At 42.6% G+C, this 144,179-nt stretch overlaps 1 protein-coding gene and 1 long non-coding RNA gene across 7 annotated transcripts; one reads left to right on the forward strand and one right to left on the reverse strand.

Annotated features, from left to right (window-relative positions):
- Positions 1 to 1,638: 1,638 nt before the first annotated feature.
- Positions 1,639 to 3,883, reverse strand: LOC132671838 (uncharacterized). The gene is made up of 2 exons (XR_013557199.2): positions 3,770 to 3,883; positions 1,639 to 3,615 (listed from the first exon to the last, which is right to left on the reverse strand). It is a non-coding gene; the product is annotated as an uncharacterized LOC132671838 (long non-coding RNA).
- INO80D (INO80 complex subunit D) lies at positions 3,570 to 75,572 on the forward strand. 6 transcript variants are annotated; one of them, XM_060623157.3, is made up of 11 exons: positions 3,570 to 3,672; positions 22,260 to 22,352; positions 22,458 to 22,704; positions 28,627 to 29,378; positions 37,075 to 37,183; positions 48,155 to 48,379; positions 54,077 to 54,186; positions 56,018 to 56,151; positions 61,803 to 62,020; positions 62,710 to 62,867; positions 63,988 to 75,572. In XM_060623157.3, exons 3-11 carry the CDS (start codon positions 22,487 to 22,489, stop codon positions 65,151 to 65,153), a joined length of 3,090 nt encoding a protein of 1,029 aa, XP_060479140.1. In that variant the 5' UTR covers positions 3,570 to 3,672; positions 22,260 to 22,352; positions 22,458 to 22,486; the 3' UTR covers positions 65,154 to 75,572. The 6 variants fall into 6 exon arrangements, with proteins under 6 accessions (XP_060479140.1, XP_060479144.1, XP_060479139.1 ...); XM_060623156.3 differs by having other exon boundaries at positions 3,614 to 3,822; XM_060623164.3 differs by having other exon boundaries at positions 3,614 to 3,822; positions 22,549 to 22,704.
- Positions 75,573 to 144,179: the final 68,607 nt, after the last annotated feature.

Raw genomic sequence — 144,179 nt, forward strand, 5'->3', positions numbered from 1 at the left:
AGGTGGTTAATTTTTACAAAATTATAATCATTAATACCAAAATACAGATCAATTAAAGATTCCAATAGTAAAAATACTAAGGCAAACATTCCCTACTTCACCTACAGGCCAAACTGTGAAATTAAGGCTTCCGAAATTAACAGAATAAATAAAAGACACTATTGCTCCACGTATCACATAAGGTAAACCTGGCATTCATGGATGCACTGTCATCCATTAACTAGATCTTTATGAAATAGCATAACTTGACAACCACAGGTGGCATTTCCAATTATGCTAGTACTTTACAACATATACTGTTAGTTTTCAGGATCAAGAGGAAGTCTCTCAATCACAGTGCTATTTCAATTGGCAACTATATCTTTTTGCGTTCTTTAACACAATGGAGAGACTTAGTTACCAGCTCACGAAGGTGAGCTAGGCCACTTGTCACTGATGAAGAGGGCTCCAACTGCTGGCTACTCAACATTTGGTTTTGGCACAGAGCACATGGCAGGAATTTAGCATTTCCAGATCCAGAACATAGAGCTGTGGCAGGCACCTTGGAAATTCTAGAGGAGAATTTGAAATCTTTTTAGTAAGTTTTAGGGCCAAGAAGTGATCCCAACAGTATTTAAGTAAAGAAAGGAAAAAGAAGAGGAGGAGGAGGAGGAGGAGGAGGAGGAGGAGGAGGAGGAGGAGAAGGAGAAGAGAAAAGAAGGAAAAATAACTCTGTTTGGAGCTCTTGGGTATTAAATGAGAGCACATACATAAAGTGTCCAACAAGGTTACCAAAATGCACTAGGTGCTCAATAATGTTAGACAGATTTGAATATTGGGAATTTTATTGAGCAAAAATAGGGTTATTTAAGATTAATTATGTCAGTAGTTTTGTTAGCACCTTTAGCATCTAGGAACTGGGGAGACATAGCACCTAAAAGGAATTCAATTATCACCTGAAATACTGGCCAATTAAATTCACCAATATTGCAAAATGTAGTGAGATTTCTTTCTTGGTTAAGCTGTAATTCCCCAGGTCTGGGTTATTTAGCTCAGCTGGTGGATAAACATCATGGATTATAGCCATGTACAAGTCAAGCTTTATAAAGAGAAAGACACTGAGATGCTAAGATTATGCACCATATCCCATATCCCTATCACACAAATAAGTTTGGGTGTCACAAGAGGGATTGCATAAAAGGGTGCAGTCAGCTTAAAGCGAACACATCTTAATTTCTTGAAAATGTAAAGCATACCTATAAGGTCACATCATATATAGGAACAAGTTCAAAAACCTGTTTTTTGAGTCCACTAGAGTTCCACATTAAGAGAAGTAATTTCCTTGTTATAACCAATGTGTTTGCTCTCCAAATGTTTTTTAAAAAGTTGTACATAAAAAAAAAAAAAAATTTTTTTAAAAAAAAAGAAGGGGCGCCTGGGTGGCTCAGTCGGTTGAGCGGCTGACTTCGGCTCAGGTCACGATCTCGCGGTCCGTGAGTTCGAGCCCCGCGTCGGGCTCTGGGCTGACCGCTCAGAGCCTGGAGCCTGTTTCAGATTCTGTGTCTCCCTCTCTCTCTGCCCCTCCCCTGTTCATGCTCTGTCTCTCTCTGTCTCAAAAATAAATAAACGTTAAAAAAAAAAAATTAAAAAATAAAAAAATAAAAAGTTGTACATAGAACACAACTTCACAATTGAGGTTTCCAAGATGATAAGAATCTGTTAACTTTACACCTTAATTATTTCAGATTTTTCTACTACAGAGAAAAATAAAAGGCCACAAAAAGAAAACCCAAAGTATTCAGGTACTGTATTCAAATTTAGAGGACAAAGATGGGGTCAACATGAAAATAATAATTATCTGATACATGCATTATCTGAACTCACTTTAACCTTATGGGAATTTCTTCTAAATTTGGCATCTCAAAAAATAAACATTTTTAAGTGGAGTCATCAGTCATTTCTAAATGCTTTGCAATACATTTTAAATGAGAGAAATTAAATATTCTGTTGATTCAAGGCACTAACATCACAAATCCATTCCCACTCGGTTTGCCAACGTATGTCAGAAAAATAACTTTTAGTACAAGATTCAGTTCATCATTCCCTGTAGAACATATAAGAAGTTCCTCTGATAATTTTTCTGGTATTCTTCTCTTTCTTCGCAAAAATAGGAAAATATCTCTGTAACTTATTCTCCTCCAGTAAGAGTCCATGGGAATTGTTGCAAGTGGGAGGTACCCTTCTCGGATCTCGGTGCTACCTCAGCTTTGGGTAACTTTGATCCCATTTATCTACTAAGCTGTGCTCATTTAAAAAAAGTAGGTCTGTGACAACCACTGCAATATATTAAAAGTGATTTATACAGCTGGCAGCACACTGGAAGTTAAGAACTAACAACATATCAACTCTAACAAAAACACACATTTTTCCACTCTGTGACACAGAAAGTGGACAGCAACATGTGCGATGCACCAAAGATCTAACCCCTAAAGAATCTAATTAGAAAATCAAATATCTGGGTAGAATAAGCACATTTCCTCAATAAGCAATTTTAAAGAAAATCTAAAGCTGTCTTTTCAAGTCTATTTCCAGTTTTACAGTAACCTTTCTTCATGGGTAGACCATAACAGAATGAGGATTATTCTCAGAAACGTGCTCAGTTATACTTAAATTGTATTTAACCTCTCAGTGATCTCTGCCTTTATTGGCACTGTGAAAAATAAACAGCTGTATCATGCCTTTCTGGACAGTCAGGTTTTATTTACATAGCTTTGAGACAAGGAGACAAAAGACATCCCTTAACAATTGTCTTTTGGCAATCTCAGTTTTGAGTGGAATATATAGTACAAATTTTTATATAGAAAGCGACTTGCAAATATGCATGTAAAAACATATCCATAGACCAATATAAGATACAGTGGCTATGAAGTCTCTTGAAGTACAAATTTATAAACTGACCACCAGACACAGAACTTGGATCCGCAACGGAGAAGAAGCATTATTAGCCTGAAAAAAAAATTAAAATGCCACTGCCACCAACCTGGAAAAAAATCACATAGGAAACAGAAAACAATAATCACCGGAAAACCTGTGTCTTGTAAAGATTTCTTTCCATCAGAAGATGCAGAAACATTTTCCCCCGAGGTGCGAATGAAAACGTTTCTCAAGCACCCCCAGTTTCTTCCCTGCTTTCTCCCCCAGGCGCCAGTGTAGACGGCCGGTATGGACTTTTTTCCAGAGATGAGAAGTCGAAATTTGCACTTTATCGGGAGCGGGTGCACTTTTCCCCCCGGCCCCCCTTTCCTCTGCCTCCAAGATGGTAGGAAAGTTGTCGTTTCGGAGGGCAGAGGAGCGGCTCTCTGGTGTTATGTCCTCGCAGTGCCTGTAGTGGTGCTGTAGGAGGCTGCTGCCTCTTCTTGTGCAGCCCCGGCAGCCCTGCCTTCTTGGCTGGAGAGTATATTCAGGGATTTCCCCTTAATAATCACCGACCCTGGGAGCACTTTTTAGTTTCCAAAATAAAAATATGATCCTCACCCCTCTTGCTTGACAGGGAAAGGCTCTCGCCGGAGCCCAGGGGGGAGCAGTAGCAGCGGCAGCCGAGCTTCCTAGTCCATTGCCAGCGCCTCTCACTCTGATCTGTCAGCCCGGCCGAGGGAAAAGGGGGGAAGGAGAAAAAAAAAAAGCAGCTGAAAGGTAAGCAGAGGCGGCCCCAGGCCCGGCCCACATCCCCGGGCTCCCGTAGGGCGGCGGGCAGGGCCGCGCAGGCAGGGCGGGCGGCGAGCGCGCTTACGTGAGGCCGGGGATCCGCCGGCCCGCGTCAGGCCCCGGGCAGAGAATGAAAGGGTGAGAGGGGCCGGCGCCGGGGTGGCGGGGGCTGGGGGCCGCAGGGCCTGGGGGCGCCCACGGGCGGCGGCGGCGGCGGCGGCAGGCGGGCGGGGGGTCCAGCCGGGGCCCGAGCCGGCCGAGCGGCGCGGCCTGCGCGGGCCCGGGTGGGGGTGTGGGCCGGGGCGGGGGGTTGGGGGGGAGCCGGCTAGGCCTCGGGCCGGCGGGCCCCGCGGCGGCCGCGCCCTGCCCCGGCACCCCGGGCTTCCGCGCGCCCCTCCGGCTCCCCCGGGGCCTCCGGGCGGGACGGCGGCGCTGCGGGGCCCGATCGTGCGCCGGCCGGGAGGCTCCCCCGCGGGGCGGCAGGCCCGGGTTGCCGGGACAGGGGCGTCAGGGCCTAGGAGTGGGGAATGGGCACCCGCCCGGCCCTTCCCCCTGGTCTCTCGCCGACGCCCCCCCACCCTCGATTCCGGTAATAGTTGAATTTATTTATTCCCCTCTGCGCTCTGGGCGGCCAGGCCGGGGCGGGGCGGGCGGCCTGGCGGGCGTGGGGTGGGGTGGAGGGGCGGCGAGGAGTCAGGTGCAGCCGCGGCCCGGAAAGTTTCCTTTTAGGCCCGAATTGGGGGTTGCCCTCCTTTCGGGGAGCCCTGGTCCTAGCGCCCGCGACCCCCGAGGGCGTGGAGGAGAGCACTCGGCTATTTTGCAACTCTTTGCCAGTTCCTGTCCATTGAAGGTACTCCGCCCCTGCACCCCTCGCCCGCGCCCCACCCCACTCCCCCGCGAGCCCTTCCCGGGCTGCAAACTCCTGCCGGTTCCCCAGGAGCCCCCAGGCTGGGGAGAGGGCCCTCTCTGCCCGTTTGGAAAAGTTTTCCAGGGAATTTTCTCAGCTTATTAGTTAGTGACTGGGCTTTTGGTGTGGGAAAGGAGGAGGTAAATTCAGGTGGGATTTCTCCTGGGCTGGCTCTCCTAATCGCCTTTTTAGCCTTTGCTCCAGAAACCGGGGGTGTTCATTTCAGATTAAGCACGCCCCCTCCTTTCCTCTCGGACTCCTCCGGGTCTCAAGCCCCCCTTTCCTGGACGGTCCCCGCACAGGGAAAGACGAAGGGAGCGGTGAGGAGATTGTCATTAGCGGGGGTTGGATTTCTGGAGCAGCCCCCAGACGTGGGAGTTTCCTGTCCTATTTGGTCAGCGTCTGGTATATCAGACACACGAACGGAACCCGAGGGGGGAGACCCTGGTTGTCAGAACGCTTGGAAGCATTAAAAATTAGGAGGAGGGAGAGGAGGTGGGCAGGGCAGCTTCTGAAACCAGGTCTACAGTTTAAGGATGAGTGGCTTATTTATTGTGACAATAACTACTTGGATTGATGTGATATTATGTCCGACCCTAGACATCGAAAAATGGGGATTTTTAAGGAAACTTGTTATTGCCACAACTCAGAAGGGTCTGTGGAAGAGCCCTCAGGGAACTGAACGTAGCTGACACAGTGTGGTTTTGGTATTTTTTTCCCCCCTATGTTTAAACGGGTTCAATTTTAGTTTTATTTTGGTGCCACGAGCTTTGCAAGTTGCAAAAACAAACAAACAAACAAAAAGTAAAAAACTTAAATTTCCAGATCTCGATTTCCTGGTTTTCAGGGATGGGATGTTTCCTGTGGCTACACTTAACCACCTTCTGGTTGTCGTCTAGTATGGAAGTGGAAATGTTAAATGTTCCCTGCCCCCACTGCCAGCCCCTGGTGTGGGCAAAAGTTTGCAAGTTATTTTTCCTCTTTCGTTTTTTGTTTTTTTTTTTCCCCCTTCTTTTTTTAGCGGATCCAGGCCATTATGTTGTGTGTCTGTGTGTGTGTCCTGCCCGGTATCAGGCTGTCGTTCATGGGCAGAGGTGTTCCACATTCTGACCACACAGACCCCCCCCCCCCCCCCCCAGCACTGTTACCTAGTGAGAAGCTGGCACTTGAGCAGAGCTATGGATCACCCATGACTTGGTCTGACTCCTGTCGGGCGTGGAAGTGAGACTCCTCCTATGATTCTTCTGTGTCTTTCTTTTCCTTTTGTCTGCCTAAAATAAAACTCCTGTTTCTCCACAATGATAGATATCCAGCCATTTAGCATTTTACTTAAGGAAAGCTTGATATTTGAGGCATGGATTTCATACAAAAATGCAAATTACGTTTAATGGTGGTTCAACTTTATCGATTCATTGAAATTGCTTATTGACTTGGACGTTTTCATGTACTTGTGTACTCAGAATTGTTACTTCTATTATAGCTTGCCCTTATTTTTAGAGCATGTTGGATGGAAGAAATCGTTCAGTGAGTCTCTTTTCCTAGAACATTTTAGGATTAAAAAAAAAATCTTTGCCCCATAATTTGCTAGCTTTAAGGTATATTATAGACTTCACTTTCCCAAGCTTTCAAAAACTGTATATACAAATCCCAGAGTTTTCTGCTTTTTCCCACCCTGTCCCAAACCTACAGAAATTTCTTAATCTAATTGTGTCATGGGCTACTTTATTCTTGAAGGAGTGGAAGATTTGACACTTTTAAAAGTTGTATTTTATTTGAAACTAATAAGAGTTTCAGGGCAAATATTGAGTTAATTTTAGATTGCTAAGGTAATTAATATATGTTTCACTATTAAATATTTAGTTTCAAAAGTAGGTGTTTATTGTAACTTGTAAGTGAAATAATCACATCTTATTTCTTCTGAAAGATTATATAAGGAAATTTGTGTAGGCCCCCACCCCAGATATTTTCCTCAGTAAATCATATTACTGCTATTTTAGAGAAATGAGATTGTAGTTTATATGGATTTTAAAATTTCAAAGTCAGAGCATTCAAACATGTCCTGTCAAAAAAAGTGCTGATCCATTCATTCTTACCAGAGATGTTCCCTAAGGGTTAGCCGCTCTCACTGTCCAGGTTTGGAACAGTAGTTCTGGGTAATGAGAGGTCATTTATATCTGAATACAGTTAGCAATAGTCTCAGACTTGTAACACCTCATTTCTCCCCCCACACACCTGGGAACTTGTAAACAATAGATGAATGGGTGAGTCTGGGCTGGAAGCAGCAAATTGTCCCCAAAGCAGATACTCTGCTGCTTTGACAATGGAGTCACATTTAAGTCCATTTAACTTATGCTAATACGACTCTGCTTTGCAAAACAAACAGCAATGGAATCTCCTTCCCACTCCATCAGGTACGGGTCTGTCCCAGAGTCCTCCCTGTGATGGCTAGTTTTAGACAATGCTTCTGGCTCTTTGAGACACTTTCAGAGATAACTAGTGACTAAAGCTTCAAGTTAAAACCTTAGGCCTCTGTTCTTTTTCACCTTGCACTTATTACGCCAGGCTACTTGGTTCTGATTCTTTCCCAGAATGTGATTTGTTTTTGAACAGCTTTTCGGTTAAATTTTAGTTGTAGTGTGGTATCCTGCAGTCAGGCACATTTCGACTGGGCTTTGGGTTCTGATCCCAGCTCTTCCGCTGGGAGCGTTACTTAATGTTTAGTTTCTTTATCTGTAAAACGGAAATAGAACATTTTTTGGCGTAAGGATTAGATGAGATGGCCTATGTGCTTGGCTCTTGGTAGGTGCTCATTAATTATTCTCCTAACCCACCTTAACCTTTTTTTTTTTTTTTATTAAACCATCTAAATACCATTTCTTCTATTTGTTTGCTTTTTTCTGACTACAAGTTATTCTAGCTCATATTCACCCCACTCGGCCCTGTCTATCACACTCAGAGGTATAACCACTGTTAACATTTTTGGTTGTGTTTTCTCTCCTTGTGTGATTGGATGTGCACGCAGCTCAATCTTAGGATCTTGCATTTAAGTGTTGTGTAGTTTCGTGTTGGTTAAGTGTTTGGGTTCTGACCTCAGACCGGCCTGGAGTCTCACGTGACTTGGACCAATTGACTTAATTTCATTAAGTCTCGGTTTCTTCATCTGTGAAAAGGGGTGATAATAATCCCTTTATCATAGGGTTGCCGTGACAGTTAAATGAGGAGTTGCGCATAGTTTTTAAAATGGTGCGTGACTTTTATATAATGTTTTCCTCTAAAGATTCTTCGTATTATGGGTGTGTTTACAATGTCAAGAAGCTCTTGGCTCCGTATGTATTACTAATACTAAGAATTTAATACTGATACTGTATTTGAGTACAGATAGAATATTATAATTGCCTTCATGGGGCAAATACCTTTTTGTGCCACTGAAAAGTTAGCAGGATTTTCATAGAAGTTTCAGCAGCTTGATGGTGGTCTAGCCGTTGGATTCTGTGAGTTGGCAGATGTAAAGGACTGGTAAGTACTCCAGTGGGCATCGAAAGCGGGTTTACTTTACTTCCAGCTGCTCCCTTGAAAGCCTTGTAGTTACCTGCCTGCTTGTGTGTGTGTGTGTGGGCTGCAGAACTTTGAGGAAGCCTGTGACTTTGGTGGGCTCACCTTAGGAGGGTGGGATGTTTACCTGGGGTGATGGTGGAAGTTGCCAGAACCAGTGCTGTTTCATTCATTTACCTAGTTTCCTCTTGGTCACTGTGGCCTTGTAATACTGCGACACATTCTCTGCCCTTGAGGAGTTTTTAGTCTAGGGGTGGGGGGGTGAGGGGAAAGGCTGACATTTACAACATTAAATGATAAGGGATAGATTAGCCTGGAGGAAGAGAACCTATTTATTCTGGCCTAGGGGTAAGCCTCAAAGAAAAGAAGGACTTTCCAGGGTTTCTAGACTTTTAGGGTTTCTGCCCTAAGCGAATGGGAGGAGTTAGAAAGGCATTCGGAGAGGTGGGACCTGCTTGTAGGAATAAATGCCTGAGGACAAAAGAGTATTCTGTGTTGCAAATTGTAGGAGTTGTAGGAATAGGAATAAATAGTGGGAGGGGGAGAGGTCAGCCTGGTCCGGTCCTTGGGAGTTTAAGTGATGGGCTCCAGAGTTTAGATTGCTTTTACATTCGTGAGCAGACCCTGAAGGGCTTTGGCTAAAGAAGTTATTGCGTTTCAGAGGATCTGAGTTGTACAAAGATTGGAGTGAAGGAGAGCAAGACTGGAATAGACCAGAGAGGAAGCTGCTAAGAAGAGATGGAAGGTTTGAACTGAGGCGTTGGGAATGACAGTGGAGATGGAGACAAGTCAGGGGACAGGCTGGTCACAGAGGTAAAGTGGTCTGCATAGGTTGGCCAGATGTCGATTTGGGGATCGTGTCATGGAGATGACAGCTAAAGCTGTAGAAGCAGAAACATTTGGCTTAGTCTGGTTCTGAAGTCTTTTGGGGGGAATCTGATGGACTCTGGATTCTTCTCCAGAAGAATGCATTTAGGTGTTTACGATTCGTACATGTGTTTTGAAACTAAACTTGGGATCATAACCTGTAGTCTTGGGGTAGATGTAGAGTGGAAGATAAAACGAGGGGCTGTAGAAATGTTTTGTTTTATTCACTTTATGTAAAATTTGTGACTTTATCACTGCCATTTCATAGATGAGGAAACCGATTTATAAAGTGACTTGCTTGAGGTCACGCATCTCTATTTTAACAACTTAATGGGAAATCTGGATTCTTGCCTTTTGAAAATGCTAAGATTTAGAAACCTTGGGTCTGCATTTATCTCTTTTCTTCTTCTTTTTTTTAATATCACAACAACTTGCTAGAACTGGTTTGAGTCAGCCACCTTTAGAGGAGCAAAGTCTGTCCCCGTCCCACCCTTGTGGCCCATTTAGGCGTTTCACCTTGCATCCATCCCTACAAAATAAGAATAAGAAAGTCTTGGGGAACATTGACAGTTAAGTGTGGGAGCAAGAGAAAGGAATCCACGGAGCTGCCAGAAAGGAGAGCTTTTCAAGAAAGAGAAAGTGGTCAACAGTGTGAAACACTGCAGAGGTTAAGTAAAATAGGGATGGAAAAGTGTATGTGGAATTTAGCAACAAAGAGGCCATTAGTTTCAGGTTCTTAGAACAAAAGAACTTTGAGGACTATAGCTATAACTTAGTTTTTCTTCTGGTCCTGCAATATAGGGTTTCTGTCACAATGGAGTGTGACCGTGGCTTGCATAGGGACTCAGAAGCCTTTGTTGTAAAGGTTTATTAAGTGGAACTCATCAATGCTGCAGCCAAATCAAGCACTGCTCATTGAGTTGATGTTTCGCGTCACGAGAATATCAGGATATAGTGACTCTATAGAACATAGAAAATATTTTTAACGCTGGATTTTTAATGTAGATTATATGGTTTATTCTTAGTGGATTCTGTTACTCTAGCTCCAAGAAGGTGGGAGGCCCTGACTTAATGGAGAATTACACTGTACCATTCAGAAAACCACTAGCAGCTGGAGAGTGCATTTTAGCCCTGCAGATTCTAGATTAAAATGATAATACCAATAAACTACTTCTTACTGCTTCTAATAGTAGTTAAGATTAAGTGATTACTATGTGCTGGGTACCATGCTAAGTACGGTTCATGAAATACCTAATTTAATTCTCCTGAAGGACTCAGTGAGGTGCATACTATTATAGTCCTCTCTTTTACATAGGAGAAAACTGGAACCTAATAACTTGCCCAAGGTCACACACCTAGTACTTAGCAGAACCAGGTTGGAGCACCATCTCTGACATGCGCTAGAGCCGAGGGTACTGACACCTGCCACAGAACTGTCCTTCCCTTTGTAATAAATCAGCCAAGGAATTCAACTAGCTTAAGGGCCATGTTAATTTAAATTCATAATGCAGACTCATTTGTACAGCAAAGTATTTGGCACATAATAGATGTTCAATAAGCATTTATTTGGTTTATTTTCGAGTATTTTAGTTTGAACTTTATGCTGAATATCGTTTATGTTTTGGGGTGATAGGCAATTTTTCTCACTGATCTTTCTTTTCAGATCACATCAGCGGGGAGATTTTCATTTCCGAGTCTTAATTTTACCGCGTTTCACATTGCTGTGTGCGATGTTAGTTTTTTCTTCTTTTTTTTTTTTTAATCAGTATACTTATCTGTTTAGTATCTCACTACCTTTTTGTGCTCCATGAAGTTGAATGAAAACTTACTTCGGGGGTGCCTGGGTGGCTCAGTCGGTTGGGCGTCCGATCTCATAGCTTGTGAGTTCTCATAGCTTGTGAGTCATGATCTCATAGCTTGTGAGTTCGAGCCCCACTTCAGGCTCTGTGCTGACAGCTCAGAGCCTGGAGCCTGCTTCGGATCCTGTGTTTCCCTCTCTCTCTGCCCCTCCCCCACTCACTCTCTCTCTCAAAAGTGAATAAACATTAAAAGATTAAAAAAAAAAAAACAAACTTCAAAGAAAGCTTAAGGGGCATTTAGGTGACTCGGTTGGTTGAGTGTCTGACTCTTGATTTTGGCCCAGGTCCTGACCCCAGGGTCATGGGATCAGTTCAGGCCCCTCCTCAGGCTCCTTGCTGGGTGTGGAGCCTGCTTAAGATTTTCTCTCTCCCTCTGCCCCTCTCACCCACTCATGCACATGTGCTTGCGCTCTCTCTCTCTCTCTCAAAAAAACCCCATCATAACAAAAATAATTTTAAAAAGCATAGCATGGGGAGAAAAGTTTTTTGAGCCTTGAAAGTATAGGACTCAGGGATAAGTAAATTTTTTTTTTCATTGTATTAAATACGTTAAGAAAGCTAACATTGTGGGAATTAAAGTGCTCGATTTGAAAAAATTGTAAGGTATGTCGTAAGTCTAGGCTCCTAAAAGGGGCTAAACTATACAATTACAGAGAGCAATTAGGGGAATCTGCTGTGGCAGTGAAATGAACATGCTTCTGAAACACGAGACTCAAAAGAACAGTAATGACATGCAGAGTTTCCGCATGGATGTGGTACAGTGGCAGTCCCAAAGAGAATAATGTTCATATTTTGGTCAGATTGGTTTATGTGTTGCTGTGGGAAGACTGAAAGGGCCATAGGTTGCTTTGTTAAAGGCTTGTCTTTTCTCCCTGCTTAATATCTTCTTCCGCTGTATTTGAAAGAAGAAACTATGGAAAGGAAGTGTTTTCTTTTCCAGTTAAACTCAGCATTATAATATAATATCGAGGAAGGTTGTTTGTTTGTTTGTTTGTTTTAAGATTTTATACCTAACCATTATTTCCCACTCTTGAATTCCAGTATGTGGATATGTTTGCTGTTTGCTGTGGAAATACTAATTCTGTGAGACTATTCTCAGTAGTGATTACATTTGCCTTTTAGTAATAAATAACGGCATATATTCTGCTCTCTAGTGTTCAGTTACTTGCATTGTGTTCTTTAAGGGAGCACAGATCCACTTACAGTCCAAACAAGTTATTTTCACAGCAGAAGATAATATCTACTCTCGCTGTCAATAAATTGAGTGTGGTTGGGATTTTTTTATCTTTTTCAAGTGATACTGATCATGTGTTAAAAAATAGAGTTTAGGTATAGTTTTTCTTCTTCATGGATTAGACAGTAATAATTTGGTTAAGACCATGTGGACTTTATACGTTTCCTCTCTTTATGTCTTACAACAAATGTTAAGGAGTGAAGGCTATGTGGACTTCACCTTTGGAGTTAGGGGTAAATAACGTCAGTTGGAGGAGGCTACATGTCAAAAATGAAAAAAAAATAGGTTTCTTTTTTTTCTGAGATCTACTTTAGTGCTTTTGTTATGATTTCTTCTTTAATTAAAAATCCATTAATGTAGAGAAGACCAGATGAAGAGTTGTGTCCAGTTTATAGACAAAGTGATTTTGATATTAAATAGTAATCCATTCAGAAGGAAGCTAGATTTCAAAGCACAGGGCCATTCTCCTCCAACATTCTTTCCTTTTATGGTATATAAAGTGAGTCTGAAGACATTAGGGAATTGGAAATATTAAGTATGAAGATTAAATTGAGCATTTAAAAGAGGGATTTGAAATTGGTGAAGCGTTGATTGTTCAAAACATAGAATGATATAGAGTTGGTTTTTAGTGGAACTTTAAAATATTACAAATCAAAGAAATGGGAAGAGAAATTGATCACAGGTAGATAGAAAAAAATTAAGGTTAAGTAGAAGTTGTTTCTAAGATGTCGAAATTAAACACCTTTCTGTAATGTCTTAGAGGTCCTTGGCAAGAGCTTTGGCACCTTGTGGCAAATACTGAAGAGGGCAGGTGGGTAGACAGTGAATTCTTTGCGTTAGAAAGAATCTGAATATGGGGTGCATGGGTGGCTCCATTGGTTAAGTGTTGGCCTCTTGATTTTGCCTCGAGTTCTCTCCTGGTAGTGAGATGGAGCCTTTGTGGGGCTCTGGGCCTAGTGTGGAGCCTGCTTAGGGTGCTCACCACCATGCTGCCCCTCCCCTGCTCGTGGGCAAGCTCTCTTTCTCTCAAAAAAAAAAAAAAAAGAAAAAAAAAAGGTTGAATTGGCAGAATTGAAGGCATTCTTACTTTTATTATTTTAAAATGTTTTTTGGGTTTTTTTGGTTTTTGTTTCTTTTTATTTTAGAGACAGAGCATGCAAGTGCGTGGGGGAGGGGCAGAAGGAGAGAGAGAATCTCAAGCAGGCCTCACGCTCAGCACAGAGCCCTTTGCAGGGGAGCCAGAAGTGGGGCTGGATCCCATGACCCTGGTATCACGACCTGAGCCTAAATCTAGTGTTGGACGCTCTCAAGTGCCCTACCCTCAACCAACTGAGCCACCCAGGTATCCCAGAATAGTGTTAGACTTACAGAAAAATTACAAGGTCACTTTTTTCTTACTTTATTTATTATTATTATTTTTTAAATGTTTTATCTGTTTTTGAGAGAGAGAGAGAGCGCAAGCAAGGGAAGGGCAGAGAAAGAGGGAGACACAGATTCGGAAGCAGGCTCCAGGCTCTGAGCTGTAGGCACAGACCCCGATGCGGGGCTCAAACCCACGAGCTGTGACATCATGACCTGAGCTGAAGTTGGACACTTAACCGACTGAGCCACCCAGGCGCCCCCTTTCTTACTTATTTTTTAAACATTATTTGCTGAATAGACATTGGGTGCCACTTTATATGATATCTATTTGATGTTACTTCATAAAAACTTTAAAGTTTCTGAATTTTTTTAAGGTTTATTTTTGAGAGACAGAGAGAGAGAGAGAGAGAGAGAGAGACAGCCAGCACGAGTGGGGGAGGGGCAGAGAGAGAGGGAGACAGAATCTGAAGTAGGCTCCAGGCTCTAAGCTGTCAGCACAGAGCCCAACGTGGGGCTCGAACTCATAGACTGTGAGATCATGACCTGAGCAAAAGTTGGACTTTTAACCAACTGAGCCACCCAGGCACCCCTAAAGTTTCTAAATTATACTTTCTCTTGGTATATGACTGTGGCTATTAGAAATTACTGTATAGACTGTCCGAAGTGCCAGTTTAGTGATTTTAAATTATTTAATGATCCCTGGGTGAATTGTAACCTCTGTTTTAGGTAGACCACCTGGAATTAAGAATTACTGTCACAGAAGCTATTTATGTAAGCGGCACCTATTTATTGAGCACCTGTTAACTTCTGGGCACTGTGCCAGGCCCTGGGATATAATGATGAACAGAAAATGGTTTGTCCATCTGGGAACTTATTTTTTAGGAGAGAAGACAGCAGAATAGGCAGTTACAGTGGAATGTGATGATCACTGAAACAGGGAAATGCATGGAATACCTCAGAGGAGCATGTACCTAACCCAGCCTTTGGGAATCTGTAGGTGGCCATGACTAAGCTGGCTTCTGAAGGATTGGACTAGGTCTGGCCCCGGATGGGAGCATGAACAGGGAAGATGTCCACTGCTCTAGACAGAGGGAGCAGCTTCTTAGATTTGATGAGACTAGAGGAGCCTGGGCCGCTCAGCTGTCATGAGGGCCTCCAATTGTACATTTCCTTTTGAATGCATCTTGTCTCATAGGCGATATCATCTAAAGGCAAAAATTATGTCTTTTTTCTAAATTTAGGTTTTTATCTTAATTCCATTTAGTTAACACAGTGTTATATTAGTTAAAAATTGTGTCTTTTACTATTTTCCACAGCTTCTGAGAAAATGATGAACTTTTCACAAGTGATTAGTAAATATTTGCCATTAAAGCTAGAGTCGTGTGGATTTCACATAGTGAAATGAATTGAATCAACTTTATTAACCATTTATTTTTAAATAAATACAGTTTATTTATTTTGAGAGAGAGAGACAGAGAGAGAGAAAGAGAGAGAGAGAAAGAAAATCCCAAGCAGGCTCTGCACTGAGAGTGCAGAACCCAATCAATGCAGGGCTTGAACTCCCAAACCATGAGATCATGACCTGAGCCAAGGTTGGATACTTAACTGACTGAGCCACCCAGGCGCCCCAAGTTTATTAACTTTTTAAATAGCATATTGATTCTTTAAAATAAAGAAATAATTGATTACAGAAGCAATGGATTTCTTACAAAAAATTGGGTAATACATTTGTTTTATGATTTTGGTTTTATTTTGATATATTTTACCATACAGAATTTTAAAATATAAAGAGTACTGACATCTTTGTTCTCTTCAAACCAACTAGAAGTAACAAGGAGCATGAGAAACAAAAGCAACTCATTCTTTGGTAACTAACAAAACCTTATAACCAGAATAAGTGAATGAGTGCTGGTAAGTGCAGTGAAAATTGAGTCAAGGTAAGAGCATGCCGGGAGAGCGTGAACTCAGGGAAAGTGAGGATGCAGGTTTCTCCCAAATAGCTGACACACCTTGGGAGCAAAACCAATAACCTGCATATGTGGAATGGCAGAGTTGGTATGTACATTGGGCTCCCTGAATGGCCAGAGGGAGGGCTGAATTACGGACTGCAGTGATACTGTTTTTGCGAGAAGTTTAGAGTAGAGGAGAAACTCGAAGCACGTATCCTTACAGCTGCTGATCTTGGTCCACTGAAGAGAAATGAAGCCTGCATTATCATCCCCTGAAAATCTATGGCCTTTGGGCCTCTGAGTTGGGGAGACAAGTTCAGCATTGAGTCAAGCTTCAAGGGAAGAGTGTTGGTGATAATCATTTCCAGAAAGAGCCCAGCAAGTGAAAATTAGGAACATAGTTCCCTATGGTGACAGGTGGTGTGTGGAGTTGGGGGTGAGATGGCTTCTCTGAAGCAGGAGTTTAAAGAGGAGACAAAGCTCAAGAAATCAATGATAAGACAACGGGAAGAGGTAAGAGTGAGCTGATAGAACAGGTTACAAAAGAAAAAATATATACGTAGTTATTATAGAAATGAAGGTCACTTTCAAAGCAGCAGATACATTCTTGTTGGGAATAATGGAGGTAAGCTTGAGAGATTTGAGCAATCCAAAATGGAAGAAGTAAAAGGGAGTGATAGATACGGAGCACGGTAAATCTAACATACCAATAATTGATAACCCCTGAAGAATAGAATCATTGAAGCAGAAAGAACTTATCAAGACATTAAGGAAGAGTTTCCCCTAATAAAAGACTTGAAATTCTAGAATGGTTTCTAATCTTTAAATGTAAAGACTTATTATTAAGTCAAAATGGAAAAAAAAAAAATACACAAGGTCACTAGACCAAAAAAATATGACCCAGGAATTTTATGTCCAGGTAAGCTATCGTGTAAGCATAATATCAATTGACACATATTTCCAAACAGAAAAAGCACAGCGTAGTTCTCCTAAGTCAGCCCTGCAGGGTGCAGGGCAAGGCTGGAGAAGGGAGGTGACTGTATTATAAACTACTGAATTAATAGATGAATTGAACACTAAGTTAAAAGGATTAGTGATTACCATTAGATAAATGTAAGTGTAAATATTATAATGTTATAAACTATGGCAGTACAGAAATATAAGGGAAAAATTGGAGATTGGGTAGTTACAAAATGAAAATAGAGAAGACTACGGTATATAATACATATAACATGCAAAATATGTGTTAATCAACTGTTTAATGTTATTAGTAAGACTTCCAGTCAACAGTAGGCTATTAGTAGGTAAGTTTTTGGGAAGTCAAAAGTTATATATAGATTTTTGACTATGTAGGGTGTTGGTGCACCTAACTCTTACATTATTCAGAGGGTCAATCATATACCAATTTCTTTTCTTAGTGTGGAGTGAAGAGATGTTATCTAAAGGACACAGACTATAAATCTTCCAGGAAAACAGACTATATAGTGAAATTTTTAATAAAAAATTAGGGCGCCTCAGTGGCTCAGTCGGTTGAGCGGCCGACTTCGGCTCAGGTCGTGATCTCGCAGTCCGTGAGTTCGAGCCCCACGTCAGGCTCTGTGCTGACAGCTCAGAGCCTGGAGCCTGTTTCAGATTCTGTGTCTCCCTCTCTCTGACCCTCCCCCGTTCATGCTCTGTCTCTCTCTGTCTCAAAAATAAATAAACGTTAAAAAAAATTAAAATTAAAAGCTAAAAGCAATACAAAAAAATAAAATTAGGACAAACTATTTGTCATGTAAATAAATATAAAATTATAAATTAGGTACTCATTTATTAGAAGAAAATGACAGATTGGGACAAAAAAGTTATATCCATTAAGAGATGCATCTGAAAAGGGACCAGCAAGTAATATTTTAGAGATTGATTTAGTGAGTAAGTGTCATGACCATACGATCTCTTTTGTAACTACTCAGCTCTATTACGATGTGAAGGCAGCCATAGACAGCATGTAAAATGAATGATCAGGACAGTGTTCCAGTAAAACTATTTACAAAAACAGGTAGTGGGCCAAATTTGTCCTTTAAGCCAGTTTGCTGACCCATGATCTAAAACTGTGCTTTAGAAAACTTAAAAGTAAAAGGTAATAGCATGATATACGGAATAGCAAACAGCACACCATGGAAACAATGAATACTTTTTCAAGCATACCTATTACAGCCCAGAGAAAATATCAGTCAAATCCAAAAAGCAGAGATATATCCATATTCTCCTTATTCTTCTAGAACTAAAGCAAAGGAAAGCATAAAACTCTGCCAGCTGAGACAATTAAACAACTCTTGAGCTAAAGGAAAAATTGAAAAATCAAATCCGAATCAACTAGTAATACCAATCATCAGAATTCTGTGTGTTCTTACGGAATATGGCTAAAGTCGTACTCAGCGGAAAATTCATAGATATAAGTAAATTACTAAAGAAAAGAATGATAGAGGAGAAGAATTCATCCCAAGAAGTTACAAAATAATAATAATAAAATGGAAAGGAAGCAGAAAGGAGGTATTAGCAAATATAAAAGCAGAAATTGATGGATTTAGAAAACATACTTGGAGGTATTAATAAATCTAAGAGATTTGAACCTTTCTTTTAAGATGTCGGTAACAGTTTTAAACAGATAAACCCCCATTGAGCCTAATCATGAGCAAAGGGAGAAAGCACGAGTCACCTGTGTATGAACAGACGCAGAGTAAGAGAATGCATCACGGATATTTAGGAAATTAAATGTAAGTGGTCCTATTGCTAAATTGCGTGCAGGTAAGTATGAAAACCTGATCTACACAAAAAAGCACGAGGCCCAGGCATCCTTCTAAGAAACATAACTGCAGTGCTTTTTAACTTGTTCTAGTACATAGGAAAAGAGATTTTCTAAGTTATTTTTTGAAATATTATTTTGATACCAAATTCTGAAAAAGCACACAAAAACTAAACACTAGACCAGTCTCAAATTACAAAAATCCTAAAAATTAGCAAGTGTGATTTAGTGACTCATTAAAAGAATAATACATGATGACCAAGTTGCCTTCATCCCAGGATGAAGTATCAGGAAATCAGGAAATACTAAATACATCACTAATGGGAAATACTAAGTGTCGTGTTTTTAAAAGTATAAAAGAGAAAAATGATTTTCTCTTGAGAAGCTGAAAAAGAATTTGGTAAAATTATCTATCAGTTCTGAGTTTATTTTAAAAAAGAAACAACTCTTTATTTGTTTTTTAATGTTTATTTTTGAGAGACAGACAGAGCATGAGCAGGGGAGGGGCAGAGGACGGAGGAGACACAGAATCCGAAGCAGGCTCTAGGCTCTGAGCTGTCAGCACAGAGCCCAACGCAGGGCTCATCATGACCTTAGCACAAGTCGGACACTCAACCGACTGAGCCACCCAGGTGCCCCTAAACAACTCTTAATAGGAATTACTTGATACTTCTTAACATGATAGGAAATATGTCTTATAAAAAGTTTGCATTATTCCTACTGTTGACGGTAAGCAATTCTCATTTAACGGGAGTAACAGTTGTTGCCATTATTATTAGCATCATTCCAGCAGTTCTCGCCAATTCAAATAGAGAAAAAAAGATGTATAAAAATTGGAAAGAAAGGGGAAATCATCAATCTACACAGATGTGATTGTTAACCTAGAATATGTCTTAAAAGTGAAGGTGGTCCATCATATCCCTCCATCCCTGCCCTCAGTCTTGTTCTATTATTTATTAAATTTTTTTAAATGTTTATTTATTTTTGAGAGAGACAGAGACAGAATGCGAGTGGGTTAGGGGCAGAGAGAGGGAGACACAGAATCCGAAGCAGGCTCCAGGCTCTGAGCTGTCAGCACAGAGCCCAACACGGGGCTCGAACTCACAAGCTGTGAGATCATGACCTGAGCTGAAGTTGGCCGCTCAACCGACTGAGCCACCCAGGTGTCCTTTCTTTCTATTATTTATAAAATATTCTCATGCAGCTAGATACATTGGCTGCTTTTTCACAATGACAATCAAATTAGTTCTATAAATTACTTTTTTCACTTATATCCAGTGTATTTTCCCCCTGAAGTTCACAGAGGTTTACTTGAACTAATTTATGAAATATTTATGTTGACCAGGTGGATGAGCAAGCCAAAGAGAGAGTATAAAAATGAAACAGCATGAGTTTGCTTTGAAATATTTCCTGCCCTGAACATCTAGACCTTTAGGACAGTTAAATTAAATTTTTTAATACAACTTTTCCTTGTATCCTAATAAAGTGAAAAGGGAAAGTTCTTATTTAAAAAAATTTTTTTTAAAGTTTTTATTTTATTTATTTTTGAGAGAGAGCAGGGGAAGGACAGTGAATTTCAAGCAGGCTCTGCACTGTCAGTGTAGTGCTTCACGTGGGGCTCGAACTCCCGAAGAGTGAGATCAGGACTTGAACCGAAACCAAGAGCCAGACATTTAACTGATTGAGCCACCCAGGAACCTCTTGACATTTTTTTAAGGTTTATTTATTTATTTTGAGAGAGAGCCAGCATGAGTGGGGGAGGGGTAGAGAGAGGGGATGAGAGAGAATCCTAAGCAGGCTCCCCACTGTTGGTGCAGAGGCCTTCGTGGGGGCTCCAGCAAACAATCCAGGAGACACATGACCTGAGCTGAAAGCAAGGGTTGGTCCCTCAACTGACTGAGCCACCCAGGCTCCCCAAATTTTATTTTATTTTTTATTTTTAAAATTTACATCCAGATTAGCATATAGTGCAACAATGATTTCAGGAGTAGATTCCTTAGTGCCCCTTCCCCATTTAGCCCATCCCCCTCCCATGACCCCTCCAGTAACCCTCAGTTTGTTCTCCGTATTTATGAGTCTCTTCTGTTTTGTCCCCCTCCGTTTTTATTTTTGTTTCCCTTCCCTTAGGTTCATCTGTTTTGTCTCTTAAAGTCCTCATATGAGTGAAGTCATATTTGTCTTTGACTAATTTCACTTAGCATAATACCCTCCAGTTCCATCCATGTAGTTGCAAATGGCAAGATTTCATTCTTTTTGATTGCCGAGTAATACTCCATTGTATATATATACCACATCTTCTTTATTCATTTATCCATCGTTGGCCATTTGGGCTCTTTCCATACTTTGGCTATTGTTGATAGTGCTGTTATAAACATGGGGGTGCATGTGTCCCTTCGAAACAGCACACCTGTATCCCTTGGATAAATGCCTAGTAGTGCAACTGCTGGGTCATAGGTAGTTCTATTTTTAGTTTTTTGAGGAACCCCCATCCTGTTTTCCAGAGTGGCTGCACCAGCTGGCATTCCCACCAACAATGCAAAAGATCTTTCTCCGCATCCTTGCCAACATCTGTTGTTGCCTGAGTTGTTAATGTTGCCATTTTGACAGGTGTTAGGTAATATCTCATTGTGGGTTTGATTTGTAGTTCCCTGATGATGAGTGATGCTGAGCATTTTTTTCATGTGTCAGTTGGCCATCTGGATGTCTTCTTGGGAGAGCATTGACATTTTTTTTTTGTTTTAAGTTTGTTTATTTTGAGAGAAAGAGCCAGTGGGGGAGGGGCAGGGAGAGAGGGAGAGAATTCCAAGCAGGCTTGAACTCACAACCTATGAGATCATGACCTGAGCCGGAGCTGGAAGCTTAACCAACTGAGCCACACAGGCGCCCCAGCATTGACATTTTTTAATAACTCCTATTTGTTCAGTGCTTGAGACTTAGTGGGTTGTGTGCTCTGTTATCTACTTGATCCTTAGAACAACGTGATGGTAACATAGCTACTACTATTAACCCCTATTTTGCATATGAGAAAACTGAGCTTTTATTATTTGTTCAAGGTAACACCGAAAGTAGCAGATTTTGGCAAACCTGTCTTCTGAGTCCTTTAACTATTTATGTATCTTGTCATTTATTGGTGTAAGGAATTTCCTATTCAGTTTTGTAAAGAAGAGAGTATTTCTTGAGTTTTTCTGTAGCTAGGATCCAAGCTATTTCATCAGCCATCTGGGTGACTTTTGGATTCTGGAGAAAGTGTTAGACCACATCAGCCCACATACAGTCCTGACTTGACAAATCAGTTGATTCAGTTTCATTGTAGACTATATGGAGTTACAATATGTAAATGTTCCTGTTGGACATTTTGTGTGTAGAGAGGTAGTGGGCATTATGTGATTTCTAACTTGCATTTTGTTACTAAAACTCCAGAATCTTAGAAGTCATGATTCTTAGACTATTTAGTGTAGTTGGGAGCAGCATTTATGGATAGCAGTGCACTGAATGGTAGCAGTGTATTGGGTGAAGAGCCTTTGGGCTCAAGAAGTTTATAGTTTGGATGGGATAAATGTGGGAAATATTACAGGGTAATTGACTTTTAAAATAGGAATTACCTCCTTTTTTTTGTATTTCATAGGAACATTTGTTGCAAATTGCCAAATATTTTGCCAACATATCAAAAAATGTTGAATTTCTGAGGGAAGTTTTAGGTCTGTAGGTTCATTCTTACTGGTATTGTGAAAAGATCTGGGCTCTGAAGACAGATGTAGCAATCAGCCACCAGTAATGAAATAAAAAAGACCTGCCACTTTATGACATCTGTTTATGACATTTGTAACTTTGAGGTACTTACAACACTTAACCAGAGTAAAAGTTATTTAGTTCAATTTGGAGGGATAAGGTAACTTGATATTTTATCATGTCTCTTATTATTTGAATTTAATGTCGGGATGATGGATTACAATGAAGAATCCATCCCATTAGGAAGGGTGATATCCTAGAATTGCACTTCCCAGGTGAGCAAGCTTTTCATGTTCCTATTTGTTAACTAGGCCTTTTGATATTTTTGTAGACAATCTGCTTCATCTTGATTCTGCAGCATTCCAAACTGTGGTATCCTTGGGGTTCTCTTAACATTGCTATGGTGCAGAAGATTTAAAATCAGGTATGGCTGTGGGGCCAGAAGTCCCTCAGTGAAATTCTCAACTTAAATCTGCCTTATACTCTCTGATTTATCATTTGGGTTTCTTTTTTTGTGGTGGTCTTTTAGCTGATGTTCACAAGGAATAGAGTCACGTGATGTATGAAGGGAAACATATACACTTCTCTGAGGTTGACAATAAGCCCTTGTGCTCATATAGCCCCAAACTGTGCAAGCAGCGGCGACTCAACGGCTACGCTTTCTGTATCAGACACGTTCTGGAGGACAAGACTGCCCCCTTCAAGCAATGTGAATATGTGGCCAAATATAACAGCCAACGCTGCACCAACCCAATCCCCAAATCAGAGGATCGTAGGTAAGAGCTAATAGTGGGAATCCATCTTTGATTTAATTCGTAGGCTTGGAATTTTTCTTGTCTGTTTTTTTCTTAATGTGGTGAATTTAAACATTGAGTTCCAGGGGTAATCTAAGTAAACCTTGGAATGCTTCTAAAGATGAGAGATGGCAGTTTTTAAAAAATGGGGTAGTAAACTTGGGGAATTATTTGAAAAGTATGTTTGAGTGTTTTTATTGATGCAATAGACTTTAAAAGAATTTTTCCCTCAGTTGTAGCTTGTGTTTGGTTTGCAGTCCTACAAAGTAAGTCCTGATTTTGATAGAAATCTGCTTAAACAACAGAAATTATAGGAACTACTTAGGTGTTGTAATTAACAATAATAATTTTGGAATTTTAAAATCTGTGCTTGAAAGGTAGCAAAGGGTATGTACTTCTTGAAAATTATTGAAAAGAATGATTACTTGAATTAGATTTATTTTCTATCAGACTTCTAAGCAGTGTTTGGCATTGTTTTATAATGTTGCCTCTTTTGGTTAAAAGAGTTCCATATAAAGTATGTTTACTATAATTGAGAAATGATATTTTCATTAGTATGAGTAGGCTGTATCACTAGGATTGTGAATTTTTACCTGGCTGAATTAAACATGGAGGTGTTTTTAGAGGAGTCTTATGATGGTTATTCATCATTCATATTCTTAGGAAAATGCACACTATTTCCCATATAATCTCTTTTTTTTCCTCTTATAGCCTCTTTTTCATGTTTCTTTTTCTTCACTTCTCCAGAAACCATGTGGATCATTGCAGGATGTCACAGGGAGATAACACGATTATTTTCCCAAAAGTTTCAAATACTTGTTATCTTTAGGTAGAAAATGTGAACTTTTTACTTCTATCTTTAAAATATGTATGTATGTGTGTGTGTGTGTGTATATATATATATATATATATATATATACACACACACACGTATATATATACACGTACATATATATATACACACATGTATATACATATATATACACACACACACACATATATATATATATATACACATTTATATATATATATATCCTTGTTCCTATACATAAGCAATTGTCACCTGCATACATTGGTTGAAAAGAAACCATGTATTTTATATGTCATGGTGAACAATTTTTACACTTTCAGGATGAAATAGATAATTTGTGTTGATAGAGCCCTCACCAGAATGAGTATAGCACCATGTGGTGATTTGGGAATACTCTCTGAGAATTTCTAATGAGCACTTAAAGCTTCACATTACAATACCTGAAAATTTGAAGCAGCTGCTCAGGGAGACAAGGAATAAAAATTTTTTTTTTTTTAAATTTTTTTAACGTTTATTTATTTTTGAGACAGAGAGAGACAGAGCATGAACGGGGGAGGGTCAGAGAGGGAGGGAGACACAGAATCTGAAACAGGCTCCAGGCTCTGAGCCGTCAGCACAGAGCCCGACGCGGGGCTCAAACTCATGGACCGTGAGATCATGACCTGAGCTGAAGTCAGACGCTTAACCGACCAAGCCACCCAGGCACCCCAAGGAATAAAATTTTAATCTCAGATGAGAAAGGGACCACTGTTCCTGGCTAACCATATGGGTCCAGTTGGTTTTAGCAGACTTAACATGCCCATTTCTTCTTACCCCTGCCCTTTTTTAACTTGAAGAATTGATGAACTTGGATTAATTTACTTCAAGCTCCACTATAAACACATCTATAATTTTTGTCTTTTTTTTTTTTTAGTTTATTTATTTATTTAAGTAATCTCCATATCTAATGTGGGGCTTGAACTCACAACCCCGAGATCAAGAGTCACATGCTCTTCTGACTGAGCCAGATAGGCACCCCTGTAATTTTGTCAGCTTATCACAGTTGCAGTTGTCCACTGTGGCTTTTTTCCTCCCCTTCATTTCAGCAGAAGCAAGTAGGTAAAGAAATTTCTACTAGCTAGCAGTAAGAAGTAAAGCAAGAGTAGCTCTGAATTTCTCCAAGATATTAATTCTCTCAATCCTAGGTCTTCACCTTGATATTTGAAGTAATTTCCTCTTTTTAGAACAAGAAGGGGAAGGACTCTGTGTGTTGCTATGTCAAAAGAAGCAAAACTTAAGTACTTACTAAACTGCATATATTTTTTCAAAATTGGTTCAAACCAATGCAAATGGGATCAATATTTTTATTATTTGTAGCATTTGGAATAGATTAAGGTAGACATTAGCTAGCAGGAGGTAATATTTTTCTTATTACCTCAAATCCAGGTTGAGGGGCGCCTGGGTGGCTCAGTCGGTTAAGTGTCAGACTTTGGCTGAGGTCATGATCTCATTCAGGAGTTTGAGCCCCGCCTTGGGCTCTCTCCTGTCAGCCCAGAGCCCACTTCTGATCCTCTGTCTCCCTCTCTGCCTCTCTCCAGCTCATGCACACTCACTCACTCTTTCAAAATAAATAAATAAACTTAAAAAAAAAAAAATCCAGGTTGAATTCATATAAGGTCTAAACATGTATATAAATATTGATAGTTACAACTACACTCTATGATATTAGTGTAGAAAAGATTGAGATTCTTTTGAAAATAAGCTTTCATTAGTTTTTTATTTTTTTAAATTCAAGTTAGTTAACATACAGTGTGGTATTGGTTTCTGGAGTAGAACCCAGTGATTCATCACTTCCATAGGACACCCAGTGCTCACCCCAGCAAAGCTTTCATTATTGTTAATGCAGTTTTTCTTTGGACACTTAGGAATTTGAGGTGGTTTAATGTATTATTTTAGAAAACAAATTCCTGAGGCCTTCCCCCCCCCCCCCCCCCCCCCCCCCCGCCAAGGACTCTTGGTTGATAAAATTATCTGACTGGTAGTCAGCTAAAGGAGGGTTTTCAATATCTGGTGTCTAACTTATCTGGTATGTATTATAAATGCTAACTTATGGGATTCTACCTTTTTGAAGTAGAATAATGTTATGTTCAGTAGAAGTACTGGTATAATTAAAAAGTAAAGTTAATTTCCTAATATACTTAAAGTTGGGAAGCTAAGGCTTATCACTGTTACCTTGGTGTCTCAGAGGTAAGTGGTTATATTAAGTTGGTTATTTTATATAATATTTTAAATTTGTTTGCTATAATTTTATACATATTAGTAGTGTATATTTGCCAAGAAATTTTTTTGTTTCTTGTATGTTTACTCTTTTCTTTCTTTTTTTTTAAAATTTTTTTTAACGTTTATTCATTTTTTGAGAGAGCATAAGCAGGGGAGGGGCCGAGAGAGGGGGAGACATAGAATCTGAAGCAGGCTCCAGGCTCTGCGCTGTCAGCACAGAGCCCGATGCGGGGCTTGAACTCATGAAACGCGAGATCATGACCTGAGCCGAAGTCGGACGCTTAACTGACTTGAGCCACCCAGGCGCCCTGATGTTTACTCTTTTCTAAAACAGCTTAGTTAAGATATAATTCACATCCCATACAATTCATGCACTTGAAGTATTCAATTCAGTATTTTTTAGGATATTTACAGGGTTGTACCACTATCATCATAGTCCAATTTTACATTTTCCTCCCGTCAAAAGAACCCCTTAGCAGTGTCTTCCCTGTTCATATTTGTACACTTTTAAGCACCGATCATAACTAAGGAAGCTGTTGTAATTCTAGCTATGAAAATTTTTCCCTTTTAGAAGAGGAACTATTTTTACAAATTCAGACTCTGTTGTGGTGATGCTGACAGAGTGGCTGGAGCAGGAGTTGAGGGTGAGGTCGAGGAAGGACTGTACAGGCAGATCAGCCTCTGCCATGTTACGTGAGGTGGCGCATAGCGGGCTCAGTTACCAGTTCAGGCTGCCTGTGTGTAATGAGCAGAAAAATTAGATTTCCAAATTAAAAAAATATTATTCTCCTCACTAACCCTTTTGTTAATTTGAAAATGACTTGACAACGACAACAGAAATCATTTATTCTTTATTGGGAAGCTTGGTTAATGCGGTTATCCTTGAAACTTTTTTCCTTGTTGGCCACAGCTTTATGAATCTATTCTGGTTAAGGTATATGTGAGACCTAGCCCAAACTTGTTAGGTGTGTAGATTCTCTTTACTGTCCAGAAAGCTTTCTTTTTTTTTTAAATTTTCTTTTCACGTTTATTTATTTTTGAGACAGAGAGAGACAGAGCATGAACGGGGGAGGGTCAGAGAGAGGGAGACACAGAATCTGAAACAGGCTTCAGGCTCTGAGCTGTCAGCACAGAGCCCGACGCGGGGCTCGAACTCATGGACCGCGAGATCATGACCTGAGCCGAAGTCAGCCGCTTAACTGACTGAGCCACCCAGGCGCCCCCCCAGAAAGCTTTCTTAATAGTCCTATTAAAATTGAGAAGTGCCTCTGATAGATTTATGTATAAAGCCAACGAAACCATGTCTCCTGATTATTTGGTGAATCTGTATTTTTAATAACTACTTAAAAATTTGTTTCATGGGCACCTGGGTGGCTCAGTCAGTTAAGCATCTGACTTCGGCTCAGGTCATGATCTCACCGTTCGTGGGTTCGAGCCCCAAATCACACCCTGCACTATAGCGTATCCTGCTTCGGATCCTGTCTACCTCTCTCTCTGCCCCTCCTTCGCTCGTGCACTCTTTCTCTCAAAAATAAATAAACGTTAAAAACAATTAAAATTTGTTCGATGCAGCCCAATGAGTTTGAGGACTGACGTTAATTATTTCCTTTAGTGCCTTTTCCCCCAAAACTGTGTCCGATGGAGATAACACAGGTGGGCTACAGTCAAAACAGATGCCATTTTCGAATAAGTTAGGGAAACACTGTCAGATGGGTACATCTCCACCTCGAAGCATAATGCACATTATCATACAAAATGCTGTGAGAAGTTGTTCATCAGAAACAAACAACAAAATCGTTGTCTAATTCTGTTTAAGCCAGTATTTTCCAAATTTATTTAAGCATGGAATACTCTTTAAAGCATACTTGTTAACCTACTCTGAATTGCTTAAGCAATACCAGTTTGGAAAACACTGCTTTTCTAGTGGCGAAAAGCCTCCATAGGTTTTCAGTGTGGTTTATTGGAGCAACATGCATTCTACTTTCTTATCACGTAGAAGGATTCTGTCCTTTTTTAGTATTTTTAAAATACCATTTACATTACAAAAGTAGCTCGTGTTGAAGACCTACTAAGAGTCTTTCTGAGCTTTGATAATCTGTTCAGGTCTCCACTCTGACACTTTCCAGATGTGGGGTTTGGGGCAAGTTATTTGATTTCCATCAGGTTTAGCTTCCTCATCTGTATACAGGGCATTATTTTAGTATTTACTGCAGGTAGAAACATGTACTCCTCTCTCTCGCTGTTGAGGAACTCCTTTCATCTGTAGTCCCACTAATTAGTTTTAAAATACTTTTTCCTTCTCTTTTGTATTCTCTTCTTTCTCTCTTTGTGTGTGTGTGTGTGTGTGTGTATGTGTGTATGTAGAATACACTGTAGACACTCCATTATTAGGGGCTATGTCATAAGATCTTTGTGACTACAAATATTTGAAAATATACATACATACATATTTCTGCATAGGAGAGTTTTAAGTGATCCTTTAGACTCGTTACTTTGTATGCTATGAATACAAAATAAAATAACAAAGCAGAGCCAGAAGCAATAGCCAGATGGTTATCCGGGGCCACTCACTATTTGAATGACTTGCTTCTGTCCTGCAGCCGCTGCACATACACCGTTCACATATTTGCTTCAGGAAAATGGCAGACTTGGAGGATTGCTTGAGAGTAGCGGCAGTTGTTTACATTAAATCCACCAATGCCAAGAGTTAAGACAGTCATGAATTTATAACATATTAGGCAGGAGTCACAATTTATACCATGTCGTTCTATATTCTCCTTTTCTTACTCTGTATATCATAAACCTTTCCCCCTTCTGTGTGTGTGTTTTTAAAGGTACTGCAACAGCCACTTGCAGGTACTTGGCTTTATCCCGAAAAAAGAGAGGAAGAAAAAGAATGATCCTATAGATGAGGTAAAGGTCAGGCACCAGATGGATACCATGGCTTTCAGCCTGACGGTGCCCACGCTGGCCTTGAAGATGCCCAATGGACTGGATGGAATGTCCCTCTCTCCGCCCGGGGCTAGGGTCCCTCTCCACTACCTGGAAACCGAGTTGGAAGACCCGTTTGCTTTCAACGAGGAAGATGATGACCTAAAGAAAGGGGCAACTGTGAGAAAGAAGTTGCAGAGCAAGTTGGCCCAGAATCGGCAGCGCCAGAGAGAGACCGAGATTTTAAAAGTTCGACAAGAGCACTTTAGTCCCCCTCCTGCACCTTCACAGCAGCAGCCCCCGCAGCAGCACCCCCACCCGTCACCCTCCCCCACTTCTTTAAAACCTCCGGCGCCGCCGCCACCGCAGGGTTTCGTCTGCAAGTCCCCTCCACCTCCGAACACCAGCCTACCACTGCAGGGAGTGGCCCCCACCACACACACTATAGCACAAGCAAGGCAGTCGTCTCACAAGAGGCCGCTGCCGCTCCTGCCCTCCGGCAGGGCGCCCGCCGCGGACCCGCCCAGCACTGATCGGGTCCTTATGAAAGCCACAGCCTTCTCTCCACACTTCTCCTGCATCAGCCGACTGCAGAGACTGGTGAGACTGTGCACCCAGAAACATCAGCTGGACACCGATCTGTTCCCCCATCTAGGTGAGTTCTCTCTTGTGCCAGATCGTGCCCGCGTGACGGGAACAAAATGTGCCCTTTCCCGCGAGGCCACGTGCCCACGGCCGCCCCGCGTGCGATGGGGGTGGAGGGCACCGGCGCGGGGGTCCGCTGCGGGGCGCCGTGTTTAGGCAGGCCTTGGTAAAGGAAACCTCCTTGGTGCACAGGATGCGGAAGCTGCAGTTGGGAAGTGTAGAATCCCATCACAGCTTCTGGTTAGTGGTCGTAGCAGCGGTATTAAAAGGCGGTTGGTTGTGTTTGGCAGTTCTGTGCCTCTGCCAGCTCAGCACCTGTGTCTGATGAGGTTTTCGACATGTCTTATCATAGGACTTTGGAATAACGATAGCGTTGTTAATATCTGCCGACAGTTAAAAAAAAGAAAAACTTGTTAAAAAAAATTCCCAAAGCAATATCTGTTGATAATTTAAAAGTGGAAAAAAAAATACAGCTAAAACTTTAATGTAGTCAAATGTCTGTCTTTATTGCTTCTGAATTTTCTTGCTCAAGAAAATCTCTCTGATCCCAAGTTTATACAGATACTTTATATTTTGTTATTGATAGCTTGTTTTTGATTATTTAAACTTTTTTTTAAGTTTATTTATTTACTTTTGAGAGAGAAAGCCCATGTGCACGAGCAGGGGAGGGTTAGAGAGAGGGAGAGAGAGAATCCTAAACAGGTGAACCTCGATCGTGACCTGAGCTGAAATCAAGATTCCAAAGCTTAACTGAGCCACCCAGGCACCCCTGATTATTTAAACTTTTAATTCATTTGGAATTTATTCTTAAATATGGTGTTAGCTGTGATCCTAACTTTAGGAAAAATTATTTGCATGGCATATGATAGCAATAGAATAGAAAAATAGGAAAAGGATGGGAATAGAGGAAGAAGAAAGGTAAATTAAATGGTCAGTAAACCAGTGAAAACCCCAATCCCCATAACAGGTGAGGAAATGCAAATTAAAGTTAACAGTAAGTTACTATCAGATTGGCAAAAACTATATCCAGTGTTGTTGATGAGGCTTATACATTGCTGATAAGTAATGTGGTAGTATTTACTAATTAAGAGTGTGTATATATAGCCAGCAAACTCACTTTTGGGACTCTATCTTTGGATTAAAAAATACATATATCAAAATGTAAGGATATGTGTTCAAGGATGTTTATTGCAACGTTGCTTGCAGTATTAAAAATCCAGAAACAACCTTTATAACCAATAGTAGGCCTTGAGTAATTATGGTATATATATGCTTTATGAAGTATTATATAGCTATTAAAAAGAATGAAGTCTGTATGTTTTAACTTGATGTGCCTGTGTTATATTAAGTAGAAAAGAACCAAGAAGTATGGGTATTATCCCATTAAAAAAAAATCAACAGGGGGCACCAGTGTATCTATTGATCAAGCATATGTATAGATAGATGTTTGCCTCTTAGGTGTGATTATAGGCAAAGTGTAACTGAATATACACTACCAGGCTGCTGACACTGGCTCTCAAGGGGGGATAAAACTGGTCAGGATGTGTTTTTACAGAGACGGGAAAGGTAACTCTTCTTACAGTATAGTTTTATATTGTTTCACCTGTTAGTAAACCATGTATGACTTTTGGTAATTAAAGCAACTAATAAAACTTAAAGAAAAGGTGTAGATAAAAATAATAAATTAGAACACCCAAACTTTAATACTGATTTGTTAATGCCTTGGTATAGTTAAGTTATGTAAAATTGGGTTCCTGCTCTACATACAGTTTTGTAAACTGTTTTAAAATTTTTTCATATTGGACTACCAAGGGAGTAATTTTTCATATAAAACGTCATTTGTCACAGCTGAATCCTTTTTCTAATTTAGGTTGTTTGCAGTTTGTATCATTATAAAGTGTTGTAGCTGTATAGTTTCACAGTAAAATTATTACTGTCACATCTTTAATTTTTCCTTCAAATAGATTCCTAGAAGCAGAATTGGGGATTCTAAGCTTTTGCAGTTTTTAAAAAGTTTTGTGAGGGGCACCTGGTAGCTCAGTCAGTTAAGCATCTGACTCTTGATTTCAGCTCAGGTCACGATCTCATGGTCGTGAGGTCAAGCCCTGCATCACCCTCTGCACTGACCCCACAGAGCCTGCTTGGGATTCTTTCTCTCCTTCTGTCTCTGTCCCTCCCCTGTTCATGTTGTTTTCTCTCTCAAAGTAAATAAATAAAACTTAAAATAGAAAGCTTTTTGATACATGTTGTCAAATATTTTCTTCAGAATTATTTTGTCACATTACCTCTTTCAGCAGTATATGACAATGATAGTTTTTCTACATCTTTATAGTATGAGGTATTAGTTGTTATTTTGCCTTTCCAAATTTGATACAAATTGATTTTTTTACTAAATTTTTTTAAATATTTATTTTTGAGAGACAGAGCACAAGCAGGGGAGGGGCAGAGAGTGAGAGACACAGAATCCAAAGCAGGCTTCAGGCTCTGAGCTCTCAATTCAGAGCCCAATGCGGGGCTCAAACTCAGGAACAGCGAGATCATGGCCTGAGCCGAAGTTGGACACTTAACCGACTGAGCCACCCAGGCGCCCCCAAAATTTGCTTTAATTTGTGTACTTTAGATCAGTGTTTCTCAAGCTTTTTGGCTTTAGAATCAATCCCTTTTCACTCTTAAAAATTATTGAGGACACTCTAAAGCCTTTGTGTATATGAGTTAAATTTATTGATATTTACTGAATTAGAAATTAAAACTCAGAAATTTAAAAAATCCTAATGCATTTAAAGATGACAGCAAAGTCACTACATGTTAACATGTTCTTTTTGTGAAAAATAGCTATATGTTTTCCCAAGAACAGAAATATAATAAGAGCAGCATTATTTTACATTGTTGGGCAAATCTTAATGTGTGGTTTGCTGGGAGACAGCTAGATTCTCCCGTCCACTTCTGCGTTCACTCTGTCGTAATACGTGGTTTTGATTAGTAGATAAAAATATGGCCTTACACATTCGTAGCTGGAAAAGGGAGGAATATTTTACTGGTTTTTAAAAAATAATTATGGATATTCTTGATTCTACACCAAAATTTCACAAGTGGTAGTTTCTTTTCTTCTTCTTTTTCTTTTTTCTGTTGGTTTTTAAGTTTTGCAGTTTTTTTTCTTTTAATGTTTATTTTTGAGAGAGAGTGTGAGAAGAGGGGGATGGCGGATCTGAAGTGGGCTTTGCACTGACGACAGTGAACCTAATGTGGGGCTCAAACTCACAGTCTGTGAGATCTTGACCTGAGCTGAAGTTGGACGCTCAACCAACTGAGCCACTGAGAAGAGGCGTCCTCTTTTTTTTTTTTTTTTTTTTAATGTCTGTTTATTTTGAGTGAGAGAGCAAGTGGAGGGGAGGGGCAGAGAGGGAGAGGGAATCCCAAACAGGCTCCATGCTATCAACTCAGAGCCCGACTCAGGGCTCTCATGACCTGAGTCAAAGTCAAGGGTTAGATGCTTAACCCACTGAGCCACCCAGGCGCCCCCAACAAGTGGTGGGTTTTTATTATTATTTTTTATTATTATTATTTTTAAAAATTTTTAAACGTTTATTTATTTTTGAGACAGAGAGAGACAGAGCATGAACGGGGGAGGGTCAGAGAGAGAGGGAGACACAGAATCTGAAACAGGCTCCAGGCTCTGAGCAGTCAGCACAGAGCCCTATGTGGGGCTCGAACTCACGGACCGCGAGATCATGACCTGAGCCGAAGTCGGACGCTCAACCAACTGAACCACCCAGGCGCCCCAGGTGGTGGGTTTTTAAAGATTAGTTGCAATGTGGAATCTGAAGCCATTATCAAGGAATTTTTGCAAACTGTTACATTAAAATCCATTGATCTACTTTGTACTTTGCATGGATCTTTTTACTCATGCATGATTTTGTAACGTCATGTGTTGGTCATTTGGAAATTAGCGGTTTACCAAGTTAAACATATGTTCCAAATGTTGATGTATTTCGTTACGCAAGATTTAAAAATCACATTCATTGATACTCTCACCAACCTCATCAGAAAAATCTTTTAGAAAGTTGTCATAGACTTAGTGAAGACTTCAGGTTTTCCAAAAAAAAAAAAAAAAAAAAAACCACAAAACCAAAAACAACAACAACAACAAAACAACAACAAGCTTTCAAGTGAAAATGTGAATTTCATAGTTGGGAGCAAATACTGTTCATTGCTTTCTTTGAAGTGACAGTTTCACTGCATTCATTTTAGAAAAAAATGACTGCCAGATACCCAAGTCTTAATAACTGTAGTTTGTCAGTCACTCTTTCGAATAAAAATGGTGTTGGATGACAAAAAAGCAGCTAGTTGAGGTCACAGCTAAAACAGTGGAGCAAGTGTTTTCCTCAAGGCAACCACCATACTTTCTTGGGAGGTATGCAGAGGCGCTTGATGACTTGCCATTGAGTCACAAAGATGTTGGAAAGACGTGTGGTCAAGAATTGAGATTTAGGGGCGCCTAAGTGGCTCAGTTGGTTGAGCATCCGACTTTGGCTTGGGTCATGATCTCGCGGTCTGTGAGTTCAAGCCCTGCGTTGGGCTCTGTGCTGACAGCTTGCTCAGAGCCTGGAGCCTGTTCCAGATTGTCTCCCTTTCTCTCTGTCCCTCCCCCGCTCACACTCTGTCTCTGTCTCTCTCAAAAATAAATAAACATTAAAAAAAAAAAAGAACTGAGATTTAATAAAATCAATAATCTTTAATATACAATTGCTTTGTCAAAGATACTCTTAAAACTTGTTTTTGGCTTTTATTTCACTGCAATTCATGGTGTGAAACCTATAATGACTTCTAGTACAGTTTGGTGCCATTGTTCTGATTCCTGCTGAGGTGCCAGCAGGTTTGCTCACCATGGTTCCCTCCTCCCCCCGCCCCAATCAGTGCAAATGTCAACATGGTGAAATGAGCAAATAATGTCTTAGTATTATTTTGAAGGTAGTGTTGACCTAAGGAACTCTCTAAGAGGGTCTCAGGGACCCCTGGGGATCTATGGACCATACTTGGAGTGAGAACTGCTATTTTGAATTAATAATGTAGCTTTGAGTATTTGTTCGTATGCTTTTTGAACATTTATATGTCTTGTTCTTTTTTCACCTTTTCAGGTTTTTTTCACTCATTTTTATGGAAGTGTTTCTCTTTTTTTATTGATTAGGTAACAGCTTTTTATACATCATATTTGTTGCAAAAACCTCTCCTGCCCATTTGTTATTTGCTTTTAAATATCTATGATAATGATTTTGGAATTTAGGAGTTGAAATCGTTTGTATGTTCTATTTTTTTAGAATTTCTTCCTTTTGAATCAGGTTTATTGTTTTGTTTTGCTTTATTTTGTTTTTTACTTGCTTGGGTTCTCTTCATTCCAAGACTGTGTAATATGTTCACCTATATTTTCTTTTAGTCCTTTTCTTGTCTTATTATTTACATTGCAGTCCTCTATTTGGAATTCATTAGGTATGAGTTTTGAGGCAAAGATCTAACTTTATTTTTTCCCAGATGTTTGCCTCTTATTCCACAATTTACCTACGTCCTCTTCTAAATATTTATACTTTGGATTATCTGTGGGTGCTGATTTTTTTCTTTTAGCTTTTGAAACAAACTATGTTGTGTTGAGGGCAGGTTTTCTATCATTTTGAATTAAAAATTTTTTTTAAGGTTTATTTATTTTTGAGAGAGAGACAGGGTGTGAGCAGGGGAGGGGCAGAGAGGGAGGGGAAGACACAGAATGTGAAGCAGGCTCCCAGCTCTAAGCTGTCAGCACAGAGCCCCACGTGGGGGTCGAACCCACGAACCCTGAGATCATGACCTGAACCAAAGTCAGACGCTTAAGCTTAACTGACTGAGCCACCCAGGCTCTATCATTTTGAACAGAATGAAAACTTATAGAAAATGTATTGTCTTTTTTATTCAAGCATATTACAGGCCTAGGTTTTCAAAACAAAGGTTACTTTGGAGAAGAGAACTTGTAATGCACTGTTGTGACCAAGTGCAGTCTGCATTCATGTCAGCAAAGAATACTTAAAGAAAAATACAGTTTTGTAATCAGCTTTTACAGTTTTGCCTGGGCTGGTTATCTCAGTTAGTTACATTAAAACTAGTGATAATGAAGCCAAGATCAAAGGTTTGCTTTATTGGACAGTTAATTTCACAAGAGAAACACTTCCATCTTAGTACTTATGACTGAGATCTTGACTTTTTCAGAGAAGGTACAGGTGACTTAGTAGAAATTGCTGTTAATTATATAAAAACAGTAAAAGATAATTCATGTCCTAATTTTTGAAAGTGCTTAAATGTAACTTTGTGTTTGAAAGGCCTTGCCTTTTAATATTCTGTCCTGAAGCTAATTCTATTGTGATTACTTGTTTCTGACTTGTTTTTTGTAATTACTATTTTAGTAGAGAGACAGTAATTTACTTTTTAAGGTGACTCGACAGTTTGGATGGTCATCTTGGAACTAGATTTGAGGTTTCTTTATGCCAGTGGCAGTGTGTTATTTAATTTTAAGCATTTATCGTTTGCATTTTGATTAGCCTTTTCTTAATTTCCCTATTTAGCACATATAAACTCATTTAAATTATAGAAGCAACTTGTGAGGTCCTTTTTAACATAAGTGTCTAATGAAGATGGTCTTTTGATTTTAGGAGGTTTAAGAGGGAAGACCATACTAGTTATGAAGGTATCTAAAGTCTCATAGAAGTATGAGTATATTAAAGTTATGTGTGTTAGGCTGTACAACATCAGTATTTATCAAGGTATCTAATTAAAGTCTCATTGCGTTATCAGTATATTGAAGTTATGGATGTTAGGCTGTGTAACATCAGTATTAAGACCTTTTCAAGATACAAAACTTCTATAAAGGTAAAACATCTATGTTGGAAGCTAGTAATTATCCAATCATTAAAAACAGTAGCATTTAATAAAATAAGTGATTGTTCATACCATATTTCTCTATTTTTCCCCTTTAAACTTGTTTTTCAAAATGTCACAAAATGTGCCAGCTCTTGTGTAAAAGAACTAAAAGGAACTCCAAGCCACATCAGGTTATTGCCATCTTACCCTTCCCTCTTCCTGCAGAGGGCACGAGCCAGTCAATGGCCCTGCTTGGGGGGAGTGGAGTCCTTTTTTTGGAGGTGTTGGGAAAGGGGATGAAGTGTCTGCCTTTGACAGTTTATTCTAAGGCCCTTCTTTGTTGAAGTATAGAGTGCTTTCACCAGTACCTTTTGATTTCTTTCTTACCTGAACATACATTAGCCTTCCTTACCTACCATTGTCAAGATGTTTTGGGTTTCCCTGACATTATATATGTCAGAATGTATGATGTTTAACGTATAACGTTTTGATACTTCAGAAATTCTACCTTTTTGGCAGGGGGGTACTTTAATCCCTGCTTATGTTGTGTGTAGTCTGTAAAATGTCTGACAGAAGAATTTCATCTTCGGAATATAGCTTTTTGTTATAACGTCATTATTTTAACCTGAGTGTATGTCATGTATTCATTATTTATTTTTGCCAGAACAGGGATGAAACTCATCAGGAGGCATTTTATGTACACTGTGATAGCAGGTGCTGTAGGTTTTTGTGTTATGCATTTTGGGTAGCTTTTTTTTTTTTTTTTTCCTAAATTTTAAGTAAGAATACATTTATTCTCACCTGCCATATCCTCTCCTCTGTCCCAGGGTTGGACTGGTCGGAAGAGAGTGGAGAGGAACCGGAGGACTCTGAGCAGGCCTCGCCATACCAGGTGGCATGGTCCATCCGAGAAACCCTCAGATATGAAAGACACACGTAAGTCTTCCTTTTGTTTTCATTCTTTAATTACCCCTGCTGTGGCCCGATTTTTCATTCTATATGCTAATGTTTGTTTATTTCGTTGGATCTAGTTTTGTTGTAATGGAGGTGAAATAGATTCTACTTGGGAAGAAACGTACTATATTGTTGGAGGAGAGCTACGCTTCAGTTGAATTGGGAAATTCGTTTCTGTACCTTTCCCATTTATCACTGAAGGAACCAATTATAATAGAATTTAGAGTGGAAAAGGGACTTTAGAGATTACCTAGTCTCATTTCCTCATTTTACAGAAGAGGAAACCAAGGCCCAGACAGGTTGAGGAACTTGGCTGTGGTCCCAGGGCTACTTGGAGTCCCACTTTCTGACGTATCTGGATCTTCTTTGGCTGTGCTCTTATAGTTAGCTGGAAAATCAGTGGTTTTTACTTAATCTGTCTTCCACAAGATTGATCCATTCTTTGATATTTCTTAAGTGCTGAATATTTTTTTTTTTTTTAATTTTTTAACGTTTATTTATTTTTGAGACAGAGACAGAGCATGAACAGGGAAGGGGCAGAGAGAGAGGGAGACACAGAATCTGAAACAGGCTCCAGGCTCTGAGCTGTCAGCATAGAGCCCGACGCGGGGCTCGAACTCACGGACCATGAGATCATGACCTGAGCCGAAGTTGGATGCTTAACCGACCGAGCCACCCAGGCGCCCCGAGTGCTGAATATTTTTAAACTTTTTTTTGTTTTATTTTTGAGAGAGAGAGAGAGAGAGCGTGAGCACGCAAGTGGGGGGGCGGGGCAGAGAGAGAGGGAGACAGAGAATCCAAAGCAGGCTCTAGGCTCCAAGCTGTCTACTTAGAGCTGATGTGGGGCTCGAACCCATGAACCGTGAGATCATGACCTGAGCCGAAGTCAGACGCTTAACCGACTGAGCCACCCAGGCACCCCAAGCGCTGAGTATTTCTAATTTGCTAAAATGTTTTTCAAGATAATCTCTTTGAAGGTTCTTGGTATCTGCCTTATGAGAAAGCTGTAGGTTGATTAACACACAGCCCCTTCCTTGATAGTGAGAAAGCTCGTTCTGTTTCAGGGGACTGCCTTAGGGATTCACTTGGTACAGTTAACCATACTGAAATAGATCCCTGTCTGTGGAGCCAAAGATGACTCTCAGACTCAGCTAATTGTTATTATTTTTTAAGTATTGTGGTTTGAATAGATGTTTGGCAAGATAGAGGGGAGGCCAGCTATCTGCCCGCGGCTGACTCCTAGAATTCCACAGTGTTGTTGTACGGACATATATTCTCTAGGGTCTGGTTTTTTTTAGTTTATAGGCTTAATATGTGATCTGTTAGTACAGCCAGAAATAATTAGGCTTAGGGAACTGATTCGTTAGAGACTAATGTACAAACCAAAATGCCAGTTCAAATTGAGAAATAATCATAAAGTAGTACAAATGTTGACGAAGCCAGCCTACATGGGGAGCTTATTTGGGCCTGGAACTAACTAGAGCAAGGGGAACTAGTTGGATTTCTTGACGGCCAGTCATCCTCGCCTCCACAACTCCCAGACAGTATCAGAGAATGCTGTACTTTTTTTTCTGTCTCAAAGGTCCCATTTTATGTGTCATTCAAGACTGCTTGCTTACCATTAGTGAATTCTTTTTTTTTTTCAGAGAGAGTACAGTTGAACTCACACCTTTGTAATTACAGCTCCGATCCGTCATGCTTCCTAAGGTTGATGTTCCTATGAGCTTAACTTGATTTGGGATATTTTGAATTAATTTTCCAAATTGCTGTAAATGAGGGAACATAAGTCAGTGCTTAGCACAATGCCCTATACATGGGAAATGATTGATTAATGGTAGTTAAGATTCCTGTTGGAATTCTCAGGATGACCTGAACATCAATATTAGGCACATTTGCTCTTGATTAGGAGCAATGTATATTGTTGCTGCCTTCTATTCTTTCTTTCTTTCTTTCTTTTTTTTTTTTTTTTTTTTTTGAGAGACTGAGAGCATGTGCGAACAGGGCAGGGGCAAAGAGAGAGGGAGAGAGAGAATCCCAAGCAGGCTCTCACTGTCAGTGTGGAGCCTGATGCAGGGCTGGAACTCAAACCGTGAGATCGTAACCTGAGCTGAAACCAAGAGTCAGTCGCTTAACCAACTGAACCACCCAGGTGCCCCTGTTTCTGCCCTCAATTTCTTACAGAGTTTTTGGAATATTTCTGTTGTTTTAGACTTGAGACCATCAAGTTTTTCTTCATCTCTGTAGCATTTTACTCTCTTGGTCACTTTTGCTAGCTGGCTTGCTCTCTGATTTACCACAATACTCTTTTCCTGGTTCTCCTTTTCCTTCAGGATATTTGCCTTCTTTTTATAAGTACCCATCCTCACTTCTTGTCCAGCAGGCACTTTAATCTTTTCCCTTCATTCATCCATCCATCCATTCATTCATTCACTCACTCAGCATATTCTCGTCAAAGTCTTGTGATCTGGGAATGGACACACCATATGGTCTCCCTTGGGTGAAACTTGGATTGGCCTGGTTTGGCATGCTTTCGTTGTCTGCATCTCCACCGTCTGTATCTGCCACTGTGCCCTCTCGTGGGGACCTTTGTCCTGTATTTAAACTACCCAGGGAACAACTTTATTTCAGTTTCGTCTTGCAGCTACTTGTCATTTATTGTACCTTGTGGTTAAGTGTAGTAGAAAATGGACAGCTGTAGAAAATTGGCCCTACCTAGCCTGTGCATTGTATCTTCAAGAAGTTTTGCCATTTAAAATTACTCAAAAGTTTTTACCTCTTAAGATTGTTCAGTGAGTTCATTGAGTTTTTGGAATTTTGGAAGAAAAACCGATAGTGTTCTGATCACCGTTCTCCACAAACCCCTCCCCTCCCCAGAACTTTTTCATGAGTTTTCTTGCTAAACTAGGATTATACTTGAAGAAATTTTAGGGAAAAGTTTGGCCTTGTTTTGTTTTGTTCTTTTTAAAGACTTTATTTTTGAAGTTTTATTTATTTTGAGAGAGAGAGAGAACAGAATCAGGGAGGAACAGAGACAGAGGGAGAAGGAGAGAATCTCAAACAGGCTCCACACTGTTCAGTGCAGAGCCTGATGCGAAGTTTGACCCCACGAACCATGAGATCATGACCTGAGCGGAAATCAAGAGTTGGACACTTAACTGACTGAGCCACCCAGGAGCCCCTGTTTCATTTTCTTAAGTAAGCTCTACGCCCAATGTGGGCCTTGAATTCACAACCGGAGATCAAGAGTCACATGCTGTACCCGCTGTGTTGGTCAAGGTGCCCTGGTTTTGTTTTGTAAAAGATTTCTTGGTTACTTAGTCTGACTGTAGACACATGTGCTAAAAGAGTTCTCTCAGGCTCTTCCTGAGGTCTCAGTAGCAGAAATAAGTCGGTATGTTAAATATATTTTTAAGGAACAGTAATTACCTAGTAACTGCTTACCTTTTCATATTTCTAATGGTATGTTTGATAGAAAACCGTTCTTAATTTTAATGAGGACAAGTTATTAGTCTTTTCTTTATGGTTAGTGTATTTGTGACTCTTTTAAACAATCATTGCTTACCCCCCTGTCATAAAGCTACATATCTTCTGGAAGCTTTATTATTTTACTGGCAATCAATCTTTGTGAAATTTTTTTTTGTATGTTTTGTACATGATGTGAGGTAGTAATAAGGACCGTTTTTTTTTCCATGTGGATTTTCTATTTAATCAACACTATATTGAAAACACTGTAATTGGGTTGGAGCCCTTGACATGTATATGTATGTCTATTTGTGTATTTTATTTCATTTTTTATTTATTTAATTTTATTTAACTTTATTTAAAAAAATTTTTTTTAATGTTTATTTTTGAGAGAGTGAGAGAGAGACAGAGCACGAATGGGGGAGGGGCAGAGAGAGAGGGAGACACAGAATCCGAAGCAGGCTCCAGGCTCCGAGCTTCCAGCACAGAGCCTGACGTAGGGCTTGAACCCACAGACCACGAGATCATGACCTGAGCCGAAGTCAGACACTTTACCCGATGACTGAGCCACCCAGGCGCCCCTGCATTTTCTTTTATTTTTAATGTTTATTTTGAGAGAGAGAGGGAGAGGGAGAGACAGAACCCCAAGTAGTCTCCACCCTGTCACCGCAGAGCCCGATGCGAGGCTCAAACTCATGAACCATGAGATCGTGACCTGAGCCGGAATCAAGAGTTGGACACTTAACTGACTGTGCCACCCTGGCACCCCTATGTGTGCATTTTCTATTCTTTTTCATTTATCTGCTTAAAGAACCAGTTTTGGGTTTCATTGATTCTCTGTTAGCTTTATGTCATTGCTTTCTGTTCTTTACTTTTTCCTTCTCTTCTATTCTTTTACTCCTTCCTTCTTTGTTTTAGTTTGTCTTTTTCAAGTTTTTTAATGCTTATCTATTTTGAGAGAGAGAGCATGCGTGTGCGTGCACAAGTGAAGGAGGGGCAGATCTTTTTCAAGTTTTTAAGGTGATAAATTAGTTAAATCTGAGATCTTCCTTGTTTTCTTTTCCTTTTTTTTTCTTTTAAGTTTATTTATTTATTTTGAGAGAGAGAGGGAGAGCGGAGAGGGTGCGCACACACAAGTAGGGGAGGAACAGAGAAAGAGGAAGAGAGAAGGAATCCCAAGTAGGCTCTGGAGTCTTCTGTGCAGAGCCCGATGCGGGGCTTGAACTCATGAAACGTGAGATCATGACCTGAGCCGAAATCAAGAGTCTGCCACTTAACTGACTGAGTCACCCAGGCACCCCAATCTTCCTTGCATCTAACATAGACGCTTGTTGCTATATGTTTCCCTCTACATATGTTATAACCCCCATAATACATTGCTGTTGTCTTAAGCAGTTAGTTCTCTTTTAAGGAGATTTCAAAGAAAAATAACTCTTTTGTGTTTATCCACATATTTATAATTTCTAGGGCTCTTTATTTTTTGAATAGTTCCATATTTCCATCTGATGTCATTTTCTTTCTGTATGAATGGTTTACTTCCCCTCTGGCAACCACTAGTTGGTCATATTTATGGGTTCATTTCTGCTTTGTTTTGTTTTTTAGATTCCACATATAAGTGAAATGATACGGTATTTGTCTTTCTCTGACTTACTTCACTTAGCATAATACCCTGTAGGTCCACCATGGTTTTGCAAATGTGTGCCTTCATTTTTGAAAGATATTAATCCTAAGTTAACCATTTTTCTTTCAGTACTTAAGGGTGTTGCTCACGTGGATTGCATTATTTCTGATTAAGAAGTCAGCTGTCATTCACATCTTGGGTCCAAGGAGCATTATGTATCTTTTTTTCTCTGAGTTTTGACGTTTTTTTCTTTATCAGTAGTTTTTTTAAAAAAATTTTTTAATGTTTATTTTTGAGAGAGAGAGAGAGAGAGGCAGAGAGAAAGGGAGACACAATCTGAAGCAGGCGCTAGGCTCTGCACTGTCAGCACAGAGCCCAACACGGGGCTCGAACTCACTGACAGCAAGATCATGACCTGAGCCAACATTGGACACTTAACCGACTGAGCCACCCAGGCGCCCCTCTTTATCAGTAGTTTTAAACCGTTTGTGTAGTTAATTTTTTTTCTGTTTCTAGTGTTTGGGGTTCATTGACCTTTTGGATCTGTATGTTTATAATTATGAAATTTAGAAAAATTTTGGCCAAGATTTCTTCAATTATTTTTCTTCCCCCTTCTATGTAAGAGACTTGATACACATATTTTAGACTGCTTGAAATTATCCCACAGCTTATTGATGTTCTGTTCACTTGTTTTTTTCCTCTCTCTGTTCCATTTTGGAAAGTTTCCATTGCAATCTTCAGGTTTGTTAATCTTTTCTCTGTGGCACCTCATCAACCATCAATCCCATTCAGTGTAGTTTTCATATTAGATACTGTATTTTTCATCTCTAGAAGTTTGTTTTGGGTCTTCTTTATATTGTCCATGTCTCTCCTTGACACGGTCATGATGACTCTACCTTCTCAAACATGTGAAATATAGTTATAATTGTCCGTTGATTCCTGATTTACTAAAAGTTTTATTTATTTATTTTGAGAGAGAGAGAGAGAGAGAGAGAGTGGGAGGAACGGAGGGAGAGAGAATCTCAAGCAGGCTCCGCACTGTCAGTACAGAGCCCCACGCGGAGCTTGAACTCAAAAACTGTGATACCACGACCTGAGCCAAAACCAAGAGTCGAATGCCCAATCCACTGAGCCATTTAGGCGCCCCCTGGTAGTTTTTAATTAGATGTCAGACATTGTTAATTTTACTTATTTGATTCTGGTATTTTGTCATCTTTAAAGAGCTTTGTTTTGGGAGATGGTTGTTTCTTAGAAGCAGCTTTTGAGCCTTGCTTTTTAAACTTTGTGAAATGGGACCACAACAGCCTTTAGTTTAGGGCTGATTTCACCCCACTAACTGAGGCATACGCTCCTGAGTAGTCTACCCCGTGCCCTGCATATTGCGGGTTTTTCCGCTTGGGATAGTGGGAACACAAACTAACCCTGGCCCTGCGTGTGCTGCTGGGATTTGTTGGGCCTCCTCTTTTCAGGTGGTTCTTTCCTGGCCTCCAGTATTTCCCACACTCCTGTACTGATCGCAGGACTCAAGTGAGGAACTGAGGGGAATCCTCTGTAGATCTGCAGAGTGCTTCTCTCTGTGCACCGGTCTCCTCCCAGTACTCTGTCCTGCTAATTCTCGCATTTCTTGGGTAGTAGATGTGGGTGAGCACACCAAGTAGTATCCTGTGTCTGAAATATCATTGTGAGGTACGGGCTAGAGAACAAATTCATGCCCGCAGCATATAAGTTGATGTTGAAGTTATAAAAACAAATGAGAATTTCTAAAAATGGAGTGATGACTGGAAAGAGAATAGAAGAAAATGGGGAAAATAACAGGAGGAAGCAAGGAAGTAGGAACTTTTAACATGAAAAGAAAAGAGGAATAAATTGTGTTGTTTTGCAGAAGAGATGTATAGTAAGGTAGGATTGAGAAATAATTAAATAATTAACCCAGATTGGATATGTCCTTTATTATATACTGCTAGAGTCAATTTGCTAATATTTTTTGCCTCTGGGATCATTAATAAGCTTTTCCTATAATTTTCCTTTTGTCATATTTCCCCTTATTTTTGGTATCAAGCTTAGGGTACTTGTATTAAAGGAGACTATTCCCCTCTTTTCTGACATCTGGAGTATTTTGTGTGTAATTAGAATTAGTTTTTCTTTGGGTATTGATAGAACTCATGGTAAAACTGTTTAGGCTAGTTAATGGATATAGGTGTATCTCATATGCGTGTGTGTGTGTGTGTGTGTGTATGTTTACTACTTATTTTTAGTAAGAGAGAGTGCATGTGTGCAGGGGAGGGGCAGAGAGAGAGGGAAACAGAGAAGCTCAAGGAGGCTCCACACTGTCAGCAGAGCCGGACATAGGTCTTGAATTTATAAACCATGAGTTCATGACCTGAGCCGAAATCAAGAGTCAGATGCTTAACTGACTGAGCCACCCAGTATTCCTAGGTTTCTATATTTAATAATAGTAGCTATAGTTGTATTCTAATTTCAGATAAGTCTTTTCTTTTCATTCTCCTAACAACCTTGGGAGCTAGACATCCCAGCTCTCTCTCTTTTTTAAATGTTTATTTATTTATTTTTGAGACAACACAAGCAGGGATGGGGCAGAGAGAGAGGGGGAGACAGAGAATCCAAAGCAAGCTCTAGAGCCTGACGCAGGGCTCGAACTCCTGAACCGTGAGATCGTGACCTGAGCCGAAGTCGGACGCTTAACCGACTGAGCCACCCAGGCGCCCCAAGCCCCAGGTCTCTTTTATTTCACAGATAAGGAAGGAAGGTAACATACCAAGAATGCAGTAGGTGCCAGGCCTTGTCACTGCTGGTCAATGACGGACACTGGCCTTTCTCTGCCCAGTTTGCTACTCTTTCTCCGCAACCAGGTGTGAAATACTAATGTCACAACATCTTAGAATTGGGAGGCATGTTGGGAGATTTTCTGGTTAAGGACCATGCCAGGGGTGGTCTGTGGACCTGTGCAGGTCTGCAAACTGCTGCTTCCTGGTCCGCAACAAGATAAGCCTGGAAATTCCGTATAAGCTTTCAATACTTTTGTGATGCTGGAACCCGCCTCAACATCCAGGTGCTTCTCTCCATTCACTGTACACTTGAGAACTGCTGGGCTAGTCTCTCCTCCCTGCTATAATATAATGGAGTCTTTTCAAATAACAGCTTTGGCAAATGATTATCTACCTGAGCTTTACTTTCCCTTTAAGACTTGTTGTTTCTCCTCTCTTTTTTCTATTAATAGCCCTTCCATTCTCCTAGTTATGCAAGTTCAAAGTCATTGAGTCATTATTGGTTTTCTTATCCTTTATATCCAGTCACCAAATTGAGTTAATTCTTTTACGATAATGGCCCTTATATGCCTTGTTCTTTCTATTATCTCTGTGCCCTTTTACTTACAGTCACTCCCTTGTCCTTCAGTTGCTGGTTTTGGGCTATGAAATCTGTACTCCTTCCCTAACTGTGTTCCTGTTGATCATGTCCAATGGTTTTCCCACTGCTGCCTTTGATACCTCATCTGTACTTTAAATTCTTTACGTCTGAAATGGAATTTATGTCCTGCCCTGGATCTGCTCTTGTTCCTGTGCCCTGGTCTTCGGTGATGGAAACTGCCATGGGATTCTCGTCCCTTCCATCTACCTGTCCCAGTTGACAAGGTCTGCCTTATATATATGCGGGTTACCTCTCCTCTTCTGCATTCCTGCTGTGTCACCCCGGCGTGGGTTCTTGTTACCTGTTACCTGGAGTTTCAGAAACATTTGCTCCCTGCCCTTTTCCCCAGTCTCTTCCTCATTTCCGTCTGCCGATGGTGTCATCTTTCTCGCACCCAGCTGTTACTGTTACCGATTTTCTTCAAACTCTATGAGGGTCTTCACTGCCTATAGAATAAAAGTGAAAGTCTTTCATCTGGTGTTTAGTTTAGGTTCAGAAAGTTTACCGTTCCCGCCATCACTCCCCTATGTACCCCACACCTTAGCAAAAGCTAGCTAGTTAGTACTTACTGTTCCCCATCCTGTCCATCTTCAAAGCCTGGCCTGTATTCCTTTATCTTTGTGAGGTGCCCTTTTTCTTCTCTTTAAATTCTGCCCTTTCTTTATGGTTCAGCTCTGTTGTCATCTCCTCTACGAAGCCTCTTATCCAGGGGTGCTTGGGTGGCTCAGTTAGTCAAGCGTCTGACTCTTGATTTTGGCTCAGGTCATGATCTCAGGGTTCTTGAGATCGAGCCCCCACATTGGGCTCCTTGCTGACAGCACAGAGTCTGCTTGGGATTCTCGCTGTCTCCCCACCTCTCTCAAAATACATAAATAAATAAATAAACATTTATAAACAAAAAAACGAAGCCTCTCATCCAGCATACTTGCTAGTGAACTTCAGTGGCACTTGAGCCATATCTGTAACTCTCTCTGTCACTTATTGTTCTCTGCCTCGTGTTAAGGATATTAATAGCACCTACTGGCTCAACTACAGCTCCCGCATGAAATCCTGCTGTGGGACTTTGGGGGAACAATTCAGAATAAAGATTCCTAGGCCCCATTCCATGGAAATTCTGGTTCAGTAGATCTAGTGTAGGTCTTGGGATCTCAAATTGTGAGAAGCTCCTAGATTTTTCTAACTTAAGGTCAGATATTTGAATCATTAGTCAGCCTGCCCCACTGTTCTAGTTACTGCTTCGATCGTCTTTTGAATTGTTTAACTTTGGGTATGTGCTCATCCTATCTAAACCGCATTGATAATTGCTTACATTTTTTTTTCTCCTCTATGGTACTCAACATAATAGACACACAGCAAAGTTGAGTGTTGAATAAATGAAAAGATTGAATAAGATCCTTCAATTGGTATATTTGTAGTAGAGACTATACCGAAGAGAACTTGTTTCTCAGGACTTACTTCTTAGACTGGAAATTTGCAAAGTAGCCACCTATAGACTATTTTGAAACGAAAGGGAATGATATCACTTAGGAAGTTAAGAGAAGCCAAGCAATGATTTACAGAAGATCAGTAAAATAATAAATAGTCTGTAGTATCACATACGTGCTGTTTGAAGAAGGTAAAGTAACCTGGGTCAGTTTTCGAGTCTGGTGTGCATTATTCCTCAGAGTAAAAGGTGAGATTACATTTGTTCCATAGAAAAGTGACCTTTTTAACCTCACCAGGGTAGACACTACCCGCCTACCACAGCACTCTTGTTGAGTCTCGATGTGGCCTCAGCATCCTTTTCAAGGTAGCAGGCTAGCGGGGGTCCACTGGCCGCTCGAAATTACCATCATGACAGAAAAACCTCTGTGTAATCCATGACACGTGAAATGTTGTTTAGGATATCTTCTGTGGTTAAAAAGGTAAAATGAAAAATACTGTGGAATGGTTGTGATCCCTGCAATCAAAATTCTTTAAGTGCTTAGCGAGAAAAGAGTAGTTAAAACCAGCACACATAAAAGGGCAGCTCTTTGAGAAGGTGCTGCAGGAATTCACTGCTCTATTTCTGGTATGACCTATCTTTTATGAAATTTGCTGAGTGTTTCCTCATAACTGCTGTGTCATTTACTCAGACTTTTAGTAAGCAAGGTAACATGATTTTCTTCCCAAGAATCCCAAGAACCCCAAGTCACCTGAAATTTAGAAGACACTGATGCATGAAGTGTCTAACGAGGAGATGCTAAGAAGGTTCTGAAAGCGTTGGGTTGTCTCTGCTGCCTTACTTGTTGTCGAAATACGGTACTTTCCAGCTCTCCTGGAATTCTCATCCTCTAATTTTGTTAAGCATATGCTCACCTGCCACGGATTTTACCCCATGTCGGCCAGCGTCTTGACCTGCTTTTCCCCTCTCCAATGAGCCTCACACTTAATCAGGTTTTCACTTCTCTCCCTGCGCTTTCCAGGTCAGATGACGATGATACGGAGAGTAGGAGCTCCAGGGTGACCCAACTTTGCACTTACTTTCAGCAGAAATATAAGCACCTCTGCCGCCTGGAGCGGGCAGAATCTCGTCAAAAGAAATGCCGGCACACGTTTAGGAAAGCCTTGCTGCAGGCGGCCAGCAGAGAACCCGAGTGTACCGGTCAGTTAATCCAGGAACTGCAGAGAGCTGCGTGCAGCCGAACCAGGTTAGAGCCCTAGGCAGCCACCTGTTTGTAAGGAACTCGTCTCTGTCTGGCTTCTGTGTTTTGTTGAGTGGATAGCGGAGACACAGTGGGCAGTGGGCATTTAAACCTGAAATGTCGAAGCATTGCACCTTGGTTTTGTTGCTCAGAGGGTTGTACAGGTGGCAAAATAACAGCACCACGAGCTGCCAGTAGAAGCATTGCTGTGGCTCCGCCAGATGAATTTATTTAGTGAAGTATTGGAGAGTGCCACCTGTCTTTACAAAAATAACGATGCTTTCAAATTTCATGTATTATTTAGAAGTAGTGTTTATGGGGTTTTTTTTTAACCACGAAAGTAGCATTTTACATATTTTACTTCTTATTTAAAAATTTTCTTTCTCACATATTATGTCTTCAAAATACTTTATTCCATTGCATTTCTTTTAGGGAAAATCTCTTTTCTGTTTCTAGTCCAGGTAATTGCTTTGTAAATTTGAAAAATGTAGAAAAAAGAAGGGGAACTTTTCCATAATATCACCATGCAGAAAACAAAGAATGAGCACTGTAAATATTTTGGTTGTTTCCTTCTAGTCTTTTCTTCTGTTTGTGTGTACACACGTGTGTGTTTGCGTGTGTATGAAGTCTCCAGGGAGCCATGCATTTGTATTAAAAAGGAAAAATGAGATCATGCTATATGCATATTTTGTTTCCTGCTTTTTTCCCCACTTAACATTGAGTTATTGCCATTTTCTCCTGATGTTCTTTAAAACACGATTTTTAATGACTTCATAATTAGTCTTTGGACTCCTTAAATTTTAAGTATGTATTTAAGCAAAATTGGATCCATACTGTTTAAGAGTTATGTGTCCAGTTTTTTCCCTTAAGAATATATCCTAGCCATTCCCTTGTGTTCTTAAAAATTATTTTGAAAACATGATTTATAATGTGTGATACTATTTTTAAATGAAAATCCATATATTGGAAATGTAGAGCTATCTGATATTTCAGTGAAGAAATTGTAGTATTATTACCATTTTGGAAATTAGTTTAGGTGGTGAAAACTTAATTGTAATTACTTATTTAGGTTATGTACCTTTTGAAACTACTAGCTTAGTTGAATTAAAAGTTTCCAAAATATCTTCATATTTAATTAAGGAAATAATTTTCAAATTTAGAAGGCACGGTTCTTGATTGAGTTTATTATTTCACACTTTTTACTTATTTTTTTCAGATAACAACCTTGAGACACACACACACACACACACACACACACACTTTTAGGAGTTTTATGCCAAAATATTAGCAGTGGCTATCTCAGAGGGTAGGATTATTGATAAAGTTTGAAAAAATTTATAGTCTATATATTCCAATTTTTCTCTAGTGCTCATAAGTCACTGAGGAAATAGGGGTTTAAAACAGACAAAACTAAGAAAAATAACCTTTGATTTTCAGATACTGATCATATTTCTTACATATCTATTTTTTAGTTTTGTGTATTTTGGTTTTCATTATATTTGCTATTAAAAAAAAACTACTTTTTAATGGCATCTATCCAAAAGATAACTATACCCTTCAGAGTTTTCTGCTTCTTGGCATATTTAGAGTTGTTTGAAAGCTTGTATGTCTAGTTAATAAACCTACATAATGATTGCTGCCTCTAGTATTCTCCCTCACTCACAGTTCCTGCTCCTCTGTAGGGGCGGGGGTAGGTAGTGTCCGTTCTGTAACATTCGTCAGGTCCTCACTTACTGACTTAGCCTTCTCGGAGAGAAATTCCCATGTTCCACTGACTGTGTTTGGTCCCCCTGTTACATGTGCTTATTGAGCTCTGCTTCATTGTAGAATCGTATACTAATATTTCTGTCAGACAGTAATTTTTGTGAGGGCAGGAACAATGTACGTTTTGTTCTTAAATCTCTAGTGTTGAACAGATGAATAGAATTAAACATGCCTGTTCTCTATTTGTTGAAAGAATTCACTTGGTTTGACATAGGTTTAAAATAACGCTATCTAACATTTACATAATGCTTGGCAAGCGTATCATTTCAGTAGAAACTTTAGTTTTGTCCAGCATGAAGCAGTTTGTATGTAGAGCACTGTATACTTTGAATCTAGTATGTTATTATGACCTTGTCAAAGATGTAAGGGACTGTACTCGGAGTTTGGGACAATTTAGTATTTGTGTAGAAAACTATTTATCTATGATTTTTAGCTGGTAGAATCAAGGTCCCCCTGACTGCTTTTTTTCAGAAAAGTTCCCAAACCACTGTTAGTGATGTTTTAAAAACGTCATGATAACTAAATATTACTAACCAAATACCAAGACGCCTTTTGGTTATGTCACTAAAGATTAGTAAAAAGTCTGTTGCCCAGTGCATCACTGGTACTCATTTAGCAATGAGCCATAATCATTTGTTGGTGATTGGTAACTTGTTAGTTTACATTATATTTTAGGTTCACAAAAATCAGTGTCAGGTGGATAATGCCCTCTATTTGATATTTTTGCTTTCAAAGACCGGTTCCACAAAAGAGATTTAAAAAGCTGCTTTTAAAATATTTTAGAAATTAAAACTTTAGTGGCTGCCTTTTAATAGGTAGCCTTTTAAAATATAGCTTGGATATAAGCTGAATAACATTATTCTTTAAAAAAACATTTTTTTTAAATGTTTATTTTTGAGAGAGAGAGAGGGAGGGAGGGAGGGAACATGAGTGAGGGTGAGGGCAGAAAGTGGGAGACATAGAAACTGAAGCAGGCTCCCGGCTCTGCGCTGTCAGCACAGAACCCGACGTGGGGCTTGAACTCATGAGCCATGAGATCATGACCTGAGCTGAAGTCAGCCGCCCAACCAACCAAGCCACCCAGGTGCCCCTGAATAACATTATTCTTTCTCATCTAATAACTTTGTCATATATGTTGGTGAATATGTGGAATAAGCCACTGAAATAGCTTTTAAAGTATGTAAACTCTAATTGAACTACCTCGTAGCCACAATAGAGAGACTAGTGCTGTTTGTGTAGAAACTATTGTTAAAGGGACATCTAATCACACAAAAGAGAAGCTTGTAGTGAGTGTTTTCATATTAAAAACATCAATGGGAATGCAAGCTGGTGCAACCACTCTGGAAAACAGTATGGGGGTTCCTCAAAAAACTAAAAATGGAACTACCCTATGACCCAGCAGTTGCACTACTAAGGCATTTATTTATTCACGGATACAGATGTGCTGTTTCGAAGGGACACATGCACCTCCATGTTTATAGCAGCATTATCAACAATAGCCAAAGTATGGAAAGAGCCCAAATGTCCATCGATGGATGAATGGATAAAGAAGATGTGGGATATATATATACAATGGAGTATTACTCGGCAATCAAAAAGAATGAAATCTTGCCATTTGCAGCTACGTGGATGGAACTGGAGGGTATTATGCTAAGTGAAATTAGTCAGAGAAAGGCAAAAATCATATGACTTCACTCATATGAGGACTTTAAGAGACAAAACAGATGAACGTAAGGGAAGGGAAACAAAAATAATATAAAAACAGGCAGTAGGGGCGCTTGGGTGGCTCAGTCAGTTGGGCATCCAACTTCAGCTCAGGTCATGATCTCACAGTCCGTGAGTTTGAGCCCCACGTCGGGCTCTGCGCTGACAGCTCAGAGCCTGGAGCCTGCTTTGGATTCTGTGTCTTCCTCTCTCTGTGCTCCTCCCTTGCTCATGCTCTCTCTCTCTGTCTCAACAATAAATAAAAACATTTAAAAAGATAAAAAAAAACAACAGGGAGGGGGACACAACAGAAGAGACTCATAAATATGGAGAACAAACTGAGGGTTACTGGAGGGGTTGTTGGGGGGAGGATGGGCTAAATGGGTAAGGGGCACTAATCCTGAAATCATTGTTGCACTGTATGCTAACTAACGTGGATATAAATTTTAAAAAATAAAAAGTAAAATAAAAAATAAATAAAAACATCAAAATGTTTTGGTAATTCTCCCTTTGTTTTGTTGGGATTATCTGGATAATAAAATAGATCTAATGTCAGGCATTTTTACCTTAATTATCCAGGGGCATATTGAAATTCTGACTTTGAGTTTATTTATACTGACTTTATTTTGCTGTTTAAGACATAGATCAGCAATTTTAAAAAATGAAACCCGGTGGTTCCTTTTGAAGTGTAGGATAAAGAAAACGAGGGAATGTGCTCTACCCTAGGTTTGGTAGATGGCTGAGTGAATTATTAAAAAGTGTTCTACAAAAATTATCCATTCAGCATAGAGAACTACCTGCTATTTAAATCTAGACCAAGAGAATTTGGGCTAAGCTGCCAAAATAGTAAAGCTTCCTTTATTTGAAATTGTGTATCCTTTTTACAGAGCTGAAGTTAATGGCCCACTTCCCCACTCTTGTGATTCTGACAAATCTTACAGAACTCTCAATTAAAGCAACTTCTCTGGCAGCCCACGGTTATCTGTTTGCAGTTACTATTTATATGAAAGTTATAATAGAAATGTTGTTTAGATTTGCTATAAATTCATATGTAATTTTGGTTCTGTATGACCTTCTAATTAGCGTAAGCCATTCCATCAAAATCCTTAGATAATAGAAACAAACAATTCAAAAGATATTTTGTTTTTGACGCCTGACTTGTGATTCAGTGTATTACGTAGATTGTTTTTCTACGCTCAGACGTGCGTAAAAGCCTACTAGTTTGTGATGCTTTATAGAATCAAACAGGGTTGTTTTGTACTTCTGAGAATTTGGATATTTTTATTTTTTCTATGTTTGTGTAAAACTATGGAAAGATCCAGAAACTAATAAAATGAATACTAACTATAGAGGGAGTAGGAACTTGCAAATTGGGACAAGGGGAGAAAGGAGACTCTCCACTGCTTGGTTTTTATTCTTTGGTTTTTCTGGAACCATGTGAACACATTGCCTATTCGTAAATTTAAAAACAAGATTTAAACATTGAAACATTGAATGTGCCAAGCGGAGATAACATTTAATGAAAGATGGAGTTGCACATACTATAAAAAGTTAAAAGAATATATCCAAAGTGAGTTCATTTTGGAAGATGAGGGCAAATCAATCATTTCTGCATATCATTAACCCTTTCCTCACATCATAGATCAAGTTTTTTGCACATTTACTGTTCAGCAGCTTGACATGACCCAAATCTGATGATGATAATAATACCAGCAACTAACAGCCATGGACTGTTTACTAGGTATCCTACCATCTGCTACTTATGATAAGTATTTTGGATGTGTTGTATCTTGGTGCTTACCTGTCCACTAAAGAAAGGTACTCTGTCTCCACTTTATAGGTGAGGAAGTTGAGACTTAAGCGAGGCTAAGTAACTTGCCCAAGGTCACACAGCTAGTGAGAGTTAGGGCTGAGATTCAGAATTAGACCCGATTAATCTAGTCTCATGTTCTTGATCACTTTTGTCTACTTGTTGCCTCTTTGTGAAGTAAAAGGAACCAAAATGTCACTTAAGAAAGAAAAAAACCCAGACATAGTGGAAATCATTTATAATTATTTCTTTTGTCGGTAAATTAGGGAAATATTGGAACTGGTCATTGCAACTCATATTTACCTTTCATTTAATGAATGTGGAAAAGTAAAATGTTGGTGTTACACTCTGCTAACATAGTGTTGAAAAGTTGCCCTGGATTCCTAACGCATTTTTTAAAAATTAATGTGTTTTTCCTTCCTTAGCATAAGCCGGACCAAGTTGAGGGAGGTGGAACCAGCAGCATGCAGTGGAACCGTGAAGGGTGAACAGTGCCCTAACAAAGCCCTTCCATTCACCAGACATTGTTTCCAACGTATCCTCTTAATTGAGTGGGCATTGAAAAGTATTAACTCATTCAGGTTCATATTTCATTCTTAAGCCACGTGAATGACTTTTGAAATCATAACTATTTGATGTTCAAAATAATTTTTATATAACTTCTAATTTTCATGATGTCTTCTGGATACTTTTTTTCTGCTTACATCATTGTGATTCTTTTTCAAGAATTACATCAAAATTGGCAAAATTGATGGCAAGTAACAGATTCTTCCAGTGACTGGCACTTGATTAAATTTTGTTAACAGAATTCTGGTTCTTGTGGTGCCTCTTAAGTAGCTTGTAAGAAGCAACTATATATAACACTCAATTGATGGAAAAATCAAATCATATTATTCAAAAACTGTTTTTAATCTTCCAAGAAAGTTATACAGTTTTACAGTGTGCCTTTTGCTCTGGGAATAGTTTGCTTTTTGTGTTGGGTACAGTGCTGATTTGAAATGAAGGAAGGATGAACTTCACTGACTGGGAAAAAAGATACATTAAGACAGAATATACTAGAAGGAAACCTGTGGTAAAAGGGTTTCATTCAGGCTGGTTATGAAGTCTTACTATTTTCAGTTTTATTAAACATCTAAAATTGAGTAGCATTTAAAAAATTATACAGTAGCAGTTACTTGTTCTTTATTGTCTTTGACTTTTTGCCTTCCTTTCTGTTCTTGGGATTAAATTTTCACGTTTTCAGCATCACTTTCTATGTAGTTTTATAAATCGCCTTAACTATAAAAGCAAAAAGGAAAAACAGAAGGGTACTTTCTTGATAGGTATAAAATAAGTCTTAGAATATGTAGCCAGGGGCTAAAAGTTTGGATGCTTAAAAATGTTTATGATATAAAACTGATGTTCTGGGGCACCTGGGTGGCTCAGTCAGTTAAGCATCCAACTTCAGCTCATGTCATGATCCCACCATTCCCGAATTCAAGCCCCACGTCGGGCTCTGTGCTGACAGCTCAGAGCCTGGAGCCTGTTTTGGATTCTGTGTCTCCCTCTCTCTCTGCCTCTCCCCAATTCACGCTGTCTCTCTCCAGAATAAAAGTAAAAGCATTATTAAAAAAATAAATAAATAAAACTGATGTTCCAATTTTAATGGTATGGTTTTGATCTAAAAGTAAGTTTTCATAAGTTGTAAGTTTGAGTTTTGTGTTGGAAATGCTAAATGAAAAATCCAAATTTGGATCGATGAGTTTTTTAGAATTAAAATATAATTAAAATTTTTATTCTTTTTAAAGAATATTTGTATTTGAGAGAGAGAGAGAGAGACAGAGGGTGAGCGGGGGAGGGGCAGTGGTAGACTGAGACAGAATCTGAAGCACGTTCCACACTCTGAGCTGTCAACACAGAGCCGGCCGCAGGGCTGGAACTCATGAACCAGGAAATCATGACCTGAGCTGAAGTTGGGACACTTAACCGACTGAGTTACCCAGGTGCCCCATTCTTACTGAGGATTGTATACAAAAAGTTTTCCTTAAAGTTTTTTTTTGTTTGTTTTTGTTTTTTTTACCATTATAGTGCAACTTTTAATAGTGTGTGAAGACTTAAACGACCCTCCTTTTTCCAAATAACAAAAATCAGAAAGGCTATTAAAGAGACACCTATTAGGAGCCCTTTAGCAAAACAGACTCTTTTATCTTCTGATAGATTCAACAATTACCATTTTCCCACATCAGTAGTTGGGTTCCTTCTTTAGCTTTTATAGATAAGAAAATGTATTACTTGCTAAACATAAGGGAAGAAGCAGATTTTATATACAAATTTTAAAAAGTAATTTGAGTTTCAGTGTATTACATTCTTAACTTTGAAAAACACAGATATCCTCTTGAACCGCTCTCAGCAGCTTTTCTCAAGTTGCACGGCCAAGTTTGCAGACGGACAGCAGTGCTCTGTGCCCGTGTTTGACATTACACACCAGACCCCTCTGTGTGAAGAACATGCCAAAAAAATGGTGAGTTCAGATTTTATTTTCGGCAGCAGAGACTTTCAAACTTTGGATAGCAGTCCACAGTAGAAAATATTTTGTGACTTGGTACAAACTGTATGTAAATATATAAAATATCATATATCATATCATATCATATAATGTAATGTAATATAATGTAATATATAATATGTAAACATACTTGTCATGACCCATTGAGTAAATTTCATAGCTTCATTTTTAAATTTTTATTACTGTTTTTAAAGAGTGGGTGTTTTTTTTTTTTTTTTTTTAATAATGCTTATTTATTTATTTTGAGAGAGAGAGAAAATGAGCTTCAGCAGGGGAGGGGCAGAAAGACAATCTGAAGCAGGCTCCCTGTTGTCAGCACAGAGTCCACTGTGGGACTTAATCTCATGAACTGTGAGATCATGAGCCAAAATCAAAAGTTGGATCCTTAACTGACGGAGCCACCCAGGTGTCCCTTCATAGCCTCATTAAAAAAAAAAATTTAAAAAAACCTGTCCTAGGGGTGCCTGGGTGGGCCAGTCACATGCACCCAGTCTCTCTCTCAAAAAATAAATTAAAAATAAGTTAAAAAAAAAAAACTATTCTAGAAGGTATTTAGTAGTTACTAACATATAGTTATTTTGTTTATTATCTATCCTTATTCTATACCTCTCTTTGCCTTAAGGTACATTTTCTTACACTTAACATTTTTCAAGCTTTCTTCGCCCCATTTCTTTAGATTTTTGCTTTTTTATATTCAATTCTGTGAATGTCTTGGATATTTGATAAGATTTCAGCCAAAAGCCAACCCTTTCTATAATTCTGTGGAACTTAACTATTGCTTCTGTTAATGCTAGTATCATAAGCCCTAATTAATTCAGAGTAATTTGGAAGGAGAGGTAAGTCTGAATTAGTGGACTATCTGAATTACATCATTATTTTTAAAAAGTGCATTTTTATTATTTTTACCTAGATACTTGCTGAGTTCTGCTATTTGCAAGGTAGTATGCAAGGTATATGTGTGAAAAAGCTGAGTAAGACAATTCTTTCCCTCTGCAAGCATTTTACAGTTTCAGGGGAGCAGCAGGGTGACTGAATGGCCATTGGACCAGGACCTCATAGTCTAAGGCTATGATCCTGGTGTTGCCACCAGCTAAATGTGTCACAAGGACTGTTGTAAGTTAAAGATTACGTCTGAGTATAGCAGCGTTTGTACCCCATCAGTCCCCCAGCGAGAGACTTAATACTGGGTGATAAAACCTATGCAGATCTCTTGGCTCTGCTTTCAAACTGTCTTGAATCCAGACACGTTTTGCCAACTCCACTGCTACCATTCTGCTCTCGAATTGGTCTGGATTATTGTAATAGTCTCCTAATTGGTCTCCTTCTTATTGCCCCCTTCTTATCTGCACCCAGATGTCCTGTTCACACAGCAGTCCGAGTAGGCTGTGTGTGTCCCACTTCCTTTGAGTTTATGTGCAGTAAAATCCACTCTTTGGTGCACAATGCTGTGAGATTGACAGTGCATCCATCCGGTTATAGAACCGCCACCATAATCAAGATCTGCTGTCAATCCCCCCAAATTCTCTTGTGCTACCCCTCTGTAGTCTACCCCTAAGTATCTCCACTGATGTTTTCCTGTCCCTGTAAATTCACATTTTCCAGGATGTCTTATAAAAGCCTTTTATTATTTAAAAAAAAATTTTTTTTTATTTTTTGCATTTATTTATTTTTGAGAGACAGAGCACAAGCAGGGGAAGGGCAGAGAGAGAATGAGACATAGAATCCGAAGCAGGCTCACGACTCCGAGCTGTCAGCGCAGAGCCCGACACGGGGTTCGAACTCAAGAGCCATGAGATCATGACCTGAGCCAGAGTCACTTAACTGACCCATTGAGCCACCCAGACGCCCCTAGAGACCTTTTAGAGAATGCACTTGTGAACACTTTAGTTCCCTGGTCAAAACCTTCCAATGGCTTTCCAGCACATCCACAATCAAATCTAACATTTTTTTTTTTTTTTTTTTTCCCAAATCTAACATTCTTATCACGGCCTGTGAGACTTCCTGATCTGGCCCTTGTAATTTTTCCAGCTTCATCTTGTACCCTCTCCTTACTTCCAGAGTTTCAGCAACATTGGCCTTCTTGCTGTTTCTTCAACCCTTGAAGTATGCTCTCACCTCGTGGGCCTTGCACTTGTTTTTTTTCTCTTTTCCTAGGATGTTCTTTTCCTTGGTTTCTACATGCCTCTCTCCTTCATTTCATTCGGGTTTCTGATCAAATGTCACGTCATCAAAGAAGCCTTTCACTTCCTCTCTGCCCAGTCACTTTTTATCCTCAGACTCTACCTTATTTTTCTTCCTAACATTTATGTCTGTCTCATTGTATTACTTACTATTTTATTTATTGTCAGTATCCTTTTACTAGAACATAACATTTACAAAGGCAGGAACATTTTTTGTCCATTGCCGTATCCCCAGTGCTTAGAACAAAGGTGCTCAATAAGTGATTGTTGGATAGTTAGACGCATGGCCGGGAGAGGTTGAGATTCAGAATTAGACTCAAGCGCTGGACAGGACAGTCATTGGTAGGAGCTGAAGCTACAGGACATCCAGGCTGTCACACAGAACATGTAATTCAATGGCTATGAGACCAGACAACAGATGGTAAGTTAGTAAATGCAGCATCCTGGCATGGAAGTAGAATGAGGCAGTGAGAAAGTTGAGAGTGAAGAGTGTTTGCAAATAGTGGAGGCAGTGAACAGTTGGCATTAGGAAAGCCGCTAAGGCATAGGGGCGCCACCTCTGTGGGGGAGCTTCGTGGGGGACTACCAAGAGCATGGCAGGGCCTCATTCTGGAGCAGTTCTGTGGGGACTGCCTGGCACATTACCAAGAATATTGCCGGGCTGCACAAGCTTAGGAGAATAAGACACACACCTAGAACTAGAACCAGGTGGTACTGGAGTGTCTTATGAGTAGGACTAGTGTATCTTGAGCTGGACAGACTCTCCTGCTTAACGTCTCTGCTGGTCCTAGAGGGAAAGCCTGGATGGATGCCTAGCATCCTGGTGGGTACTGGTGGTTGCTTAGTTACTATTGAATTAAATGATGGATACGATAAAAGTAGAACTAAAGTATTGAGCTAAAAAGGACTATTAGAGGATAGGAAACAGCCTTTCTTTGTTTTTTTGTTTGTTTTATAAATTTGTACATTTGTGACTTTAGTCTGTAATTGTTTTTAAAGATTTTTTTAAAATGTTTATTTTTGAGAGAGAGAGAGGCAGAGAAAAGAGGGAGACACAGAATCTGAAGCAGGCTTCAGGCTCTGAGCTGTCGGCACAGAGCCAGACACGGGGCTTAAACTCATGAACCGTGAGATCATGACCTGAGCTGAAGTTGGATGCTTAACCGACTGAGCCACCCAGGAACCCCTGTAATTGTGTTTAGATTTAAGTATGTGGCTAGTTTTAAACTTCTTTTAGATTTCCTGGATTTATACTTTCAGTTGTAAAAATCACCATTTTGTATACCACCAAGAAATTTAAAAATGCTGCACAGTGCACTTCTTACCACTTAAAATTTTTGTTTTTTTTTTTGTTTTTAAGTTTATTTATTTATTTTAGAGAGAGAGAGAGAGAGAGAGTGAGAGAGTACGTGAGCAGAGGAGGGATGGAGGGAGAATTCCAAGCAGACTGCATGCTCAGCACAGAGTCCGATGTGGGGCTTGATCTCATGACTGAGATTGTCACCTGAGCGGAAATCAAGAGTTGGATGCTTAACTGACTGAGCCACAGGCGCCCCTTTTACAATTTTTGTTTTATATGTATCAAAATAGCTTCTTTAGACTTAGTTAGACATAGATTTTTATTTTCTCTAATACTCCTGATTTCAACTGAATTACTTGAGATAGAAAAGGAGGTAGTTTCTACATCATCATCTTTGATACAGCTTTGTCTACCTTGTGGTTATTTTCCTTTCTCATTTGGTTGTTGCTTTGCAAAAAAAAAAAAAAAAGGAATTGCGGTCAGCTCTTCAATGAGTATCTGCTTCACTAATGACAGTTTTATGCCCTCAGCTACTCTTCGTGCTTTTGTACACACAACAGTTTTCCCTCTTCATGTGAAACCAACAATGCACATGCCTTGGGTCAAACAGTGACGGTACAAAGAACTGTTGTCACCCCCGCACGTACATAGACCATGCCAACTATAATGACCATCACCGGGCCAACAGCAGTTGCAGCCCAGTTGCAGAAATACTAAAATGTACCTTGGAACTGATGAAATGCAGTATTCAGATTGAAGGGTGGCCGATGAAGAAAGCTGGTTATATTGTTAATCTCTTGTTCCTCCTTGCTGGTTCTTACCTTGTTCACTCAAGTGAGTAGCAGCAGTTATATAAAGCTGCGGTCCCTTTGTCTTCTCTCTTTACCTTGTCTCCCTGGTCCATGTAAATTACTTGAAGGGCTTTTACGGTGTCATGATTTCTGAAGCTACATCTCCATCCCTTTCTTTATCCCTCATACCATTTCCTCCTCTATCTCCTGGGACATCTTCGTACCTCAAATTATATGGGAGCCAAGCTGAATTCCTTAACTTCTCTTCTGAGTCCATATTCTGCTGTGTGCTCTGTTCCAACTAATGGTATCATCTAACAGTCTCCCAACCTAGAAACCCTAGAGAGACGTGTTAGAGTGTTCTTCCCTTCATCCAAGGAGCTGTCACATCTTGAGAATTCTGTCCCTACAGAACCTTGCTTTTCCATTCCCACTCACATTGCCCGTAGCCATTTATCTTGTATTGACTGTTGAAATGGCCCTCTGATTGGAAATAATGCCTCCATTCTCTTGCCTTGTCTGTTTCATTGCTGCCAGCGTAGTGAATCCCTTTAAAGCATTTGTCAAGTTATGTTACTCCTTTCATCAAAAATCATTTCCCATTGCCTATAAAATGAAGCTGAAAATCCTGAACATGGTAATCAAAGTCGTACGTGATCTGGTCCTCACCTTCTTTACAGCTTACTTTTTATATTCCATCCTCCATTACACCATACCCCAAGCACCAGTCATACCCAATTATTTGCTGTTCTTTTTGTCTTGTGAGTGTCATTACTATAGAATGATCTTCCCCTTACCCCAGTGACTTAAAATCCTACTTATCTTTTAATCCCACAAAACTAAAAGTAATTGATTTTCCTTTTGTACATGCATGGAAGGTATTTATGCCATTATTGCCCTATTTTCTCTGTACTGTATTTATGTATACTTATATTCTTGTTCTTTCCATGAAATAGTAAGTTCTTTTGAGAATGCAATTACATTGCATTCATTCTGGTTTTTTTTTTTTTTTTTTTAAACACTACAACACCTATCACAGTGTCTTTTTTTTTTCCCCCTATTCCTTCTACCCACCCACACCTCCCTCTCAGCCTGCCAAAATCTCACAGTGTCCTTAAATGTGGGGTGAACTGTATGTATTGATTTGGATTAATTTGAATTAAGTTAAAAAAATGAATTCTTTACTCATTTACTTATGGTTATATTTGCTGTAGGTATACAGTATGTTTTAGGCATTCTATAGAATGTTAAGAGATGGGAGTAATTTTTTCAGATAGCTCTCAGGCTTTTCCCAAACATTCTCAGTTTAAAACTACCCATTTGTTCATTTCAAAGGATAATTTCTTGAGAGGAGATAGCTCCCGTAAAGTTCAGCACCAGCAGCAGAGGAAACCCAGGAAAAAAACCAAGCCTCCTGCACTTACCAAAAAACACAAGAAGAAGAGACGGCGTGGACCTCGTCGACCCCAAAAACCCATTCCCCCTGCAGTCCCCCAAGGGAACCTCAGCATGCCCACCAGCGTCTCACTGCCAGTGGAGACCGCTCAGATCCGGTCAGTGATGGTTCTCACAACACCTAGCATCATCTCTGTAGCGTTGCAGCTCGGCCCCCGAAGCCATTCGATAGACGAGCCTAGACCTTGTAGTCTTCAATGTAATTTACCAAATACCTGACTGGGTGAGATCTGAAATAAAGTTTTTGACTGTAACACAGAAAGCAGATGCTGAAATTGAGAATTTAATTGTCTGCCCTCAGATTTTTCTGCTTTAGCAGAAATTCCATATATGTTTCGACAGAAATGTTCCGTCAGAAATCTGATACCTTACTGATTTTGGCAGGAGTTAAGCATTTTGACCAGTCGAATGAGGCTTCTGTTTCAGCTAGACATTTCAGTTTTATTTGTCCATTTCACTTTTTAAAAATTACTATTTGACTAGACTTGAAATTCTAAAAAGTATGAAGACACACTCAATGCACAAAATTGTGATTTGTTCTACTAATGTGAGGTAAAGCTATCTCGAAATGGTTGCCTTCTCTTCCTACATGGGTGAAGGTTTTGGGGGCTATGTGACTGAGTATGGTCAGGTCTTCCTTTTGCTTGTAAATTTCCTTTTCTGGAAGTAGGAAAAGGAGACATTTTAAGCTAGGATTTCCCATTTTCACATTTGACGAACGTGTCTTGGGGACACTGGTGTGAAGGGATAAGGGGCGTGATGGGGCCAACTGTGTCCTCTTCCCCAGGAGCCCATCCACGCCGGAGCTGAGTGCTGATGAGTTGCCGGACGACATTGCCAATGAGATCACTGACATTCCACATGACTTGGAATTGAACCAGGAGGACTTTTCAGACGTCCTGCCACGGCTGCCTGATGACTTACAAGATTTTGATTTTTTTGAAGGTATGGCTCAATTTTTTGATTCAAGAAGGCTGAATGAGTTTTTAAAAAGGGAAATAGTGTTTGTGAAGTATTCCTCCTCACACATAGTGTCTTCCACCGTAATTAGAAAATGCAACCCTGCTAAACCGATTTTACCCTGCTTTCAGAAGGTGAGGAGTGCGGTTTGTCCAACTAGCCAAATTAATAGGCTTAGTAGGTTGATCATTCAACTGTTAGGTTGTTAACTTTGTCCCTTTCAAATGAGTCATTTTACTCTATTTTTCAACAAAAACATCTTAAACTTGAGTTTACTGAAGCCTTTTAGAACTCGTCCTATTCCAGTACCCCACCCTGTACTTGAGTTGAAGTGCACTTTTCTAAAACGAAGTTTGCTTTAATCCCACCAGTTCTGTGGTGCTTTCAGGGAAAACCTTTTATGCCCTTAGAAAGTTTCTTTCACCATTAAAAACTGGATATTTTTCTGGTGACTAGTCAAGTTCCTAACTCTAGAGATGTTTAATGTTGGAGACGAAGTCAGTGGCAGCCCCCAGGCTTTCGTCTCGAAAACTGGCATGAGGGGAGCAGGACTAGCGGGAAACACACAGAAGCGTTTTGGAGAGGACTGAGTGCGAGTGAGTGCTCAGCTCCCGGTTGCGCCGCCTCTCTCTTTTCCCGTCTTCTACGGCCGCCCTCCTGCTGGAGGAGAGAGTTCAGGAGCAGAAGCACCGAGGGGACTCTTGCATGGCTTTTTGTCTCCAGTCCGAACCAATATGATATATTTTCTGTTGTAATGATTTTGACATAACTTCAGGTAAAAACATGTGTAATCAGACGGCCACCATGCATTTTAAGTCGGTAATGCTTAGAAGAATCCTTACGAATTTAACGCTTTGGCCAGCTGGGCTTAGACACTGCTGTAAGTAAACTGAAGATACAGGCTGCAGGACAGCTTGACCTCTCAGGCCTGCCCTGCAGATTACTCTTTCACTCTTTCTTTCCAGTCTAGTCCCTGGAAGCTTCCCTTTTCCGTGGGGCCTCTCTTTAATAGAATACTGTTACAGATAATTCCAATGGAGGATTTTTGTGGTGTGGCATACGTAACGACTCTGCTGATTCTCTTGACGGCTTTTGTTTTGCTCAGGAAAGAACGGAGACCTTCTTCCAACTACCGAAGAGGCCGAGGAACTTGAGCGGGCCTTGCAGGCTGTCACTTCTCTTGAGTGCCTGAGTACCATTGGGGTACTTACCCAGTCAGATGGTGTGCCAGTCCAGGAGCTGTCAGAGAGAGGAATAGGGGTGTTCTCCACAGGTACTGGAGCTTCAGGAATTCAGTCCTTGAGCCGAGAAGTAAACACAGACCTAGGGGAGCTACTGAATGGGCGCATAGTACATGATAATTTTTCTAGTCTAGAGCTGGATGAGAACCTGCTCCGTTCTGCTACCTTGTCTAACCCACCTACACCCCTGGCAGGGCAGATCCAAGGGCAGTTCTCTGCCCCAGCCAACGTCGGCCTTACTTCTGCCACTCTGATCAGCCAGAGTGCACTTGGGGAGAGAGCCTTCCCAGGACAGTTTCATGGACTACATGATGGCAGCCATGCCTCCCAGAGGCCACATCCTGCCCAGCTGCTGAGCAAGGCAGATGACCTAATCACCTCACGACAGCAATACAGCAGTGATCATTCACACTCCTCGCCCCATGGAAGCCATTATGATAGTGAGCACGTGCCGTCTCCCTACAGTGACCATATCACCTCTCCCCACACAACATCTTACTCTGGTGATAATATGGCAGCTACCTTTTCAGCAGAGATGCCCATCATGGCGCAGCACTTGCTCCCAACCCAACTCGAGGTGCCACTTGGAGGAGTCGTGAACCCCAGAACTCACTGGGGCAATCTCCCTGTCAACCTTGGAGATCCCTCTCCATTTAGCAACCTTCTTGGCGCAGATGGACATCTTCTTTCCACTTCCCTATCCACGCCACCCACCACTTCGAACTCAGAGACCACACAGCCTGCCTTCGCCACCGTGACCCCCAGCAGCTCCAGCGTGCTTCCGGGGTTACCGCAGACCAGCTTCAGTGGCATGGGGCCTTCTGCTGAACTCATGGCCTCCACCTCTCCCAAGCAGCAACTCCCTCAGTTCAGCGCAGCCTTCGGCCACCAGCTGAGTTCTCACAGTGGCATTCCTAAGGACCTGCAGCCCAGCCACAGCTCTATAGCCCCTCCTACAGGCTTCACGGTAACAGGTGCCACAGCTACAAGTACCAATAATGCATCTTCTCCCTTTACCTCCCCTAACTGAGCGTGTCTGTGTGTTTGCAGGCAGGTGGGGAACCTGGTGTTTTCTATCTTTGTTTCCTGTTGATCATCCCTTTCCCCTTTTCCTAAAGAAGATTTTAAAAATAACAGATGGGGACTAGAGGGGAACTCCTTTTTCCAGTTAAACAAGTAACCCTGCAGTGGACCTCGCTTCAGTGTTCACATGTGCTCCTTTGCACTGGTGCTCATTCCCTCCCGGCGGGTTCACTCTTACCCCAGTGGTTTCCTTAGTGGCTCAGCACAGTGACTGGATAGAATTGATTTTTAGCAGCAAGTCCTAGAAGTGGAAGATACCTCAGATTACCAGTGCCCTTTACTATTTCCTAGTATTCAGATCAATGCTTTCCATTCTATTACCAGGTCTTTACAGAGGTGGTTCTAGATAGAATGGTCCTGTTCATCGAGTTCCTGTGTAAGAGACAGCAAATGGTGTGTAGGGACAGATCAAGGCTCTGACTTAGCACCAACTGCTAAACACCGCACGAGGCCAGGATTCCATTCCTAATTGTGATCATGTTCAGTTAAAAAGAAAAACGTTATTAGTCTTTTGACCGCCTGTGTGTGTGTGTGTATGTGCGCCCATGTGTGTGTTTTTGTGCAGGGCAGGAAGCAGCTGTCCCATTGTTGTTCTTTTTCTTTCTTTCTTTCTGTTTTTTTTTTTTTCTTTCCTAACAAGTAGAATAAGGCTCTTACTTCTCCTTTCCCACGTCTCACAACCCTAATAAGGTTGGTCATCCTTTCCCACCAAATTAACGAAGTTTCCCAAATAGAGAGGGTGGTGGTCTGGTGATGTGAATTGTACAACCCTCTTCCGCTAAGTTATCCAAGAACACGAGAAGCTGAATTCATGTCAGGGCCGTGGGGATGTCACAAAAAGCATGGAGTGACTGCAGGGTTGCTGAGATTCTGAGGTCTGGTGGTTATTTTGCCTTTTTAGACAGGTGTTTGTTTCTCCATCCTCTCTCATGGAATACATTCACGAGATGTAATTAAAGACCATATTTTGATGTGAAAAGCAGGCTAGGTCAGATACGTTTGGAAAGATGGAGTCTCCGAACTCCTTGGTCCATCTTTTACTTTTGAATTTTTCATGTTTACAGTAGTGATTCTTTGGTAAGAGTTGTAAAATGTTGAAGACACTTGTAGAATCAATGTACCAGTTGTGAAGTGACGTGTAAAATCTGAAGGATACACATTTTAAAGTTTCTTTCAAAGCAGAATATGGAAATTAGACCTAAATTTTACCTACCCTGTTGGTACTTTTAAAACAATTTAAGTACATAGATTTAAGTTGCAGAAATTGTTTTCAAGTACCGAGATTTTTGGGTTGAAAATTATATTGGGTAGTTTAGTAAGTTGGTGACTATGGAAATGAATAAGTGAGGTTTCTTTTTACCTGCCTTCTCCCCTGCCCCCTTCCCAAGGGTAGAACTAGATTTTAAAGTCATCTGTACTCTTCTGCTTTTGCTGAGAAGTTTCACCATCCCCTGAGATACCATTGGCTATTTATACCTGAGTCTAGTCTAATTTACATATATATATTTTAAAAGATGAGTAGAGAGAACATATCTATTAATGATGTGATATAATAATTCATTGGTCAGGGAATATTTGATCTGAATTCCTTTTCAATAGGTAAAGATTTGGATGTATTTTCCTACTTCCTATATGCATTCTCTTTATGCCATGCTAATTCTAACCAGTTCCCTTCTTTTGAAAGCTTTTCTTTCTCTGCTTTTTAAAGGAATGATGGTGATCAGCAGGCATTATGCAGATGCCATGCGCCTGAGGTTATGGAGGGGAAATGTCCCATGACTGTATGAAATCATTATACGCCCTATTTTGTATTTATTGAAGTTTCTTTTTGTGGGCCAAAAATATGTTTGTAATATATTTAGTTTTTTTTTAATCATGATAATTGGAAGATTTATTTTTTAATAGCTTTGCCTTTTTTGCAGATTGAGAAATTTCTAAATTATAAATTATGTCACAAAGCAAAATTATATTTGGTATCACCATAAATTTCTATTCTGAACGGTGAGAGCAGATAATTTGAATATTTCTCACCTGTGAACCTATGTTAGTAAGCTTTTTTATTTTAATGTACTGTAATGAAATGATGATGAGTAGTTACCTCTGCTCAGAAGTGTCATTTAGTTTGCTCCAGTCGTTTCGCCTCCCATTCTAATCCTCGCCGGATAACTGTCCATTCCCAGCAATTTGGTCTAGTCTCCATCGTGTACTAATCCAAGGTTGTACCAGAGCAGGACACTATCTTATCGGCCCCCTTCTTTGACAGCAAAGGGAAAGTCATGGGGAGTCGGTTTGAACTTTTCTGGCTATTTGTCCCTCGTGGTAGCTGCTTAAAATTCTTCAGTTATCAAAACTGAGTTTGCAGTAAGTTGCACATTTTATTGTTCGCAATTTTCTGTTTTGTGTGCATTTAAAAGCCCTTTCCTGCTTTCTAATAAGGAGGCACGAAATGATCAGGAATGTTGCCAGTTACAGCTTCACACCAAAAACTTTTGAGTAAATTCATTTTTGTTTAGACGCCCACAGTGATAGCTGAAGAAAGGGCACCCGTAGAAAGTATCAGTGTAGGTTTGAGGAATTAGCAAAAAACAAATTTGTCCTCTCATTTCATCTACTGCAAAACAAATATCCAAGCTTGCAATTTGCTTTGCCCTTGCGGTTTCTTGCGAGTCCCTTTTTGGAAGACAGAAGAACATCTGTGAACCCAGAGACACCTGTTATGTTTTTCTTTTAGCTGATACAGAGCAATTCTCGTCTATCAGTAGTAGGTTTGCTGTTGATGTGTAGAGGAAGGAATGAATTGTCTTTTCCTCCAGAAACAGGAAAATTAGTGTCTTTTAAATAGCACTTACACTATACTATAATAAGGCAATACTGGAATCAAAAACAGATTGTATGTAAGGTCCTAATTAGGTGGAAGCTAGCTTTTTATTCTAGGGTGAAACTCATCAGAAATAGTGGCAGAGAAGGGTCACTCTATTTCTGCAGTTCTTTGGGACCATTTATAAAGGCCAGTTAGATTGTTAATGTGATTTAATTTACAGAGTTGCTGCAGTTAATGGATACATGCTGTGCTCTGAGAATCTGAAGTCCATTCTAACGAATGATACTCACTGGCTGTGATCTATAGCATCCGAAGAAAAGATGTGTTTTCTCTCCTTTACTCTCTCTACATAATTGTTAATATTATTTTAATTAAAGTACTTAAGACATTGTTTTTTTCTCTGTAAAAATGGCTTAGTAATTTGCACATCTGCGTAGGTTATGTAGCTAGTAACAATTCACAATAGTAAATAGCAATTACACTTAACCCACCAAATGACAGACTATGCAATGGAAAAATTTTGTAATTATCGTCACAAAGCTTATATGGTGAAGGATTTTTTTTTCCCCCCCTCTAGTAACCTACCACGTGAGATAGAACTGCTTTATAAGTGACTTCCTGAGCAATTTCATGCTGGCAGACGGTGCGGTGTGTCTAGTGTCCCTCCATGAAAAGATTATAATTTCATAAGAAGCAAATAGTAGGTATGGAGATAAAGTTGGAAGATGTGTTTCTTTGTTTCTTTTCCTTAAGATTGTAGTTACTGTCTTGAGTGGTGTCAGGCTAAAGAAAGCTAATACTTTATCTTTGCCAAATAATTATTTATAAGATTTATTTCTTCAATAAGCCCATTTATTTCTTCGATAAGCCCAATGTCTCAACTGCGAGCTAAGCCTCCTCACTTTCTGTGACTAACACTAAAAGCTATTCCTTATCAGAGCTCGTTCTCAGGCCACCATCGCAACCCAGAGGCAAAGACAGTGCTTTGATTTGGAAGGAAATGGTGTCTGTGACACGTGCCCGATCTGTAAGCTTTCTTCTTAGGTGAAAGAATTTCTGTTTCTATTGACCAATATACCATTCAGTTTTTTGTGTTTTAAGTAGGCTCCACACCCAACATGGGGCGTGAACTCACAACCCTGAGAACACAAGTCGCATATTCTACCGACTGAGCCAACCAAGCACACCCCCTTCCAATCAGTTCGTTGTAACTTGCGCCCTTAGGTTTGTCGTCCTTCCTGCCCCCTTGCGAGGGGTTCTCGGGCTGGATCAGCAGTGTTTGTATGAGGCGGTCGCCCTTTCTCCGAGTTAGTTCAGTAGGTTGTTGTGGACTGGTATTGCAAAAAGATGAAGATATTGATAACACTAATTATATAATCAGTTTTGACTGCATTTGAAAAATTTTTTTTAGGTAGCTAGTTTTCAGGTTCTTCAACCTCTTTCTTTTTAGCCTTTTAACATTCTACTAAGTTGTGTTTTTAATCTGTTTTATGTGGAGTAATCTGATCCAGTGGTCTTCTAAATGGTCAACAGAACTCGGCAGTTGAATGAGGCAGTTTAAAGGATTCCTTAAAAGAAAATGTAGTCATACTGAACAGTCTTCATCTGTATCTTTTAAACCATCACTAACACCTACATCACTCCAAGGATTTTTTTTCCCAATGAGAAATACATTTCTTGGGGGTGAAGTATACATGTGATAGAACATAGATTTTTTTTTTCCCCCCTCTCGCAAAACATTGAAAATATGGAATCTTCACTGGCATTCTATAGAAAGGTAAAACAGTTTAATGGCTTCTTAATATCTTGAGCCTTATAAGCGTTCCAATATCATACTCTGGAGGGAACAAGAATCCATGTTTAGTAGATTAAAGTGACATTTTAAATGCTATCTTTCAAAAAATTTGACATAAAATACCAGTGAAGAACATATTTGGGTATCTGTTAAGCATTTCCCCCTGACTAGTGAGTTAGGAAAGAAAACCTAAAACACAAGTGCATAATTCTGTCTCCTAGTCGCCAGTGTCATTAATGCAAAAATTGCGGGGCCGACTTAGCCTCATTTCTCAATAGCAAAAATTCTCGTTCCTTTCACCTCTGATTTCTGTCAGCTTTCCCCTCCCTGCACTGTGATCAACAGAGCCAATAAAGGACACGTGGCATTTCGGAGAGAGAGCAAATTTGGTGTGACTTTCTTGACCATAAACTAGGTTCCCAAGTCTTGGGAATGTCTGACTACTTTGAGTGGCGGAGTTTTTTGGTGATCTAAAGTTGAGTCTGAAAAAGAATGTTGCAAGAGAAAAGCTTTCTAACTCTTGGTAAGCTCTGTAGGGCAGCCCAGCTTTCCTCCCCTCTTCCCTCCTGCCTGCCTGCCTCCGCCTGCCCCCAGTTCTCAAGTATGCACACGTACGGCCTGATCTGTCCTGATCGTGGCCTGAGAGAACTAGAAGCCGCCTCTTGCACTTGTTCGTTTGTTCTTACTTGTGTGTTTAAGCTGGGGACCACTGAACTAAGCTCTAGATGCACCCAAAGTTCCCCTTGGAAAAAATGTCAGGATGCAGTGCGGAAGGTTCCAGTGCAGCTAAACGCCACACCATTGCTTTTGCTCGGGGACTAGACTGATTTGCCCTGAAAGGACTCCACCCTGCCTGGTTCGGGCCCAGGGGGCTCCAGCAGATTAGCCTGCAAGTGACAGGAAATCTGGTGCTTGGAACATTGTCTTCATCTGCTCAGAAGGGTTGGAATCAGTTCCTCGGCACAGTGATCGTTCTTTTCGCTGTACAGTGTTGAGTATGTCTCAGGGATTCCTTGTGGAAATTAGGGCAGTTTTTAAAATAAGAAAATAGTTTTAAAAGAAACTAAAGGTGACTCACCATTGAAGAGAGCGCAAGAAAGAGAAAACATTTGGTTTCATAGCCCGCCGTGTCTTGCGTAGGACTCTTCCTTTTCTCCTTCAGGCTCTCCTCCGCTTCAGCAAACAGTCCTTTCCCACCACGCACAGCTTTAAAAGTTTTATTTAAAAAGTTTCCTTCCCCGATGAGCTTTCAGAATACTTATTGTAGATTTTAAGAGAAAAGGTATATTAATTTATACTATTAACATCACCTCATAAATTATAAGTTTTATACTAAAGCTGTATTGAGTGTAATGAATTATGTTGCCTATGTGTTTTAATAGCTTAAAAAATTATATATGAGCTTTTTTTTTTTTTTTTTTTTTTTTTTTGACAAAACAAACTAGTGAAGCACCTTTTTACACTGGATCTCTGCCGTGTCAAGGTGTATAGCTATCCTTTGCTACCTTGCAGATATATAAAATAAAAGGATATCCTGGGGCCTCAAAACGTAGAACACCTTTAGACCATTTATTACTGCTCATAGAACTGTTGGGCGTCGTGTTTCTTTAGTAACTGATCTGTGGTTTACACTTCAGATGGCTAGAAGCTTAGTTACAGGGTAAATAGAAATACATAGATCAAGCAAAGCTCCCAACTACTGTAGCTGGAATTTGTAAACTGAAGTTTTTAAGACCTCCTTTATTTCCTATGGATTTATTCTTTAATTTACAGTTTATTCTGTAAGTTGGGAAGTAAAATAGAGAAAATAATAAATCTAGATGTTCTCAGTGTCTTATTCAGGAACTTTTTATCCCTCCTCACTAAGGAATTCCCACTGTGACTTAAAAATAGAATTAAATTACTCGTGTGCATGTCTCTGTCTGTGTTTTTACACACATGCAAAAATATACATTGGGGGGGGCACGTGTGTGGGAGAGGTGAATGTGTGCTTAGGTGAAAATAGAGGAAGGTAACAGAATGTATTGTAGAAATATGACTATTTAGAGGGGGCTATCAGAGTTATTTTCTCATTGTCTCTGTAGTATAAATACACCAAATTCTTCATTATGCTATCTTACGTTAAAAGGCTATCTCTGATATCATGTGCATTTTCTTTTAACTTTTGATTAACTTATATATTACGCTATGTTTTTAAAATGACGTGAGAAACAGCAGGTTCTAAGACCAGCCTCTCACCTTTGAGCATAAAAATTAGAGAGAGAGAGAGAGAGAGAGAGAGAGAGAGAGAGATGCAAACCCAGACGTGAGCTGTGTTTATCTACTGGGGTGATGGGACCAGATCCGTTGAACCTTTTTTTATGTTAATAATAGATCTCTTCATATTCTGAGTTAGAAAATCTTGAACATCTTTTCTTGGTAAAGTTAAGGAAAGTATAGGCTCTTTTTAAAGAATGCCATTTTTTGAAGGGACTGCTTTGTTGAAAGAGTTGGTGGGATCATTTCACCATGCATATTTCAAAGCTGGGATGATTTTAGTTATCTCCAAAAATCAAATTTTTTTTTTTTTTTTTTTTTACTCATTTGTGCTCTTATGAAGTGAGTGTGCCCCCGGCCCCCGTATTTTGGTTACAGGAAAAATTATGCTACCCTTGACTTTTACCTGATTCATAGGGAACTTAAAAAAGATACATTCCTATAGTTTGAGTTTTGTCATTTTGCTATACATTAATTACTGGAGTATCTGATGGTCTCAGATAGCCCAAACTAGAGTTGTTATTAAGTGCTCCAATCACATTTATATTTAATATTAAAAAAAAATCATGTACTTTGAAATATGTCAAAACAACCCCTGATACTACACCTGAATTTGTAGTTCTCTTTGAAGCCTCATTCATCTTAGGTGTAGTCAAGGCCTAGGAGAGCTTTACATGTCGTTCCTTTTATAGTTGTATTTCTGCATCTCCCAGTTTCATTCACTCTTGCTTTATGGATTTAAAAAAAAAAAAATCTGCATATTTCTTGTACATATGCATGCAAATGAAAGAAGGGGGTTGGTTTCGGTGCCACTCCTCCCTTCAGTTACTGGTTAATGGGATTTGCTAGAATAAATTCCCCCTGATTGAAGGGTGAAAATAGACCCTTTTGTGTATATCTGTACAGAGATGTGTATATGGGATGTGGTGGCACTTTGCTGAATGTGAACTTGCCTTGTTAATGGAAAGATTGAAAAGTATTATGTTTATTTATACATTTGTATAAATCTATATATACACGTATGTATATGTGTGTGTATAGATAAAGCTATATACATATATTTCCCTAAATGTGTGTGTGTAATAGATAAACAGCCTTTGTGAAGCAAGATTATCCGTCCCTGGAAAACTCTGGGTTATTCTGTAAGCAAGAGGAGGTGACAGTCTAGAGTACATTATCAGTGCATCCTAAGACGAAAGTCCTTTGGATGATAGTCTTGTTCATGGTTATTATAAGTGAATTCCTGCTAGAACTATTCTTACTTTCCAGTTCCACTATTCTTCACCTTCATGCCTTCTCCTATCCAAGTACTAACCAGGCCCGACCCTGCTTAGCTTCCGAGATCAGACGAGATCGGGCGCATTCAGGGTGGTATGGCCGTAGACTTTCACTGCCTTCTAAATCAGTCTCTCATCACACTTCATTCGGTACTTCCCCCCCCTCCCCCCCGCCCCCTTTATTATGGCCTTTCTAGCCAGAAGCATTTGGCTTAAGCATATTTCATTAACTCCTCAGTTGTTTCTTTTAAAAATCTTAAGCTCTTAAATTTTCCAGAAGATGTAAGTTTTGGTAATAGTTTCTAGAGTAGTTTTGAGGATTGGGCATTCGTCTTTGTCTCAAAAACGAGCAAACCAACAGTCAAACAAAACGCATTTGAAAGTTTTACCTAGATAATTTTGGGACATTTTACTCACATTGGCAAAGAACATAATTATGATTTTATTAATTGATAACAGTGTTAGGTTTATTTTCTCATTTACCGTCATCAATTTGTCACTTAAAAATTTGGTTTACTTTGTGTTTTAGCCACAAATTTGCCATTTTCATTTTTCATGGAAAGCGTACAAAGTCACGCATATGCCTCTTGAATTCTCTAACTCCTTTTACTCATGACGAAACTGCTTTAATGAATTCTTACGTAATGAGTTTTGCTGTATTTCCTCTTGACTTTTTTTCACGTTGGTGACATTCTGTTTTAACTTTGCTGCAGCTCTCTACAACACTTGCATCCCTATATATTGTGCCTTTAAAGCTCTTATGCACACACAGACAAAAGTGTATATATACATGTTGGAGCATGTGTACATATACTTTCGTATATACTCACACAGTATGTCTCATATATTGTGGGAGTGGATATATAGATATTCAAAGGCAATGAAATGTTGCTTTCCAGATATATATGTATATAAATAGTGTTGATATACTGTATATACACATGTATATGTATGAGTTTTAAATGGCAATCTTTTACATTTAGCAAAATGCTGCCCCTACTGGAATATTGTCACTGCAGTGGCAGTTGTATGTAATGATTTAAAATACATTATCGAAAATTATTTAAAAGAACATTTAAAAGTCTCATCTAAAGACATCCACACATTATTTATTTATCTTCCTTTTCCTTTTTATTGTTACTTTTTTTTTTTTTTTTTAACTGAAAGGGAGACTGTCGTTTTTTAAAATGCCATCTGTCCCATAGGAGAAAGAGAGAGAGCGCTGGAGATTCACTTGAGGAACCTTGTGCATTTTTCCTCTCTCTGAAATGGAGATGTACCACAAACCAGCCTGTTTATTTCAGTTATAAAGCAATCCTAACATTTCCATTAGTGTATGTCATCCACCATCTTCTGGACCAACTTAATTCACCAGTCTGCCTCTTCCTTTCATTAATAAGTAATGATCACTGAGATCATTTTGCCTGGGGGGGAAGTTAACTAACTCTCTAGCTGCAGGGAATATCACCTAATTGTTATTCTGCCTTGTTCAAAATTCAACTTCGAGGGAAGGCAGCGCTCCTGAAGCTGTCTTGAGCATGTTTTGCATTTATTTACTTAAAAGGTCTTCCCAGACATTTTTTTCTTTTTAAAAGAGCTCCAAGTCTGCATGCACTTGCCATAGATTTCTTATTCCCCACAACTTCAGGTGTTTTCATTAGTATATCAATTTGACACGCCGAATGACAGACTATTAAGGAAAAAAACGTTGAATATTTTATTTTGTGATGAGTTGGCAGCAGATTACATTTCAAGACCTCACAGAGAGAGGAACATAAACATAGATGGACAATCCTCCATTGTAAGACGTTACAAAAAACGCAAAAACAAAAAACAGTGGATTGAGAGTTCCCCTGAACACTAAAACAGAGAGGTTGGGGTTTGAGGGATTTCATGGAATAGTTTAGCTGGAACTTGATATCAGAAGCAGCCTTTAACAGAAAGCCTCTTGGCAATTGTAGGGTACTAACTGGAGTCCTGAGGTGTGAATTGAAACCAAGTTGCAGTGGGAAATCAGAGGTGAGGTGGTAACATCTTTGAATCCAGTAAGTGACAGGTTGCACAGTTGTAAAATCTCTTCTTACCAAGTAACTGCACGGTAGCAAGGACTAGCGGTTCTCAAAGCCCTTCTTTTTCAGTGTTCTCATTCACCTTGGCACACAAGTATGTTTAACAGGCCATACATTAAAACTATTTACAAAAAAAAAAAAAAAAAAAGCTGCTTAAAGGGAACTTACAAACTGAGAATCTTCTCTCTATTTGCATGAATAGTGGCTAGAAGCTTAGTTATATGCACAAAAGCTAAGGGGCCACTCGTTTCTGCACAGACTATAGGAGCAAGATGAGGAGGTTGGCAGGTTTGGGTAAGAGCCCCACCCCCCCACCCCCATCCCCCTGCTGCCCAGTTCTAACGGAAAAGCGTATCTATGGCATTGAGTATGGTATTGCTGGGGGGGGTGGGGTGGGAACCACATTTTGGGAGGCGATGGGCTTTTGGTTTGTAATTTCCCTTTAAACATGAAGAGATGGCTCACATTTTCCATATATATCTCAATGAATGTACTGTATTACTGTTTTAAAAATTTGATGAAATAATAATGGATTGGTCTCCTTTTGTTATCTGGTCCTTGTTTAATTTGTTTAAGGGTTTTTGTATACAAAAGTTTACATTTTTATGTATATTTTTCTTGTGTAAAAACTGATGTAATATGTGTATAAAACACTGTATGTATTATCTGTATATAGTGTGACAAAATGATTTTTCTTTCTTTCTTTTGGATGTATTAATAAATCTTGCTGTGAAGTAGCCTTGTTTTGGGTATAATTTCCTTTGCCTGGATATACATAGAAGCTGCAAATCCAGGGCACACGTATTCCCCCCATTGTTATTTAAGTAGAGTAATTATTTTAATGTATTTTATCAAGAACTCCAGGGAGATGTACTCATGGTTCTTTATGGTTAGACCAACAACGATTAATATTTGTAGTAGCTATAGATCCGTTAAAGCCTAAGTGAGTTTAACGTGGTATCTGACCTTGAAATGCAACCAGAAGTTGCATTTCTATTTCATTTAATCAGAAGCCCCTTCTCTCTTCATTTTCATAGCTTCACAAGTATAAGAAGAACTTCATGCTGTATAACCAAAAGTTTAAAAAAAAAAAAAAAAACTTGAAGAAACATTCTTTTATTTTTTTTAATATGCGGATTGGAACTTTTCATTTCCTGTGCTGTCTTGTTGCCAAAGGATTTTGTGGTACACATAGAGGCTAGGATAAAAATCATAAAGAGAAATTAGGAAACGAATCACATATTCCTTTTCTTAGAGATTTACGATTTTTCACTTCTGTGGGACATTTAGACTGGTTTTCCTTCTTCCTTAACCCAGGCATGCTTAAGATACATCTAAAATTGTACTTTGCTTCTCCTAAAGAAGGTGACATTTTGAGACCAGAAGTGCAGATGCCCACAGTACGAGTAAATTGGCCCGCGGTAACAACGTCATCCATCCCGGGCTCCACTTTTGAAATTGACAAGGTATGAAGAATAATGCTTGAAATTGATCTGTCCATTTCTTCTGTTATATGATAGTTGATTTTAAACTCTTGTTCATGGGGCGCCTGGGTGGTTCAGTCAGTTAAGCGTCCGACTCTTGATTTCGGCCCAGGTCATGATCTCCTGGTTTGTGGTTTGACCCCCTTCATCAGCTCTGCGCTGACAGAGTGGAGCCTGCTCAGGATTCTCTCTCCCTCTCTCTCTCTGCCCCTCTCCCGCTTATGCTTACTCTCTCTCTCTCAAAATAAATGTGTAAAGCAATTATTAAATTCTTTTGTTTATTTCTATTAAGGATGCTCCTTTTCGGAATATCTGCACAAATCACAAGCTTTTGAGATTGTCCTGGCTCAGTTCTTGATTTGATTTTTAAAAACTAGCTGCCTTAAGGAGACAAGATTATTAGTGAAATGTTTTCAGATGAGGCCACATCTTTAAAAGCGTGATGCTAGGAGCCTGTGGATCACCAAGTAAAAGCAAGAATTAAAGTTTAGAAGAGAATCTATTTTTTTTAACTCTTCATTGACGTATCTTCACTTCCTTGCTCTTTCCTCTGTTCTATTAATAATATTTTTTTTAAGCGCCACACCCAACGTGGGAGTTGAACTTATGACCCCGAGATCAAGAGTTGCATGCTCTACTGACTGAGCCAACCAGGTGCCTCATTAACAATAATTTTTTTTAATGTTTATTTATTTATTTATTTTGAGAGAGAGGGAAGGAGAGAGAGCATGGGGGGAGGGTAGACAGAGGGGGAGAGAGAGAGAATCTCAAGCAGGCCCCATGCTGCCAGCTCGGGGCTCGATGTGGGGCTCAATCTCATGAACTATGAGATCATGACCTGAGCCTAAATCAAGAGTCAGAGGCTTAACCATGTGAGCCATCCAAGCACCCCTCCCCACTTTTTTAAATGTTTGTTTATTTATTTTTGAGAGAGAGAGGGGGAGGGAGAGTGCAAGCAGGGGAGGGGCAGAGAGATGGAGACAGTGAATCCCAAGCAGGCTCCAAGCTGTCAGCTCAGGGCCTGACCGGGAGGGGAGGGGAGGGGAGGGGCGGGGGGAGCTCCAACTCAGGGACCATGAGATCCAGACCTGAGTGAACATTGAGAGTCGGACGCTTAGCTCATTGAGCCACCCAGGTGCCCCACCAATAATTCTTGGAGGAAAAAAAAGCCTATATTATTTAAAAGCCTGCTTACTTGCATTTGTTTGTACCTTTCTACAGTGTGTGGATCTGAACGTTAAGGTGGTATAATTTTGTTCCTTTCACATAACTGGCTTTCTGGAAAACTGTTTAAGTGACATGTGACTATAGTGCATTATTTTTCCTACTTGAAGTCCCTGTGATGGAGGGATGTCTGCTGCTTAGTGTTCAGCTTTCCGTCAAGCCCGTGGTGGTATGTTATTGCCGTTTCTTTTCCCTCATCTTTCCAATCTTCTTTCAGGCCTTCCACTCATTTTCTTAGTCACCGATTTATATTTTTGAGCACTTTGTGTTAGAGACAGTTGCGACACTTACAAAATGAACCGCGCCTGGATTCTACACCCAAAGACTGTGCCACGTGGTGGAGGAGAGATGCGTAAGAACTACACAAGCAAGGTAGAGATTGCCAAGTGCTGAGAAGAGCAGTAAAGCTCTTTGTAAGTTCATGTCAGAAAGATATGGTTTCCAACCAAAGGAGAGAAAAGTTGGTAGAGGACCGTGCGTGTGAACTGGCGGTGGGCAGTATTTGGACATTGAGAAATAGAGAAAGTGTCCCAGATGGAGGGAGCAGCATAAGCAGTTGAACTTGACAGGTGTGGAAGGCAGAAAGGAGAGGGGTGAGGAATAGAGTGGAGAAGCCAACGGTGATTGCATAGTGAGCATGGAAGGTGGAACAGGCAGGGGCACAGGAGGGGCGGTCAGATGTGATTCGGGAAGTCTCCTGGCAGAGAGGAGAGTGAAGCAGAGGCTCTGCGATGGTTAGGCTACTTAATGAAGTAGAAACCGGTCGTGGCAGTAAAAATGTAAAGGAGGGAGGAGTTCAAAGACTTGACGCCTGACTGATTAGATGGTGGGGCAAGGGAGGAGGTGGAATCAAAAGAGGCTCCACCCGGGCTTCTGGAAGAGTGCCGGTGCCAGTGGCAGAAGTGGATGGCACTACTCAGGACCAAGGGTTTGGAGAGAGCCAACGAGTTTTAGATTTATGAAGTTAGAGTTGGAAGCAGGGACATCTGGTGGGCATGGCCCACCAGGAGTGTAGTTAGGCCTCCGAAGAGAGGCTCAAGCTGGAGATAGAGATACACAAGTCTTGGGCATGGAGTTCATTGTTGAAGCCAGCTGTAAATGATCAAGGAAGAAAGCCAAGGACAGATTCTGGAGAGCAGCTGTATGCAATCTACTACTATAGTTTATTTACGGGCCCAGGAAGAGCTCACTTTCCCAAGAGTCTCCCCGCTAGGGAACCCGGAGCTGGTATTCAAAGGCTAGGGGGCTGACTTGCCTCCTTCACATTCCACTAGGAGTGATGGTAATTTTTTGAAATGTTTATTTATTTATTTTTGAGACAGAACAGGGGGGAGGGGGAGAGAACCCCAAGCAGGCTCTGGCTGTCAACACAGAGCCCCATGCAGGGCTCAAACTCATGAACCATGAAGTCATGCCCTGAGCTGAAATCAACCCACTTAGCCACTCAGGTGCCCCTTGGAGTGACGGTATTGAGGAATGTCAGCTCTCCCCCCCGACTCTAGCCTTCTCACTCCCACACTCCACCTGAACGACTGACTTCTTGTTTGCCTCCCCTTCCGGACAGGAATCTCCAGCGTCTGCATTGTTAGCTGCTGAAACTCTGGCCCTGAGCACAGGGTGCCTACCTACAATCTCCCTACAATACGTATTACTGAATGAAGTTAGTAACCTCAATGTGTTTGTGGACAGAAGGAATGCAGATTTCAGGAAACTTAGAGCATCTGGTGAGAGGCAGCGCAGCGCTTGGTTAAGGCTGTGGACTCCGGAAAAGACTTCCTTAGTTCTAATATAGACTCCACTATTTAAGAACTATGTGATCTCAGGTAAGTCACTTAACCTCTCCCTGCTTCACTTGCCTTGTCCGTAAAATGCATTGCAAAGATTGCAGGACACCACCCATGGAAAGCACTTGGATTAGCCTGTGGCACTTTTCAAGCACTTTGTAAATTTTAGTTACGCTCATTTTGTAACTTGAGGAAACGGTTGAAGATACAAACAACATAGGCTAATTCCTAAAATAAGTGTCTAGGGGAAAATGAACAAATAAAGATTAGGTGTGGAGAAGGAAGATGGGGATGGACAGGAGTTGAGGAAAGAAGTTTCTGATAAGGGAGTACCGATTTTGATAATACAAGAGGACATAAATAACCCACAGATAGGGTTACTTTTACCCAGTCACATTCCCAAATATTCTAGGATGTAATCGGAAATCCAGTTAACTGAGTATACCTTTGCCTTTTGTTTTGAAACTTTAAAAAATTCTTCGATGTTTCATCTTGCATAGTAACGCATTTAATGGAACGAAATGTGTCATTGTATCCTGATTTAGAGAATAGGTGTTGGGTTAAAAAGTGTCTAAGAAAATAAAGTAGAAGTATAAAGAATAGAGTAGAAGGTCCTTTATAAAAACACTGTGCATGTTACCTGCTAAACTAAAAGAGTCGAAAGCAAATTTTAAGAGCTAGAGCGGATATCACCTTCACATTCTTAGAGCCCAAATAGGGTGCCCACAGTAGTTACCCTCTTAACCATGGATATTTCTTTAAGACTAAAATCTTCCCTCTACTTTCTTTTCCTTTCAACTGCTGTCATTTCTTTTTACTGCTAAACATTATACTTTCTCTTTCCACGATGACTCCTTGACCCACTGCAGTTCAGCTCTCCCCTTGTCATTTTCCTGGAGCCATTCTTTCCAAGGCCACCAGCGACCTTTGCTGTCAGTCTCTTTAGCTTCTCTGAACCAGTCAGCACTGATGACATTCCACTGTCCTGTTTCTCCATTCAATTCTCACATGCCTTTTCTGGGTTCTTTGTTCGTCCCAACTCCCTTCTCCTTCAGTGTGAACACGTCTCAGACTCATTCTTCAGCCTTCCCTGTTGTTCTTCCTCCGCACACGAAATCCCACTGCAGGATCCTTCTGCTCTCATGGCTTAAACGTTGACCTCCCTGGAGATTAGCGTCAAACCTGTGTCTTAGCTCTGACGGCTCTCAGACTTCAGCCTCACATCTGCTTCCTGAGGACTTCCACCTCCATATTGGGCCGCCGCTACGAATTTGGTTTATCTAAATCCCAACTTCTTTCCCTTTTTTTTTTTTTACAGAAGTTTTAATTTAAATTCCAGTTAGTTAACATACAGTATTTGTTTCAGATGTACAATATAGCGATTCAGTACTCCCATACAATGCCTAGTGCTCATCACAAGTGCACTCTTTAATCTCGGTCACCTATTTCACCCATCCCCCACCACCTTCCCTCTGGTAACCATCTGTTAGTTCTGTACAGTTACGAGTCTGTTTCTTAAGAGTCTGTTTCTTGGTTTGGTCTGTCTCTCTTTTTCCCCGATGCTCATTTGTTTTGTTTCTTAAATTCCACATATGCGTGAAATCATATGGTATTTGTCTTTGACTGACTTATTTTGCTTCGCAAAACATTCTCTAGCTCTACCCGTGTCATTGCAAATGGCAAGATTTCGTTCTATTTTATGGCTGAGTAATATTCCATTGTATATATATATATATACCACATCTTTTTTTTTGTTTATGTTTATTTACTTTTTGAGAGAGAGAGAGAGAGAACATCAACGCAAGCAGGGGAGGGGCAGAGAGAGAGGGAGATAGAGAATCTGAAGCAGGTTCCATGCTGTCAGTGCAAAGCCTGACGTGGGGCCTGAACCCACAAACCATGAGATCATGACCTGAGCTGAAGTCAGACACTCAACTGCCTGAGCCACCCGGGTGCCCCTATACAACATCTTCTTTATCTGTTCATCAGTTGAGGGAGATTGAGCTGTTTCTATAATTTGGCTATTGTAGATAATGCTGCTATACATATCAGGGTGCATGTAACCCTTTGAGTTAGTATTTTTGTATTCTCTCGGTAAATACCTAGTAGTGAGATTGCTGGATCATAGGATAGTTCTATTTTTAACCTTTTGAGGAATTTCCATGCTGTTTTCCAGAGTGGCTCATCTTCCCATTTTAAGCCAGTTCTCACCTGAGTCTTTGCCCTTATTCATTTGTCCACTCATTCATTCAGCAAACATAGAGACTCCAGGTCACCCACACTAGAATCTCCAGTCATCTTGATTTCTCCCAGTTTCTTCCAGCTTTTCATCCCTTGGTGACTAACCTAGCACGGCAGTTTCCTAACTGGTATCCTTGCTTCCAAACTCTCCTCCCTCAGATCAGCCTTTACATACACTCCTACCCGACTAATCTTCCCAGGTCACTCCAAAATTGGCCAAGAGTAATTTATGATTTCAGATCTGAATGTCCTTCATTCAATCTCCTTCCATCCCCCATTGGAGGGTCCCAACATAGATTGATTTTTCAAGGCGCCTTTATAACCTGTTTGAGCCAAATTTCATTGTGTGATCATCTACAGCAAATGTTCTTCCTTTCGAGCCCCTCTTCCAGCCAAACTTCTCTGCACACACGTCTGTGCACACCCACCACCCAGTGTAGACCTGCGATGATGCATTCTATTAAGACCCTCCCTTTGCTTTTTTAAGAACTACCTACTTTAGAGCCTACTTGCAAGGCATTCCACCCTCAAGAAGATTCCCTCTCCAGAGGAATCTTCAGTCACTTTTCCTTGGTAGCACTCATCGCCTATAGCACTAATTTGCTGCAGAACATGCTTCTCTGACTTACATTTATCTTTCTGTGTCCTGTGCCTCCTTAAGCAGACCAAGCCACGTTCAGATAAGAGTTTCTCTTGTTAAAATCTTTATTGCTTCGGATGGGGTCCAATGCATACATAGTAGAACCTCAATAAATTGCTGCTCATGATGAGGCCAGGAGAAGCTAAATCATACATCTACCTTCTTGGGTATATCTTGATATTTAAGTAAATGTTCATATTTAAGATTGGTGATCATGACAGGCACCTGGGTGGCTCAGTCGGTTAAGCATCCGACTTCGGCTCAGGTCATGATCTCACAGTTCATGGGGTTGAGCCCTGCATTGGGCTCTGTGCTGACAGCTCAGAACCTGGAGCCTGCTTCAGATTCCATGTCTCCTTCTCCCTCTGCCCCTCCCCACCCCCCTCAAAAATAAATAAATGTTAAAAAAAAAATTGGTGATCTTGGGGTACCTGGATGACTCAGGCTGCTAAGCCTCCGACTCTTGATCTTGGCTCAGGCCATGATCTCACAGTTGTGGGACTGAGCCCCATGTCGGGCTCTGCTTAAGATTTTCTCTTTCCCTCTCTCTCCGCACCCTAGTGCCCCCGCCAAATAAATAAATAAACCTAAAAAAAAATAAATAAAATTGGTGATCTTGTCTGTAACCATCATTTGTCACAGTATATGCTAGATTATCAGCATTTCGTTTACCCATGTCCTATCTCCCTCAAAAGATGTGCAGAATATTAATCATTAAAGAAGCATATCATGTCCTTTTTGTTTGGTTTTTATATACTGATGGACTAGCAGTGCCAAAACTGTATCTGGATTTTGATATTTAAACTATAACATCTTTGGGGACCCTGGCTGGCTCAGTCAGTGGAGCATGAAACTCTTGATCTTGGGGTTGTGAGTTTGAGCCCCACGTTGGGTGTGGAGCCTACTTAGAAAAAATAAATAAAGTATAACATCTTTTTCTGTTCATGGCTATTACCTACAACATTTCTCTCTGAAAATAGTAAGAAACTTGGGGCTGTAGTTTATTTCTATTATTATCATTTGTTTCTCTTATCATACTTCTGTTTAATTAATAGGCTACTTGACAGAATAAATTTATTCCTAAAAAGTTGGCAGTAAATCTGATCTGTTTTAATTAATCATATTTTCTTGTTGACATAAATTACCAAATTGGAGATGCTCTCCTTTGGGAAGTGTTTTAGGTCTAAGACTAAATAAAAACCTTATTAGAAAATGCAGTGAAACATTAAAATCACATACAGGCATACCTTGGAGATATTACAGGTTTGGTTCCAGACCACTGCAATAAAGTGAATATTGCGGTAAAATGAGTCAAATGTATTTTTTGGTTTCCCAGTAAATATAAAAGTTATGTTTATACTGTAGTGTAACCTATTAAATATACGATAGCATTATGCCTAAAAACACAATGTACATAGCTTAATTAAAATATACTTTATTGCTAAAAAATGCTAATTGTCTTCTGAGCTTTCAGTGAGTCTTAATCTTTTTGTTAGTGGAGGGTGTTGCTCAATGTTGCTGGCTGCTGACTGCTCAGGGTGGTGGTTGCTGGGATGGCTGTGGCAATTTCTTAAAATAAGGCAACAGTGAAGTTTGCCACATCGATTGACTCTTCCTTTCACAAACGATTTCTCTGTAACCTGTGATGCTGTTTGATAGCATTTTACCCACAGCAGAACTTCCTTGAAAATTGAAGTCAGACCTCTCAAACCCTGCTGCTGCTTAATGAACTAAGTTTCTATAATTTTCAAAATCCTGGGGCGTCTGGGTGGCTCAGTCGGTTAAGCGTCCGACTTCAGCTCAGGTCATGATCTCACAGTTTGTGGGTTCGAGCCCTGAGTCCGGCTCTGTGCTGACAGCTCAGAGCCTGGAGCCTGCTTCCGATTCTGGGTCTCCCTCTCTCTCTCTGCCCCTCCCCTCCTTGCACTCTCTCTCTCTCAAAAATGAATAAATATTTTTTAAAAAATTTTAAAAATATTCTAAATCCTTTGTTGTCATTTCAACAATCTTCACAGCATCTTCACCAGGAGTAGATTCCATCTCAAGAAACCACTTTCTTTGCTCATCAGACAACAACACTGTACTGTGAGAAAGTGCTCAGGAGTCCAAGCTGCCTCTCTAAACTAGAAGTTTAAGGGGCACCTGGGTGGCTCAGTCAGTTAAGCATCCTACTCTTGGTTTCAGCACAGGTGGTGATCTCAAGGTCATGATCTCGAGGTCATGAGAGTGAGCCCCACATCCTCTCTGTGCTGGGGGTGGAGCCTGCTTGAGATTTTTCTTTCTCCTTCTGCCCCTCCTCCCACCTCTCCAAAAATGAAATAAAATAAACTAGACAGTTAACCTTAGGAAATTAAACTCACCCTCCAGGATATTAGTTTTCCCATCCATAAACAGGGAATTAGGCTAGATTTGTGATTTCTAAACTTTGCTCTGTGAAGGCCTCAGGGTCCCTCAGAGTGATGGGTGGGACTAGAAAATGGAGTGGGGTGAACAGTCAGGCTCTGTGATTCCCCCCCCCCACCCTTTTTCATGGGCTTTTCTTTGAACAGTGAGTTCTGGAACTAGAAATTTTAAATGTTTGACAATCTTTGGAGTATACAATTTCCAAGATTCCTTCCAAATCTGAAATTCTAACTTTTATTTTTTGTTTTGAAAATAATGTCTTCACTATGAAGTATAGCTCTGCTAAGCTGTTTTGGATTCTTTTTTTAAAGTCATATTTTCCCCTCCTTATGCCACCAGAGATTCTAGCTTTGTAGGGCCTTGAAGACTGGGAAGATCTAAACTCTAACAAAGTCTGTTGAGTACAGTATTTAGGGAACATCATGCCATCACAGAAACTCTTCAGATATTCATGTAATGTAACATACTAGTATTCTCAAGGTATTTTGTTATTTTGTCTGTTAGCCTTTAAAAATTCCAGCAACACCCTTCTGCTGTTGGTTTTGTTGATCTAACGTAGTGTTTCCGGGTCCCTGGGCTGGGGATGCTCCAAACTCTCCTGTTATGGTGCGTCCAATGGGCTTTTCCTTAGTTCCTGGGCCCTGGTAGATCCTACCACAGTGAACCATTATGGCTGTTGTGAACTCTTTCCCTTGCTGAGTGATCAGTGCCTCATCTTCCTCATCAGATCCCTTTGGGCTATTTATTAAAATTTATTTTAAAAATATTTTATTTAGAGATTTTTGAGAGACAGAGAGAGTGCGTGCACACGTGCTAGCAGAGAGGAGGGGCAGAGGGAGAGAGAGAATCCCAAGCAGGCCCCACGCTCAGCTTAGGGTCCAATGTGATGCTGGGCTCAATCCCATGACCATGGGATCATAACCTGAGCCAAAATCAAAAGTTGGACACTCAACTGACTGAGCCACCCAGGTGTTCCACCTTTTGGCTATTTTTACAGACTTTTGCATCCCTTTCATTCATAATCTTTCTCAAGAGACTCTTTAAATCCACCCAGGTGCAGGGGATTGGCTCCACCTGATACCCCAGTGATCTGTGCATGCTTCCACATAGGCCCCACGATTGCCCACATGAGAGCCGAGTGCGGAGATGCTCTAGGGTCATTTCCACTTGCCTCCCTGTCTCCCCAGGAAGTCGTCATGTGAGCTTCTCGTTGCTTCCTGGCTTCTGATGAAGTGTGAGACCTTGTCCCCACCTTTTGACCTACAGGCTGTGGCACTGGCCCCTCAGCAACAGAACATCCTGCATCCACCTTGTAGGTTACCTGGCCCCTTTTGTTTTAGTATTGCCCTGTGGGACGCAGGACATGACGTGCTGGCACCTTTGCCCATTTTTCTTGTGCTGTCCGCCTAAAGTAACAAACTGTCTGAATCTAACAAGGCTGCTTGTTTCCCTACTGGCCGAATCCGTCAGCCTTGCTTGACACATGGCAGCCATCTGTGGACGTTATCCCTGTCCTTGCTTATTCGCTCAGTTCTGTCCCAAATCTGCTGTAGAAAAATTTTAAATGTGCAAACATGCTACAGCACCAACTAGATTGGAGAAAGCTTTTCCAGATTGAATTTTAAAAAAATTTTTTAAATGTTTTTTTTTTTTATTTTTATTTTCTTAACGTTTATTTATTTTTGAGACAGAGAGAGACAGAGTATGAACAGGGGAGGGTCACAGAGAGAGGGAGACACAGAATCTGAAACAGGCTCCAGGCTCTGAGCTGTCAGCACAGAGCCCAACGCGGGGCTCGAACTCACGGACCGTGAGATCATGACCTGAGCCGAAGTCGGACGCTTAACTGACCAAGCCACCCAGGCGCCCCTAAATGTTTATTTTTGAGAGAGAGAGAGAGAGGGAGAGGGAGAGAGGGGGCAAGCGGGGGGAGGGGCAGAGAGAGATGGAGGCAGAATCCCAAACAGGATCCAGGCTCCAAGCTGTCAGCACAGAGCCCGACGCGGGGCTCGAACTCACGGACTGTGAGATCATGACCTGAGCCGAAGTCGGACGCTTAACTGACCAAGCCACCCAGGCGCCCCTAAATGTTTATTTTTGAGAGAGAGAGAGAGGGAGAGGGAGAGAGGGGGCAAGCGGGGGGAGGGGCAGAGAGAGATGGAGGCAGAATCCCAAACAGGATCCAGGCTCCAAGCTGTCAGCACAGAGCCCGACGCGGGGCTCGAACTCACGGACTGTGAGATCATGACCTGAGCCGAAGCCGGCCACTCAACCGACTGAGCCACCCAGGCGCCCCTAAATTTTTATTTTCTTAATGTTTATTTATTTTTGAGACAGAGAGAGACAGAGTATGAACAGGGGAGGGTCAGAGAGAGAGGGAGACACAGAATCTGAAACAGGCTCCAGGCTCTGAGCTGTCAGCACAGAGCCCAACGCGGGGCTCGAACTCACGGACCGTGAGATCATGACCTGAGCCGAAGTCGGACGCTTAACTGACCAAGCCACCCAGGCGCCCCTAAATGTTTATTTTTGAGAGAGAGAGAGAGAGAGAGAGGGAGAGGGAGAGAGGGGGCAAGCGGGGGGAGGGGCAGAGAGAGATGGAGACAGAATCCCAAGCAGGATCCAGGCTCCAAGCTGTCAGCGCAGAGCCCGAACCGGGCCTCGAACCCACCTGCCGTGACATCATGACCTGAGCTGACGTTGGACCCTCAACTGACTGAGCCACCCAGGTGCCCCTTCCAGATTGTATTTTAAAGGCACCTTCTCTGCTGCAGCAATTGCTACTTGTTGGAATAGCAATTTCTTCATCATTTCTAAACTGTGTTTCCTTTGGAGCAAACTCGTAATCCATTCGCTGGTTGGCACTGGGAAAATGTTTGGATTAGTTTTAATGCCATTAAGAATGTTTGTCGGAGTAATAGCCTTAAAGCCTAAGTTCATCAATTATTCAAGGACTAATTATCTGTTCTGTTTATTATCCAAGCTCCTGAGGTCTCCCTACTCTTCCTCTGACTACTTGTTTTATGGACATTTCGTGCTGTCTAAGCACATGGGCCACAGTGCGGGAAGGGGAAGTTGGGTGCTTCAGTTAGTTCTCATATTTCAGGAGTTATAATTGCAGAATTTAGGGGAGGAGGTTTGTTTGTTTTTTAATGTTTATTTATTTTTGAGAGAGAGAGCACTCAAGCAGGGGAGGGGTAAAGGGGGGCAGAGGATCCGAAGCGGGCTCTGCGCTGAGAATAGAAAGCCCAGTGTGGGGCCTGAACTCATGAAGTGTGCGATTCTGAGCTGGGCCGAAGTTGGCTGCTTCACCGACTGAGCCACCCAGGTGCCCCTTGGGGAGGAGGCTTTTCTAAGTGGGCAGTGGGCCCTACTTCTTCCGGTAAGCCTAACGCTGCTCCTGGTATTCTTTTTTTTCAAGGCCCATGCACAATATTCTTCAACATTCCATTTGAAGTGTAGAATATCAGAAGTGGAAGGCTAATCTAGCCTCACTTCGTAAGGTAAGAACCATCCTTCACTACACTCACAAGATGTCTCCTACCTTCACTCCCTCTCAGGTAAGTCATCCTATTATTGTGTGCCTCTAGTGAGACCATTCCATACGTTACTGAAATCTATACATTCCAGCCATTGGTGCGTATTCTGCTCTTGGGGCGCACGCCTAGCAAGTGTTCATTCTCTCCCCCACAGTAAAGATCTGGGTTCTGCCACTAATTTGTTTAGGGACCTAGTTTAGCAAACGTCCTAACTTCCTTGGTCTTCTATTTGCTTCTCTATGAAAGAAAGAAGTCAAATGAGAGTATTTAAAGTAACTTTCAATTCGGAAAGTCTAGGGTACTGTGATTTTAGTAGTGAAGTCAGTATTTCCATTTATTGATGCCTAGTTATTTATAAAAATGGAATTACGAATAGTAGGTCTCAAACATGATTTATGGTCACTAAGTTCAAGTGTACCCGTAATGCTGCCTAGCAAACAAATGGTCCCTTTACTCTTCTCTTTCCTAGGGGGCAAGTTCATACTTTCTCCTCTTTCCTTGAATCTCACCTCATACCTCAGCCTCAGTTTGAGCAGATATCCTTGCTTCCTGTTTCACTAAGAAAAGTGAGGCAACTAAAGACAAGTCCTACATGCTCCTATGACACTCATACTCACTGGTAGATGTATCTGTTCTCATTTACCGCCCCCCCCCCCGCCCCCTTCTTTCTTGGTACGATAGGTGAAGTATCCATGCCCCCAGCAAGGGCTTCCCCTTCCACTTGGGCTTGGATCCTATTCCCTTTCATTTACCCAAAGACACTACTCCAGTAACTTTCCCTTCTCTTCCCTACTGTTTCCTTATCTTCTGGATCCTTTCCACCTGTATACAGACATGCTGTATGTTTCACATCTTAAAAGGGAAAAACCAAAAGAGACTCTCTTGCTTCCTCATCTCTAGTTATTATTCCATTTTTCTTCTATCCCTTAGAGCAAATCTTGAAAGAGTCGTGTGTACCGGCAGTCTCCAGTTTCTCTCCTTCCATTCTCTCTCAAACCTACTTCGATGAGACTTTCACCACTGCTTCCTGCCCCTGTGGTCCACAGAACTGCCCTTTCAAGGTCATGTGCACCTCTGAGTTGCTAACTCAGCCCTTGTTCCTTCATTCACTTAGCCTAGAAATAGCACTAGACACAGCTGACCACTCCCTCCATCTTAAAACTCTTTTGGGGCACCTGGGTGGCTCAGTCGGTGAAGCGTCCGACTTCGGCTCAGGTCACGATCTCGCGGTCCGTGAGTTCGAGCCCTGCGTTGGGCTCTGGGCTGATGGCTCAGAGCCTGGAGCCTGCTTCCGATTCTGTGTCTCCCTCTCTCTCTGCCCCTCCCCCGTTCATGCTTTGTCTCTCTCTGTCTCAAAAATAAATAAACATTAAAAAAAAATTAAAAAAAAAAAACAACTCTTTTTACATTTATCTTTATTAACATTTAGGACAGTAGATTCTCTTGGCCGTTTTTCCTTCTCACTTGGTGCTTCCCAGTCTCTCTCTGGATCGTCTTCTTCTCGCTGCTCCTGTAATTCTGGGTGCCCCAACGCTCGGACCCTGCAACTCTTCTCCCCACACTGACAATCTGGCAACCTCCTCCAATCTCTTGGTGTTAATTTCCATCCATTTGATAGCTCCTGATTTATATCTGGTAAAACCACAACAACAACAACAACAACAGGCCCTAAATGGAGTCACTTATGCCAAGGCTGTATTGCCAGTGAGATTTAACTCAATTACAGTTTTGGTTCTCCCAGAAATGGGATCTTAAGCCAGTTAGGAGTTGCCTGATCAGCACTAGTTAAATCATCTGCCTGCTAGGTCCCTTCCATCTCTCATAAGGAAAGTAACCTTCCAATAACCAATCCGCTCTTCTGCCTAGTATAATTTCCTTGTTCCTGCCTCCCTCTACCTATAAAAGTTTTTCATTTTGTATAGCTCCTTAGAGCTCCTTTCTACCTGCCTGATTGGATGCTGCCCAATTCATGAATCATTGAATAAAGCCAGTATGATCTTTAAGATTTACTCAGTTGGGTTTTGTGTTTTAACATCTCAATCCAGTATCTTTCTTCTTATCTCCAGACATGTGTATCTGTGTTTTTGACATCTCTATTTGATTGTCCAAGAGGTTTTCAAGTTCAGTGTTCAAAACTTAGTTCCTCATGTCTACTCCATTGGACCCTTTCACCTTCTTCCTCATCGTCCAATTGCTTCCTCCTAAAATCTTGGTGTCATCCTTACTCCTCTCTCTCTCTTACACCCTACATCTAGTTCACCGGCAAATCCTGAGGGCTCTGTTCTCACAATATACTCTGGCTACTAACAACGGTTCATCTGATTAGCCACCTCCACTGGTTACCACACTGGTCCAAGCTGCTGTCTTCTCTTGCTTGGATTATTTCAGTGACCGCCTGGTCACCCTGCTTTTGTCCTTGTCCCACTTCAGTCTAGTCTCAACATGGAAGCCGGAATGACTCTGTTCAAACATAACGGGATCACTGAGTCCTCTGCTCAGAAACCTCCATGGCTGCCTGTCTTAGGCTGATGCAAGGCCCTACTGGTCTGGCTAATACCTTGATCTTGTCCCCCCAACCCCCTCCACCCCAGCTCTGCTGGGTTCTTTGGTCCTTCTTGAATGTAGGGCATGCTTCTACTTTAGGGTCTTTGTAATTAATTTCTCTGGACTTGGAATGCTTTTTCCACAGACACACAGATAGAGCTTGTCTGTGTACCTACTTCAGGTCTTTACTCAAAACAGTACATTTTTGTGAGGCTTTCCCTGGCAATCTTATCTAAAATTTCGATCTCCCCAACGCTGACTACTTTTTCCCTGCTTAATTTTTTTCTCTCCTTACCACTTGTCACTAATATACTATGTATTTTACTAATTTATATTTTAATGTCTGTCTCCTTCGTTGGAATATAAGTTCCAGAGAGCAGGGATTTTTGTCTGTATTGTTCACTACTGTACCTACAACTGCACCTCGAACAGTTGGCATGTAGTAAATATTCATTCATTGGATGAATGCATGGATGATTTGTCGTTGTTCCTTATCTGCTATGAAGAATCGTTATGATTTATATTTATTTATATAAAACATTCTTTAACAGTATTATACAAGTACCACATGTTCTTACAGAAGAATTAGAAAATGTGGTTAAGCAGAAAGACAAAAATATCTGTAATGCCTTCATTCATAAATAACCTTTGTGACAAATTAATGTGTCCTCTAGACTTTTCTCTCTGTAACAATATACTTACATATTAAAAGAAATAGGATTCTACTATACATGTGGTTTTCTAGCCTGCCTTTTAATTATTTAACATATGGTGAAGGTCTTCCACTATCAATAAATCTGCATCTCCATTATCATTTTTAAATGGCCGCATAACAATTCACTGTGTGGCTGAACCACAATTTATTTAACTAATTCTCTTTCTGGACAATTATACTATACATATTGGTCTCACATTGATATAAAGGTGTTGGCAGATTTGAACAGCAAGAGACCGAGGGCAAGCATCCCAGAACAGCTGTCTCCAATTATTTCAAGAATAAGGATGGCGAGTATCTTGTGTAGTTCCGGAAACAGGACTTGGATTAGTGGGTGAACGTTAAATAAATCGATAGGAATGACTTTGTAATACTCCTTACATAGGGAAAAGGATGTCTTCTTGACATAAACCCTTTGTGGAAGTTTTCAAGGAAAGGCTGGCTGTCCTTATTTCTGAAATAATTCCTGCCTTGAAGAGGGGTTTGAAGTCAACGGTCCTACAGTTAGTTCTGTGACTTCCATAAGCAAATTCTGTAGAAGACTTGAGAGCGATCCTCTCGTGTGGGTGTTATGTGGCCAAAACGCTGTGGCTTCAGGCCTCCTCCTGCCTCTAGTCAAGGCAGGAAAACCAAGTTTCCAAAATGTATCTTCGTCTGTGTAGCCTGGGAACTAAGAGTGAGAAAGCAAATAGGGGTTAAGTGTTTAGAAGAGTTTTTCTTCTTCTGGAAATTCCTTTATCTCCTGCTTACCTCACCTTCCATTTTTATCTTTACTTTATCCTTTAAACATTTTTTTTTTCTTTCCCTCTTTGACTTCATTTTTGATACTAAATGGAAGCTCCAGGGTTGGTGAGTTCGGCTGTGGCCGAAGGGTGTGGGGCATGACCCGAGCAGCTCGAGGTCAGGGATGGAGGGTGAGGGGTCAGGGCTGAGCAAGCAGCTGAGGAACCTTGGGGCCTCCCCCTTGCCCTGTGTCTCACCCACCCAAACTGGCCATTTCCAACTTCCCATTGTGTGCTTGCTACTTTCCCTGTTAGAAGGCTCCCCTTTTGCAAATGCCCTCCTTCCCCTCTTGCAATCATGCCTCTCCCTGTTTTTGATAAGTAGACCTCAAAAGACTCAACATTCCTTGTCTTCGTTTCTGAGTCTGCAAGACTTCTTCGCAGACCTCTCGCTAGCAAAGAAGAGAGTAGAATAAGAATAGTTCCCCTTAGCGTTGGCTGCTGGTTGCTTGCCGATTAAGGAGGGCCCCAGAGCTGTGTCACCTGCATAACAGCCACTGGTCACCCAGGGCTACTCAGCCCTTGAAACATGGCTAGTGGGAACTGAGATGGGTTGTACGTATAAAATACATACCAGATTTCGAATGCTTAGTATGAACAAAAGAATGTAGAATGCCTCATAAAGAAATTCTTGTATGGGGCAACTGGGTGGTTCAGTTGGTTAAGCGTCCGACTTCAGCTCAGGTCATGATCTCTCGGCGCGTGGGTTCGAGACTGGCATCAGGCTCTGTGCTGGGAGCCTGGAGTCTGGAGCCTGGAGCCTGCTTTGGATTCTGTGTCTCCTTCTCTCTCTGCCCTTCCCCCGCTCATGCTCTGTCTCTGTCTCTCTCAAAAATAAATAAACATTAAAAAAAATTAAAAAAAAAGAAATTCTTGTATTAGTTCCATATTGAAATGATATTTTGAGTTACTGGGTTAAATACAAATGTATTATTAAGATTAATTATATCCATTTCTTTTTCCTTAAAAAAATTTTTTTTTAATGTTTATTTATTTTTGAGAGAGTATGAGTGGGGGAGGGGCAGAGAGAGAAGGAGACAGAATCTGAAGCAGGCTCTAGGCTCTGAGTTAGCAGCAAAGATCCTGATGAGGGGCTTGAACTCACAAACCGGTGAGATCATGACCCGAGCCGAAGTCAGTCACTTAACCCACTGAGCCACCCAGGCGCCCCTCTTTCTCCTTTTTTAATGTGGGTACCAGAAAATTTAAATTTATGTATGTGTTTCTCCTGTCTTTTTGCATCAGCCTGCGTTTCTGTGGAGCAGAGGTGCTCTCGAACTTTGCTGCTTGAAATGCAGTCCCTATAGCAGCATCAGCATATCCCAAGAGTTTGTCCCAGATGCAGAGTCTCGGGGGTGTCTGGCTGCCTCAGTTGGTTGAGCAGTTGAGTGTCTGATTCTTTCAGCTCAGGTCATGATCCCAGGGTCGTGGGATTGAGCCCCACATCAGGCTCTGCACTGAGTGTGGAGTCTGCTTAAGACTTTCTCTCTCCCCCTCTGTCCCTCCCTGACTCGTGCTCTCTAAAAGAAAAAAGAGAAATGCAGAGTCTCAGAGCTCACTCCGGATCTAAAGCAGAAGACTTTGCCTTTTCATCAGATCCAGGGGCGGTTCGGGTGTGCATTCAAGTTTGAGGCAGTCCTCTTCCAGGGCCTCCTGGAAGTTTAGTGCCTCTCTTTGCTCCCAGGAGCGCGTTCGAGCAGGCCACCGCGGCTGCTAACCAACACGTAAAGAGGCTTTCTGAATGTTGCTACCCAAACCTTTTTTTCTTTTTCTTTCTTTCATTTTGTTTTCAGTCCCCCAGCGTGGACTGGGAGGCTGTCCTCTGCTAACACCACGAGGTGCCGGCTGAGAGCTGGGCTGGGGAGAAGCAGGTGTGTCAGAGTGAGGGAGCCATCAGCGAGCCTCGTTTGGCCTCAAGGTAATGGTTAACTTCCCAGGGAGAAGGAAGCAATTGAGACCGTGGACTTTAGTTTCTGGTTCTTTTTCTACAAACTTCCGTGGCCTTGGTTTAATTATCCTCCCATGTTGGAGTACTGCAAACACTGGAAATAGGCTGGGTCCTTTTATATCCAAGTCTCATGAATGAGGGGGTGGAGCCACGAAGAGCAAGGTCTGTGCTTTTCATCGTGGCCTGGGTTTCTCCCCACCTCTGGATGAGTCAGACAAGCTGTTTAGCTTCGTAGAACCTCAGTGAGCTCTCCCACTGATAAATTATAGATTAGGGTTTTGAAAATAGTAACGAATGAATGACTCCAGTAGATTTTTTTAAACAGCTTCATTGAATGTCTCCGTTGGTTTGGGCTTCTCTCACAAAGTGCCACAGATTGGGTGGCTCATAATACAACAGAATTAATTTATTGGGGACCGGAAACCTGAGACCAGGGTGCTAGCTCGGTCAGAGTCCTGGCGAAGGCTCTCTTGCGGACGCCCACCTTCTTGAACCCTCCTCTGGCCAAGAGCAGAGGGGAGCAAGTTCTCTCCTTAGGGCACTCGTCCCGTTCGAGAGCACGCTGCCCCCATGGCCTCATCTAACCCTGATTACCACCCAAAGCCCACAGTGAGGGGTAGGGTTTCAACGTGTGAATTTTGGGTGAACACAAACATTCAGTCCATAGCACGGAGACATAATTTACATGCCGTAAAATTCACCCATTGTAAGTGCACAATCCGAGTAGAGTTTTTATTGTAACTACGAAGAAAAGTAATGACCCTTTCCTGAGTCCTCCTCCTTTAGATTCGATCACACAAAATTGTGGATGTTTAACTGTTTTTGACCTACAACGTGATTCAGCCTTACCTCTGAAATGCTGTTTGTCAAAATTCTTTCAGAATAAGAGAATATTTTGCCAGAGAAATTTTCAGTTAGGGTGATGTTATGCCATATTTTAAATCTCTCTTTACAGTAAATTGCAGTAGAAGCTATTTCACGCAAATCTAGATTTGATATTTCTATTTTTTTTTTTTTACAAGTAACTCTTTTCATACTATAATTCATTCTGCACTTGGAAAATGGATTTTTTCGTCCAATAAACAGATCTAATCAACTTTTTCTGATAAAAGATTTTTTTTTTAATATTCAGAAAAAAGAATTAAGAGACCTGAGGGAGAAGTAAAATGGATATTTTGCTGTATGTAGGAATTATGATTTTCATAAAGAAAATAAATATACATGCAATAAAAAGAGACGTAATGGAGAAATGACTAACCAGCACAAAGTAAGTAGCAGACCCAGGCTGGCTTACGCCCAATGAACTCCTCAGGCTGAAAATGAAATGTGAATATTAACACTCTATTTTATCTTCTACCCTCACTTTCTTCATAACATAATTGAGAAATACATGTTTGAGGGATACAAATACCCATTTCATTAATATAAACCTGTGTATATTCTTTTCTTGGTTAGAAAAAAAAGCCTTATCCTAGCCTTCAGGGTTTGGTTTTTTTTCTCTTTTTATTTCTTAAAGCTACTTTTATTTATTTATTTAGGTGTTTTTTGTTTTTGTTTGGCTTTTGGTTTTTTATTTTGAGAGAGAGAGTGAGTGAGTGAGCAGGGGGTGGGGCAGAGAGAGAGTGGGGAGAGAGAGAATCCCAAGCACCCTCTGTGCCCTGTGTGGAGCCTGATGTGGGGCTCAATCCCACAACTGTGAGATCATGACCTGAGCTGAAATTGACTCAGATGCTTAATTGACTAAGCCACCCAGACGCTCCTATTTTCTGAAGTATTTTAATCTTTTAGAATAATTTTTACCTTTTAAACAAAATTATAAATAGACATGGTTTAAAAATTTCAGGTATTTCAAGAAGGCTTGTTACGAAAAATAGCAGAACTCACTGCCTCCCTATTTTCTCTTTCTAGACACAAACTTTATTAGGTAGTCCCATTGTATAGGTGAGAAAACAGGCTTGGAGAGGTTCATTAACTCATCCAAGTTCATGTGGGTAGGAAGTGATGTAACTATGGCGAGAACTCAAATTTGAGCCCGGAGCTTGAGCTCTGAGCTATATTGCTTCTCGGTTACAAAATGTATGGGACTCCATTGTTTCTTAACAGGGCTTTTCATGAGATATCTCTCTCTCTCTGTCACACACACACAAGCCATCAGGCAGAAAGGAAAGAAAAATACAAGGTTAGTGAGACCGAGCCTCCTATGACACTAGGTGGATCAAGTCTGTTGATTCCAGAAGTGCTGGGAGGAACCAGGTCCCTGGCTGTGGATGTTCCCGTCCCTCTCTGTTGGGGAGTCTGTTCTTTGCCCCCCTTTGCCCCATCCAACACTCACTCCTTTCTTACTCCTTAGTGTTGCAAAGTTTGGGCAGGTTCTCAGCTGGCACCCAGTGCCAGTGGCAGCCACTCAAACAGATACACCACGAAGGTATTTTGCAAGTTGCCTGAATGAAGTGGTTTTCTTAAGTTTATTTATTTATGTTGAGAGAGAGAGAGAGAAGGAGAGAGAGAAAGCGGGGGAGGGGCAGAGAGAGAGAGAGAGAGGGAGAGAGAGAATCCCAAGCAGGCTCCGTGCTGCCAGCACACAGCCTGACGTGGGGCTTGAACTCACGAACGGCGACATCATGACCTGAGCCGAAATCCAGAGTTGGTCGCTTAAACCAACTGAGCCACCCAGACGCCCCAAGTTGGCTGAATGAACTGTTTGGTCAGAGCAGGGAATGTGTAGCGGGTAAAGAGAGAAGCTTTAAAAATAGGTGTCTAGTAGAAAAAAAATCTTCAGGGAAATGGGAGGAAGGAGCGCCCCCGCCCCCCTTGAAACCACAGGGGACAGTTTGACACCATGTGCCCGGCCTCAGGGAGGAAGCTCAGGCACACTGAGCCGCCACCGTCCTTGCTTTTGTCACCTGGGTCAGAGGCTTCGTTCCTTCCACCCCTCTGACCTCTTCCTTCCAGAGCTGCTCCGAAGGGAGGGTCACTTTCCTGCTTCATACAGCCCAGCCTTTGGGGCAGGATCGCTTGTAAAAGAGGAAGAAACCTGTAGAGGGAAATTTGACTGCTGCCTGTGGAGACTGTAGATTTTTTTCACAAATATCAAAGATGAATTTATTTGCCCTTTTATTTCCCATGAATCAAGCCCCTTGCTACCCGATGTTGACCGGTGTGAGTCCGAGAGATTTGCTTTGTGGCTGTTGTCAGTCTTCCCCAAGAACCCCTCCAAGCTTCATTTCCACTGAAGTCACTAAGGGTGTGTGTCGTTACAGTAAAGGCTTGACAGGAACAAAGCTCTCCTTGGCACGCTCATACCCAATAAGGTATGTCCTGCTGTGCCATCAGCCTTAATGGCTTTACCATGCATCTAAGTAGGTGGTTTCCCTGATTTTTTAAAAGAATACGCGTTTTCCATCAAAAAATTCTCTTAAGGTGTAACCCAGGAAGAGTTGTGACACTGTGGCTGGATGGGAATGGCCTCAGCAAGAAGAGTAAGTGCAATATTGCATTTAGGTCTAAATATCTCTCCATCTTCCTTTTTCTCAACGTTTTTGTTTCTCTCCTCCTCACCTTCCCCCACCATCGTTTCGCTGCTGGCATTACAAACCCAGCAGATCCCAGACAGCTGTGTGCACCTATGTAACATGCGCGTACGCGGTGGAAACGTGCACTTGTTTGCCGTCTTCCCTTCTGCCGAAATTCTGCCAGACTTGCAGGGCTCTGGGGTTCTCCCAGGAGAGCAGGGATGGCTAGTAGAAGTGAGCTTTACTCTGACACATGCAAATGTTCACCTGTGGCGCCTGGCAGGGCAGAGCTCAATGCTAGGTTCTTTAATATCCCTGGAGAATACTGGTCTGGTCTTGGCCTTCTCTTCCCTCCCCTCCCCTCCCCTCCCCTCCCCTCCCCTCCCCTCCCCTCCCCTTCCCTTCTCTCCCCTCCCTCTTTCTTTCTCCTTCCTTCCTTCCTTCCTTCCTTTTTTCTTTTCTCTTCTTTTTAATTTTAATTTTTATTTATCTTTTATTTTATTTTTTATTTTTTAAAGTTTACATCCAAATTAGTTAGTAAACAGTGCAACAATGATTTTACCCCCTTACCCATTTAGCCCATCCCCCCTCCCACGACCCCTCCAGCAACCCTCAGTGTGTTCTCCATATTTCTGAGTCTCTTCTGTTTTGTCCCCCTCCCTGTTTTGATATTATTTTTGTTTCCCTTCCCTTATGTTCATCTGTTTTGTCTCTTAAAGTCCTCATAGGAGTGAAGCCATACGATTTTTGTCTTTCTCTGACCGCTGCAACGCCTTGTCCCCAGGTTACCAGCTCTTTTTCTCCTTTGTGCCCTCATGGCTTCCATCCTCTCTGTCCACCACTTCCAGCGCTATCACTGGGTGATTTCCCCTTGCCAGCCCTGTCCTTTCACAAGCCCTGTGTTGGGCTCCAATAGCCCGGGATTTGAACCCCTGCCTCTGCATCTACCACGTGGCCTCATGCGGGCCATTGTCTTGGAACTTCGGTGTCCTTTCCACTTGTAGCGATGTGGCCTGTGGGTCTGAATTTGGCCCACAGCTACTGATGCCCTTTATTTGTCCTGCACAACCTATTAAGGATATTTCAAATTAGGGGCGCCTGGGTGGCTCAGTCGGTTGAGCGTCCGACTTCGGCTCAGGTCATGATCTCACGATCTGTGAGTTCAAGCCCCGCGTCGGGCTCTGTGCTGACGGCTCAGAGCCTGGAGCCTGCTTCACATTCTGTGTCTCCCTCTCTCTATGCCCCTCCCCTGTTCATACTCTGTCTCTCTCTGTCTCAAAAATAAATAAACGTTAAAAAAAATTAAAAAAAAAAAAGGATATTTCAAATTAAAAAAAATATTTTAAAAATATAGAGATATATGGGGCACCTGGGTGGCTCAGTCGGTTGGGTGTCTGACTTCGGCTCAGATCATGATCTCCTGTTTCGTGGGTTCGAGCCCCGCGTCGTGCTCTGTGCTGACAGCTCAGAGCCTGGAGCCTGCTTCGGATTCTGTGTCTGCCTCTCTCTCTGCCCCTCCCCAGCTCACACTCTGTGTCTCTCTCTCTCTCTCTCAAAAATAAACATTAAAACAATTAAAAATATAGAAATAAATAAAATGTATGTATGTGGATATGTGTATATATACATGTACCTACTTGTGAAAGTATATATACATACACTCTGTCTATGTTTTGCTAGCTTCTCTGAAGAATCCCCGAATTGGGCTGCTCTAATCATATAGCATGCCAAGCTGAGCAGTGGCTCTCCCCTTTAGATGACGTGCTTTGTCACCACCTCTGCCCCATGCCAATTTTGTAATCTGCGATAATTGACTCCCCTGAATTGCTCTGATGGCTCTTGGAGCCCAGCTGTTTCCTGACCCCCTTCTGCACTGCATATTTGGGTCCCTAGTACAGGATGAAAGGGCTGGAGACAGGAGCCACATTATTGAGGGGGACTACATTTGCTACATGCCTTTACTGTCAGTGTGGTATTTTCCTGCCCAGGACCTTTGCTCGCACTCTACATTGAACCTGGACTGTCCTTCATCAGTTCTTAACCAAAGAAAGCATTTCTTTCTTCAGGGCCCAGCGTATAGGGTGCACCTCGCATCCTTAAGCCTTTTCCTGCTCTCAGCACTCGGAATAAGCCCCTTCTTTGCTTGTGCTCATGCCTCTGTTGAGCACCGATCTCGGTTATTGACGTGTCTGCCTTCCCCACCCTGCTTCTGCATCTCTAAGGCAGGGGCCCCATGCAACTCACTGTCGATCCCATCCCCCTGCCTTGCTCTCTAGCCTTCTAGCTTTGAATGCACTGTCTAGACCCAAGCTAAGGGCCAGTGGATGTTTGTTGAACTGAAGTCCTCAGGCAAATTCAATTTTCTATTTTTATATTACTTGAAACTTACACACGAAGACAAGTATTTGTTCAAGGCTGCAGAGCTCTATGAAAGAAGTTTCTGGTTAAATCTGACTTTCTCCCTCATTGCTTTCACAATGCCTGACACATCACAGGAGTCCAATAAACAGCAACTAAAGGAAAGAATGAGAGGTCTTTGTAGCAAAGACTGGAACCCAAGTCTCTTTATCTTCCCAGTGTAATATACATTAAACCAAATTGAATTCTGCATTGGACGTCAGTTGGCATTCTCAAGGAGGTCCGTGTTGTTCTCCCTCCACTTAATTAGGGCGCTGCCTAAGAAAAAGAAGAAATACCCAGAAAAAGGTTGTTCTCATCCCTCACCATAGGAACTTCTTGTAGGATTCGGATACTGTGGGTTTCTACATTTGGCCCATCCCACGCTGAGTGGGGTAAGCATGTGGGAAATCTCTAAGAATGAAAGAGAGAGATAATTATGTCTTTCCCAGGTAGTTTGATACATAACACCAGCTCTCCTTGCTTTTCTTCTTAGACCTGTGTTCAGAGAAATCTTCACATCCATCTTCTCTAATTCAACCTTGCTCTCCAAAAATGAGCACAGCTTTTATTCAAATGCTATTCAAAGAGGAGAGGTTCACACACTGGTTAGTGGCAGGTACCAAAAGACCATCTTGCCCTGACTCGCTGCATTTCTACCTTATAATTGGATGGTACGTACATCTGGAGGAGTAACATTAAAGTTGAAGTCAAGTGTTAGGGAAAAAAGAGAATTTTCATTGTAAAAATTCCCTTAACATACTCCTCCTTTTTCCGAGTTGATTCTACATCGTAGGTGATGGCTTCTCAAGTCCTGGAAGAACGTGGAACTTTTTATTTAGTGTGTACAGTGTGGCAAGGTGGCCCCGTCCGGGGAAGAATTTTTGATATCGTTAGGATGTAGGCATTTGGAGTTAGTGCCAAGAAGGTGTTTGCTTCCTGTTATGAGTTGAATTATACCGCCCACCCCTACCCCTGCAATTCATATAGCGATGTCCTGGTCCCCTTTACCTCAGAACATGACCTTATTTGGAATTAGGGTCATTGCAGATGTAATTACTTAAGATGAGGTCATGTTGGAACAAGATAGGCCTCCAATCCAGTAGGATCTGATCGTGTCCTTATAAAAAAGGGGAAGTTTGGAGAGACACACGCACACAGCGAGAACACCATGTAAACACGAAGAACACCGAATATGGCAGGCAAACCTCCCGAAGCTAGGCCAGAGACGTGGGACAGATTCTCCCTCACAGCAACAGAAGGAATGAACCCTGCTGACACCTTGACCTTGGACCTCCAGCCTCCAGGGCTGTGAGACGCTATGTTTCTGTTATTTAAACCACCCGGTGCGTGGTGCTTTGCTTTGGCAGCCCGGGCAAACTCACACTTCCCTTTTCACTTCGCTTGCAAAAAGAGCGGCTTGCAAAGTTGAGGTGCTTACCTGAAGGTCTGGTGGGAGGATTCTGAGGGAAAGAAAGTTCTAGCTTCTCTGTTTCTGGTGTCGGTTCTACTTCCTTTCCCAGCAGCAGGGCACAGTGGTTAAGGGTGAGGGCACTTGAGCTGGACTTGATTCTGGGACTTGAATCTAATACTTAACCTTCCTTGTGCTTTGATTTCCTGATATGGATAAATAGACGACAGGAATACACCACCTCTGTGGGGGTGTTGTGTGGTTTAAATGAGATCAGTTACAAATCTTATAGGGTGTACTCTTTAATGTTCATTTTGGGAGAGCGCGAATGGGGGAGGGGCACAGAGAGAGGGAGAGAGAGAATTCCAAGCAGGCTCCGTGCTGTCTGAGCAGAGCCTGACGCGAGGCTCAAGCTCATGAACCGTGATTTCATGACCTGAGCTGAACTCAAAAGCCAGACACTTAACCGACTGAGCCAGCCAGGCGCCCCTACTTGTGTCTTTTCGATGGAATCTCTCCTCGTGTTTCTCTCCAGCCAGACTGTTTGATGCTGGGCCCTTCCTTTTAGCCCTGTTTGTGTATCTTCACATGACCCATCTGAGCGGGTGACCTGGGAAAACGGGTGAGACAGTTTATCTAGGCAGTACCTGCATCAGTATGGCTGAGGACTGATTAGAAATGCAGATGCTTAGGCTCCACCCCAGACTTACCAAAGGGGAAACGTTAGGGGCGGGACCCAGGAATCTGTTCTAGGTGATTCTGATACGTTTGAGCTTCAGAGCCCCTGATGTAGGATGACTTTCCTGTTGTCCCCACAGAAGCCCCTCGAGATGTGCCTTCCTTCTCCCCCTCATGCATGCCCTTTCCCCAGGCCATGGTAACACCTGCTCATAAAATAGGAAGTGGTGACACTATGCCCCTAGCCTTGACCTCTTCTCTGAGTGAATGCTCTCCCCCTGAGTCTAAAAGGAGAATGGCTTTCTCTGGCAAGGACCATGGGAGGAGCTTTCTTTTTGACTCTGGATGTGACTCTGTCCCCACTGCATTCAGGGGCCATGTCTCAGTCTGTCCACGTGCTCACTGTCTGCTATAGGTCCCGTGCCAGGCAGACCTTCAGTAATGTTTACCACGGGAGGAGGGAGTGGCAAAATGCACGGGTTACTGACAGATTTCTTAGTGCAGCTCCTTCTATTGAGGGGAGCGAGGGCTGGCGTGACACATCATTTGTGTCCAGTTCGTGTGGAACCAAACCACACTGGGCAGCCTGAGGCAGGAGGAGACTCGGGCTTACCGGGCTGGCCCTGCCACTGTGGCTCATGGACTGTCCCTGGTCCTCAGCGACCTCCCCGTCCTGGTGTGAGGCCACCTGGGCTTTACCATGGCACCTTGGCTTGTGACACTGTGCCTCCTGATTTCTGTCACATCCTTCCCTGGTCTGTTGTTAACCTACTCGAGGTCTTTTCCCCTGTCTGTACCCTAGTTCCGTCCTGACGTGGATGGCCACACTGTCACCTCAGGGAGTGCTGTGTGGTGGAGGGAGGCTTGGGACCACAGTGTGGGGTGTGTAGGCTCGTCTCTGCCGTGGTCTGCCTTCACCTCCTACGGTTCCCTGAAAAGCAAGCCATTCCCATACTCCATGTCCTCCTTCCTCTGTCCCATATCCATCCCTCACCTGCTCCCCTCTCCCTTCAATCTCTCCGGAGTCAGACTCACACCCCTGTCACAACCCCTCCCCTTGCCCCCACGACTGAGGGCTCCGCTGAGTCTCACCACGTTTGCAATACCTGCACTGATGCATTTGCATGCAGGTGGCCTGCAGCTTCTCCTACAAGATTGCCCTCCCTCCTCCAGAGACACCGCTGCTCTGACTCTCCTGGGAGGATTTGCATGTTAATAGGAGGCTCTCAATTACCAAAAGCCGTCTCATGTCAAAGTAATAAATAGTTTAGGGTAGAATACAATTCACTAGGCCAGCCAGTGGGCATGGTAGTTTGGGGGCAGGCCTACCAAAGCTACCTGCCTACCCGAGGCCCCTCCTCTGGGAGGACCGCCAGCCCTGAGCCCTGCCTTCCTGCCTGCTCACTCTCAATTCATCACTCTGTGTCTCAGGCGGAGCCTAGCACAGCCTGTTGATTTTTCAACATTTTTTTGGTAACAGCTCTTCCGCCATCTTGGAACCTGTGGAGACCTGCTGCGAACAGGTCTCCTGAAACGACAAATATGTCTGGAAGGCTGTGGTCCAAAGCCATTTTTGCTGGCTATAAGCGGGGTCTCTGGAACCAGAGGGAGCACACAGCTCTTCTTAAATTGAAGGTGTTTATGCTTGAGATGAAACTGAATTCTATCTAGGCAAGAGATATGCTTATGTGTACAAAGCAAAGAACAACACAGTGACTCCTGGTGGCAAACCGAATAAAATTGGGGGAGATCTGGGGAAAAGTAACTCGTGCTCATGGAAACAGTGGCATGGTTCGTGCCAAATTCCGAAGCAACCTTCCTGCTAAAGCCATTGGCCACAGAATCCGTTTGATGCTGTACCCTTTAAGGATTTAAGCTAACTGCAAATTAAGTAAATAAAGGTGTAGATTTGTTTTCTTGTGAAAAAAATAAAAAATAAATATATAAAATAAAATTATTTTTTTTTCAATCAGCTTTATTGAGACATAATTCGTAAACCACAAAATGTACTCTTTTTTTTTTTTTTTTAAGGTTATTTCTTTTGTTTTAGCAAATCTCTGCAGCCAATGTGGGGCTTGAGTGCACCACCCGTAGATTAAGAATCGCACGCTTTTCCAACTGAGGCAGCCAGGTCAGCCCAAAGTTTACTGTTTTACAATGTACAGTTCAATGTAGGTTTTTTTTTTTTTTTTTTTGGTATGTTCATAGATTGATACGACCATTACTACTACTTCCTGATTTTAGAACATTTTCATCACCTCCCCCAAAAACTTTACTCCCATTAGGAATCGCTCCCCGTTCCCCCTTGCCCTGGGCTCCTGGCAACACCAATCTACTTTCTGTCTCTACAGATTTGTCTACTCAGGACATTTCATAGAAATGGCATCATATGGTATGTGACTTTTTTTTTTTAATTTTTTTTTCAATGTTTATTTATGTTTGAGGGACAGAGTGCGAGTGGAGGAGGGGCAGAGAGAGAGAGGGAGACACAGAATCTGAAGTAGGCTCCAGGCTCCGAGCTGTCAGCGCAGAGCCTGACATGGGGCTCGAATGCACGAACCATGAGATCATGACCAGACCCGAAGTCAGACGCTCAACTGACTGAGCCGCCCAGATGCCCTTGGTATATGACCTTTTTTATCTGGCTTCTTCCATGTAGTATGATGGTTTCAGGGTTCATCCATGGTGTAACATGTACCGGTACTCCATTCCTTTTTATTGAAAAATAATATTCCATTGTATGGATGAACCACATTTTATTTATTCAGTCATCAGTTGATGCGTATTTGTGTGTATGTTTGGTTTTGTTCACTCATTAGATGACTCAGCCATTTGAGTGAAGCCCAATCTGTGGAGGGGAAAACCCCACTCTGTCAGGCACCGTTCACGTTTCTTGGGTGTATATCTCCTTTTCGTGGACCCGTGCACACTCAGCAAGAATAAGTTTACTATGTTGCATAGTTTTTCATTCAGGCGTTCCTTTCGTGTATTAATCATGTCTTTTATTTTCTGTATTCTGATGCTTTGTTATTTGGAGCTTTGGAGACCCTGGAGGGACTGCCCCTTCCAGGGTTAGCCAATTTCTAGAAATAATAAAGAGTTTGGCCTCTAGGGTGCTTTGCAAACACACCCTTATCACTCTAGAGCCCATGACCACAATCACCTCCTTTATCGGGTTCTCAGGCTCTGGGCCCTTATCCACCTACTGTAATCACTCTGGGGCCGGGGACCAGACAACCAGGGACAGACCCTATGCCCAGAGCCTGCTGAAATGACCCAAACTAGCCAATCCTAAACCTGTTTAGATGAGCCTGCCCACTCTGTTTCACCCAGTCTTCCCCATGGAAGCCACAATAAAGACTCTTGCTCATACTCTCCCTTCTGCCCTCTACCTGCTTCTAGTGATTCCCCATATGGCTGTGTGTGGCATGGCATGTACCTCCTCTGGAGAACTATAAGTAATAAACAACCTTAAAACATTTTTTTTAATGTTTATTTTTGAGAGAGAGAGAGAGAGAGACGGAGTGTGAGTGGGGGAGAGGTAGAGAGGGAGACCCGGAATCCAAAGTAGGCTCCAGGCTCTGAGCTGTCAGCACAGAGCCTGATGCCAGGTTCGAACTCACAGACCGTGAGATCATGACCTGAGTCGACCGTTGGACACCACCCAGGTGCCCCAACAATCTTCTTAATGATAGTTATCTTCTGATCTGTTAGCCTTATTATATCTGTATCTAATGAAACACCTTACTCTAGCGTATTGACCGATCTTTTATTTCTGGGGTGATGTCACGATTATATCTAACATCCATCCATTCCAACATACGTCATGCTGGTGTCTTGAACTTGCCTCACGGCATCTGCCATTCTCCTCAACACTAGGAAACTAACACCTTTTACTTTATTTTTAGCATTGGACATCGCTTGTCAAATTGTTTTTCTCACTAGTTTTGTACACAGATTTTATTTTTTACCATCTCCAGCTTCCACTGGGAAGTAAGACTTAAAAAAAAAAAAGCAGCATACCATGGAAAGTTATCTTTTATGAGATTATGTCTGTGCCTGCTAAGGAGAGGCGGTAACAGTGTGTGTCTTGATCTTATTTGGGAAGGATCGACTGGTGGGCTTGCACCTGTCGATAAATGATCCCAACTTCTGCACTTGGCCTGGAACACATTCTATCAAGCGGAGTATTTATAGATAATAGAGGCAAAAGAAGAAAACAGCTAATGTTTTTAGTTCATTTGAATAATTCTATCACAGTTTCTAGCACATGGCTCGTCAGTCTGGGCACTATTAACGTTTTGGGCCGGATGATGCTTTACAGGAGCTGGTGGGCAGAGCTGTCCTGTGTGTCGTAGGCTGTTTAGCCACGTTCCTGGCTTCTATCTACTAGATGCCAGGGGCATCCCACTGCCAGTGCCCAGCTGTAGCAAAGAAAAATGTCTCTAAATGTTGTTAAATGTCTCATGGGGGGAGGTGGGTGGGCAAAATTGCGTTAGGCAACCCCCCGCGCTAGGGTTCTGAGGGGCTTTGAAATCCAGCCTCCTGGCCGTGGGAAGCCTGTGGTGTCATCCCCTGGGGGTGGGGGGCGACCGATGCTTGACCCCTTCCAGTGGAGCTGGGACTCCCACCGTCTGAGGGGAGTTGCTTCACTGTGTTAACTCTTCTTCAGTTGAATTTACTAGCTGTTACTGCTCTCAACCAAATCGTACTTTCCAGGAAAATTCCAAGTGTCTCTGTTGTGACTGTGGTCACACAGTGGCCCCAGATGTTGTGGAGCGAGCAACTGCTGGCACTGAAACTGAGAGCTACAGGGACTGGGTGGGGGAGCACCCTTTGCAGAGTGGGGTCCCGAACCGGTGGTTCCCGCATCTCCTGGGCACCTCTCCTGGGGAGTGCGCCGCAAATGCCCATCTCTGCTCCCAGCCTGCACCTGCTGGGGGCGCTAGCAACTCAGAGGCGTGTGCAGAAACACACGCGGGCACATGACAGAATGGTTCAACCTGGAGAGACACTAAGCTTCCTGTCCATTGTAGGTGCTTCACGCATTGTGTAATTTAGGAAATTAAAGCAAAATGTTCTGGTCTGGAGCACTGTGGCACTTCTGGCATATTTAGGGTATCTGTGAAAGTCCAGACTCGCAGGGGGTGAGGCCTGGGCTTCTACATTTTAAGGAATTTCTGCGCGTATCATGATTTGGGGAGTATCACTTTGGCATAAATATTTGCAGTATGTTCTTTACAATGTTCATTGGAACGTTTCCATTGCAAACATATTACACTCTCATTATTGAAAATCTGGAAAATGCGAACAAGAAGAAGGAAGACAAAACAATGCCCAGGAGCTTGCCATCCAGGACTGCCAGAAACCCTCCTCAGGCCTTTTCTATATTCGAGTCGATTTCCTTGTCTTTTATATTTGTGTGTGTGTGTGTGTGTGTGTGTGTACATATATCAAAGACACACAGGCACATAGCTGAAAAACCAGTGAGTATCAAAGAGCTTATAAAGAAAAATATTAATTTCCTGCTCATCTGTCTGTACTCGCCATAGGTCCCCACTTAGGACTCTATGGTTCTTCTCCTGTATTTACTGCATACACCTAAATACTATGCTTATCTTAAGATATATTAGTTATGCATTTTGGACATGATCTCCTGGCTTCTGGTGGTGGAGGACTTAGCTCACTTACACGTCTCCTCCTTCAGTGCCTTTCCCTCCCCCATCCCCCCAACATGCTGACCTCACAATTGAGGGTTAGAGTAATAATCTTGTCTTTTTAGTGCTAGGTTAAATTGTATAATGTTTTGCTTTTCCTGGAGTTAATAATCACCTTAAGTTTTTAGTTTTGGAGTTTGCTATGGCTCTGTCACCACACACACACACACACACACACACACAGTTTGGTTTTTTTTTTCTCAATACTTAACAGAACTTTCCAACAAAATACTTTATAATGGCTTCTCCAAATGCTCAGACAAATCACACAATCCATCAGTCCTGCGTTTCCCTTGGGCTCCCCCCGCCCTCTGTGGTCTGCTCCGCTTGGTGGGGTATTCTCTGGCTTGGTGCACGCACAGCTTCCTGTGAGTTCCCTGTACTACTCAGCTATGTTCCATTTTCTCTGCTCCTATTTTCTGGATTTTATATTAGATGTGAGCCCTCCTCGATTGATCCCCTAATTTTCTCTCCCTCCCCCTCATTTTCTTTTGATTCAGCTTTCTGAAAGATTTAGTCAGCTTTATCTAATAAGCCTTCTATTGAATTTTTTATTTCAGCGACTCCATTTTTACTTTGTATAAGCTCTTCCTTATTCTGTTTATTCTTCTTTGCCCTGCTACCCTGACAGCTTCCAATTCTTGTTATGTGGATGCTATACATCTCTCCGAGGATATTAATTAATACCTGTTGAAGTTTCATTCTATTCTTTGCATGGATTGCATTTTCCTGTGTTTTTTTTTTTCTGATTGTTTTATTCATTTACTTACTCATCAAATATTTATTGAGTGCCTTTTATGTACTCCGTGTTGGGGATATAGTGGTTAATAGGATAAAGTCCCCTGACGTTATGAAGATTATATTCTAGCAAGGGAGAATAATAAACAAATGAATTACATTAAGGCTGTGAATAAAAGTAAAGCAGATAGAGTAGCCCGGGAAAGCTTTTCTGTCTGGGGCTTCTTTACTCTCCTGTCTGCCACTTGGGTTGGGATGTCTCAAAACCTCGGCTCAGCTGGGCTTGTGGACCAGGGTGCCTACTTGGTGTTACTTAACGTGGCTTGGGCTTCCTTACAGCATGGCTACTGGGGTCCAAGAGGGAATGTTTTCAGAGAAAGCTTTCCTGGAGACAAGGCAGAGAGGCAAGACTTCTGTTGGTTACAAGAAAGTCATTAAGGCAAGCCCAGATTCAAGAGTGAGGGAAATTAGACTATCCCTCTTGATGGGTGAGTGGCAAGGTCACACCGGAGAGCACATGAGATAGGAAGTATGGCCATCTTTGGAAACACAATCTGCTGCGTGTTATGACTTGAGCTAGTTACTATTTTTCACCTAGCGTTTTTTGAAATCGTGTACCTTTGGTTCTTCCCTCTCCTGTTCTTTTCCCCTTATAATTTCTTCTTTATTATTCCTTCACAGCCTAGTTGGATATGGGGAGAGGAAGGGAGCAAGTGTGTGTTGTCAGTTGGCTATTTCACAGACGAAAGGCTTCAGATAATCCACAGTGTGGATTGTTGAGAGTTGATTGCAGATGGGGAAACAATGGTAGAACTTAGAGATGGCTGAGGTAAAAGGTTTTCTTTTCCTTCTCTGCTCTTGGTTTCCATCTGAAGAAAATAAGGCACATGGAGGTTAGGGGACTTTCCAAAACGTTGCTCAGCTAACAGCAGAGCTGAGACTACATTTAGATCTGAGTTTCTCAAATTCTCTGGCTCATATTAAAGACAACAACAATTTTTAAAAAGGATCTGAAAACAAAGATCTAACTAAAAAAACAAATAACAGGGGCACCTGCGTGGCTCAGTTGATTGAGTGTCAGACTCTTGATTTTGGCTCAGGTCATGATCTGGCAGTTCATAGGATCAAGCCCCACATCAGGTTCTGTGCTGACAGTGTAGAGCCTGCTTGGGATTCTCTCTCTCCCTCTCTCTCTCTCTCTCTCTGCCCCTCCCCCACACTCTTTCTTTTTCTCTCTTTCAAAATAAATAAACATAAAAAAACCTCATGGATAAAATTGCTTTAAAAAAAAAACCCAAGTAGGGGCACCTGGGTGGCTCAGTCGGTTAAGCATCTGACCTCAGCTCAGGTCATGATCTCGTGGCTTGTGGGTTCCAGCCCCACATCAGGCTCTGTGCTAACAGCACAGATCCTGGAGCCTGCTTCGAGTTCTATGTCTCCCTCTCTGCCCCTCCCCTGCTCACACTCTGTCTCTCTCTCGAAAATAAAAAACATGAAAAGAAAACCCCAAAGAACAACAAATAAAACATATTTAGAGGTCCAAGAAATTTAAGCGAGTCTGAGTTAAACAAGTAAAACAACTTTCCTGTCAGACTTCTCTGAGGGATTCATATTTTAAAGTATATTAGGAATCACCAAGGAGGGAGAAATGACAGATGTGCTGGAGAAAGGGAGCAAGGGGGCCGATTTTCCAAATTTCTGTGACCAGTTTTGTTAAGTTGTCTCTGGGACTGGTGTATCATAGACTAGCTCATGCAGACCATACTTATTTAAATACATTCACAGGTGGCTCTCAGAACGTCCCAGATCTCCTTTCCCATCTTGTAACTGCATTACCCAAATGAGCTACGTGTTTTTCCATTTAACCATCACCAGAGATGTGCACGGCACAGATAGATGGTCAGCGTATACCTATGATCGAAGGGGTTTGCAGACTTAATAATCGCTGCTTTTCTGTACCTGTGCTGGGTAACGAGACAGGCTCAGCCAATCAAGCAGTTTAAGAGCGTTTCATGCATAGCTGTGACGCTTCAGGGAGATTCTTCCACATCTAGTTTGTTTTTGTGTTTTGTTTTTTCAGGATCCCAGCTTTCGCTGCTCATTGGTAGTGGGCTTCAGAAAACCACGGTGTTAATGATTGCTGTGGTTTGTGCGATTCAGCTGTTCTTTTGACTGAAAGTTCAGGGTCATTTCACTTATGGCCACCAGATGGCAGAGCACTGTCGTGCTATGATGCTTGGACTTTTCTCTGCCGAAGGTCTGTGCAGAGTAGTTGTGGAGGTGTGCCTTTGAGGAACAGTTGTATTTTGGGAACACTTTGGACATTAAGTTCTAGCTTGTTTTTTTTTTTTTTTTAATGTTTTTGTTTTTATTTATTTATTTTTCTTTTTTTTGTTTGTTTGTTTTTGTTTTTATTTATTTTTTTAAAAAGTTTCTTCATTCTTTATTTATTTTTAAGAGACAGCGTGACAGAGTTCCAGCGGGAAGGAACAGAGAGAGAGAGAGGGAGACACAGAATCCAAAGCGGGTTCCAGGCTCTGAGTTGTCAGCACAGAGCCCGATGCGGGGCTTGAACTCACGACCCACAAGATCATGACCTGAGCTGAAGCTGGAAGCTTAACCAACTGAGCCACCCAGGCGCCCCATTTTATGTTTTTATTTATTTATTTATTTATTTATTTATTTATTTAATTTTGAGAGAAATAGAAAGACAGAGTGTGAATGGGGGAGGGGCAGAGAGAGAGGGAGACACAGAATCTGAAACAGGCTCCGAGCTGTCGGCTCAGAGCCCAATGTGGGGCTCGAACTCACAAACCGTGAGATCGCGACCTGAGCCAAAGTCGGATGCCTAACCGACGACTGAGCCACCCAGGCTCCCCAAGTTCTATCTTGTTTTAATCATGCCTGGATCTATTCCTGCCTAAGCCAGTACTTAAAGCAGAAAAATTGAGCCATAAACAGGACTTTTATAAAAAGTACTTCATTATTTCTTAGTGACTGTTCAGCTCCCACTATTTACTTGTGGGTATTTGTTGTTTCAAGGCCAGTTTTCAGAAGGCTACAACAAGTGCATTTTTTAAATTGGAAAAGTAAATTAATAAATTTGTCACATTTTAAAACTCCTCCAGTTCAGAGTTTGGACATGATAAAGAAGGCGAGAAGGATATGGAATCACCTCCTACTTTTTGTATTTGGCTTTCAAGAACAAAGATATTATTATAGATTTTTATGGGCGCAGGATAGTTCCTGCTTTTCTAGTCAAAGACAAGATTAACTTTTTCAAAGGAGATGAGGATTAAGATTCGCATAAGATTCAGGAGAGATAGGGCCCTCGAGGGAAGGGAGAGATGCCCACACAGAAAACCCTGAGCCGCTTGGCTGGAATGCTTATGATTATGGGGATGATGAAGAGGGAGGGAGTTCTAAGGAGGCCTTGAACTTCATGAAATGAGGAAAATTAACTATCACTGTATTGACAAGCAATTTGCCAGATGTTCACCTTAGACTGGTCCTTGTGCGCATGGCCCTGGTATTAGTGTGTGTGGATGTGGGTGACTGAAGGCAAAACGTCCTCTCCTCACTTCTCCCCCGTCGTTTCTGGGCAGCACCAAGATTTGGTAGCCGCAGTCCGCCGTCTCTGTACCCACATCTGGAAACGCTAGTGCACTGCGGTTCATTAAGTGCTCTGTCATGGCAGGCGGCAAGTGGAAGGTGAAATGAGTCGCTAGTCACTGTCTCAGGGCACGTCCCCTCTTAGCATCTGATTAACAGCCCAGGAAGGAGCCATGTCACGAAGAACGTGTATGCTAAGAAAAAACAGGGCCGCCGGGCCCTCCACAGTGTGATGATGATCGTGTCCCTGCAGGTTCCGCAGCATCTGATCTTTCCTGGTGGCCACAGTGACCATCTCCTGCCAGGACAGTGCTCTGAGGGCCCACTGCTGCCTCCTGCACCGCTCCCATGGCCCTCGGCCTCCAGCTCCTCTTTAGCTTCTCCATCTCACAGGGAGGGCTCTTGAGCTCACTGTGTCCTCTGCCCTTGACTCTGACAATGAGGAGGCACGCCCCGTAGCTCATGGGCTGCACCTGTGTCCTCACCAGGAGCACAGCAGTCCCCACAGTGGCCTGAGGCCACGTGCCGATGACAATATCTCCTTTAGTCTGAGCTCTGGGTGAGAAGCTGGAAGGAGAATCAGGATGCCCTTCCCAAGGTCTCTCCTTCCCTGTAATTCTGAGTTGCTGCTGTGTTTTGAGAGCCTTGAATTGTTGAGGTCAAGAGAGTGAAAAGCATTACGATTATTTCTTGTCAAAATTGCCATCTGTCTGATTGTCTGCTGACACCCGGGCCCCTCATCAATCTCTATGACCATCAGATTACCACTGCTTATGAAAAAAAGAGTGCTTTCATGAAAGATTCATAAAAAGATGCAGTTTAGGGGGGGACCACCTCCTCGGTGCCCAAAACCATCAAGAGGACAGATGAAACGCAAGTTGTCCCAAAGCATGTGGACACGAGGGGGGTTAAGCTGGAAAACGGTTCTTGTGGAAGGCGGTGGGGGAGGGGGGTTTGTTCTGGGGCCGGGATTGTCTTCGGGCAGGCACACCAGCTTTGTTTCTGGACATCTTGTCTCCTCCTGCAAGATGCATTGGTTATACTTCTCCCCACATCAGAGACTTTTTTAAAGCCTGGCTGAAAAGAATCATAACAAAAATCTATAAGCACTGGCTTTTATGTATTTCACTTTTATTGAATTCCTTTTAGTATAAAAGTAGCCTATTTTGTAGCGCTGGGCACAGTGTCCATCTACAGAGAGAATACGCTGAGTGGGAGCTGAGAGGCAGAGGCAGATAAGGGAGAGAAGAGGCAGGGCTGGTGGAGGGGAGAGATGATTACATTCTGAGCTGGGGCCACGCCTGCACCTCTCATGTCCTATTATGTTCCCTTTGTGTGTCTGTGGTTTTCTGGAGGTTGTGGTGATTTTCTGACAGGGCTGAAGGGTGTCTTCTGTTTCATCTTTGTTTTTTTTGTTTTGTTTTGTTTTGGTTTTTTTGAACCACCTCTGTTTATTAATCAAGTAAATGACAAAAGATGGCTCAGAATGAGCAGAGCATCAAAGCAGCTCTGGTTTCTTTTGGACAAAACCTTCATTTCCTCATTTGCTCAGAAACCCAGGTGTGGAATCCAATTGTGAACGCGTGTCAGATGATGACTTTTTTAAAGTTGAACTTCGTGTCCTATTTCAATGGAAAGAGATTTTACAGCAGTTGATTGGTCTCCAGGCCCCAGGCTTTCTGAGTCTCTGGTTGTCCTTGGTCTGAGCCCTTCGTCCGCCGCTGGCACAGCCACGGATACCACAAGCTCCAGGAGGTGTCTCCCCAGATCACTTGGTGTTAGTGACAAGTGTGACAGCTTGTGCCCATGGACGTCTCTACGTCACTAAGGAGGCCGTTTGCGGAGCTCCGCCTCCACGCAGGCCAAGGCCCGGGCCGTGTGAATCGAGCTGCCGGAGGAGGGCCGGGGCGGGTGGTGGGCCAGGACTCAGCAGCACACCAGACCCGCCTTCACAGCACCCCCGCACCCTGCCCACCGATGGCCTCTTTACCTCCCTTTATTTTTGGCTGGGTTCCCGCCCTGTGAGTGCTCCCGGGCTAGGTTGTCTGCATTTGGGGTGCTGGCTCTCACAGAATGGGGTGTTATCCTTCTCAGAGAAAGTGAGTGGGTTGATGGGCATGAAGGGGCCACCATGGTACCTGGCATAGTGGGAGACACAGGGCAGTGATTTCTGGCCCCAACGGCCTGCTCTCAGCTGGTCTGGCTTTGAATGGCTCTGTTCCACAGATGGAGAAACAGAGGCAGGGTTTTCCTTGAGGTCAAAGGGTCTGCCGGTGGCTTGCCTTAGTGGAGTCACGCCTCAGGGGACTCAGGAAGGAGCAATGAGGTACCTCTTCCCCAACCACCAAGCCCCGCACCCTTGGCTGCTCTGGGACAAGGATTGGTCTGCTTTCTGCCACCTGGGTCCCTTTCTGGGCTGACTCCCAGGGCCCCCTGCAGAAAAGGGAAGGCTGGTTATGACAACTGGAATCTGCTGCAGCAGGCTTTTGCCTCCTTCGGGAGGGGACCACAGGCAACAGGACCATTCACGCGCTCGGCTGTGCAGGGTCGCGATGCCGTTCTCACTACCAGAACGCGTGCGTCATGCTGTCTCTTGGGGAGCTCCCTAAATTTGATATTTTGGTACAACCTGTTTCCAGCGCTTCTACATTAGTTCGTTATCACTTAGGAAATTACCTGTTCTCAATTATCCTGACAACTCAGAAGCTCAGAGTCCTAGATTTTCTGTTTAAATCGCCTAGGTTTTTTTTTTTTTTTTTTTTTTTAAATTCATCAGGATGTCTGTACAATAGCTCTTTTGTCTTTTTCCTCCTCTCCCCACACCTAGTAACTTTCAGGATGTGGTGTTATCTTTCTCACACAAGCTGGAATTGGCTGCAAATAGGCCCCATTGGATACTTCACTTGCTGAGCCACCCCCCCACCGTTCTCTTCAGAGAAAAACACCCTCTAAGGGGAGGCAGAGGAGAGAGACAAAACCCAAGAAAGATGAACTCTTTCTTAAAGTCTTGGTTTCATTGAACATTATAGACTTAACCCCGTCCCCCCTCCTTTGTCAAAACGCTGCTTAAAATACTGTTTAACCAGTGTTAAAACACTATTTATATCGCACCCTCCATGCCGCCTCTGGGCTCAGATACTCGCCCTGGCTTTGGCCAACGGAGTGGTTAACAAATGTGACACAACCAGACGGCGGAAAAGGCTTGCTCTCTTCTGTGGCTCCTGTGCCACCACCAGGAGCACAGGGCCAGGCCAGCCTGCTAGAGGAAAGAGACATGGGCCTCCAGGAACATGGCCCGAGGTGATCCAGTGTAGATCAGCCAACCCCTAGTTGGACCCCAAATACATAAGTTGGGCCTCCGGATGAAATCAATGAACCTCATACATGTGTGAGAAATAAATGGCTGTACTGCGTGGCTCTGAGCCTCTGTGGCTGGTTGTTTTAGGGCTTGTGGTCCTACAATGGACTAAATGTTTGTGTGACCCCCTTCCCATATGTTGAAGCCCTAACCCCCGAGGTGATGGTATTTGGAGAGGAAACATTTGGGAGGTAATTAGGATTAGATGAGAGGCTCAGGGTGGGGCCTGGGTCTGATGGGATTGGTAACCTTCTAAGAAGAGACACCAGAGAACCCTTCTCTTTCTCACTCTGTCCCTCTCCCTCCCCTTGCACACACTGAGGAAGGGCCATGTGAGGACACAGGGAGAAGGCAAGCCAAGAAGAGGGGGCTCACCAGTAATTAAATATAGTGGCACCTTGATTCCGGACTTCCAGCCTCCACCAGTAACTGTGAGAAAAGACATGTCTGTTGTTTCAGCCACCAGCCTGTGGTACGGTGCCTGAGCAAACTAAGACGGGGAGCAGTAGGGAAGACTATCTAGGTCCTAGGCATCTTACTTGAGTCCAGAGCCCTTCTATGTTGTGTGCAGACCCTCTCGCCCTTTTTGTGAACGCATGCATGAAAGTTAGGAAGTTCTCTCTTCCCTTCACCTTCCAGGTGCTTCATTTGGTGCCCTCTCCTTGCTCATGGGCTGAGGTCGGGGCTTGTTGGCACTGGCCTGTGGATGTGTGGGGGCCTGCTCTCAGGAGCCCGGGCCTCCTGCCTTCTGATGAGCTCTCTGGTTGCCAGGTGTGATGAACCCCCTACACTGCCGCACACCCTGCTTTCAGCTCAGAATCGTCTGCTTTCTTCCCTATGCCCGTTTCACATGACGACAGAAAGAGGAAGTCTGAGATGTAGTTATAGTGTTTTCTGATTTCTTTCCCTAATAGGTAGATACACTTTTCTGGGGAAGGTCCTATTAAAGCATAACTAAAACTGATGTTGGAGAATGGAAATAATTTGATAGAAGCTGCTAGAAATGATCAGAGCAAAGAACTCCCTGAGGAACTAACTTTAAACTTAAGGCATCACGTTATTTTTAGTGTTCACTAAGCTTAGGATTTGTAGAAAGGATATGGTTCCTGTCTGAATTTGGATAAAGTGGTCTGCTTATCAGGTTAAAAATTTAGCCTTATTGGGGCGCCTGGGTGGCTCAGTCGGTTGAGCATCCGACTTCGACTCAGGTCACGATCTCGCGGTCCGTGAGTTCGAGCCCCGCGTCGGGCTCTGGGCTGATGGCTAGGAACCTGGAGCCTGCTTCCGATTCTGTGTCTCCCTCTCTCTCTGACCCTCCCCTGTTCATGCTCTGTCTCTCTCTGTCTCAAAAATAAATAAACGTTAAAAAAAAAATTAAAAAAAAATTTAGCCTTATTAATAGCTATTTGAAAAAAAAGAAATTCCGTACTACACAGATGATGCATTTAAACACATGTGCTATTACAGACTATACATTATATTCATTCCATTATTCAATACATCCTAAATGATGATTTCCAATATATATAAAATCTAAACCCCATTAAAATGTAAATGCACTAAGTGGAATTGAGGGTAAAAAACTGTATGTTATGCCCACAGCCTGGAGGGCTAGTTCAGATTTTGCTACTGGACAATAGGCTGATCAAAAGGAGAAGGTCAAAAGTTTGTAATTGGGGCACCTGGGTGGCTCAGTAGGTTAAGTTTCTGACTCGGGCTCAGGTCGTGATCTCACAGTTCGTGAGTTTGAGCCTCGCCTTGGGCTCTGTGCTGTCAGCTTTGAGCCTGCTTCGGGGTCTTCTGTCCCCCTCTCTCTGCCCCTCCTCCTCCCCTCTCATGTGCTCTCCCTCTTTCTTTCTCTCAAAAATAAACATTAGAAAAAAAAGTTTGTTATTCTTTGTTGAAGGTATTTATGCCACCCTTTCCCCCCAGAGACTTAAGACGGTTGATTTAGTTTTCTCTCTGGAGTTTGCGGAAGAAATGGGGCCCAAGAAGAAGCAGATTGTTGAAGCTAGAGGTGAAGGTTGGAGGCCAGGAGGGGCAGGGCCTCTTTGGGACAGCTGGGTGACCCGAACCATCCTGCACTATTCAGACTTAGATGAAAGTGCTTTCAGCTACCCCGATTCCTTTCATCACCACCACCTCCCATCATGAGGAGGAGAGGCGGAATCTTCCCTGGGACAGACCAGGGAGGGGTCTCCTGGAGGCATCCGAGTAATGTCAACAGAAAACTCTTTCATGCTTTCAGCCCACTTGAGTAGGAACCCCTGGGCTCCTCCATCGATGAACCTGACCTTAGACACAGGGCAAGGCAACAGCTGTTAAAGCAGGAATATCCAAGCTGGGAGTGGGCCTCTGTGTGAAATTTGTGTATCTCCTCAAACATGAGAAATAATACAACGATTTAGTCACGCAGGGAATCCATTAGACCTGGCAATTTAATTTCTACTTCCTTAAGATCCTTTCTTGAGGGCTTGGGGGCAGGGGTGTCTTCATCGTTAGCATAATAGATCTGATTAGATTCCCTAGGGATTTCCTGACTTGTTCTTTGGGTGATTTTAAGAAGGTGATTTTTTTTTTTTTTAAATGTCAGTCTTGTCTGAAAAGAAAATCGGTTATGAGCCTTGATCAGTTATCATTTCAGATTAACATTGAAATGCTAGAGGTTGGAGATCTGTCAAACGGGGCAGCAGAAAATATGGTTATCTCCAAACAGGGGAAGTGCAGATTAACAAATTTCATATCCAATAATATTTATTGAGCGTTTGCTTTTGCTAAACTGAAAATTCTCCATTCTGAGTCAGTGAGTGTTCAAAGCTTCACAGAATAAATCTGTATTAAATGAAAAATAAATCAATTGTCACGGTCGTATTGCCCAGAAAATTTACAGCTGAAATAAGACAGAGAAAAGTGACGCCCCCCTTCCTTTTTCCCCTCTGCCCACCCACCCCCCATCCCTTCACGGCTGCCGGAAAGTCTCCCAGGCGCACGGGCGGTTCCGCTCAGGGTTTTCCGGGCACGCGGGAAGAAGGGTGCTGTGGGCTCATGTCTAACTCAGCTTGTTTTGTTTTATCTGGATCCGTTCAGATGCTGAATGTCAGAAGCGGGAGCCCTGTGGCTCCACCAGCCATCGTCTGGGCTCTGCTCCTCACTCTGCGGCCTTTTCTTTCGCAAACAGCACAAGAGAATCAAACCATGGTATTTTTCCCCAAGTGCTTTAGTGAATTCCATTTAAACCTTAGAAGAAGAGGTCTTACAGGATTTTGGGCAGGACTACCCTCACTCACGTTGCAAAGGGAGAAAAAGTTTCTTTCTTATTTGGTTTAATTAATTAATTAATTATCTTGAAATGTTTATTTTATTTATTTTGAGATGTGGCGGGGGGGGGGGGCGGGCAGAGGGAGAGAGAGAGAATCTCAAGCAGGCTCCACACCCAGTGAGGGAGGAGCCCAGCACAGGGCTCCACCCGAGGACTATGAGATCATGACCTGAGCCCAAATCAAGAGTCAAGATGCTTAATCGACAGAGCCACCCAGACGCCTTGAAAAAGATGATTTCTGATTGTGGGGTTTGGGGTGGGTGGCTTTTATTTTAATAATCAAAAAAATCGTCTAATCCATAGCCACTGTCTGGAGAACTTAAGGAATTTGCTAGCAAGGGTCCCAAGGTGTGGGGGTAGGATTTGGGCTCTCTGTCCTTGACCGTGGGTGGTCCCACAGGCAAATCCACTCTCTTCCACTTTTCTCCAGTCTTTCCAGATGGAGCCTGAGGCGTCTGGCTTTTCGAGATCCCTTCTAGCCCTACAACGATAGAAGTGGCACTGTTTTGTTTTTTTTTTTTTCTATATATGAAGTTTATTCTCAAATTGGTTTCCATACAACACCCAGTGCTCATCCCAAAAGGGAAGTGGCACTGTTTTTGTAATCAAAAGTTGAACTAGCTACTCATTCTAGGGGGATGTTGGAGGCATACCCAGTTTCTGACGGGGAGCTGTCCTGTATAAACCCGAATGCCCCAGATGCTTTTCCTCCGTGGGTGCACCTGCCTTCCAAGGGTGAATCTGGGAGAACGATACAAACTCTCAGGGTCAGAGGGATTTCCCTGTGAAACTTAGCTCTTTCCTTTTGTATCCTGTGAGTCCCACAAGACTTCACAAATTTGAGGTCATGGCACAATCTTTGGACTAGAAGATTGCAGCCTAAGAATCTTATTACTTATTCTGTCACCATGGCTGAGCTTGTTCAAGCCACATAAGTAGGGAAATAAGAATTGTTCAAGCCTATTGGGAGGAGTTTGGGGGAAAATACGAATTCCGCCCTCCCCCTCCCCATTGCTAAAGGTAGAGCCAGTGACACAGTCTAGCCATGAGTGACATACTCATACAAAGAGAGCTACTCAAGCTCCAGATCTCACCTCCGATAGAGACTGATCTTGCCAAATTACTGTTTGGGACACACAGCAGAAGTGCTTTTACTATTTTATAGGTAACAATGGTAGTTAGTTAATCTAAAAACTGGTTGAAGGGGAGGGGTTTAAAAAAAGAATGTTACATCCTGCCAGAAAACATTTGTTATAACGTAAAATATAGAATATATTGGGGCACCTGGGTGGCTCAGTTGTTTGGGTGTCCGACTCCTGATTTTGGCTCAGGATGTGATCTCAGTTGTGATCTCCTGATTTTGGCTTAGGTTGGCTCAGTTCGTGAGATCGCACCCCACCTCAGGCTCTATGCTGGCAGCGTGGAGCCTGCTTATGATTCTCTCTCCCTCTCTCTCTCTCTCTCTCTCTCTCTCTCTGCTCCTCCCCTGACATGCACTCTCTCTCTCAAAATAAATAAGTAAACTTAAAAAAAATATAAAATATATATACCATATTTCATGGATGCTAAGATGCACATTTTTTTTACACTAACATCTCTGCAATCAGGATTGTGTTGTAATTGCTGTCTGCCAGGCAGACTCAGGATGCACTTGTCATTGCCGTCATAAGCATATTAGTCTGCTCTGCCTGGTGGCACCACTGGACAACTGCAGGGCCTCAACGTTCTAAGCCACAAACCATTTAGGAGCTCTTTGAGAAAGGAATAGGAGTCCTGCCTGCTGTTGGCAAACATTCCTTTGACACCATCTAGCAAGATCCAGAAAGGGACAGCATTAAAACTTGCAGATTATGTGTCAGGGGCTGGACACAATCGCAGAGCGCTCTTTCAAGAGATGCTGCATTGTCATCACCTTGATGGCCTTGGGGGAGTCATTGAGTTGAAAGATACAGACTTCTATGACTCTAGAAAGAGAATGATGTGTGTATGAATCAGACTCAGCATGTCAAGAAGTTTAACCAGTTAATTTTCATATGTATGTATATTTTATTTTTTATTATTTTCTAAAAGTTTATTTATTTTGGGGGGGGGAGGGAGAGAGAGAGAGAGAATGTGTTGGGGAGGGGCAGAGAGAGAAGGAGAGAGAAAGAATCCCAAGCAGGCCCCGAGTAATCAGTGCAGAGGCTGATGTAGGGCTCCATCACACGAATGGTGAGATCAAGACTTGAGCTGAAGTCAAGAGTAGGATGCCTAACTGACTGAGCCACCAAGGCGCCCCATATGTGTATATTTTATATGCACAATACTGATTAACAACAAAAATCAATGTCTTCTCTGTCTAAAATAATTTTTTCAAGAAGTATGAAATAAAAATTCTAAGTGATACGAAAGCTTTGATTATAGTGTTGGCTAGATTTTTTCCTCTCTTAGTGGTATATATAAACTAATGCATATCTTAGAATCAATTATATCTTAGATTTGATGAATTACGATAAGCATAAATTTATTCTCCGATCTTTTCTTGCATGAGTAATTTTCTTTGAACACAGCTTGGTGTGCCCCATTGTCTTTCTTGTATCTTTTAAGGTTTTTTTTTTTTTTTTAAGTCCTCTCTATACCCAACGTGTGGCTTGAACCTACAACCCTGAGATCAAGAGTCTCACGCTCCACAGACTGAGCCAGCTAGGCATCCCATCTTTCTTGCATCTTCTGTAATTGACCATTGCAACTTCTTTATTGTGGAGTAAGAACTTAAAGCTGGTTAAGAAGAGAAGAATTCAGAAATACTTAGGAGGTAAGATTGGCACTCATCATTGATTGGATGTATGGGGTTAAGGAGAGAAGGAGACGTGATGGTTCCCCGGTTTCTGGTCAAAGGGGTTGACAAATTATGACCCAAGGGCCAAATCTGGGGAACCACCTGTTTTTTTTTAACATAATTTTTTTTTTAATGTTTATTTTTGAGACAGAGAGAGACAGAGCATGAATGGGGGAGGGTCAGAGAGAGAGGGAGACACAGAATCCGAAGCAGGCTCCAGGCTCCGAGCTGTCAGCACAGAGCCCAATGCGGGGCTCAAACTCACGGACCGTGAGATCATGACCTGAGCCAAAGTCGGACGCTTAACCGACTGAGCCACCCAGGCGCCCCCCCCACCTGTTTTTGTAAATAAAACTTAATTGGAACACTGCCACGCTATTCCTTAATGTGCTGTCGATGGCTGCTTTCACGCTACAACAGAATTGAGTAGTTATGACAGAGACCATACGGCCTAAGGCCCGAAGTATTTATTATCTGGACCATTACAGAAAGAGGTTGCCAACCTTTGGATTAGGGGAGTGGTGTTGTGCTCGAATTCGTATAAACGACAGGAGACGAAGAACAGATTTATAGAGAAAAGGTGGTGGGTTTGCTGTGTTGGGTTTCTCGTACCGATGGGCTTACCGGTAAGTGAACAATGTATTTGTTTAATGAGAAATCTCAAATTCAGTAAAACAAAGAACTGAACTGAAAGCAGAGGTATTTTTAATGGTCTGGAAGGAGAGTGTTAACACAGAGGCAGATACTTTTGGCTCTGGTACTGAGCTAGAAGTATGGGAGAGAGAAAACCTGATATCAAAGGGTTCCATTGTCAGTCCCCTATGAGGCATAAAGTGCACCAAAAACATACACACAGCGCTTTCTCCAGGAGGACCGGAGACAGAAGTGAGACAGAGTCGTGCAGATGTGGAAACTGGGAACACCGGCTTATTAGCAGCAGCTATTTGGGGTGGGCCGGTGCCAGTGGTATGCTTAACAGAGCTCTCCAATTAAACATTATCTTGATGAATGTGATCTAATCAACACCCAGAAAATTAAATCTGCAAGTTCGTTTCATAGATACTTTATCCTCTGAAGGTGAAATCAGAAGCTGTATTCGAGTTGGTTTTACTTGGAGCCTGGAAAAAAGTAAAGCTAAAAAAAACAATGTGAGAGAGCAATTTGTAAGAAGCGAAGTGATCAGTTTAAAGGACTCCTTTGCCTTCCGGTCCTTCAGAGTTAGGGTGTAGGAGTGGATTTTATGCATAACAAAAGGTCAGTCATTTCTGGGCTCCAGAAGGATTACAGAGTTGTCTGATGACGTCAGCCTCGCTGCTTCCTGCTGACCGAGGCCTTAATATCACAGAAAGTGGCAAGGTCTGGGGGAAGAGCAAGCCGTTGGGGGGGGGGGGGGGTGGTGAGGAAGGGGGAGTGCAGGGGGAGTGGGGGGAGGGTGCTTGGGGTGGGGTGGGGGTAAGAAGCACCGGGTTTTAATCCTAGTTTGGAAATCTCTTGGAATGTCCGGGGGAGGAGAGGCCAGTTGGAAAACTAAATAAACTGGCAATTGAAATTCATTAGACAACTTGAGTGAGTTCTGATCAAACAGAGTAGAATTACCTGCATTGTGAGAAATCAAAGAATTCCAGGAAAAAAGAAAACACAGATGAGATAAAGAGATCAACATTAGCCCTCTTCTGGGAAGACTTGCTAGGATATTAATAACCTGCTCGAGCTTTTGATTTTTGTGACTGCCTCTGAAATGAACAATCTGTTCGCTGTGGGATAAGGATTTGCCAAACTGAGTTCACCAATTCACCCCAGATAAGCGGCTCCACACTCCTCAAGGCTCTTTGCTGCCAGGCTAGGCCCTGGTGGGGGAGGGTCTGGATGGACACCCAGTGGCCTGAGTTCTTTGTAGTTTTTGGATAAGGACGGAGGCGCTGCGGAGGAGTGAGGTATCATGACTGCCGGGCCTCTGGGAAGCACAAGGAGGGTCCCACGCAGCTATCGACTGTGTTAACGTGGCATTTATTGCTCGGGGCTGGGCCTCCGAAGACAGTTCCAAATAGTTGTAATGGGAAGGAGATAGAAAGAAAATGAAGCAAAGACTTAGGCCAGCCACCTTTGTTAGACTAATAGGCAGCCGGGATCGCCTCTTCAAGGTGACCTTTGGACACAGCTTTATGGAAGTGTGGAGAAATTCCGGGGCGCCCGGCAGCCCCCGTTCCTGTGTGTATGCATGGCCTGTTGGCGGGCAACTACGGAGCAGGGGGAAAGGATTGCATTATTAATATATGAATTATTAATTATTATAATTGCATTTGTCATTTATTGAGCACCAGCCATGCACTAGAAGCTGAGCAGACCTTAAGAGTCCCTGCCCAGTGGGGGGTGACTGAGGTAATTACATTTGAAATAGCTGCAATCACAGACTCACTGAACTTGTGGCTGCTCTGGAGGGCGGGAGTGTGAGGTGTAACTCCTGTGCTTTTACTCTCCCTAGATCCATACGTGACATCTTTGCTTTGTTGATGTAAAGATGGGGGCTGAGGTACTTGTCAGGGTGAAAGATGCCGCATCGGGTTATTTTAATTAGTATTTATTGCGTCTTCCTCCTGGCAATAAACCAAGTGAGAAAATGCTTCCATGACAAAACCTGTGCAATCTTTCCCACACCCGCTGGACCCCCACGCCCACCCCGCCCCCGACCAGCCATCTCTTGAACGAGGGCTGGTGGTCAGAAGGGGAGTCCACACAAGGGTGGAGGGACCAATTTTGCCCGGTTGAGAAATCCCTTCTGGGCCTGCCTAAGTCACAAGCATCATTGTATTTGCTTGGTATGCGTAGCACATTTAAACGTTTAATTTTTAACACTTAATATGTGGAATCCTAGGATGTTCAGGTTGGAAATGAGTTTAGAAATCATCGTGTCCAAACTTTTCATTTTGAAGATTAAAAAAAATTTTTTTTTAAATCTTTATTTTTGAGAGAAAGAGAGAGAGAGAGGCAGACAGAGTGAGAGTAGGGGAGGAACAGAGAGAGAGGGAGACACAGAATCCAAAGCAGGCTCCAGGTTCTGAGCTGTCAGTGCAGGGCCCAATGTGGGGCTTGAACCCATGAATCACGAGATCCTGATCTGAGCTGAAGTCGGACACTTAACCCACTGAGCCACCCAGGCGCCCCTCATTTTGCAGATTTAGAAAGTAAGTCTCAAGACGTCCCCCAATCTGCCTGAGGTTGTATGTTTAGGGAGAGCTGGGACAGGGGAGGGCAGGGGTGAGGGGGTGTGGGGGCTCAAGCCCAGGTCAGGGACCCCACTGCTAGGCCTTGTTCTATTTTCTTTAAAGAAAAAGCTGCTGTAGAATTAGATCCAGGAATCTCAAGGAGAAAAATCAAATTCAAGTCATGAGGCCCATTGTAAGAATTTTCCAAGCAGTTCCTTTTCAGTGACTCCTTTTTCTGCTTTCGCTCTGTTCACCAAACAAAAAGCTCCATTGCGGATACCATTCGTTACATGCAGTGATTCTCCACCAGGCAGAGAGTGTCTCCAAGTCCTTCCTCAGGCAGCCATATATCCAAACTTGGGGTGGGTCCGGGAAAGGGCTGGTGAAGGCTTTTATGTCTCTGCCCCACTCAGGTGGGATCTACCCATCCAGAAGAGCATGCTCCCCACCCGTTGTGACGGGAAGGTGGTCAGGGGCTGTGGTTGTCAGGACTCTACCGTGTGATTCCCTCAGGATGGCAACTTTGGCAGTGTTCCTGAAAGGCTCAGGAAAGTACATGAAATCCAGCCACATTTGGTCTGGACCTCTGCAAATCATTTTGGGGCCCCCCGATCGCAAAATGTGGCAAACTTGAGACCTCAGAGGCTGCATTTGTCTTTTGGTCCAGATGTGGGTGGGGACGATGTCTGTGTGCTTCACCTCCTTCCCAGGCTGCCCTTTGACTGGCATGCAAGAATGACTGCCAGGTGATAATCTTCACCTGAGGGATGCTTTTCTGAAATTTTGAGCAGTGTAGACACCGTATTCCCATTGGTCTTAATAAGCACTCTGCTGGGGATGGTGAACATTTACGTATTTCTTCTTCCTAAAGGACTGTAGTGGGGCCCTTTAATAAAACACACGCAGACTTCAATAAATGAGTTATTTATTTACGATGAAAATTATAATATGGGAATATTACCTGTAGTGGGGCTTCGCCATTCATTTCGGGGAACACTCTGCATGTTTCTAGACTCCGTCTTCCCGGTCAAGAATCTCTGCACTAAACTGCTCATGTGACCTGGAAATATTTATGTTGGAGGTTCAGATCCAAAATCAGGCCTCCAATTTCTTTGCACTTGAGAACTAACTAGATTTTAAAATCTCAGCTTGCTTGAACACGAGGCTCACGGCCGCCATTTTGGATGTCTGCTTCTTTACGCACATTGTGACTCATCACCAACGCCAGCTAAGAGTCTCCTAACACGGGTGTATAAATAACCACGTTCCCATCTATTTTTGTAAATGCTTTGGCATTCACACCACATATACATTTTATTGAATTTCCCCCGTATTATGGCTTTTCCACTGGGGATTAGGAGGCTAATTCAGAGCCATGTGATTACAGGAAGATGTGTGAGGAAAGCAACAGGGATACCATTCTATAAAGTCCGCTGGGCCCAAACAAGGAATCCATATGTTTCCATTTCCCTAATAGGCAGAGAAAATAAAAAACAAAGAGGCCTAGAGACACGCACCTGCATAAGCAGCCGAGCAGAAGTAACCTATAAACACATGAAAAGCAGCTCTCCAACAATTCCATCTGCATTTTATTGAAAGAAACCTTTGAAAAGGAGAGAGAGAAGGTACAATTTACAAGAACCGTGGTATAAATCCCACCACAGTGCCAATTGCTAAAAGCATTGGAGCCTGGGAAGGAGGGAGAAATCCATTCATTCACTGCCCCCAGAAAATAGGCATCCAGGCCAGCGGCATACCTCATGCGCCCCGAGGGATTTACACCTCTGACTGACTGATTGCATGAATCACCTTGGATTGATTGCTTCTATATAGAATGTTCCTTTATAGCGTATATGCTTTCTCATTGCAGACCTCGGCTCAATTCCATTCTGCGGAGCCTCTTTGGGACACTTTGCATGAGAGATGCGTGAGAAGGGAATGTTTTGTTTGTTGGTTTCTCTGGTACATTTCAAGACTGATTTACTCTTAAGCTGGGTGCAGAGGGAAATTCCATCATTCCCACATCAAGTGAATCCCAAATCAAGTGGCCTCCTCCCGCTTTCTACAAAGGAACCTGCATTTTTCTCTTTCCCATATTGTTTATGCCCTTAAAAAAAAATCCCTCATGGGCACATATGTATCTTTTTTTCTTTTGTCTCCTCTCCCTTCTTTCTTTCCATGGGAAAATAATTTTGTTCATCGGACGTATCCTTTAGTGTGGCTGGAATTAATGGTGTGCTCAGGGAAGGTGGGTTTCAAGGTTTACATTTCTCTCTCTGTATCTACTTTGCCTACCTCTTCCTGAAACATCGGTTTCTCCTTGGGGGCTGTCCAACTGTTTCAGACTTCCATGGGCTTTGATAACTCTTGAGATAGTTCTTTTGCTGGTCGTCAGTGGCAGTCCTGGTGAACGTGCTCAGGCCACCGAAGACGTCTTTGGAAAGCCTCTTCAGACCATCTGAACTGGCCATATTGGACCAAAGATTTGAGAGAGACTAGGGTTGGAGAATGTTCCCCTGTCTCTCCCGCAGAACACCACCGACCGAGCACTAGCCCCCAGCTCTGGTCTCCAACCACACTCCCTGGAATGTTTATGTCCGTCACGTGCACTAGGGGGCGCTCCAGGCTCGCGCACCGGCGGGAGGACGCCCAGCCCGCGGGCAGCTTTGCAAAGCAGCTGCCGTGCCCAGCCGTGACCCATCATCCACCATGGCAGAAGGCGCCGCACGCTGTGTCTGGGTATCTCAGGCGCTAGCTTCTTCCCACCCCCTTTCTCATACTGCCACCCATGCGGACATGCCAGGAACCCTGCAGGATCGAGGAGCGGTGGGCTGGAGCTGGCACGAAGCATTTTAGCAAACGTTGGTCTTGCTCTGCACCTGAAGAGCTAGTTACGCATGCACCTGTTCAGTTAGCGTATGAACGTATTGGTGTGGAACACTTCCTGCACTTCCAATGACTGAGTTTGACAGTAAGAAGTAGTTACAGTTTTGTGAATGAATGAATGAGTGAATGAATCCAAGAGCCTGCTCTGTGGGCAGCAGCTGGGGGGGTGGGGGGGGGGGGAGTAAGCCATGAGCCGTGCTGTTCCTGAAGACTTGGATTTGAGCCTGGGGTCTAAACCAAAAGCCTTGAACAGGTTGCTTAATCTCCCCAAGTCTCTGAGCCTCAGTTTTCTTCTCTGTAAAATGGGAACAGTCATGATGCTGTGAAGGACAAATCGGACTCTGTGTCCTCCAGGCCTTCTTCTCTCCTTCCTTTGTTTTCATGACACCACCCTTTCCTGATTTTTCTTTCTTTTTACCTTTCTTTTAATTTCTTTTAAAAATTGACATATCACTGACATATAACTCTCTTGATTTTTCTTCTCTCGAGCTTTTAAAATTAGTCTTCTTTGTGGATTCCCTGCCTCCCCTGCCCCTTCTATAGTTTCTTAAATATCGGTGGCCCCTGGGTTCTGTCCATACCCGTGTTTTCTTCTGTTGTGGTTGTTTTAAACAATCCTGTGTGCTTTCCCTGGGTAACATGGTTCACCAGGATGGAGCTGGCCCTGGGGGTTCCCGGATCCCTAGCTCCACTTCCAACCCATGTCCAGGCTCTAGAACCAGAGGTCAGAACCACTGCGTGTGTCCACACAGACCTCCCGAGGTTCTTCCGCAAGTCCCAACCTGACTTGATGGTCACTTCCTTCTCAGACCCCCTGCCCTGCTCCTGAATTGCCACCTTCACAGATAACATCATTTCTCCCTGGCTTCTAAGTCAGACCCTGGGAATCATCCTTGACTCCTCCTTCGCCCCCCTCTGCCCCCCCATGGCCACACATCAGCAAGAGCTGTTGATTTTCCTAACCCGTTTCCCACCCGTATCCCTTCACCCGCTCCCTATGGCCACCCAGGGTGTGGTTTCCCCTCTCTCTGCCTGGGTTCCCTGTTTCCAGCCTCTTCGCTCCCTGCCGCCCTTCCACCCCTTCCCAGCTGCAGTGAGGAAGACCCGTCTCCAGGGTGGATGCCATCCTGCTGGTCTTTGTGATACAAGCTGAGCTCCTTGCCTGGAGCACAAGTCCTGTGAACTCAAACCTCAGCTGACCTTGTCCCGCCATTCCATCCTAGCCGGTGGTGCAGTGATGTTCCAGCTCCCTGACTCCTGTGGGCTCAGCGCTCCCCACTGGCCAGTCACACCTGGCCCTCTTGACAGGGCTTAGGGTCACCACCACCAGGAAGCTTCCTCAGCTAACCTGTCTCCTCGTCTGGGCGTGGAGAGGGTTCTCTTCTGTCACTGTGTCTGTCACTCTGTATTCCAGTCTTTCCTTCTCCCAACATAGGTAGGGTAGGGGGTGTGCCACCTTTCATCCCTGTGGCCCAGCACAGTGCCGGGCACACACTAGGTGTTCAGAGGCTGCTGGCTGAAGATACAAAGGACGACTGACAGGGAAGGACGCTGCCAGCCGTGAAACACAGTGCAAACGAAAGCCTATTGTTGTCGGGTGGGGTACTTGAAGTGAGAGACAGAAAGATGAATTAGATACAGAACTGCCCTCCGTGGAAAACACATCTCGAAAACCAACACACAATGCAATGAATGGTTGACGCGGCTCATATTCGGATTTTCAGATCCTGCTGAAGAGCTGCTATCGTGGGACCTGCTTCCGTGTTTGCCTCTGCTCAAGTCTATTCCATGCCAGGGAGTCACTAAGGGTCCCTTCTGTTTCTCATGGGTCAACCTTGGCTCTCAAGGGGCCTGAGCCCCTTCATTGACTTTAAATGGCTCGGATTGCCTTGCTCAGGGACACCCAATGTGGTTAGCGGAGGAATTCAGCAGAAGAGTGCACAAAGAGTGGAAAGGAAGATTGTCAACTTCTCGGAGACTTTGAACTGGAGACAGGTGGGCGATGTGGAAAAACTCAGACCCGCAAGTGCCCTTTCTATTCAGCAGTGGACTCAGAAGGGAAGAGGTGCTGAGGGGTCTGCGGGATAGGAGCTACATGGTGGCCACAGGCCCCTTCTACTCTTGGATCCTTGGCTCTGTGGGGGCTGATTTGTTCTTGCTAAAGGGATGGGATGCAAGGTCATCACGCAAGAAAGTTGGTGGGTGGTCTGGTCTCCACACAGAGGCACACGGCTGCAGTGTTTGTAGAACCACTGACCGGGACCTTCTGGTTGCGTAGGACCTCCTCTTGTCCTGTTCCCTAGATGCGTATGGTCTCAATCGCATTCCATTGGAGTTGCTTTTCTGGCAGTGTCTCCCAAGTGGCATGGTATCATCTATAGTTCAAGACTTTTCTTTATGCTCAGGTTCTTTTAATCACAGACAAGGGTCCCCTTGTTCACCAGGATCAATATCCTGACAGGATGCAATCCATCAGCTTGGACAGCCTGCCGAGGGGAGAGCTCTGAGCGTGATGGTGGCCAGGTCGGTGGGGGGGGGGGGGGGGTGGTGGTTTGCCTGGCTGTGCCAGACAGAAGCCTGTGTGGCCTCACCAGGCTCAGTCAGCAGGGTCCGCCAGGCAGGTGATGAGCCAGGGATGCCTCAGAGTGATGTCCAGTCCCTGGGGCTCGTGGGAGCTGGGACTCCTTCTGTGTGTACCTGCTGGCTGTGCAACTTGTCCTATGTGCTTACTTGTGAATTTGAATGTGGGACATGTGACTTGAAAGGCGTGGCACTCTTGGGTCATCTGGTCTCCCCTCCCACCAGGCAGAGTATTCTCCAGAGTGTCTTTCTTCATTTCTGTCCAGTGCAGTTATTATATGAGTCTGTGTAACAGAGTTTCGGCCACTTTCCTTGAGGGAATAATTCCACACACATACACAGTTGGTTTCAGAAAATCTGCAGCATTCTATGATGGATGCTGTGTAGGGCAGAGAGCATTCCCTGGTTGGGTACTTGGCTTTTCAAAAAAACAAAACAAGGGGCGCCTGGGTGGCGCAGTCGGTTAAGCGTCCGACTTCAGCCAGGTCACGATCTCGCGGTCTGTGAGTTTGAGCCCCGCGTCAGGCTCTGGGCTGATGGCTCAGAGCCTGGAGCCTGTTTCCGATTCTGTGTCTCCCTCTTTCTCTGCCCCTCCCCCGTTCATGCTCTGTCTCTCTCTGTCCCAAAAATAAATAAAAAACGTTGAAAAAAAACCAAAACAAAACAAAACAAAAAACAAAACAAAACAAAAAAAAACCAAAACAACAACAACAACAAAACACCCCACCAAAAAACCTTAACTTCCTTTCTCTCTCTTTTAATTTTTTTTCTTTCTTTTTAAAAATTAAATCAATTGAGTTGCCCTAAAAAAAGTGCTGCCTCACTCCTAAATATCTTTTCCAAAAATCACGGCCCTTTCAAGTCTCATGTCTGGATTTTCCTGTAACCTTGGGGTGTTTTTGCAATTTTAAGTCCCTTTCTAAAAGTGCTTTCCTTAATTTTTTGCATGCTGCATTATGGTGAAGTTAGCAGAAACAAACCGAGGGGGGTTGTTCCCTTTATCTTTATCCCTGTCAATCTAAATGTATGGTTATTGAAATTGCACTGACTTGGGTGAAATCTGAGAACTCTTCCTTTTTACTGGCTGTGTGACCTTGAGACAGTCGCTTAACTTCCCTGAGAATCAGGTTCTTCATCTGCCATGTGGGATTGATACTATTTCATGGGGGTGGCTGTGCGTATTCCATGTGATATGTGCTTAACGGAGGGCTTGGCACATTGCAAGGACAATTCTTAATATTGGTAATCATAGGCAGACCCAAGGAGGTGTTTACTTATTATTCCAGGATTGGGCCCATGTTATCCAAGGAGAGAGAGAGACTCAGAAGTAAGAGTCAGGAGTCCCAGCTCTGCCGCTCACTTCCCGGCCAGCTTGGCAAGTTCCATCACCTCCCTTAGCCTCCTCTCTTACCTGCAAAATGGCAGCTGTAAGGACTAAATGAGGCGATGTCGTGGTAGCAGGTGTTTCTGAGCTCGGCACTTAGTGGCACTCCATTTCAAAGACTGAGGGAAAGCTGTGAAACTTACTTACTGCTTGTTTCTTCTGTCACCTCTATTCACGTCCCCCTTTTCCTGCAGGCAAGGTCCAATAGCAGCACCCTTTTATACGCTGATTTCACTTAGTCCTCACCACCAACCTTAGAGGTGGTTGCTATTTCCGGTTTACTGATAAGGACAACACCCTTGTCCTGAATGCAATAATGTCTCACAGGCCTGGGGCGCCTGGGTGGCTCAGTCAGTTAAGCGACTGACCCGTGACTTGGGCTCAGGTCATTGTCTCACGGTTTGTGGGTTCAAGGCCGTCATCTGGCTCTGTACTGTCAGTGCTTGGGATTCTCTCTCTCTCTCTTCCTCTCTCTTTGCCCCTCCCCCACGCTTGCTCGTGTACTTGATCTTTCTCTCTCTCTCAAAATAATTAAATAAGCTTAAAAAAGTACCACGAAAAAAATAATAATGTCCCACAGGACATCTCCACCATGTATCATGCTCCTGAGATGCCCCGATTAGTAGATTTTGGCAGAAGAGCCTTGAGAGTTTTAAGCGGTCTGAAGGCATGTGGGGGAAGAAGGTCTTAAGAAGATGCTTTAGGGGCGCCTGGGTGGCTCAGTCGGTTGAGCGTCCGACTTCGGCTCAGGTCACGATCTTGTGGTCTGTGAGTTCGAGCCCCGCGTCGGGCTCTGTGCTGATGGCTCAGAGCCTGGAGCCTGTTTCGGATTCTGGGTCTCCCTCTCTCTCTGACCCTCCCCCGTTCATGCTCTGTCTCTCTCTGTCTCAAAAATAAATAAACATTAAAAAAAAAATTAAAAAAAAAAAAAGAAGATGCTTTAGAAGGTACCACCCTTTTCCATGGGAGGTGTTTGACTAAGTGGTTCCTGTAGCAGACCAGAGTCCTGGTGAAACGTGAGCCATGTGACTTTAACTCACTGAGGAAATGGACTCGGTTAGAAGTGAGGTAAGGGAATCTATGTCTCTGTTCATATTCTTTACCTCTGCTTCCTGTCAAACCCTGGCTGAGGCCAGACCAACACTCATTCATACAGAGATGCAAACAATCTGTGGTATTTAATGCATAAACCCTTCTGCAGGATCTTTTATTTTAACATCCGAAGGAAGCCTCAAGTTACAGGAATGTCTCCCTACTAAGTGAATCTTACAAGTGAATTTTAGGCCCTGTCCAGTGAAGGAAGTATTATTTTTAGCCAACAAAACTCTAAAATCACACCAGCAATTCTAAAGGCTGGCCATGTAGACATAAATGCATTTTATCATTAAAGCTTCAACAAGATGCTTGGCAACAATGAATTTTGGTACTTTGTGAACCCAGGACAGGCTTTGGGGAGATAATCAATCAAAGAGAGATTCGCTCTGCAGGTGGAGAAAAATCAGTGGCCGTCCCAAGCCACCATATCAGACAAGTGTGCCCTTCTCCGCTGGGCTGAGGAACACGGCTCCTCTGGGGGCGAGGGGACCTCTTTTTTTCTTTTTTCCCTCTGAACTGTCAGATCCAAGGTTGCTTTCAGATGGGTCGTGCCTAGTCCTACGTTGGTCCCACCTGTGACTGCCCCTGAGGGCAGCTGGAGGACCTCTTTTTTGAGGGTCTTTTCTAAGTACAGTTGAGTTTAGTACTCCGTGGGTTCCATGAAAGAAGTCATAGAGTTAGGGAGGGGTAGAGAAGGAACTAAGAAATGGTTCAGCTGATAAAATGGATGGAAATGGATGGTAGAATAAAAACCAAACAGATACAGTACATTAATTTTCCCTTAAATACAAAGAGGAAACGAAAGAGGAGAAGTCAGGAGCGCTGTGACATAACCATCAAGTAGGATGCACTATTGCGCTCTCCAAATTCTCATAACCAGCATCCTTGATGGCGGGAGGAAATGCTGTTGAGGAGGGAACATAGTGAAGAAAGGGGCCGTTGCAGACATACCGTAGTTGGCAAAATAATGGCCCCTCAAAGATGTCCATGTCTTCATCCCCACAATCTGTGCAAAGAGGAATTAAGGATGCTCATCAGCTGACCTTACAATAGGGAGTTTATCCTCGATTTTCCAGATGGGCCCAAAGTAATCACAAAGGTCCTTTAAGTGTGGAAAAGAGAGGCTGAAGGTCAGTATAAGAGAGAGATTGGAAGATGCCATGCTGTTGGCTTTGAAGATGGGGAAGAGGCCACGAGCCAAGGAATGCAGGCAGCCTCTAGAAGCTAGAAGGCGGGGAAATGGATTGTCCTCTAGAGCCTCCAGAAAGTAATGAAACCCTGCTAACACCTTTGAACCCGGGGATACCTATGTCAGTCTTCTGACCTCCACAACTGTAAGATAATAAATCCACACATTTTGAAGCACCACACTGGTGGTGATTTGTTACAGCGGTAAAAGGAAACTAACACACACGCGTTCGTGAGCTCACCATTTTGCTGAGGACCATCACGGAGAATGTTGACATCAGTTATTTACATGTGCGCTGACTGTAAAGTCTTCATTGCTTTCATCGAAGAAAGGGGTGGCTACTCAGATGTTTTAAACTTGAATGGAACACATAACACTAAAACAAGCCCACTGGTAATGTTTCTTCGCTAATTTAGAAGGCATTGGTGGGTCCTAGATGTCCCTGGATCCCCGTTAAGAACACTGATCGCCAGTAGGCAAGCCTGCAGCTCACAGAAGTTTTTGTTTGAAGGGATGCCAGACGAACTGACATGTAAGCCACAGATTCACCTTCCATGCAAGAGGTGTAAGCACAGAGAGAAAGTAGACACTGGGTCCCTTTCCTCTGAGCCCACGTTCTGAGAAGGCAAGACCATCATCTCCCGTGAGTCTGAGACTGAGCCACCGAGTGGCAGATATGCTTATTGAAGTATTCTATTCCTCAGACTAAAGAAGGAGATCACCATTTCCAAACTCAGGCCTCGGAAAGGGCTTCGCTTTAATACACATCCCCTGATTTATGGAGGAGACAGGGACGCATTAATCGGGGCTGGGACTGAGGTCGCCCCCCTTCCACACCCCATGCTAATGCTCTTCCAAGGGGTCGTAGGAGCAGCTGTAAAGTCAGCAGCGGCCTGCAGTACACGTTCAGCCCTGTTTTTTAAATACACATTTCCTCCTGCGTTAGTGCATTACTGGCTGACCTGTTAATTAGTCCTCTGGTCCTGGTAAGTCTTTTTACTCACAGGCTAGAACGTCTATTAGCATTCCCACAATGGCAGTTGCTTGTTTCGCCCATTAGGTTTTGCGGTGGGAGAAAAAGCATAGGTTTTTGCCATTTCTTTTTTAAAGGAAAGGAAAAGAAGAAGCACAAATATGAAGAGTGTGGCTCTGGGTGTCAGCTGTGGCCCATGTCTTGGAAAACTTGATTAGGTCCAGTGGCCAAGTGACTTTGTCTCATGAAGTGATTGTAACAACTTCTTTTCTTCCGCTCGAGCTTCCCTCCGGGGACTTGTTGGCAGAGAGAATGTGGTTTCTCAGCAATAGTACAATTCGAAGTTATTATGTGAGTGTAGGAAAAATACTGGGATTTGAGAGAATGTTTTTATGAAAAGCCAAAGTGCTAAAAAATAACCAAACTAGTCCCATCTTCAGACACAGTCCACATTTCCGAGTCTGCTGGAAGTTGGCGGATGGCAGGGCGACTAGCTTGCCTGGCTTGTGTCTTAAGGTGAGGGTAGTAAATGATGCACTCTCACACCCAGGGGCAGAGGTGGCAGGGACAAAACCTCTCTGAGAGAACTATGGTTCCCTCAGCTTACAGAGAGTTTTGCCATGTGTATTTCTCATGGGCATCTGCCTACCGTGTCTTTATTTTTAAGGATGGGATTAATTGTCAAAATCAATGAATCACAGTGTTGCTGGGAGGTCAAAGTGTGGGGTTCGGGAGTGTTCCTTTGAGCAAAGAAAAGGACCTGGAAGAGTGGAAGGACCCTCAGTGAAGGCTCAGTAGATCAGACTCACTAGGGATGATCGCATGAAGCTTGTGGTTTGGGAAATGGATGTGTGCGTCCATCCCCAGGGTGGGAAAGCAGTGGATCCGGATGATCGGCGAGCCTGAAGCATAGGGGGCGCTGTGTGGCAGAGCCATCCTGTGGAGGGACATCTGAAGGGGGGTTCTCAGGACTTTGCTACCTGGCTGTGGAGTTGGGTCATTGACTCGTTTGACCTTTTCTTGGGTCAGGATGTAAGGTTGCTTAGTTTTATTGAACAGTTCATTAGCTATTGCTGAGGACTTAATTAGTGTCAACCAAGTCAAGGCTATGCTTAGCAAGAAGGATTAAAACACTTGGGGAGTGTTCTCAGTCTGATTTCCTTTGGTGCCAGGGAACCAAATCCTTTGTGGCCTTACACTCTGGATTCATTTGTTCCCTCATCCATTCATTCATGCATGCCTCTATGCATTCATTCAACAAACATTTACTTTCGCACTGCAAATCTTGGGTCACGGTGGCACTCAATTGCTGAGCAGTCTAAACACTTCAGAAAAGGGGCTTGCTGTTGAATAAAGTACAAGAGCTTAGAACAGGAGCAGGAAGAAGACGTTATGAAAGGCATGGAATTATTGGGCTGGTCTCCATTATGTAGGTGCAGTGTTTCAGATGGGATTTCAATTAGAAGTGTTGTCAGTGACATTAGGCACTGAACCTTATCCTAAGCACTTTGGATGCACAAAAAAGTTATTGTGACCTAATGAATGGGAACAAGATGTTTCCCCCACCACCGGGGGATGTGATTAAACAGTCATCATCATTAATAAGGCATGCAAGGAGCAGGGAATAAGCACCTTTCCTGCTGGGGGGTTAAAATACATTTCTTTCCTTCGGCTCAGTATATTTTAATTTTTCATTGCACCTGTTACCTGATCATGTTCTAGTTTTTTTGGGGTGGGGGGAGACGCTGTGTAGAAAGAAGGTATGGGTGTGTATGTAGCAATGCATTCTCTTGGGCTAGACATTGCTGAAATCTAACATTTGTGGGGTTTGCATTAGGTGCCAGGGACTGTGTGAAGTCATTAGCTGTCTTCCAGTTGGGATATGTATGCCTCTGGGAGTCTTTGGAAACTTTATAGGCACATGGATAGCTCTAAGGCCATAGATTTCCTGGAATACAAGTTCTATACGTCCTCCATATGCTAACCCAACTCTGCCATGTCTGTGTGTGCTCTGCCAGGCTCTTGACTTTCTCTTTCTAATCACCCTTTTCCCACATTAAGAAAGAAAAAAATCCCTCTTACCAACCTAGGATTTTATTCTGGTATATTTTCTCAGGAAATAGAATACCCCCAGAAAAACCGTTAAAAGGGAAATTCTAATCATGTATTGCTGTTGAGGGTAGGGTCTCATGAGACCAATGCAAAAAAAACTTTGTTAAATGTTGAAGGAATATTTGCACACCCATGTTCATTGCAGCATTATTTACAATTGCCAAGAGGTAGAAGAATATTCGTCAGTGGATGCATGGATAAAGAAAATGTGGTATATACGTACAATGGAATATTATTCAATCTTAAAAAAGAAGGAAATCCCGTCACATGCTGCAACATGGATGAAACCTGAGAACATTATACTAAGTGAAATAAGTCAGCCACAAAATGACAAATACTATATGATTCCACTTATATGAGGTACCTAAAGTAGTCAAACTTATAGAAACAGAATAGAATTATGGTTGCCAGAGGCCAGGGGGAGGGACAATAGGGAGTTATTACTATTTAATGAGTAAAGCGTTTTTGTTTAGCAAGATGAAAAATTTCTGGAGATCTGTTGTATAACTATGTGAATTTGATTAACACAATCCAACTGTACACTTAAAAATGGTTAAGTTGGTAAATTTTATGTCATATTCTTTTTGCCACAATTAAAAAAAAAATAAGGAGAGGACACCTTATTTCATCCAGGTGATAAACTCATGGCAAGGCTCTGATTGATTCATCCATCCATCCATCCATCCATCCATTTTGGAATTAGAATCCAGAACAAGGAAACTGTCATGGGAGCTTGTATGAACCCCTTTTTTTTTTTTTGAGTTAACAAAGTAAAATTAGATTTTTTCTGACCTAAAGTAAGTTTGACTTAATAATTGGTTTGACAATAAGATTTAGTTTTTCTAAGCAGGTTATGTGAGAGACATCAAATTCTCAGCTCCAAGATTATGATAAAAATACATTTAAATATGCATCTAGCGTAGTGGAAAATATATCCTTTACAACTATTTACTTGCTATAATAAAAATGCGAGGTATTAATTTAATGACATGTAAGAGGAGACATCAAATATAGACCATGGCTCGGAGGGGAAATATATTGCTTATTCCAACGATCCGCCTCTTCATGTAGTAATTTAGCTAAGAGTTGAGAGAAACTTCTTTAAATCTATGACAATTTTGTAAATATTTCTTACATGTGAACAATATTTCCAAGCACAGCAACAATGACTTGGGGTTTAAATTCTGTCAGAAAATACCACGTAGCCCCTACTGCTGATGGAGGCAGTATGAGATGCTCCTTCCTCCTCCCAGTGTGTAGTTCTCGTGCTTAGCAAGGCAACCCAGTAAGCTGCTTATGTTTGTCCTTAGCCTGAGGGCTTATCCTTTTGGCCATGAAATGTGAAGCCAGTCTGAGGGAGCCTCTGGCCAACCTATAGTTAAGCCTGTTTGTTCAGTAATATTTGGTCCTGGTTGAATGGCAGTGTGCCTAGGGGCTTGTTACCCCGACCCTGCTTGGTTGCTCATGGGCATTCTCCATTTGGTAGGCAGGTTACTAAGGGGCAGAGCAAGAAATCAGATATCGAATCTAAAAGGCAGAATCTAAACCTAGAGGAGCATCCCAGCCTCCTCCTCCCTCCCCGCCCTGCCAGCTTCGCTGAACCTCGCTGGGAGCCTGTGCAGGCATGGCGGTCATGAATCCTGGGGTTCCCATGTTCCAATCCGAGCTCCAGCTCCTATTTTCTACCTATGTATCCCTGGACAAGAGAGGTACCTGTATTTGATTCTGCCTTCCTTGAATGGAAGTAAGTGTAAAGATTTATACATGAGGCTAGACTTCCTGGAATTTCCAGCATTTTGAAGATCTAGGTAGGCAGAAAGACTTCTGTAGGTCTAGAATGGTCTAGGATCATGAGTTTTTTTTTTTTAAGGTTTATTTATTTTTGAGAGAGAGAGAGACAGAGTGTGAGTGGGGGAGGAGCAGAGAGAGAGGGAGACTCAGAATCCGAAGCAGGCTCCTGGCTCTGAGCTGTCAGCACAGAGCCTGACACAGGGCTCGAACTCATGACCGTGAGATCATGACCTGAGCTGAAGCTGGATGCTCAACCAACTGAGCCACCCAGGTGCCCCAAAAGTACTGTCTTTTTATTTATTTATTTTTTTATTTAAAAAATTTATTTTAATATTTATTTATTTTTGAGAGAGAGAGACAGAGTGTGAGTGGGGTCAGGGCAGAGAGAGAGAGGGAGACACAGAATCTGAAGCAGGCTCCAGGCTCTGAGCTCTCAGCACAGAGCCCGACATGGGGCTCGAACTCACGAGCCGTGAGATCATGACCTGAGCCGAAGTCGGATGCTTAACTCACTGAGCCACCCAGGTGCCCCTTATGAGTTATTTCTTGAACCGTAATTCAGCAACCCAAATGGCACAAACCCATCCACCATCACGTTTCTTATTCATGTCAGGAGAACAGGGAAACAATGGGGGAGATAGGGAAGAGGAAACTGGTAGATTCTGGGTAGAGAGACAGAAAATGTGTAGAGAACATTCTGGGACAGTTATGGTGATGGTATGTGCCAATGTCTCAGCCATTAGAGGATAGAAGACATGTGGGGCATTTAGAGTAATATCTGGGAGCGTGAATTCAGCTAATAGTAACAACGGCCCAAGGGTCTTTTCCCCTTTTGTTTCTTGATGGAAGTGCTTCCTCAGAGTCAGTCCCTACATGAAGTTGTGAGGCTGAGGTGTCGTCTTGCCAGAGCCCCTACACGTGGCTGTGCAGCCCGGGTACCCGCAAGGGCTGCCGGGAGGAATGCGAGCTGATTGCCGAGCTGCATGCCTTGCTTCGGCACCGCGTCCACCCGGAGGAAGGAGTGCCTCTCCCGCTTCCACCAGAGGACCTTCCAGTCTCCCGATGTAGCTCACTGCCTTACATCCTGAGCACCTGTCCAAATTGGGGTAGACTCTTCATACAGGCCAGCGGGGGTCCTGCTCCTGACCTCCATTTCTGTTGCCCTTAGTCTACCCTGTGGCCTTAGATCTTCTTGATTTCTCCTTTGCTGACGAATTTGCAAGTCTCACGCATGCTAATGAGCGAGGGATGTGCCCCATGACCTTTCCTAGGAGGAGTGTGTGGGAGAAGGCCATTCTCCACACACACTGGTGAATCGGTGCATCATGGGGGAGGGTTTCTTGCTCTGTTTTGTTTTCTTTGAGGGGCAGACCTTCCTTTTCTGCATTCCCTCGATATCATTAAGTGGTTTCTAGAAGACCAGGTCTATGTCCCAGACCAAAAGAGTGTGTTCTCTCTTTTTGGAAAAAAATGTTTTAAAGTTTATTTATTTTTGAGAGAGAGAGAGAGAGAGAGAGAGAGAGACAGAGAGAGAGACAGAGCGTGGGCAGGGGAGGGACAGAGACAGAGGGAGACACAGATTCCAAAGCAGGCTCCAGGCTCTGAGCTGTAGCACAGAGCCCAACACGGGGCTTGAACTCACAAAAGCGAGATCATGACCTGAGCTGAAGTCGGATGCTTAACCGACTGAGCCACCCAGGCGCCCCAAAAGGGTGTGTTCTTTGTAGGAATGTGCAAAAACTTAGGATGAGAAGAAGTCTCTGACAAAAGCCATGTGTTTATGTCAACAGCTTCCTGGAGACTTTGGGTCTTTTCTTCTTCTGGCTCCTGTTGCTTTTCCATCACTCTTTTCCTTTCTCTTCTTTCCTGAGAGTCAGTCGGTGAAGGAATATTGTGGCAGGGTTACCACTGACATCTTCCACTCTTGGCTAAATGGAAGCCTCCTTTATTGCCATGCTGAACAGATGCACTCAAGAACGCACTGAATGATTTCGTGTTCTCCAAGAGATGGGTGAAACCCTCTATTTCCTCCAGTCCTGGTGAGCGAACAAATTAATGTTCATGAATAAAATGCTGAATTTCAGGCTGTATTTTTAAACGGCGAGAACATCACCTTTGCTCTTAGGAGCTGTTTGGCTAATAAGGATTTGTTCTATGAGTCAAAAGGAAAACGTTTGGCATCTGAATTTGTCAGTTTCCATAGTGTGGACTGTGTTAATCTCTGTTTCTCCCTTTTTCATGCTAAGACTGAATTTTGTTATTGTATTAACCCCAAGTCCTTATATAATGTTATTCTCAACCGCATGTTAGGAAAGGAGTGAACCGCCAACATGTCGAATGGTATAAAATATAGCTCAATCCTAACCGAAAACTTCTTGGGATGCATAGATAAAGGATTTGGGAAAAATACCCTGTGCTGTTTAAGGCTTGTCAGGCAAATCCATGTTCTGTGTCACAGTTGGATGACAGTGTCCCAGGAGAGGTTTCACGGCTGCTGAGCCTCCCCCAAGTGTGACATTGGAAGAGAAGCTGGGTCTGGCTCCTGATCAAAATGGCCATCCAACTGGCAACCACTGAAATCTGCTCCTGGAAGGGACTTCCTGCCTGACCCAGAGGGTCCTGAGGGAGCATGCGCCGCGGGCTCTCTGGCTGCGTTTATTTAGACTCCCTGGGCTGTGAGTAATAAACATTGTTAACAACCTGGCTGGCCAGTCAGTGCCAGCCCAGCAGAAATAAAACAGAGTAGTGGAACTATCACCAAGAAAAGAAAGCTGTCTAGTTCTATCAGTTTTATTGAGCCGCTTGAAACAGAGAATGGATCAGAAAGGACCCCCCTCCCCCCCACCCGCACCAACACCCCCACCCTTGGCTGCGCCTCAGGGCAGAGAGGGCTCTTGTGGCTCCTAAGGGACCGAGCCTGACACGGAAGGCTGGTGAGCTCACGTTCATGGTTGTGACTGAATTCTTAACCTTCAACAGGGGTGGAAAAATCGTGTTTCCTCTCCATAATGGAGCAATCAAAGTACAGATAGGGTGTGTGTTTATGCGTCTCAGAGATTTAGAGGGAGGGCAAATACACGCATGACTTATATGAAGGCAGGGATGCAGGCCAGAGAGCGGGAAGTTTAATAGCTATTTAACCATTTTTAAACAAACCATAAAATCATATTGACCAAAGGCCTACTGGGCATTCTCCACATCTGAGCATCGTCTAGCAAGGTTGTTTCCCAAACGGAGGATTGTTAGCAAAGACTCATGCGTCGAAGTTGTCAGAGTCCGTGAGCTCGACGTACGCGTGTGATTTGACATCGGCCCTCGTTAATATGCTTATGTAACCTCCTCTGACAACAGCTGTCTGAGGTTTCCACCACAGAACCTCGAAGTGCTTCATGCTCTGTGCTCTGAGATTCCCGGGGCCCCTAACAGAGGGGTAGCTGGCTGGTCACCGGGGGATGATATACTATCCCCGCTGTTAGCACAGGCAGCCTCCAGATACGTGGGAAAGAATTTTCAGAGACACCAGGGTAAGGAACAAGCCACACTGACTTCTCATCTTGGCAGGAGGACTGTTTCTGAAACAGTCTGTGTTGCACAAAATTGTAGTTTATGGAGAGCATTTTGTTGATTCAGCCATAAAAATGTGACCTACAATATGTTTGTGGAGGGTTATGAGCTCCGTTTCTTTTTTTTTTTTCTATCGAAGGATCTCCTTTCCATGCTTGAACCCAGCTTCTAACGGAGGTCTTTGTGAATTTTGGGTCGTTTTGAATGTTTATCAGGGAGTGAGGGGTGGTTCCTACGATGTCTAATCTCACTGTTTAGATTGAACATGTTAAATTGTAAAATCAGCTGCTAGTGGATGCCTGTGACTTAGGGATAAGAGTCAAGGCTGATTGTTGTAGTTGCCTTAACACTGGCCCCAGAAGAGCAGGTTCGATTCCCTGGAACCTGCATGTGCCATCATATTTGGTAAAAGGGTCTTTGCAGATGTGATTAGGTGAAGGATGTTGACCTGGTGACATTATCCTGGATTATCTGGGTGGACCCTAAATGACCCTAAATGTCATCCCGTGTGTGAGAGGAAACAGAAGACAATGTGAGTGTGGAGTCAGGGATTGGACAAAGTGGTTGCAAACCAAGGAGTGTCAGTAGCCACAGGAGGCTGGAAGAGGCAAAGAATGGATTCTCCCCCAGAACCTCTGGAAGGAGTATGGCCCTGCCAATGCCTGCATTTTGGCCCAGTGATAATGACGTTAGATCTCTGGGCTCCAGGACTGTGAAAGAAGAAATTTCTGTCGTTTTGAGCCACTGACTTGGTGGTAATTTGCTGCTGCAGCCACAGGGAACTAATAGGTGTTTTATTCATTCATTTTATTTATGTGAGATACATATCACTGTCTGTGTAGATATAAACATAAACATAAATGTTAATACAAATATTAATATAAATACAAATAAATATTTATAAGAGACTTTGTGTCTGTGTGTGTTACTATAGGGACAGCACATTGTGAGGACTGTAGAGGTGTTCTTTTTTTAAGTTTTTTTTTCAAAAAAATTTACTTATTTATTTTTGAGCGAGAGAGAGAGAGAGCACGAGCAGGGGAGGGGCAGAGAGAGACGGAGACACAGAATCTGAAGCAGGCTCCAGGCTCTGAGCTGTCAGCACAGAGCCTGA

This window comes from Panthera onca, chromosome C1 (assembly GCF_046562875.1).
Source record: "Panthera onca isolate mPanOnc1 chromosome C1, mPanOnc1 haplotype 2, whole genome shotgun sequence".
NCBI classification, from domain to species: Eukaryota; Metazoa; Chordata; class Mammalia; order Carnivora; family Felidae; genus Panthera; species Panthera onca.

Bases quoted from the DNA above. Each gene is read 5' to 3' on its own strand.
- INO80D (XM_060623157.3), top strand. From the start codon at position 22,487: ATGTATGAAGGGAAACATATACACTTCTCTGAGGTTGACAATAAGCCC. The intron at 54,187-56,017 runs GTATCCTCTTAA...TGAAAAACACAG, and splicing joins CACCAGACATTGTTTCCAAC to ATATCCTCTTGAACCGCTCT. The intron at 56,152-61,802 runs GTGAGTTCAGAT...TTCATTTCAAAG, and splicing joins AAGAACATGCCAAAAAAATG to GATAATTTCTTGAGAGGAGA.